The sequence below is a fragment of the Globicephala melas genome, chromosome 16, assembly GCF_963455315.2.
Source record: "Globicephala melas chromosome 16, mGloMel1.2, whole genome shotgun sequence".
In the NCBI taxonomy this organism is placed as follows: domain Eukaryota; kingdom Metazoa; phylum Chordata; class Mammalia; order Artiodactyla; family Delphinidae; genus Globicephala; species Globicephala melas.
In genome coordinates this window covers 79,262,767-79,383,123 of record NC_083329.1, presented here as the reverse complement: position 1 = coordinate 79,383,123, position 120,357 = coordinate 79,262,767, and the positions used below count along the sequence as shown (strand labels likewise).

Below are 120,357 nucleotides of genomic sequence, written 5' to 3'. Positions count from 1 at the left end.
TGGGGAGTAATTTATCACAGTGCCTGGCACTTAGGATAAATTATTGAAAACTTGTAGTTGCAAAATACTTCATATGCATAGACATTTCTGGAAAAAGATCTAGTCAGGAAAGCCAAGCTCCACTCAGCAGGAACTGTTTGTCAGTGTTGTGCCTGACCCACTGGAGAGGAAAGGGCCTGGAAACTCTAACTTCCTATGATTGGATGGCTCAGCAGGTAACTCAGGGACAGTTACTAATGCCACACTTTCCTCTTCTTTGCCTTCAACAAAACACTGCCATTCGTCTCCCCCACCTGGAGGGCAAAGCTCAACTCCCTGGTTTGCCATCCTGGCTGGTCTCTAATGCCCTGGGAGAGCTTAATGGGCAAACACCCAATCTCCCTGCAGTTCTCCTTCACCCAACAAGAAATAAGAAGGTATCATTCCTTCCTGGAATCCCAGCGTTTCTGGATCTGCATTTTCCACGTGCCCTCCAGGCTGGAAAGCAGGGCTGTCTTTGAAGCACGGTCCATTTTATAATAGATAACATCTTTTTTTTTTTTTTTTTTTTCCGGTACGCCGGCCTCTCACTGATGTGGCCTCTCCCATTGCGGAGGGCAGGCTCAGCGGCCATGGCTCACAGGCCCAGCCGCTTCATGGCATGTGGGATGTTCCCGGACCAGGGCACAAACCCGTGTCCCCTGCATCAGCAGGCGGACTCTCAACCACTGTGCCACCAGGGAAGCCCTAACATCTCTTTTTTAAACGCCTGTATTCTCTCTCTTGCATGCCAGGCCTGGTGGGAAGCAAAGGGCCTCCCCGAAGGAGACAAGCCCATTCTCCAGTTCACGTGCCCCCAGAACATCACAGAGCCCTGCCTGTCCCTCCTGAGCACCGGTTCCCCAGAGACACAGGAGTAAAAAGGGAAGTCACTTGGTGTCCTATTTCTTAGAAATCTGAACAATAGAAAGATTTCCTGTGAAACCAGCTGAGAGCTAAATATTCTTGGAAAGGGCCTACATGAGTCATATTTGCAGCATCTGGAGAAGAACACTTCCGTGAACCCCAAGAAGGCACAGGTGCTTCAGAGGGCGGGGGGAAACAAGTATCAAAGTCGTCATAGGGGTGTGTCACAGGGACACTCTCAACATTGGCTCTGGGCACAGAGTAGAGTATGTGAAGTTTGTTGTGTGTGTGTTTTACTTGCTAACTTTCCACCTCTGTCCCAGAGAGCCTGTGAAACCACCTAGCAAATCTCTTCATTCCTGGAGGAAAGCAGTTAATAAATGAGTCTTAACTCAGTCTCTTGATTTAAAATGAAATCAAGCTTAGCTTTATCATTTTCCAGGGAGATTCTGGATTTTAAAAAGTAATTTTTAGGGGACTTCCCTGGTGGCGCAGTGGATAAGAATCCGTCTGCCAATTCAGGGGACGCGGGTTCGAGCCCTGGTCCGGGAAGATCCCAAGTGCAGTGGAGCCACTAAGCCCGTGCGCCACAACTACTGAGCCTGTGCTCTGGAGCCCGTGAGCCACAACTACTGAACCCGCGTGCTACAACTACTGAAGCCCGCGAGCCACAACTACTGAAGCCCGTGTGCCTAGAGCCCGAGCTCCACAACAAGAGAAGCCACCGCAGTGAGAAGCCCGCGCACCGCAACGAAGAGGAGTCCCCACTGGCCGCAACTAGAGAAAGCCCGTGCGCAGCAACGAAGACCCAGCGCAGCCAAAAATAAATAAAATAAATTTTTTTTTTTTAAAAAGTAATTATTAGTGAGAACATGCATAATTCAAACGGAAGGACTCATAAACGTGGCACTTCCAGCCAGAGTCAGGAAGGTGTGTGGCAGCGCCCCCCAGGAGCCCCATCCTTTCCACACACACGGTTGCTGGATGTCCAGTCTCAGAGACCAGGGCTGTGGACAAAGGCGTCTCTCCCCCTCTCTCCTTCTCTCTTTCTCTGTAAAGTAGCTAAACTTCCTCAGTACTGATTACTCAACAAAGAAGATAGGAACTGCATTTTTTGAAGACCAAAACCTGGCCCATAGGTGTCCCTGTTGGGTTTGATCTTGTTTCCCTTCTTAAATGTAAGATTTCCCTTGAAGGAAGGGGGGCGTTTGGCCTCCAAGGCTAAGCTAAGGAAGAAATCTTCAACAAACAAAGGATGCCGCTCGCTATCAAGCCCTCAGCCCCTGCAGCCAGCCCCAACGGTGCACCCCGAGAGCTCTCAGGATGGGACAGAACAGGATACCTGTCCTCAGCAGCTGAGGTACATATCAAAGAAATGATCTCAATGAGCCCAGACTCTTGCATCTGCCCATACAGAGAAAAGCACTACATTCATGAACTTGAGATGTCTGGTTTTCTTTAATTAACTGCAATTAACAGACGTTCTGACTCCCTGGTCTTTGTTGCAAAAACCCCTATATATCCTGGCTCCGCCCTGACCTCTTTGGAGCTATCCCTCCAGCTATCTGAGAGGGTGTCTCCCAGGCCTAAGTTCTCAGCAAGTCCACCAAATAAAACATAATTCTAACCTTTTAGGTTGTGCAGTTTCTTCCTGTGGACACTTCCTTTTTCTCAGTTTCTGCAGAATGTTTTCTCCAGGAAGACTTCACAGGAGACTGGTGTGAGCCAGCGTTGAAGGTAGGACCGAGATTTCTCTCTGCCTCTGCTCCCTTCATTTAAAACAAGCTTGGCCCCTGAATTGCTGGACTTTCTGGCCTCTCACCCTTACCTCCCCCAAATCCTGTGCAGCTGTTCTACTGTGGAGGCCCTTCTGGCTCTGCCCAGACTTCTCTCTGTGGGATGCCCTCCTCCCTCTCCCCTGAATAACTCCTAATCGTCCTTTGCTACAGTGCTCAAAATATGTGCCACACAGGGACTTCCCTGGTGGTCCAGTGGTAAAGAATCCGCCTTCCGATGTAGGGGACACGAGTTCGATCCCTGGTCAGGGAACTAAGATCCCCCATGCCGCGGGGCAACTGGGCCCGCATTCCACAACTACTGAGCTCGCGTGCCTCATCTAGAGCCTGCGTGCCACAAACTACAGAGCCCATGCGCCCCAATAAAAAAAAAGTGCCACACACCAGCTGCTGGTCTAGGACAATCCGTTAGTGGCTTGTGACGAGACAAGAATGTTAAATGACTGACTCACTGAGCACACTGTTTAGTTCAGTTCTTGCTCTTTCTCAACGAAGGAAGCAGTGTGTGGATTTACCTTCTGACGCAAGCTCCCTTTCTGGTCACAGGCTGACCTGCCCGAGTCCAGGATTGATCCGTTCTCCTCTGGGAAACCCCCAGCAGCCCCTCCATGCCCACCTCATCTCTCCCTTATAGGGGAGCAGAATTTGCCACCCCAAAATGTGTCTCTTTGGCATAAGGATTAATTTAGGCTGATTATTTTTTTAATTATTAATTAATTTATTAATTTATTTATGGCTGCATTGGGTCTTCGTTGCCATGCGCGGGCTTCTCATTGCGGTGGCTTCTCTTGTTGCGGAGCACGGGCTCTAGGCGCACGGGCTTCAGTACTTGTGGCGTGTGGGCTTCAGTAGCTGTGGCTCGCGGGCTCTACAGCACAGGCTCAGTAGCTGTGGCACATGGACTTAGTTGCTCCGCAGCATGGGGAATCCTCCCGGACCAGGACTCGAACCCGTGTCCCCTGCATTGGCAGGTGGATTCTTAACCACTGCACCACCAGGGAAGTCCCTAGGCTGATTATTTTTAAGAGACAGAAGACTCAGGAAGTCTCTCTTTTTCCCTCCCTCTTAGCTGACTAAAGAATTTGGATAAAGGGTCAGTTCTCAGAATAGAGCTATCTCCAGAGGTATCTGCAGAGAACATGGCCTAGGTGTGGTGGGGAAACGCAGCAGGGCTTAGAGATCAGAGTTCACTCCGTGTCCCATTGTCTCTGCCTGGCCCAGCAAACATTTGTTTGCGGAACATTTGCTTTTTCATCTCCATGTCAATTGCCTTCCTCCCCTTTCAAGTCCCAAATCCCTGCTCTTTTGTCTTTAGCTGAAGGTGGTGTTTAAGGTGAGGGCTTGGAGCTTTTTGGTGAGTTACTCAGTTCTCCTGGGTCTCTGCCGTACATACGTCTTATTAAACTTCTGCTTGATTTTCTCCTGTTCATCTGTCTCATGCCAATTAATTCTTAGGCCAACCAGGAGAACCTAGAAGGGCAGAAGAAAATGTCTTCCTTCCTGACACCCCACCTCACCCCACCAGTGTCAAAACACCTAGCAAACTCTATTGGAATCATCTATTTTCCCCAGGTTGTTTATAAGCATTTTTAAAATATCTGGGACTTGACACCTAATGGATGCTGAGGAAATATCTGTTGAATGAGTCAATAAATGACTTTTCAGTGTTTTCAGTACTGAGCATTCATTCCTTTTGTACGGTTAACAACCTGGACGAGAATTTCTTTTTTTTTTGGACACATCACATGGCTTGTGGGATTTTAGTTCCCTGACCAGGGATCGACTCGGGGCCCTCAGCAGTGAAAGTGCAGAGTCGTAACCACTGGACCACCAGGGAATTCCTTGGTGAGAATTTTTAATTAACTTTTTATGCAGTTTGGGGTATTGTACTTTCTGTTTTCCTAATATTTTAAGCCTTAACTAGGATTTCAAAGACAGAATAGATTTAGCCTTTCAGATAAATTTACCCTTTCCACAAATATCACACAGGAACCAGAAATGGGTTAAATTATGTTCACTTGAACCCCCTTTGATTACCATCAGCTTAAGTTGTAAATATGGTAGCATGGAAGGCAGGACGTTTAGCTCTCACTAAACATGGTAAATATGTAAATGTAAATATGGTAGCATGGAAGGCAGGACGTTTAGCTCTCACACCCAGGTTGCTGGCTCTGTCTCTGCCCATCTCCACTCTGGAATCTGCTTGGGGTCTTGGTTATGCCTTCTCTCCACTCAGTGGTTCCTTGCTCAGGCCGTAGAGGAGCGACAGTGATGCAAAGATTTATCCTATCTTAGTGCTCCCAGGACACTCCTTATTTCCTGCTGAAGCCTCGGTTTCCTTAAACAAACCTCTGGAGCTTTGGGTGCTGTGAGACACAGCTGCAGCTTGGCTGAAGCTGCCATTTCAATAGTGTGTTTGTTTTCTCATGCTCTGCTTCCTTTGCTCATGAAAAGCCTTCCCTCTGATAAACAATAAGTCACCTGGACCCCTAAGTTTAAGAATAACATACACTCTACCCACAGTGCGTCTCCACCAAAAATACAGTGGTTGACAGAAATAGAAAACTCCCCAAGAGAAAAATAAAATGGATATGAGGACGAGCTAGTTAACCAAATTCCTGAGCCTCTGCCTTTCAACACAAATCTATCTGCTCATGTCTTTCTCCACACGGTGCACATTCGTCCCAGTGTATCGGGGGTGTGTGTGTGTGCACGCACGTGTTTTAAGTAAATACTCCAGGTGCATTTATAGACTTTTTAAAATAAATTTATTTATTTATTTATTTTTGCTGTGTTGGGTCTTCGTTTCTGTGCGAGGGCTTTCTCTAGTTGCGGCAAGCAGGGGCCACTCTTCATCACGGTGCGCGGGCCTCTCACTGTCGCGGCCTCTCTTGCTGCGGAGCACAGGCTCCGGACGTGCAGGCTCAGCGGCCATGGCTCACGGGCCCAGCCGCTCCGCGGCATGTGGGATCTTCCTGGACCGGGGCACGAACCCGTGTCCCCTGCATTGGCAGGCGGACTCCCAACCGCTGCGCCACCAGGGAAGCCCCTAGTCTTTTTTGTAACTTAACTCCCCCCAACCCCTAACCCTGACTGACACCTACGCATTTGAGACTAAAACACCCAGAAGAAATCTTGAGCTGAGCACCCTAATGAGACAGGGGCTGCCTGGGTGGTATTGGACTCCATATTATAAGACTAATTCGATAAACTTAAATTTCTACAACCTGTTTCAGGGAGGAAACTAGCTTTCCTTTGGAATTGGCCTTCGAGCCAGAAGGTTATTACTTGGCTGTTGGCAGCCTTTAAACTGTTGGCAAAGGATGTTTTCCTTAGCAACAATTATACAAATCTGACATGCACAGGGTGTTTTTAAACTGTATAAAGTACTTTCATTTTCATTATCTCTTTGAATCCTTCCCAACTATAGACACTTCAGTCGTTTTAAGGGTGAAGCGTTTGGGGACTTCTCTGGTGGCGCAGTGGATAAGAATCCGCCTGCCAATGCAGGGGACACGGGTTCGAGCCCTGGTCTGGGAAGATCCCACATGCCACGGAGCAACTAAGCCCATGCACCACAGCTACTGAGCCTGCTCTCTAGAGCCCACGAGCCACAACTACTGAGCCTGTGTGCCACAACTACTGAAGCCCATGCGCCTAGAGCCCGTGCTCCACAACAAGAGAAGCCACCGCAATGAGAAGCCCGTGCACCTCAACAAAGAGTACCTCCAACTCGCCGCAACAAGAGAAAGCCCTTGCGCAGCAACAAAGACCCAAAGCAGTCAAAAAAAAAAAAAGGATGAAGCGTTTGAGACTGAGAGATTTTAGGTATTTTGCCCCAAATCACACAGAGAGTAAATGGCAAACCTGGACTCCATGCCCCATATTCTGACCCCTGTTCTGGCATCTTCCTCCCTGCCTTCTGTGGGCTGAGGAGTAGCAAATACATATTCATGACATTATCACCACTCTTTTTGTTTTTCCCCAGTCTGGCTGGATTGAGAAAAAATCTGCAAGGGCAGCAGCTGTTACATCACACTGGGGCGGCGTTGGTGGGGGCCAGTGGATGCCCGCTGGTCTTCAACATGCCTGCTCCTCCCAGGGCCTGATCAGCTCTCTGGGTGTAGGTCTTGAAACTGAGCAGGACCCTGTGGGGCTCCTGGACATGGAAGCCTTTCTGTGTCCCCCATTTCTTGTTTGTAGGGAACAGACTCCAGCCTCCGTGACCTTCCCTGAGTCCCAAGGGCACATTCAAACAGTTGCTAATCAGGGAAGGGAGGGGTTGCAGAGACAAGGGAGAAGCAGTCAAGAAACAATAGCGCAGCCTTGGGGCAGGTCCTGGTTCCCCCTCAAGGGATACACATAAGAGTATCTGTGCACTCTTCTGCAGAACTAAAACCCCCAACAAATGGAAGATGTTAACTACTTGATGAAGCGTTCTTTATTCCTCGAGAACCAGAGAAGCTCATCCGGAGACCACCTGAGGCCAGATTTTAAAAATGCAGGCCCTGGGGCTTCCCTGGTGGCGCAGTGGTTGAGAGTCCGCCTGCTGATGCAGGGGACGCGGGTTCGTGCCCTGGTCCGGGAGGATCCCACATGCCGCGGAGCGGCTGGGCCCGTGAGCCATGGCCGCTTGGCTTGCGCGTCCGGAGCCGGTGCTCCGCAACGGGAGAGGCCACAGCAGGGAGAGGCCCGCGTACTGCAAAAAAAAAAAAAAAAAAAAAAATGCAGGCCCTGCACACACCCGGATCCTTAGTAGCAGCTCCGCCTTTGAAACATTGCTATAAAACTCCTCACCAAATCCTCCAAGTTTGGGACACAGAGGTACTGTGGGGCACGAGCCCACTGTATCCCGCTTTGCCTAGCAAAGCAGTAAGACTGTTCTTTTCTGCTTCACCCAAAACTCTGTCTCCGAGATGTGATTCAGCACTGGTGCACAGAGGCCGAGTTTTCAGCATCAGTCTGAGAACATGGACCAGGTAAGGCCAAGTCCATGGCAGTCCTATCTGTCCTTCCTTTCCCTCCAACATGCAAGGGAAAGAAACGTGACAATCAGTTTCTTCCAACAGTCCTTTGCCTCCAGGGTAAATGGTGAGTTGAAGGGTTTGGGTAAGGATGAGGATTGTGGCCATGGAGACTTCATTACACTGAAAGAAACCTGTACTTTCCTATACAAACGATACCCCTTTGTTATCATTGCCTTTGGAGCTCAGTATTAGCAGCTGAAATTGTCTTAGAATTAAATGAACAGATCCTGAACTGTCCATTGACCTTGTCAGTGAGAGGTAATTATCTCACTGGAGCTTTAACGCAAGCTGAAAATCATTATGCTTTTCAACGTGACAAAATTGGCTGGAAAAGTCTACTGAAAATTCCATCTGATCTCACAGAATTTGCTTGTGAGAGTTTCAGTGAAAAGGAAACATAATTAACATCCGAAAATGTCTTATCACTGGGCTTGCCTGGGCTCTGCCGATGTGTGTCTGAAAAGCTGAATATTTACTAATGCGCTTACTGAAAATGGATTAAGATAAAACCTTCTGTCTCACTTTGTGTTTAGATTACTCAGACCCCCAACCCTGGGAAGATTTCAAATTCAGTTTTAGGTGGAGGCTAGATCAGCTGCCCACTCAAAAAATAAAACTCTCCGTGGGCCACTGAGCCTCAGGATTTGGGAAGGAGTTCGCAGGGCCTGTGGGGAGCAGGGGCCAAACTAAGAAACGAAAATAACTGGAAGTAGGAAACAAGTAAAAAGTGCGGATGACAAGGCCCCTGAACTATGAATTCATTGATCTGCAGTCACCGAGGGCAGACGGTTGCCCCTGTCAGCTGGAAACAGCACACCATGACCCAGGCTTCTGGGCCAGCAGGCCACCCTTGAACTCATAACTGTGAGCACACAGGGTAGGGGGTCCCTGGAGAAAAGGAACCCGACATGGCTTTCTTGACATAAGAGAAGCCATTTTGGGCCTAAGCCATTCTGTGATCTAAGCCTGGCCACAATGCTTGCCCTTGAACAGGTCTCGGTAATTAATGATCTTAAGGAAACAAAAGAATGTCGGAACAAAAGGCTATTACCAGGCAAGAGCAGTTAACAATAGCAAGGATAATATAGCAGGTGTAAATACACCCAGTCCTGTTTCAATGGTAAGGATTAGCCTGAAGCTCAACCACCCGATCAACTGGAACCTAAGGGGTGATGAGCTTGACCTTTTCTGACCCTGGTGACTTCAATCAGCTAAAGCTTGGCCTCCGTCTAGGCCTCAGCCCCTTCATGAACATGCATGGACCCTTAGCTGAAAACTTCCCCAATTTTGCTGTTGGCGGGAGACACCGCCTTAGATAAGATTCCCCGTGTTCTCTTTCCTTGCTGCCAGTAATCAATCCTTTATTCTCCCGATCTTTGGCTTGGTCGTGTGTTTTGGCTTGACACCCACCAAGAGGTGAACCCAGGTCTGGGGGTAACAAAACCTACAGCCAAAGCCTCAGATGCCTATCAGCACACGTGGGCCTCTGACCCTGTGATATTCCTACATTCAGGCAGCGTGATCAACGATAAAGGAAGGGGAAGCAGAGCTCCGGACAGGAGAGTCCACTGTGCCTACAGCCAAGGACCCCAAGCCCCCTGAATGCCGCGCTGCCATTGGAAGAATGACCTGCTATCTTTGTCCTGACGGGGGAGGATATTCACAGGAGACAGGTGAGCACAGCGACCGTGGTTAGACGTTTCCTATTGTTTAATGCGTGCGTGGTAATCACATGTTATTCAACTTTTTAAAAATACACACATAAGTGGAGTTCCCAAACTGCGAGAAGAACAACAAAAAGCCGTGGGTATCTTTCTTCCCGTATTACACTTGACCGTGTGACGCTTCTGTCTGGATGCTACGGAACGGGGCCGTGGCTACTGCCTTCTAAGCTCAGCTCCCCTTATCAGCCCATCATCAACATCCCAGCTCCACCACTTAACTGAGATAAACTCTGAGCTGAGCACACAGAAAGTGCTCCATAAAAGGCCGGTGTTGATGGAGGACCAAAGCCACCAGAGCCACAGACCGAAGGTCCTCTTTGCTGTTGTCTGCATCTGCCAGGCCACGTGAACACTGCATTTCTCGGGTCAGAACAACTAGAAACACAAAACTTGGTCTCCAGTGAACAGTCATTCCCCCTCAGTGAGAATTCAAGCTCGTATCTTGCACTCAACATTGTGCAAAGATCTACAAGATCCATTAGGGCCGATGACTGCCTGTGGGGAATCTGCGCTGCGGATGGAACAACGTGCACCTGTAAACAGAAAGCATAAGCATGCGGAAGAATTTAAACTGCCCTCCTGCATCTGTCCTTGAAGCCGTGTCCCGAAGACCGGCTGGTGCTTCCCCACAGACCTCACGCGGAGGCCCTCCGCAGCTCAGCGCTCTGCCAGGCCCTGCCTTCCGCCCGCAGGCTTGGATATTTAATTTCGCCACTTGTCTCTTAGAAGCAGGTATATATTAACTAAGCTCAGAAGATTGATCCGAAAGGCGGAAAGCCAATTTATTAATTATGAAGGAACCAGAACACTCACATTTGTGTGACCAGTGGACTTTCCGACTGTCGAGGGACTGCAGTGGGAAGCGTGCTGGGGATGAGAAGGCTGAGGATGTGGGTGAAGTCAGAACAGCGGCATCTGAGGAAACCAAGATTCCGTGGCTCCCGGTGAGACAGGCCGAGAATCCACCTCCTGCCGGGGAAGGCAAGGTCTGGCCAACGGAGGACGAGGAACTCATGCCGAGTGGAACTAGTGAATTGGGTCCTGCTCTTGTTGGCGTCCCAGAGGAATATAGACTCAGGGGATAGAGCTCTTGGTGGAAAAAGAGAAACTATTGGGTTTTTTTTTTTGTTTTTTGGTTGTTTTTTTTTGCGGTACGCGGGCCTCTCACTGTTGTGGCCTCTCCCGTTGCAGAGCACAGGCTTTGGACGCACAGGCTCAGCGGCCATGGCTCACGGGCCCAGCCGCTCCGCGGCACGTGGGATCTTCCCGGACCGGGGCACGAACCCGTGTCCCCTGCATCGGCAGGCAGACTCTCAACCACTGCACCACCAGGGAAGCCCGAGAAACTGTTTTTATATTTATTTACTTATTTATTATCTCAGAGAACTTTTTTTTTCATGATCCATATAATATTAGCATACTAAGTATTGCCATTTATAATATAACTATTACACTCAGACCAATTCATCTAAATACAGATGGCCAATGTAATTTTTTTAAAAATCATTTCCACAAGATACACTGAGAAATTGTTTTTATAACCTTCTTTTGCAAATGTTCTTTCAAATATCTGACTGAATTCTGTTCCCGATTTTGCCAGTTAATACCACGTCCATGGCTAAGCCCCTCGGGTGGCGATGCCTTACTTCCTCCATCTCGGGATGAGACTCAGGCACTATTTAGCTCCTTCTTGTGGCTCAAGTGAGCAGGATAGAAAGAGAAGTGGCTTATACTGTAATTTACCTTAATTTCAGAGAGAGGATAGAGGAGCACCACGTAGGGTCTAGGCCTCAGTCTTCAGGAGACCTGTTCTCTCTAAGCCCACAAGAAAAAAATGAAATAAATAAATATTATTTCTTTATTATAAATAAAGGGAAGGAGCTGGGGGAGACAGCTGAGCAATAAAATAATCACCCCCCAGAATTTTTTTGAAAGGCCCATGCATTTCCCTCAACAGAAGAGTAGCCCCCACTCGCCGCAACTAGAGAAAGCCCACGCGCAGCAACGAAGACCCAACGCAGCCAAAAATAAATAAATTTATTAAAAGAACAAAAACAAAAAACTGGCTTTCTTTTCTCTTTTTTTTTTTTTTTGAAGTATACTAGATTTACAATGTTGTGTTCATTTCTGGCATAGAAAAAGTGATTCAGTTATACATATGTGTAAGTATTCTCTTTCATATTCTTCTCCATTATGGTTTATACAGGATATTGAATATAGTCCCTGTACTATACAATAGGACCTTGTTGTTTATCTATTTTATATATAGTGGTTTGTACCTGCTAATCCCAAACTCCTAATTTGTCTCTCCCCGCCTTTCCCCTTTGGTAACCATAAGTTTGTTTTCTGTGTCTGTGGGTCTGTTTCTGTAAAATGGGCTTTCCTTATAGCATCTGTATCAAGTCAGCAAGTTCCTTCATCTTCAGACTGTTCTCTGTGGCTTGTCAATCAGCAATAGATACCTGAGAAGCTAAATATCTAAACAGCTTTTTCAATTTGTCCCCTGGTTGCTGTCACAAGCTCTGCTAGTTTTGCGCCCTTCATGTGTTTTAAATCTCCCCAGAGCCACTGCCGCAGCTGAGGCTCTCCTGGTCTCCCACCTGCATCACTGCGACAGACTCACAACAGGCCTTCCAGCTCCAGAGTTCTGAGTCTATTTGTAAAATGCTTTGCCAGTTCTGAGTCTTTGCCAGTTCTGAGTCTATTTGTAAAATGCTAGGAGATAGAAACGTGGTCCTGCCACTGTCACTTGTGCTCTGCTAGCATATCCTTTTAACAGTGGAAGTGGCTGTGTGTAAAGCGGGGCAAGAAGACACCTTCGGGAGTAAATCCTAGCTCTCCTGGGGCAGCAGCGAGCTGCTGGTTGTTCAATTTCATGGCCAGACACGCAGGGGTCAGCAGCTGCCCCCCGACTGCCCTGGGCCTGTGTTGTGTGAGAACAGTTCATGTCCAGGAACTTAGTGGGACAAGTACCAGGAGGGCATCTGCCAGCAGGCCAGACAGCTGTTTCCATTAAATGCCAGGTGAAAAATGGAAAGAAAAATCCATCTGTGGGACTTCCCTGGTGGCACAGTGGTTAAGAATCTGCCTGCCAATGCAGGGGACACGGGTTCGAGCCCTGGTCTGGGAAGATCGTTCAGAGCAACTAAGCCCATGCGCCACAACTACTGAGCTTGCGCTCTAGAGCCCACATGCCACAACTACTGAAGCCTGTGTGCAGCAACGAAGACCCAAAGCACCCAAAAATAAATAAATACATTAATTAAAAAAAAATAAAATCCATCTCTAGCCCCATGAGACCTGGCTTCTGTTATCAAATAAGTTTGTGTGTGCCTGTTGGTATGTGTGTGGAATTTCTCATAAATTTTTGCTTCACTTTCCAAATGGTATACATCTTTCTTCGGCCTTTTGCGTTTCCTCTTCTCTCTCTGTCTCTCCCCCAACCCCTATCTCTGTCCCTCTCTCGAACTCTCCACTCTGCTTCTGCCATTTCTTCCCTTTCTTCTCAATGAGCACTGGACAGGGAACAGAATTTACTTAAAGAAAATAAATAAATAAATAAATAATAAACCCCAAAATGATTAATTGGTAAAAAGAAATATTTTCAGTCATTCATTTTTTACCCCCTTATAACTTTTATGCTGTTTTCCTCAAATAATTTATGCTTTAGTAGCTTTGTGCAAATTTTGGAATTTTCTAGGGGCTTATTGCTAATTTGCGGGAGATTCATCACGGAGTATTTTGCTGCTTTCGGCATCGTCTTGTTTCAGATGTGTCCTGGTGTGCCTCTGGCAATGTTTTTATGAATTTTAATTTTATCTTTGGAGCAAGGTAAATGGGCCCAAAATAAATTGGTTGAAATGCATGTTTCTAGCCACTAGTTCAAGCACTGGTAACTCATGTGGCCTCTGAGTGATTTTGTGACAACTGAGTGAATTTGTCTGCTTTCAAACTAATTTTGTTGTTTAAAATTTTTTTAATTCATTTTATTTGTTTATTTATTTATTTATTTTGGCTGCATTGGGTCTTTGTTGCCGGGCTTTCTCTAGTTGGGGCGAGCAGGGGCTACTCCTTGTTGTGGTGTGCGGGCTTCTCATTGCAGTGGCTTCTCTTGCTGTGGAGCATGGGCTCTGGGTGCATGGGCTTCAGTAATTGTGGCTTGTGGGCTCAGTAGTTGTGGCACAGGGGCTTAGTTGCTCCGCAGCATGTGGGATCTTCCTGGACCAGAGCTTGAACCCGTGTCCCCTGCATTGGCAGGTGGATTCTTAACCACTGCACCACCAGGGAAGCCCCATTAATTTGCTAAGTGTTTTCTTAAAGAGATGTCCCAAATGATACGAACCGCAGGCCCACACTACGTAGATTCATTGCTGTGCTGAACTCAGTAGGGAAAATATAACTGGCTAATGTTTTTGTTCTCATCCCACTCATCAAAGAATGGAAGCCACAGGAGTTCTGAGGTCTATTAACATTCCACCTGCTACACTTGCCCTCTGGACACAAAATAACATTTGAATCGCACCCAAGGAATACCCTGTTTTTCTGCCCTTCCTGTCATCATTCCCCTCCACCGGGGGGTCCACACTTCCCACTGTGCCTGTCTTCATTCCCATAGTGATGCTACTTAGCACTCTTTACCCCAATAACACAGGCTACGTTTATAAGATTATTCCTGAATGCTCTAGGGCCACAGTTAGCTATTTTCCAGGGAGAAGGGACTTCAAACCCTTCATGTTTAGAAAATCCAAAATCCTTTGCTAGAACAACCTAAGACATTCAATACATTTCTAAAAAATGACAGGAAGTGCTGAAAGCAGAACTATGGCCTTCACGGGGGGTAAATAATGACTTTGTTAAGCAATGAGTCAACCATTTGGGACCTACTGGACTTGAAAAACAAGATCTGTCAAAGAGAAACTGGCGGAGCTGGAAGGCTGGCCACCCCAGAGGGCAGGGGTGAAGTGGGTGTGGGGAATTTCAAGAACAGTCAGGAAATCTGTTGGGTCCAATATTTGAGATACAGACACATATCAGTTTTGATCCTTTTAGGTCTGTCTGCTTGTGGCAAAATATCGCTGGCGGCTGGTCAGAGGACCTCCGCTCTGGTGAGGAAAAGTGGTGGGAAGTGAGCGTGGCCAGTGGGGCCCCAGTCAAAAAATTCATATATCAAGATGAGGTACTAACCCAGCCAAGGAGGAGAAGGACGCCTAGAAGGGCACCTGCATAGAACCAACTAGAATGTGAGCAGGTGGGTAAGGGGTCCTCCAGGTCCAGGCCATTTTGTTCTGTTTTGTTTGTTCTTGTGTATTTGTTTATTTGACTTTAGACATTATCTATTGACTTCCTACTACAAAATATTAGAATTTAGCTCTCTTTGCTCACCGCCCCAATCCTCTGCTACACACAAACACTGCCCTTCTGCCCGTCCTGCCAATATAGATTTTTGGTTGAATCCATATATCGTGTATTTATCCATTATTACAACTGTGTAATTATTGTTCACAGCCAAGCTAGGTCCAGATGACAGGGAGTGTCCTATGATTACATTTTCTTTTTAATATAAGTTTTTACTTTTCATGAAATTAATAATGCAGATTTTTGGTTTGTTTCGTTTTGTTTTTTTTTTTCCATTGCTTTATTAAGGAATAAATTACATGTGGTGAAACGTTATCTTAAGCACCCAGCTTAATGACTTTTACATAGGATATGCCTGTGACGCCGGGACATATCTGTCACCCTAGAAGGTTCCCTTGTGTCCCTTTCAGTTAGTACCCTCTGTCCCGGTCCCCCCAGTCCAGGCCACCTTGGATGGAGAGAAGCAGAGGCAGGCACAGCTGTGATAAGAGCAATCAATTGCTGGGGACACAGAAGTCTGGTTCTCAGGAGGATCCTAGCAGGTGGAACAGAGCCCCAGTGTTCCCAGTCTGTGAGAGTGACATCATTCCAAATCCCACGGGCTGGCCCTAGATGACTCAGAAGTTAGGATGGTCAGAGACTCTTGGAGAGAAACTTGTGGATCCATCTGGGAAAGGCTGTGGAACACAATGGCTGGGGAACGAACATGAGTGCTGGCAGAGGGTGAAAAAGGCGACTTATAACTGGTTTAGAATTTTGGTGGCTAAAATCGGCACATGGAAAGATGCTCAGTATCGCTAATTATTAGAGAAACGCAAATCAAAACTACAGTGAGGTATCACCTCACACCGGTCAGAATGGCCAGCAACAAACAGTCTACAAATAATGAATGCTAGAGAGGGTGTGGAAGAAAGGGAGCCCTCCTACTCTGTTGGTGGGAATATATATTGGTGTAGCCACTATGGAGAACAGTATGGAGGTTCCTTAAAAAACTAAAAATAGAATTACCGTATGATCCATCAATCCCACTCCTGGGCATATATCAGGAGAAAACTATAATTTGAAAAGATACATGCACCCCATTGTTCATTGAAGCACTATTTACAATAGCCAAGACATGGAAACAACCTAAATGTCCACTGACACATGAAAGGAGATGTGGTATATGTATACCATGGAATATTAGCCATAAAAAAGAACAATACCATTTGCAGCAACATGGATGAACCTAGAGATGATCATATTAAATGAAGTAAGTCAGAAAGAGAAAGACAATTATCATATGATATCACTTATATGTGGAGTCTAAATAAGATACAAATGAACGAAACAGAAATAGACTTGCAAACACAGAAGACAAACTTATGGTTACCAATGGGGGAAGGTGGGAAAGGATAAATTAGGAGTTTGGGATTAACAGATACAAAGTATTGTATATAAAATAGATAAACAACAAGGTCCTACTGTATAGCACTGAGAACTATATTCAGTATCCTGTAATAAACCATAATGGAAAAGAATATATATATAACTGAATCACTTTGCTGTACACCAGAAACTAGCACAACATTGTAAATCAACTATACTTCAATAAAAAAGAAAAATTGGGACTTCCCTGGTGGTCCAGTGGTTAAGACTCCACGCTCCCAATGCAGGGGGCACGGGTTCAAACCCTGGTCAGTGAACTAAGATTCCACATGCTGCGTAGTGTGGTAAAAAATAAAAAAATAAATAAATCATTAAAAAAGAAAGAAAAGGGGCTTCCCTCGTGGTGCAGTGGTTGAGAGTAAGCCTGCCGATGCAGGGGACGCGGGTTCGTGCCCTGGTCTGGGAGGATCCCACATGCCGTGGAGCGGCTGGGCCCGTGAGCCATGGCCGCTGAGCCTGCGCGTCCGGAGTCTGTGCTCCGCAACGGGAGAGGCCACAGCAGTGAGAGGCCCAAGTACCGCAAAAAAAAAAAAAAAAAGAAAAAAAAAGAAAAGTTGTTTTCTAATATTATAGAATTAAATTCGTTGGCTTTGGTTCACATATATTGCAAAAGGTACATATATGGCAGAAGAGAAACCACAGGTGATGCATTGATGAAAGTTAAGTTGGTCTAGAATAATCACACTTTAAACAAAGCAAAATGACACAGATGTCTCAGGAACCTGAAATTCAGTAGTCTAGGACCTGTAAGTTCCTAATATTTCCAAAGACAGAGAGAGGGACAGAGAAAGACAGGCAGACACAAAGAGATAGACTCACACACAGAGAGAAAATCTCTTTAGCACTGAGGTAGATTGAATAATTAGTCCCAACTTTCCAGTTACCTGTAGTAATATTATCCATTGGCAAACTCACCCTGGCTTCCAGGTTAGCAGAGTGCACTTCTCTGTTCCTTAACTTTGAGTTTTGCCATGTGACTTGCTTTGGTCAATGAGATGTTAGTGAACATGGCTCAAACAGAGGGTTAAAATATGGCTGTGTCTTTGGGCTGGCATTCCTGCACTCGGGTTGACCCACCATGAGCAGAATACGCCTCAAGTACCCACCTGCCCTCAGCCTGGGTCTGAGAATGAGACAATAAAACAGACCACATGCCCTGGGTAGCTGTTAGTCTGAGAGTGATGAGAGCTGCATGGAGTCCACGTCAACCCTTGGAACCTGGAGCCTGTAGTCCCGCCAAGATCAGCAGAGTTGCAGCCAACTCGCAGACCTGGAACTATAAAAACAGATTATTGTTTTTTCAGCCAGTGAGTTTTGAGATTTTTTAAAAATGCATCCTTATTGTGGTCATTGCCAACTCATATGAAAATTGGGGTGTTGCCCTAACATGAACCTAAAAGTTTGTGGAATGAGTTTTGGTAGTGAGGGGCAGAAATACAGGAAACGGTTCCAGGAGGCTGAATAAATGGTCATGCCCATTGCATTGTGGGAAAGCATTTGATAAAACTACTTGGTGGAGATTTGGAAAAAAGAAAACGTACCTGTGGAACCTTTAGTCTTGGGTGAGGAAGTTTGAAGGGAGAATATCGGAACAGGACTTGGTTGCTCCTAGGTGCACATGGTAAAGTACCATAGGTAAGAGGAAAATGTTCAGGGAAGAACTGGTTAGTTGCAAATAGAACAGAGAAGAATTTTAGGGAGTCCAGAAGTCGTGAGGCAGAGTTACAAAATGAGAAATTTCTCACAAAGTCAAGGCTTGGGATCATTATAACAGAGCCTCTGGGCAAAGACAAAATCTACTAGTTCTTCCTACTAATATGACACAGCCTTGGAGTAAAAAGACATCAAGGGTCTGCCTGAAACACTCTTGGTTAAGACATCTGAAAAGATTAACATGGCACCTATAGGTCCGTTCAGCTGGACAGAAGGGCTCTTAGAAAGATTATGGACATGGTTCCGCAGAAGCCTGATTTCTCAAATGTACCCATAATTAAGGCTAGAAAGAGGCATATCTTGAAAGGTATATGGCTGTGCCTTTTGCCACAGGCAAGTTTACTGAAATGACTTTCATAGAGAACCCACATTTTGAGAGATGTGTATCGGCAAAAACCCTGCCAGCCTAGAGGAAAAGAGACTGACACTGTTAAAGACATAAAAAGACCTCTTGACCCCCAACTTTCTATAGGCAGTATGATGGTTAATTTTATGTGTCAACTTGACTGGGCCACGAGGCATTCAGACATTTGATCAGACATTATTCTGGGTGAGTCTGTGATCCTGTTTTTTGATAAGATTAACATTTGAACGGGTAGACAGTAAAGCAGATGTGGGTGGGCCTCATCCAATCAGTTGAAGGCCTGAATAGAACAAAAGGGCCGACCCTCGATGAGTAAGAGTGAAGGTCTCCTGCCTGACTGCCTTCAAGCTGGGACATCTGAACATCAGGGCTTTTTTTTTTTTTTCCTGCCTTCCAACTAGAACTGAAACACTGGCCTTTCCTGGGTCTCAAGCCTGCCAACGTTCAGAGTGGAACTTACGCCATCGGCTCTCCTGGGCCTCCAGCTTGCCAGCTGCAGGTCTCGGGACTTGTCAGCCCCCATAACTGTGTGAGCCAGTTCCTTATACAAAATCAATCCCTTCTCTCTCCACTCACCACAGCCCCTCTGCATGGTTTCAATTATAAGAGGCCAAGAAAATGATCTCACGGTGCTTGCCAAATGGCCGGCCCTTGGGGTGCCAGACCCCTTCTGGCTTCTGTGTAGGGAGAAATGCCATCTCAGTGCCATACTTTATGTTACATAGACCCCCGAGCATCTCTGTGTATGCCCACAGTCTTCAATAAACTATATAAAAAACAGCTCCTTCAATCTCTGTTACTGTTTTCTGAAAATTTCCAAAAATCTCCCATGAAAACAGTTGGCTTGCCTTTGTGGCTCATCCTTCCTGATTATAGTTTCTGAAGCTCAGTGCAAAGGGAGAGGCCAGCAGGTGCCATGATCTTGGCTCCTGCATCGTCCTCTTTCCTCTCCCCCTCCCTGAGATTTGCTGTTCACTAAACTCTTCCTTCTTCCCAGGTGCAAACAAAACCTTTTGCACATGGATACCACGGAGACAGTCATTAGCAAGGAGGTTGTTTATAGCAGCAGAGCTAAGCCTCCAATCAGCCAGCCACAAAGCCTTGAAGAATGTGTCTGTGTGGGTGTGTGGATGTGTGGGTGTGTGTGCACGAGCATGCGTGCATAAGCACAAATGTTTCTTTTCCAGTCACTGTATGCTTGGAACTGGGGGATTAAACAGATGAAGCCTTACTTTTGTCCTTCCTTTTGAGCAATCCTCTTAGAGATTGGATAGTATGGTAGGTATCCTAGATAAACCTTTCATTCCTTAACTAAAATTTTCCCAGAAGGGTCAAGAAGATGACATTGTAACCAAAGCAAGTACATATGACTTTATCGGAGATTAAGAACCGACATGCTGTTTGGATTGACCTACCACGCTGTGGTTCCGCTCTGTGCACGTGGTTCAGCTTCTCTTTCGTGATGACATAGTAGAAAGTGTAAGAAAGCTAGCTGTTGTAATTCTTCCAAAACCTTATATCAAATTGAAGGAGAAATAAGAAAACAGAGGATACATAGGTATAATTTTCAGCGGACTGAAAGAATCTAGCAAGCGAATATTGATTTCAGTGCCTGGCACACAAATGAGTATATCGATGGTGTTCTTTTTGTTGAAGGTGCCAAGTTTCATTTCCCACTCAATTGAAGACTACAGGGTAGGAGTAGGCAGTCTGATTGAGTGAGCCAGTGCAAGGCTAATGACTTACTTTTAAGATCCCACAGTGTGCTCTGACTTGGAAAATCTCAATATACTTTAGACTCCAGAAGGAAAAGGACACTTTGTTGATTCTTTCAACTGTAACATATTATAATATTACCAGCAATCAAAATGGACTTCCTTAGGGGAAAATTTAAATGAAGCCACATCCTTGGGAGGTATTCTGTACTGGAAATCGCCTAGCTTCTTTCTGCTGCTTCCAACTGCCAGGGCTCTGATATTCCAGAGAGGGAAATGAGAAAAGTTGCTCAAACCATGTCAGGTTGGCCTTTCTTGATATATTGCAACAGCTGTGGGGATAAAGTGTCCCTGGAAACAGCCACGTAGCAGGAAACTAGTCTATGCTAGGCATTCAGTAAACAAGGTTTCAATATTTAGGGCGCGAAGAGCATGTGAAATGAATAAGCAATCATTTGGGTATTTCATCGCTCTTTTTCATGGTTGCAAAAGCATCACTTACAGATCAGTAGCGATTACATTTCAGAAAACAGGGTCATGCGTGAACTTGTGGCCTCATTTGATGGTGGGAGGTGACACTGCAGAAAGAATACTGATCAGTTTCAGATGCAAGTGAGAATTTCCGACGGCCTTCACTTCGAGGACAACTCCCAACTAGGCAGTGACCAGGATCTTCCCCTGAAGTCTTTATGGAGACAGAGCTTTTCTTTGCATAGCAGGTGGTCTTCTCTTGGCTACCGCTTGGTGCCAGAATCCCAGCCCCCCCGAGGGTGGCGCTCACTCCCGCTTCCTGTGAGCAGATGAACAGCATATGGCCCTGTGTTTCTCAAGGACAGAGCCTGTGGCTTTCCCCAGCCAGTTAGGAAAATGAATCTGGATGAAAAAGGGAAGGTTTCAGGATAAAACCAAAAAGATTAAGTTCTTATACCCAGGCAACACGCTTTCCTAAACAGAGAGGGAAACACTGAGCTGAACATAAAAATGATGGTGATGGTCATGGCAGGAAGATCAAAGTGGCCTTTAAATCCCAAAGTGCCCAGAAGTAAGGGAGCAAAAAAGAGAGGTTTATTTTCCCTGATATGTTTCTTATTCTTTAAGCACACCACAAAAACAATAAAACTTGTAAATGGAATACCTCTTCAGCCTTCTAAAATAAAATTTCCAAGAAGATCCCCAAATTAAAATGGATCGTTAGATCAAAAATAATGGTAAAGGGCTTCCCTGATGGCACAGTGGTTGAGGGTCCGCCTGCCGATGCAGGGGACACAGGTTCGAGCCCCGGTCCGGGAAGATCCCACATGCCGCGGAGCGGCTGGGCCCGTGGGCCATGGCCGCTGAGCCTGCGCGTCCGGAGCCTGTGCTCCGCAACGGGAGAGGCCGCAACAGTGAGAGGCCCGCGTACCGCAAAAGAAAAATTAAAAAAAATAATGATAATAAAATAATAATAATGGTAAAGAGGATAAATGCTCTTCGGGGAGAGAATATAAAGCAGCAAAGGGAACTGTATCCAGAATTTAGCACTGCTAAAGGTAGAGAGCTTCCTCGTGCACCGACAGCTAATAAAGTGGCCCAAGCTGATTACAGTGAGTGAGGTTCATCTCAAAAAGACACCGCCATTTGTAAAACATCCTACCATTTGGGAAAACATGGATAGACCTTGAAGGCATTATGGCAAGTGAAATAAGTTCGACAGAGAGACAAGCACCGTATGATCTCACTTTTATGTGGAATCCAAGAAAACGAAGAACAACAAACTCATACATACAAAGAACAGATTGGGGGTTGCAGAGGTGGAGGTAGTCAGTGGGCTGACATGGGTAAAGGGAGTCAAAATGTACACACTTCCAACTGCAAAGTCAGTCAGTCCTGGGGACGCAACGTACAGCAGGGCGACTGGAGTTAATAACACTGTATCACGTATTTGAAAGTGGCTGAGAGAGTAGGTCTTAAAAGTTCTCAACATAAGAAGAATAGTTTGTAACTATGGATGGTGGTGGATGTTAACTAGACTGACTGTGATGATCATTCCACAAGTTACTGATATTAAATCATTATGCTGTACACCTGAAACTAATATATATGTCAATTACATGCTAATAAAAGCACATCATCCTTTATATTGTTTAAAACTTTTAAATACAATTAATGCGATTTATTCCTCTTTGGAGTTCAGTGTCCAAAATTAAAATGTCTGTCTATCCTGAAAAATGAATGTGCTCATTAAAATGTTAATAGCATCTATACAATCTATGGATTTTCCTTTTGCCATGGTTGTTAGGAAACCCAGAGAAAATGAAGAGAGTGAAATATGCTTAATATTGGTTTCCTTTTTCACTCTTTCTTACATAATTCTAGAATTTTTAATATTATTTTGTATTTAAATTATATTTTTATATATCATATATTTATATTATATAGCAATCAAGCTTTTAAGTGCATTTTATTGTGAATTTACCAAAACATATTGACTAAGGCTAGAGTAGATATTATACATAATGCTCAGTAAACTACCTTAGAGAAGTTCCTTGTAAAATTGTGGAAATTACAAGGACACAGTGACAGTAAAAATGAAAAAAATAATAATAAAGAGACCTTGAAATTGAGTTCTTAAGAGAACCACTGATCAAGTCCTATGTGGTCACGATGACTTAAATTCGAAAATTATATAATAAGAAACACAGCTGTATGTAGGATAAAGGATCCCACCCCATCCTCACCCCTGTTGAACTGTAAGCTCCCTGGGTGCTTACAGGGACCACTCAGGGAGTTTACAGTTTATATTGTGCTTAAGATTATACTGATCTATAATCTTACTTTCTGTCCTTGGGACACAGACCAAAATAATGTTACCTTTTGGGGCGGAGGGAGGGAGAATAACTGCCTCATAAATTTTAAACTCATTTTAAAATTGTGGTCAACAAACAAGTGTCAGATTTCTCTTAATTTTTTAAAATAAATTTATTATTTACTTTTGGCTGCATTGGGTCTTCATTGCTGCACGGGGGCTTTCTCTAGTTGCGGCGAGCGGGGGCTACTCTTTGTTGTGGTACGTGGGCTTCTCATTGTGGTGGCTTCTCTTGTTGTGCAGCACGGGCTCTAGGCTCGTGGGCTTCAGTAGTTGTGGCTCACAGGCTCAGTAGTTGTGGCTCGAGGGCTTAGTTGCTCCACGGCATGTGAGATCTTCCCGGACCAGAGTTCGAACCTGTATCCTCTGCATTGGTAGGCAGATTTTTAACCACTGCGCCACCAGGGAAGTCCTGAAGTAATTGTTTTTAATCCCAATAAGTTTATTTAAAGTTCAGTTACACGGAAGATAATTAGCAATAAGAACTATCATTATCTTCTGTCCCTGCCATATTTTATTACCTCTCACAATAATCTAAGCCTTCTCACATTTGGGATGAATAATAAAACAATCTGACAGTAACAGTGATCTGATCCTTTTTTTTACATTGAAGGCAAGAAAACAGAACACAGGAAGATTTCCTCTTAGATCAAACAGAGTCAAATGTTAGCCTTATTGCAAATCTGTTTCAACTCAATTACTTGGATACCTTGCTCTTCCTTGAGTTTCCTGGGTGGTAAATATGAAGTATCCTTGTCTCCTCTTCTAGGCAGAGAAATTGATGTACAAGTGGAGCCGAAAATAAACAAGCTGGGCAGTGACACAAGGATGAAAGGCACCTCTGGTTCTGGACAGAACTGGTGATGGAAGAGAAGGGAGGTGAGTAGGGCCAGGGGCCAGCTCTCCTGTGCCATCACTTTCTAGAGCAAAATTCCACGAGTCTGAGAATTCTAAATTTGAGCCTGGCCTCCTGGGTCTAATGAAGGTATATAGATCAAGGTAGCACTTTTAACTTTCAAGTATTTAGGCATCTTATGTGCAGGTCTTCATTTCTACTCCTGGTCTCAGCCACCCTCCTGTCCTACAGAAATCATCATCAATATACATATTTTGAAAACTTAGATTGTTATATGAGATCTTTCTGGAAGCAGCATTTAGCTCAATGTAAGTAGCGCACATAGATGCGCATCTGAAACTTTCTCTGAACGGCACCTCGTCTCCGTGACTGGAGTAGGGTATGCATGTGAACTGTTTTCCCTGCCTGTGACAAGGGGTAATTTGAAGGTGATGAACCATACATAGCACATGAAACATCTTTCTTCAAAGAAACCTGCAGAGCTTGTCGTAAAATCCCACTGTTTTCTGTCCCAACACATCTCCCATCTTTTAAATACTGTTTGGAAAGTATTCCTTTTCAATTTCTTGAGAGAATGTCCATGAATAAATTATTTTGCCCATTTCCTAGGTAACTTGAGCCCCAAAGGAAGCACAAAGCATTTCTCTGTCCCTGACAGCATTGTGTCCTGGGCCATGAAGCCAGTGCTGGGAGATGAAGTAGGAAGTAGGTACACGATACCTGGCTTTCTGTGTGCAGGTGGGGCTTCCCGGAGCTCTGGCTTGCATGTCTTCTGCATTCCGGAGCTATCTACACTCAGTGCCACTTCAGGTCAAAGCCTGTTTCAACAACACATAGTGCCAGGGTTCCAAGTGGGACACGTCCAGTTTGGAAGCAGTGTTTGCTAAAATGGATCAGTTTTCTCTAATAACATTTTGACCAAGCATGTATAAATGAATTTCATCCCCTTGGCATGCACATCACTTTTGCCTGTCAGTACCATATTCTCAAAACTGGCATAGCTGGGGCTTCCCTGGTGGAACAGTGGTTAGCAATCCACCTGCCAATGCAGAAGACACGGTTTCGAACCCTGGTGTGGGAAGATCCCACATGCCGTGGAGCAGCTAAGCCCATGCGCCACAACTACTGAGCCTCAGCTCTAGAGCCCGCAAGCCACAGCTACTGAAGCCCGTGCACCTAGAGCCCGTGCTCCGCCACAAGAGAAGCCACCGCAATAAGCCCGGGCACCACAACAAAGATTAGCCCCCCCTGCTCGCCGTAACTAAAAAAAGCCCTCACGTAGCAACGAAGATCCAATGCAGCCATAAATAAATAAATTAATTAATTAATTAATTAAGAACTAGCTGCCCTGTGACTAAGCATGACCCTCAGGCTTTCCAGACTTTAGACCACTCTGGTGGTCATTATATGAACTGTATTTTGGAGAATATTCATAACCATTGAACCATTGCCATTGTTCATCCGGTGCTTTGGCAGCTCACCATGGAGTCCAAGCCAAAGGGAAGGTGCTGGTCTGTGAACACGGCAGGTGCTTTTTTTTTTTTTTGCGGTACGCGGGCCTCTCACTGTTGTGGCCTCTCCCGTTGCGGAGCACAGGCTCCGGACGCGCAGGCTCAGCGGCCATGGCTCACAGGCCCAGCCGCTCTGTGGCATGTGGGATCTTCCCGGACCGGGGCACGAACCCGTGTCCCCTGCATCGGCAGGCGGACTCTCAACCACTGCGCCACCAGGGAAGCCCGGCAGGTGCTTTTAATACATGAGCATGTGTGTGTATTTTAACTGCTCACCAAAGCCTGTTAGATTATCCACTATTTTGAATTAGTTACACAATCTCCCTCCCATTAACTGAAAATGTAAGAAGCTCAGCGAAGTAATAATTAAAGTCTTGGATCTTTATTTCTGTTATCCACCGTGATTTTCAGTTATGTACGTTGTATCAATATGGAAGCCATGTTTTCCCTAAGAGTTGTAATGAAATCAGCTTTGAGAATCTGCACTTATATTTGTGGGGCTTACCCCTTCCGATCACTCTGACTTCCATACCACCCTCAAGAGGCCCTTCCTGACCGTCCACTTTAAATTACCCTTTTCTCCAGTCAGTCCCATCACATTGCCTGGTTCTGTTATGTCAATGGCACTTATCACTAACAGAAATCACTAGGTACATTTATTTGTTTGTTTGTTATTTTTTCTGTTGGAATTTTGATAGGGATTAAGCTGAAACCGCAGATTGCTTTGGGTAGTATTGACATCTTAACAATATTAAATCTTTCTACCCATGAACATGGGATGTCTTTCCATTTATTTAGATTTTCTTTAATTACATTCAGCAGTGTTTTGGAGTTTTCAGGTTATGAGTGAAAACTGAAATAAATTTAAATAAAATAATTTAAATGAAATAAATTTCAGTTAAATTTATTCCTGAGTATATTATTCTTTTAGATGCTATTATGAATGGAATTGCTTTTAAATTCTCCTTTCAGATTGTTAGTTGCAGGTGTCTAGAAACAAAACTGACTTTGGTGTGTGAATTTTGTACCTTGCAGCTTTGCTAAATTTGTTTATTGTTATTGTTCTAGTAGCTTCCTTGTGGATTATTTGGGATCTTTCAATATGGGATCATATCATATGTGAATAGAGATAGCTTCCTTCTTCCTTTCCTATTATTTCTTTTTCTTGTCTAATTGCTCTCGCTAGAACTTCCACTACAATGTTGAACAGCAGTGATGAGTGCAGGCATCCTTGGCTTCTTCCTGATCTTAGGGGAAAAGCTTTCAGTTTTTCACCGTTTACTATGATGTTAGGTGTGAGTTTTTTATAAACACTCTTTATCATCTTGAGGAAGTCCCCGTCTACTTCTAGCTTTCTGAATGTTTTTATCATGAAAATGTGTTGGATTTTGTCACATGCTTTTTCTGTGTTAATTGAGATGATCACATGTTTTATTACTCTATTCTATTAATGTGGCCTATGACATTGATTGATTTTCTATTTTGAACCACCATGGTATTCATGGTGCAGTGAATCCAACTTGGTTCCTGTGTATAATCCTTTTAATATGATATTGGATTCAGTTTGCTAGTATTTTCTTGAGAAATTTTTCATCTGTATTCGTAAGGGATATTGGTCAATAATTTCTTTTCTTGTGATACCTCTATCTGGTTTTGGTATTAGGGTAATACTGGCCTCATAGAATGAGTTAGAAAAGAACTCTCCTCTTCTATTTTTTGGAGGAGTTTGGAGAGATTGTGATTAATTCTTTTCAAAACGTGTGGTAGAATTCACCAATGAAGCCATCTCATCCTGGTCTATTCTTTGTTGGGAAGTTTTCGATTACTGATTCCATCTCTCATTTTAGGTCTGTGAGGTTTTTTATTTTTTCTTAAGTCAATTTATGTAATTTGTGTGATTGGCTCCTTTTCCTTCTTTCAGGCTGACTGTTTTTTGTTTGTTTTGTTTTTTATTTACTTTAGGCTGTGTTGGGTCTTCGTTGCTGTACGCGGGCTTTCTCTAGTTGCGGCGAGCAGGGGCTACTCTTCGTTGTGGTGCACGGGCTTCTCATTGCGGTGGCTTCTCTTGCTGTGGAGCACGGGCTCTAGGCGCACAGGCTTCGGTAGTTGTGGCACGCGGGCTCAGTAGTTGTGGCTCGTGGGCTGTAGAGCGAAGGCTCAGTAGTTGTGGCGCACGGGCTTAGTTGCTCTGTGGCATGTGGGATCTTCCCGGACCAGGGCTCGAACCCATGTCCCCTGCATTGGCAGGTGGATTCTTAACCACTGCGCCACCAGGGAAGTCCCTGACAGACTGTTTTAAGGTATTATATCTTTCCTTCTATTATTATCATTTTTTTCAAAGCCAGTGTATATTCAGAATTAACTCAGTTTCTCTTCTAAGTAAAATCAAGTTCCCTACATTTTTGTTAAAAACTTAACATCTTCCTTGGGACTAGCTGAAGCCCAGTTCATTTACAACAAGAATTTCTGTAATGACAAGAATCTCTTTCATTGGATCATTAATTACTCATTTACATTTCAGAGTAACAAGGTTTCAGAAGGAAAATAACAACTGGTAGTTATTTAAAGAGCACTTCCACAACTAACTGGCTGTTTGGAGCCATTATCTTTTTCATGACAACATGGGGACACTTGCTCTTACTACCAGGATCTATTTTATTTTACTGACTATGGTGGTAGTTGTAAACTGAAACATCTTTCACAGTGTATTTTCTAATTAAAAGCATCATAAAATGCTGTTGAATTCCCTGATCCAAAATATTTGAGTCATTATGAGTTTTCTCACATGCGTTAATGATTTAATTAACTAAACTCCTTAAATCGAACCCTTTATCAGCATTATATCTTGGCAAAGATACAACATTCTCATCCTTACATCTTACAAAAGTTCATATTCTAACACAAAGAGGACACATCTCTGCAAGTGTTAAAGAATACATTTCTAAAGAAATTTCAACTTCCACTTAAAGATCTGGGCAGCCAGGGGAGGAGAGATTACCCACGAATCACTAGCTTCTGTTAAAGTCCTCCTGTCAATGGCCTAAATGCCTGTCAACAATTAGTAAATTGTAAAAGAGTACCAGAAATATCAACCCTGTTTGCAGCCCCACTATTTATTTGAATACTTCTGTTTAGGATGTTCTAGAACAAATTGAGCAGTAAACTGTTCCTCAACTCCAAACCAAAAGGTCTCAGGTTGAGGGTGGGGCATATGTTGGGGTAGTAGTAAGTTTAATAGTAATAGTCCATCTCTTTTCCAATTAAAAAACCCCATATATTTATATCTATATCTCACAATACATACAAATGAGGATGACATTAAAAATTGACCACTGGCACTTCAAGGACATTGTCAATCAGAACAGACATCAGCCACAAGCAGCCACTCCTAGACTAGTGCAGACTGGATTAGACAAGTGTCAGCCATGATGTGTGTATGTGTGTGTGTTACGCTTGTGTGTGTGAATGCACCAACTATATATGTGTTGCTTATATAATGTGACAAAGAAATGAAAGTGCCTTGGCCAGGAGGAGAGAGGAAAGAGATGGAGAAAGAGGAGGGAGATAGTGTTCACCCAAGTAGTAGGGTGCTGCCCCACTACACTAATTAGTGACTTATTTATAAAGATTTCTTATTTTTTAAAAGCATTCAGCTTTTCAAAGTGCTTTCACCCCTCTCATTTTATCCCCATTATCAAAAATAGAAAAATAGTCTTGCTTTATAGCTTCAGTAGAGAACTAGAAAGACGAGATTAGGAAATCATCTTCTAACTCTTAGGTCAGAGAGTTATAGAGTTCTTCCTCTACAAGTTGGCTTGGAAGTAAACCTGTTTCAGCTCAGATTCTGGGTTGACCTTGCACCCTGTGAGGGACTCTAATGTAACCCTGCTACAGTAAATTTGTCTGGAGAAGTGAGGACTTCACTTCTTCTGCCAGCCCCGGCCAGCTCTGTCCTCGGATCATTCCTCATGGTCTGACTGTTCTGCTCCCTCTAGATGTTGACTCTTCTCCTGACCTTGAACCCAGCTCAGTGTTTGACAAGCCTCCCAAGGATACAAGCTTAGCACCTGTTTCTAGCTTTATCGTTCTCATGTTAATTCTGGTAGCTCCGTGAGTCTCATATCTCCACATGATTCAAGATGAGCACATTGCTCTCATATTTAGCATGGACATCATCATCATTATTATTATTATTATTATTATTTTGCCAGTTGGGAAAGTGAAGCTTTGTGTAACTCATTTTTCCCAGAACTTTTCAGTCCGAGAGTAAAAGCAGGGTCACATTTACAGCTATGACCGCCACAAATGCTGTTGCCCTTAAATGACCTGCTCCCATCTGTTTCTCCGAGGCCTCAGAAGTTTTCTCACTTAAGCTTTCACATGGGGTCTGATCATTTTCTCCTCTTCTCTTTTGAAACCTGCCCATCCCCCTCTTAGTGACGTGTCTATAGCTGGGTACGTCAGTGATTATCAACTTGTGAGGATGAGTGTGACTGGTGAAAGTCAGGAGTCCTGCCATGTGTGCCGAAGACACGATACCGCTCACTTCCTCCGAAGTTTCCTGCACCCTTTCTAACCACTTACGTTGCTTCTTGATGCTGCTGACACTGTTTCTACAGTTGCCAATTCTCAAGCACGGGTCTCTCCCCGTAGAGTTCTTCCGGGTGCATCCCTCTGAGTTTGCTGTTGATGTGTTGTAGCACTTGTACTAGAGCTTGGCCACATCCTGGAGAGGCCCCATAGGGCCAAATACTTCTGTTGTTACAGGAACATCCCTTTCCTCTACTTTTATGTTAATCTCTGTTAAACAGCTCTCTGAATTTTAGAAAATGGGAATGTATGAGATCGTATATAACCAGAAAATCTACAATATGGTTTTAGCGTGTTCAAAGGCTTTACGATATTAGAATCAATCTCTCTCCACCCACCCACCCCCCGCTTCTCTCCCTCTTTCTCTCCCTCTCCCTCTTACTCTCTCCCTTCTTCCTTAGTCTCCATCTCTTACCATTTCAAAGCCCTCCATTTTCTCTCTCTGTCGGCCTCATTCCCTCCTACTGTGGAGAGATTTCCTTCCTGGGCAAGTGGGATGGGTTTGATGAGAAATGGTCTCCAACTGACCCAGGCTTACATCATTCCAGCTTAGCAGGAAAGACACTGCTTCTCTCTTTCAACAGCCCTATATAACAACTCATCAAGGACACGATGTCGTTCAGTTCGGGTCAGGCACCCTTCCTTGGGTCAATCACTGCATTTGAAGGACAAGATACTGAGACTCGGAGCACCATTCAGTTCTCACAAAAGATAGGCAATTCCACAAAGAAGAGAAAGTATTACTATCTGAATAGGGGAATAAGGAACGCGGGGCAGAAAAAAAAATGCAATAAATGCTCAGTTGATAAGACAAATGTCTTAGAGAGTTTGGAGTGAGGAAGTGTTAAGTTTTATTTGCCATACACCTCTCTCTAGAACTCAGAGATGAACCCATGGAGAACAGCCTAGTGGCAGACTATAGTTTTCAGTCTCCCATCCTCTACTATGAACAAGGCTGTAATACTGGGCAGAGCTGTGCCAACTCTCCCTCTTTTTTTTTTTTTTTGTGGTACGCAGGCCTCTCACTGCCGCGGCCTCTCCCGTTGCAGAGCACAGGCTCCGGACGCGCAGGCTCAGCAGCCATGGCTCACAGGCCCAGCCGCTCCGCGGCATGTGAGATCTTCCCGGACCGGGGCTCGAACCCGTGTCCCCGGCATCGGCAGGCAGACTCTTAACCACTGCGCCACCAGGGAAGCCCTGTTTGTTTGTTTGTTTGTTTGTTATAATGGACCTATATAATATTTGGCATCCAACAATTAGGAAACATGTTTTTTTCCCAAGTGTAAATGGAACATTCATAAAATTTAATCATAAAATTTCCCTACATATTTTGAAGTGTAAGCATTATAATAGACTCTCTGTTTACAAAACAATTCACAATTAGAAGTTTATAACAAAAGGACGATTTAAAACATTTTCTATATATTAAAAAAAAAACCTTCTAAATGTCTCATGAATCAAGAAGAAAGTATAGCATTAAGTTTAAAAGTACTTGAAACTGAATGATAATGGAAATACTACATATAAAAGCTTGTAGAATGCAGCAAAAGTGTTTCAAGGAAAATTTATGGTCTTATTTTTTTTAATACTTTATTGGAGTATCGTTGATTTACAATGTTGTGTGAGTCTCAAGTGTACGGTAAAGCGATTCAGTTATACATATATGTATTCACTCTTTTTCAGATTCTTTTCTCATATAGGTTATCACAGAATACTGAGTAGACAGAAGACTGGGGTTTTTTTCTGGGTTTTAGCTGCCCTGCGTAGCACCTGTAGCCTGCCATCAGGCTAAAAGCCATAAAAAATGGGAAACGAACTCCATGCCATTTCTTTCTTCCAAGTGTTGGCTTTACTCCGAAAGCTGCCTGTTCTGTTTACTGCCCACAGCATTCAGGTGGCTGTTCTTATGTTATACCCAGTGTTGACAGTTGTCGTCTCTGGGAGCTGGGGGTGACTCGGCCGTATCATCAGTGGAACTGATTACTTTGGTTTGGTTGTAATCTCACTTTGTCACTTACTACCTGTGTACATTTAGGCAAGTTACTTAATTCATCTGTGTCTTAGTTTCCTTGTCTGTAAAACAGGGAAAATAATATTATTCCATGTTTAGAATTGTTGAGAGATTATATGACAAAATACATCTGAAATGCTCGGGGATATTATGCTGATGATGATTATATAGCTGAGAGTGTTCCTTTTGCATCATTTTGAGATTTCTACCAATGCATTTAGCCATTTCCTCAATGAATAATTATTGTGATTCCTTTCAAATTTTCAGGCATTTTATCATTTGGGATAGCGCTAGATGAAGCTCACTGATAAATTTCCAAAAATGTGTTAAATTCTCAATTACAAACTACCATTCTCATTTCAGGCGATGTTTCCCTAGTTATTCATATATTATATTTCATTGTATTTTATTTCGCAGCGTCTCGGAGATCATGATTTATAACTACTTCGTGACTAGTTAGAATTGAATTTAGCTTTTCACAAGTCACCCTTAAACATGCATTAAAATTCCCTATAATTAAGCAAAAAAACAATGTTAGAGTTGGCCTTCTCACCCTTGACACTGTTGACAGATGGAGAAATATTTACTGACCTCCTACTCTTTCGAGGAACAAAAGTTACAAAGATGTGATGCCTACAGAAACCTTGTGATGTTTTGATTGGTGTTCAAAACATTTATTTTATAAATGTATCTTATTTTGATCAGAAAAATGAACACCTATAATAATGTGTAAATATGATTGTACTAGCATTCCCTACAGCAATTCCCTAAAGCAAAAACCTTTGAGGCCAGAAAATGAAATCATGTATCGCCCAAGGTGAGTAAGAGAAGGGTCCTTTGTTCCAGTTAGGATTTGAGGCCAAGAAATAAAAAACCTGACAACAAAGGCTTAGACAAGTAGGGCTTATTTTTCTCATGCAGTGAAATCTAGATGTAGGCAGCATGGGTCTGGAGCAGCTCCCAAGGTTGTCAACCCAGATGCAGGCTCTGTCCATTAATCCGTTCCCCTTTATGAACACGTGGCTTTGTTCTGCTGGTTATAAGATGGCTGCTACACCTCCAAAGGGTGTGTCTGCTTTCCAAAAAGATAAAGGAGGGGGAAAGTGAAAGACCAGGGGTTATGCCAGCTGAGTTGGTCCCATTTTATCGGAAAAACAATTGCTCCAGAGACAAGGCCAACCCCTGGCCGCCCCAGCTTAGATTTCATCAGCAAAAATGGGTCATAATGCAAGGCACTTTGGCCAGGTGAATATTTTAGCTGTGTACAATGCCACCCCAAGGGAAATTGGGATTCTGTTAGTAATAACGAAGAGAAGAATAGATATTAAGAGGGGCAGTACTTTCCAACCACGGCAAGGTGCGATTGCAGGGACTCATGGAGACTTTCCAGGGGAGTCATGGAAATCATTTTCCAGTGTGACTTCCATTTATACAGTCCATCTAAAAGTGATCTGCTTTGGAAAGCATAGTACCAGTCTTCTTTAACCACCCCTGCTTTTAAAACTGCCCTCTGCCCACTTTGCAATAGAGAACCACACGCCCATAACCAACCCTGAAATTTACTATGGTGCATTGCCCAGGGGATCTAAAAACCTCTAGGGTAGGGACTTCTCTGGTGGTCCAGTGGTTAAGACTCTGCACTTCCAGTTCAGGGGGATGCAGGTTTGATCCCTGGTCGGGGAACTAGGATCCCACATAAAATTTAAAACAATAAATAAAAATAAAAACCCTCTGGGATATAATCAAAGGGACAAGTCAAAATAATGGTATCACACAGCCTCTTTTATTAAAGCAGAACCATCCTGGTGGGGATTCTAGTCTTTTCGTATATATGCATATTTACCTTAAGAGCAAAGCATGGTACTAGAAGTGATTGATTTGGGCCAATGTCATAAATATTTTGAATACAGCTACGTTGTTGAGTGGAGCCATAGAGATTTTGGGGGTTTTTTCCCCTTTATTTTTATTTATTTTTAACATCTTTATTGGAGTATAATTGCTTTACAGTGGTGTTAGTTTCTGCTTTATAACAAAGTGAATCAGCTATACATATACATATTTGACTATTTCTATCTGCATGCCCTTATCTCTTCCATCCTCTGGTCTTTGTGGAAGAATTTATTGCTTTTGAAGAAGAGTCTTTGAGAGCAAAGCAAAGAGGACGTCCTAAGGAATAACGAAGGCAGGGAGAGGTATTGTACTCTCCCACCAACAGAGGTCTGTGTCTTTATCTCTTATCTGTCTGTCTGTCTCTGTCTTAGAGTTGGATTCAGAAGTAAGAGGGGGGACGTAGAAATGCATATAAGTAAAGTTTAATTGAATTGGAAAATCAAGGACAATTTTTCTGGCACAAGTTATTCTGGTTTTGCTGATTTGTTTGATAACAGGGATTGGATTTGGCATTTAGGTGACGCAGTGAAAGTTTTCCATAGTTTCCATAAGGTAAATCTTAAACAGTGCTCTGAAGAAAATCTTTTAAAAACACATAATGAGTATTTCTTTTTCAAAAAATTGACAATGATGTTTTGAAATGAACAAAATTTCAAGTTTCTTAACCTCTCCACTAGACTGGGTTAAATAAATGTCTCCGAGGGTAAGAATGCCAGGTGTAATTAGTAGGTATTGAATAATTTAAGGTTAATCCTTTTTGGTATAGTCCCAGAGACTAAGAAAGGAAATGACACCAAAGACTAGAAATAAATGCTTTTGCAAGTCAGATGGTCTCCAATACTTTGTTTTCAAGAATATTAAAGGTGCAACGAATCACTTTGTCAGCTGATCAACAAAAAAGAAATAAAAAGATTGATCACTGTTACGTTAGGTATTCAAGTCAGAAGAAGAACATTTAAAAAAGTAATGTTGTTATAATGAAACTCCTTTTATCCCCATCTACTTGCATATGTGTTTCTTAATTTTTGTCTATAAAACATGAAAATAGGAATAAAACTGATGATGAACACTGCCTTACAATAGCAATTTATCTCGTAAATCGAGCTAGGGAACTCTTCAAAGCAGCTCCTGAACTTCAAGGCTAAGGCCAGCAGGTGGAGAGATGTGAGCAGCTAGTTAAACCATTAAGTAGCCAATGCCTCTTAAGCACCCATTCAGCTTATGTGCGCCCCCTACAGGTTTCAATACAAATGAGATGGGACCTGCTCTCAAGGAGTTCATAGATTGGCATGTAAATAATACATTATAATACAAAATTGTAATGCAATATTTTTTCCTCTAAAAATGGAACTAAGTCCAACTTGTGCAAATCAGTTTAAATAGAATACAGTATTTCTACAGTCGTGTGCGTAAGGGGTTGTGGGAACATAGGGCGCTGGATTTGAGAGGAGTGGGCCTCGGGGAAAACTCCACCGTTCCAGAATATTTAGATACATGCCCATTCCCACAGATTCATAATCACTCAGTTTTCTCCTTATTTTTTGCATAGATAGACAGATACAACTTATAGTAGTGAACATTTTCCATTTCTCCATGTTCTTTAATGGTTTTTATCTATGTGGTTACCTTGTTTTCACATGTTATCATTATAGATAAGTACAATTTTATATTCGGGTTTCTTCCCCTCTGAGCATTAACGTACCCATTTTCACAAATGGACATCATAAGTACTATGCAACAAGCATTGAAAGTAACCCAAGCCAAGAGTCTTACTAGATGTGTTTGGTCCCTAGTAACAGTGGATGCCAACCAGAGTCCTATGTAGAGCTGTGACTGAAATATTCCTTTAGCACTCAACCTGGTTCTTAAATTGAATTAGCTGCACGATAGGAGCCTCTGAGGAAGGAATTTCTTCTAAGGGAGAAGAGTAACGGCGTCAAAGGAAAATGGCTATAAAGGTAATGCTCACAGCACCTCCTGATCCCTTCACAAAGATGAAATGTGAGAGATGTGTTTGGAAATCCTGTACTATTGCAGACTGTGGCAGGTTAACATCTTTATTTACATATTCTATTCTATCTTATTCTCTCCTATAGACAGTGATTTGTCAGGTAATGTGGAAATAGTGTGGGAAATACAGAGATAGGTAAAATCCTATCATGGTAGATGATATTTTCCTCGCTTTTGCCATGATGTACCAAGATGAGGTGTGTCTAATCATCATCAGACAATGCCTACCTTAATACCCTGTGTGATTTGATACTTAATAAGGATAAGTCGTAGAAACGACCGTGAGAATTTGGTGGCTCGACCACAGTAAAGGCTCCATCCTGTGGGAGGGATGATGGCTCCTGGGAAGTGGTACCCATGGGGGTGACCGCAGTGGCAGATGGAGAGCGGGTGAAGTGTGTCTCTGTCTACCAGTCATGGTAGCATGTCTGGGGAGACAGGCATATACATCCCAGACTACATGGAGAGATATATAGCATTAGCTGTATTCTGTACTAAAAACTTATATTTTAAGAAAGAAAAAAAAGCAGCTCTGGTAGCTGGTAGCTGGTCTGGCACTCTGAGCCAGACCAAGGTTGGCACCTGCTAACTATAAAAAATTTCAGAGCAGTAACATCAGGTGAGGTCACTCTGTGTCTGTGATGTGGTGGGATAGAACAAGACTCCTCCATAAAAACAAGAAGATAGGGCTCCCCTGGTGGCGCAGTGGTTGAGAGTCCGCCTGCCGAGGCAGGGGACAGGGGTTCGTGCCCCGGTCCGGGAGGATCCCACGTGCCGCGGAGCGGCTGGGCCCGTGAGCCATGGCCGCTGAGCCTGCGCGTCCGGAGCCTGTGCTCCACAACGGGAGAGGCCGCACCAGTGAGGGGCCCGCGTACCGCAAAAAAAAGATAAATTCCTTGGCAGTTTCTTCTAAAGTTAGCATACACCTACACTCTAACATCATTTCAACTCCTTCCCAAGAGCAATGAATATGTATGTCCACAAAAAACTTGTATATGAATGTTCATAGCATCTCTGTAGCCAAAAGGAGAGAATGCACATTTGTACTTCACCAGAATGGATAAATAATTATGATACATCCACACAATGAAATACTACTCAGCAATAAAAAGGAATAGGGACTTCCCTGGTGGCACAGTGGATAAGACTCCCTGCTCCCAATGTAGGGGGCCCAGGTTTGATCCCTGGCCAGGGAACTAGATCCCACATGCCACAACTAAGAGTTCACATGCCACAACTAAGCAGCCCTCCTGCTGCAACTAAAGGAGTCCACCTGCTGCAACTAAGACCGGCGCAACCAAATAAATAAATAAATAGTAAAAAATAAATAAATAAAAAGGAATAAATCACTGATAGGTGCAATAACATGAAGCAATGTAAAAAAATTTAATGAAAGTAGTCTTACACAAAAGGGTACACACTATTTCCAGCCAAAAATAAAATAAATTAATTTTTTAAAAAATTGGTGCAGTGGTTAAGAATCTTCCTGCCAGTTCAGGGGACATGGGTTCGAGCCCTGTTCTGTGAAGATCCCACATTGCCACAGAGCACCTAAGCCCGTGTGCCACAACTACTGAGCCTGTGCTCTAGAGCCCGCGAACCACAACTACTGAGCCAGTGTGCCACAACTACTGAAGCCCATGTGGCTAGAGCCCATGCTCCACAAGAGAAGCCACCGCAATGAGAAGCCCACACACCGCAACGAAGAGTAGCCCCCGCTCACCGCAACTAGAGAAAGCCCACATGCAGTAACGAGGACCCAACGCAGCCAAAAACAAAAGAAAACAGAAAGGAAAAGAAATTTAATTTTAAAAAAAGGGTACACACTATTTCATTTTATTTATATGAAGTTCTCGAACAAGCGAAATGAAACTATGGTGACGCAAATCAGAATAGAAGTTGCCTCTGTGTGAAGGGTGAGGGAGGAGCTATTGTAAAGAGTGATGGAAATATTCTACACCTTGGTTTACACTGTGGTTACGTAGGTCAAAATTAATCAAAATGTACACTTAAATGTATATTTTATGGTGCGTAAATCTGTCTCAAACATTGGCTTAATTTCTTGCTTTATGGTAAACAAAATGCAGTACGCGAACTAGCGAACCACAGTGTCCCCTTTCTCCCCTCATCTTTTTCATCTGAATTGAGAAATCTGCCGTCTCGTGGTGACTCTGGCACATCAGGGAATGCCAAATTGAGATCAATTTCAGAAGATGCAGTAAACTGCCAGAGAGGAATAATGAAGAAGGCTTCAGGATTTATGGCTGGTCATGGGATTAAGATTCTTGAAGCAAGAGTAAGGACCCAGGGGATTGCTGATCATTCTTAGACTGTCTTAGGTCAGAAACTCACCCTAATGGACAAGAGATTGAATTCTGTCATTAAGTGACTAGTGACAAAAAGGGTCTTTTTGGATGCTGTGTGTTGCCCAAGGGAATATGTCACATATTCATAAAGAAAAGGCAACAAAACCTTAGCAGAAGAAGTTAAATGATAGCCCAGATTCTTTGAGCCACTCAGTTTTCTTTGCCAGGTAGAAAGGGTATTTGGGGTCCCAGCCATTTTACTGACTGGTATTCAGGATCAAAATCTATTTCCATATAATTGCAGTTGTTACCCTTACAAGTTCCTGGAACGATAGTAAAACACCGGAGTGCTGAACACTGGAGAAATACAACCAAATATCAGGTGGGTTTTTACTGAGGTAGTGGCTTTGGTGAATGCGGCTCGGTTCTTCAGGCAAGCGGACTTCCTGATACTCAGCTCCAGAAGTGGACATTGTTTCCCCTTCCAGTTAGAGGCACTTCACGCCGCCCTCCACCACTGGGCAAAGCTGCGGCTGAGCTGCTCGCAGGACTCATGGAAAGGAAGATGTGCTCTCTGAAGTCAGCCACCCACCTGAGAGGGAAAGGATGAAAATAAGGCCCAGTTTTCTTCCAAATTCCCAACAGACAAGTCATTTACCTTCCCTGGGTGAGGCCAGGAGTATTATGCCAATGGAGATGGGGATGAATCATGGCTTTTATTTCCTGTACTTCTGATGGTTTGACATCTGGGGCCAGGCTGACCCTGGAGGGACTCCCCCTCACAGGGTTAGCTAATTCCTAGAGATGGCAAATAACTAGCCCTTGAGCACACCTTTCAAATACAAACCAAGCCATCCAGAGCTCACACCCCAGCCATCTCCTGTGCTGGGCTCTCACCCTGGCTCACTCTCCCCCCGCCCTAATCCCCCCAGGCCCAGGTACCAGACAACCAGGGGCAGTCCCCATGCCTCAGAGCCCTGGAATGATTCAAACTAGCCAGACCTGAGCCTGCTGGCCCTGTCTTGCCTATTCCTGCTTAAAGAGACCACGATAAAAGCTCCTGTCTCAGTTCCCTCTCTCCCTCTGCCTGTGACTGACCCTGGTGCTCTCCCAAGTGCCCCCCACCCCTGCCCATGGCATAGTGTGCCCCTCCTCTTGGGAACTGTGAGTAAACCTACCTTTTCAATGTCAGCTGTCTCCTAATCCATCGGCTTATCACACCCAAATAATAATAAACCTGTATTTTAAAACAAGGTCTGTCCACTTGGGAGCAGGGAGGAAGCACCCCATAGGAACATCACCTGTGACCATGACTGTTCATGCTGGGGCTTCTCGAGCCTCTGGAAGCTGAGATTGTATACATGTTGTTCTAGTCACCCCTGTTCCTTCCTGTTGCAAATTCTGTCTAATGGAATAAACCTGGTTCAGTCAACTTGGTAGGACTGGGAGGCAAGGTCATGTGACACTGGAGGCTCTGGGGTCAGACCAGGGGTGAGTGTCATCCTCCCCCCACCACCTATCACCATAAGCTGGGGGGAGGAGCTTAACGCCCCCCCCCCCCCCCGTGTGCTTAAGTGTTCTCATTGGTAAAAACAGGTTGTTCCGGAATATCAATCCTCAGTAAACGTGGTCCTCCCCAAACAAACTCCAGTCCCATATAAGGAAAATACAGCTCAGCAGAATTCGTTGGATCCTTCTAGCAGCTGTCTCCGTGTTGCTATTTCCATCTTCCCAGCCCCGAACTCCTTGATAGCTTTGGTTTCTCTATATTTATGTCCTTCTGGGGACTGTGGCTTTCAGCATCTCACCCTTTCTGCTCTCGGCATCACCTAGCAGCTCCCAGTGTCCTCTGTCCTCCTAAAACCCTGCAACGGACTCTTGGGCCACAGACTCGAACCTGGCTGCTAATTATTTCTTTTCAGGACTGACCTTGTGTGCTCTCGGGTTTTATTTCTGTTCTAGTTTGCTCAGCAAGAGATTTGTCTCTTTGTTTCTAGGCAAGAGGTGCTGGCGTCTGACCTTGGCTGCAGACTGCTTCCCCACCCTGCTCCCCGACCCCATGTCCTCCAATATTCTGGGCAGACAGCTTCCTTCTCTCAGTGTTGCTGCTTCTGGGTCTACATTTCCTCCCTCTGTCACCTTCTTCCCTCAGCCATTAAGGAGCCTAACACCGCCCACCCATTAAAGATGATGGCGCCTCGGTGGGTTAAGAATCCGCCTGCCGATGCAGGGGACACAGGTTCGAGCCCTGGTCCGGGAAGATCCCACATGCTGCGGAGCAATTAAGCCCGCGTGCCACAACTACTGAGCCCACATGCCACAACTACTGAAGCGCACGTGCCTAGAGTCCGTGCTCTGCAACAAGAGAAGCCACCGCCATGAGAAGCCTGCGCACCGCAACGAGGAGTAGCCCCCACTGGCTGCAACTAGAGGAAGCCCGCGCGCAGCAACGAAGACCCAGCGCAGCCAAAAAAAAACATGATGGCGCCTCCTGCGTGCCTCTCCCCCCATCCCCACTCTACTCCTCTTCCCTTCCATTGACAAGATGCTGAAAATACTTGTCCACACTTGTGTCTCCTGCTACGTCCCACTCACTCTCAGCTCACATCAGCACGACTACTCTCCCACCTCTGCTTCTGGTTCTACTAAAAACGATTCATCGTGACCTTGAACCAGACCGTTCTCTCCAGGTATCAGATGCTCTACGACATGAGGAAATGCGGGACCAATAAGTCTTCGAGACCTTCTTCACTCATTGTCCAAGACAATGGTAAGGATTTGTTGTAAATCTCATATTGCTGCATTGATAGTAATTTCCACTTAGACTAAAATTTATTATTATTTGTTTTTATTTTTTGCGGTACATGGGCCTCTCACTGTTTTGGCATCTCCCATTGCGGAGCACAGGCTCCAGACGCGCAGGCTCAGCGGCCATGGCTCACGGGCCCAGCTGCTCCGCTGGCATGTGGGATCTTCCCGGACCGGGGCACGAACCCGTGTCGCCTGCATCGGCAGGCGGACTCTCAATCACTGCGCCACCAGGGAAGCCCTAGACTAAAATTTAAAAGCAAAGGGTCATTCTAAAGAAAATTGCTGCAAGGAAAAGGGATGACGAGGACCTTAATTATTTCTTGTAATAGAACATGATATTGTCACATCTGGCTGTGATAGTACTGGGGGCTTCGTGCTATGAAATTCAGGGCATTCTTGTGCCTGGAGGCTGAAACCTGTACTCATTTTGTGATTGTATCCAAATGAGAAAATGACATTTATTGAGCTATGGACCTATCCTATCTGAATATGAAACGATAAAAAGAAAATTAAAGTGGAATATATTGTCCTATAGAGCAAAGATGAGAGGCTGATGGGCTATCTTACTATCCTCACTTAAGTCTAAAATGATACCATATTTTTCTAATCCAGCTCATAATTATATAAATATTGCTGGCAATGAATCACCAGAAAATAATGGTTCTTAGTGATAATAACGCATTACATTTGGGTTTGGGAAAATACATAGTTTCTATGTGATGTGGAACAGTGAGGATTTTGGTTCTACAGAAACAAGTCTAATAGTATTTATTTCCTCTTCTCCCCATCTCGTCCCACTGACTCAATAGCTCTGTCTTCTAGTCAGGCCACGAGGATGCTCTTCTTCTCATCCCCTCCCCCCTGTCCTTGGACAGAAGAGCCTTTGACTAAGCACATTCCCCTATTTTATATATATACATACATATATATATATATAAATTTATCTATTTATTTATTTATTTTTACTTATTTATTTTTGGCTGCATTGGGTCTTTGTCGGAGTGCACAGGCTTCTCATTGACGTGGCTTCTCTTGTTGTGGAGCACGGGCTCTAGGTGCACGGGCTTCAGTAGTTGCAGCACATGGTCTCAGTAGTTGTGGCACACGGGCTTAGTTGCTCCGCAGCATGTGGGATCTTCCTGGACCAGAGATCGAACCCGTGTGCCCTGCACTGGCAGGTGGATTCTTAGCCACTGTCACACCAGGGAAGTCCCATTCCCTTAACTCTTACATACATTACCCTAGTTTGTGAATAAGAAGAGGACTCCTAGAGACCTGGCACCTGGAGTGGGCACAGTGGACCTTTCCTGTACATGGTCTGTTTCAGAGCTGGGCCAGTGCAGGACTCCTCTCTATAAAAGACTTCAGGACCAACCGTACGTGGGGACAGAGGAACGATACTGGAAGTGTTTGACATTGACGTAGCACCTTGTAATCGTACATGTCATGTTCACTGCCGGTTGTTATTTGATCAGTACAGGCAGTCACCCACACAAGGTGAAGTTTTGTTATTTTGTGTGGATGGTTGATTTAAGCTTTTTTAAAAACAAGATTAAAACTGAATACAGTAGCATTGTTTAAAAACAAAATGCCGAGCAGTTGGGAGAACACAGAGAAGGTAAAGGTCCGTCTGCTCTCACTTGGCCGCCTCCCGCTCCTGTCCAGTCTGATGTGCCCCAGACTGCAATTTGAGAACGTAACAAATGGCCCGCATCCCGCAGTATCTTCCCCGAGCCTTGTCACTATACAGGACCCCTTGCTAAGGTGGAGATGATCATTTATTAACAATGTGGCTTAAATTGTTCCGTCCATGGACATTGTTCACTTTCTGTTTTTGCTCAATTTGGTCCTTCTAGAGTGACTTCCCCCATCTTATTTACCCATCCTTCAAATTTTAACTCAAACACTTCCAGCCACCCCTTCTCCCCACCATTGTGAGGAATCCCATCTCCTCCTGGAAAGATGTTTGATATCCTAGTGGGCATGAGTCATGTCTCAGGCATCTCCACAGCCCCCATTATGGCAGTCTTTCGAATACATACAAGCTCAACATGTGTTTTTTTTCTTTCTTTTTTTATAGGTTTGTTGGGTTTTTACATTTTTATTTATTTATTTAAATTTATTTGTTTTATTTTTGGCTGTGTTGGGTCTTCGTTGCGGTGCACGGGCTTCTCATTACGGTAGCTTCTCTTGTTGCGGAGCACAGGCTCTATGTGCACAGGCTTCAGTAGTTGTGGCTCGCAGGTTCTAGAGCGCAGGCTCAGTAGTTGTGGTGCACAGGCTTAGCTGCTCCGTAGCATGTGGGATCTTCCCGGACCAGGGCTGGAACCCGTGTTCCCTGAATTGGCAGGCGGATTCTCAACCACTGCGCCACCAGGGAAGCCCTTCAACACATGTTTCTGAACTGGATATTTTTAAGACAAAAAGATTAATTACCCCTCCAGGGTGCTGGCTACCAGGATGAGGTACTCCTGCAACGTAGTGATTAGCAAAGTCAACGATAGATTGCCTACAGGGAAAAACATTGAGAACTATTGCTTACATTATACAGAATAAACTTGGAAGCAAAGACGAAATACAATCTATCGAGGAGGGTGCATTGTTTTCGATTTAAAGTGGCAATGTTAACTTATTTTTAAACCGCATTTTCTGTACCAGCAGCCATCCAAATGGCTCCCACTTCTGTTTAGCTTCGCCTTTAAGGAGAAATAATGACAGTATTTTCATTTCCAGCCTCCCCACTTTCTGCACCCACACAGAAGCATTCACAGTGGGCAACAGTCACCTCCTACACCCACAGTCTTCTTTTCCAGACGTGGAACCAGCAAAGCAAGATCCTTCTTTAAAGAAATCACATTGCGGTCAGTGATTAAGTTGTATTATAGTTTTTTCCTCTATTGACAACAATCATGTAGGTAATTCACTGTCGATCCGTTACTTCTGGGTTTTTCTAATAATCCACTTCCTGAAAATTATAAATACAGAAAAGTGCTTTTGCAATAACAGTTGTAAGACCCTGAATCACTTTTAACTCTCCCCTTTCTTCTCTGGGCTGTGACAGTCACTCCCATGATGTCATCCCCGAGGGAAACTAAACCCTTTGTCTACTCAACCAAAAAGAGCACAAGAGGACATCTTGCCACAGCTTAGGGAATTGTTTAATCATTTAATTTACTTCCTTACTTTCCTGGAAATGAACCATTGGTTCAAATCGGGCATTTGTTAGTTGTTCCCATAGGTGTTGGGATGCGCAAATCAACACAGGAATTCTGCACGGTGGGCATTGTTCACCCCTAGGTTCAGGGAAATTGAGCGACTATTCAGAACCTGTAAGTGGAAGGAGTAGGATTCCAACTGTGGACCAAGAATGTCACCTGCCATATCAGTAAACAAAGAATGTGGGTCCATCAAGCCGTCAGCCACTGAAGATCCCCCCTTTCCACACGCGAGGATGCACCCTGAGGGTATTCAGGATGGAGAAAACAAGCTACTGGTCCTAGATGGTTTAGGTACATATCAAAGGAATGGTTTTAATGAGCCCAGACTCTTGCATCTTCCCTTACATAGAAAAGCGCTAAATCCCTTAACTTGAGATATCTGGTTTTCTTTCGTTAACTATAACCCTTTGATGTTCCGACTACCTGGTCTTTGCTGCAAAAACTCCTCTATATCCTGGGTCCTCCCTTACCTCTTTGGAGCCGTCCCTCAGAGTTATCTAAGAGGCTGCCTACTAGACTTAAGTCCTTAACAAGTCTGCTGAATAAAATATAACTCTGAACTTTCAGGTTGTGCCTTTTTTTTTTTTCAGTCAACACACCTAGGTCTGACTTCAGATGAATTAGCTGTACCACCGTGAATGCTGATCCTTTACACTGGAGAAAGATAAGCCCACAATTTCCTCTGTCACACAGACCTTTGATTGCATCCTATTACATTCCTCAGCTACTTTCCCTCCCCTTCCCCCCATCCCCCATTCTGGAAACTTCCATTTTCTTCCTCTTCTCATGCTGTCAGTATGAAACAGAAGGGAAGGAAAACTCTCAGTGCCATTGTTTTCCCATCCATCCTTGGTCTGATGTTGGTAAATCGATTCAAGCACAGTCTGTTAGCAAAATGAGAAAAATCCACCCAGTCATGTAGGTTACACGTTAATCACGTTAGAACGTGACAGTTTTTCTGGATCCATAAAGGTTTACTAAGGGTTTTCACACAAAAGGTTTCTAATGTCCTCTAAATTTTATGCAGAGTCCACGTATGTGAGATTTTATTCTCAATTAACAGATATGGAAAGACAAGGTGAAGAAGGAAACAATTTAAGTGATTGTTTCTGTAGTAAAGGCCATTCCGTCAAGTGAAAATGAAGCCTCTTTAAAAATGAGATAGGGGGCTTCCCTGGTGGCGCAGTGGTTGAGAGTCCGCCTGCCGATGCAGGGGACACGGGTTCGTGCCCCGGTCCGGGAAGATCCCACATGCCGCGGAGCGGCTGGGCCCGTGAGCCATGGCCGCTGAGCCTGCGCGTCCGGAGCCTGTGCTCCGCAACGGGAGAGGCCACAACAGTGAGGGGCCTGCGTACCGAAAAAAAAAAAAAAAAAAGATAAGACGGCACTGAGTTTTCTGCTTGCAAATACATTTTTCCTTTGGTCATCAGGACTGTCTGCTGGGGAAATGGCTTGTGGAGAGGTTCCACCTCGGTGCTGCTGGCAATGGTCACCTCCAGTTGTTGACATAACAAATAGAGGACTTCACCGTGTGTTATAGATTGAACTGTGTTCCCCCCAAATCCATATGTTGAATCCTAACTGCCAGGACCTCAGAATATGATCTTATTTGGAGATAGGGTCTTTACAGAGATAATCAAGTTAAAGTGAGGTCATTAGGGTGGACCCTAATCCAACACTACTGAGGGAAATTTGGACACAGACAGTCATACAGGACTGGGATGCATTGTGGACATCAAGATCTACATGCCAAGGAGAGAGATCCTTCTGGAACACACCCTTCCTTCACAGTCCTCAAAGGGAATTAGCCCTGCCAACACCTTGGTTTCAGACTTCAGACCTCCAGAACTGTGAAACAACAAATTTCTGTGGTTTAAGCCCCCCAGTTCGTGGTACTTTGCTGTGGCAGCCCTAGCAAACTAATCCACCACGTGCTTTACTGTTGTCAGGAAGGAAAAAACGTTCCTCTACCTTTCCAAGCTCTTCAAGCTGGTCTAAGAATTAATTTGACATGAGGCAGGTTAACAGAAGGAAATGAAACAAAGCTTAGTAACATGTATAGATGGGAGAGACCCAGGAAGACTGAGTAACTTGCCGAAATGGCCCAAGCCCTCCCCTTAAATACCATCTTCAGGGGGCTTCCCTGGTGGCGCAGTGGTTGAGAGTCTGCCAATGTAGGGGACACGGGTTCGTGCCCCAGTCCGGGAGGATCCCACATGTCGCGGAGCGGCTGGGCCCGTGGGCCATGGCCACTGAGCCTGCGCGTCCAGAGCCTGTGCTCCGCAACGGGAGAGGCCACAGCAGTGAGAGGCCCGCATACCGCAAAAAAAAAAAAAAAAAAAAAAAAAAAACCATCTTCAGCTCAACACAAAAGAGGTTTGGGACTTCAAAGGGCAGGAAGGCAATTCACATGGTGATGGAGGAGCAAATACAGAACATCGGCCCATCAATTAACACATCAGAAACACAGAAATAAACAAAATGCAAAACCAGCTTGGAACATATAATTGTTGGGGAAAAAATTAAGAGTAAAATCTCCAGTCTATTCTGGAAATCTGCACAGATGTACAAAATAAAGAAACCAGTTTTATTACTGAATTCACATTAAAACAGACTGCCAGGTACATCACAGGTAATATGCTAATGAGATTAAAAAGACAGAAAGAAACCCCACCTTTGTGTATAACCTAGAAGATGCAACCCATCATACATGGGTTTTCAGGATTCACAGTAATTTTCCCTCTTGTAAGAGGACTTGACCCCACCATTTGTTAAATATACCCACGGTAACTGAGGTAGCCATCTCTGATAGTTAATTGCCTTTATTTGAAGGAAAAATAAAACATCTCCTTGTATCTCCATGACAATCAGGAGATTTAGAGCAAGGAGTCCAGGTCAACCTCCCACAGTGACTTGGAGTTAGAGGCACTCTCTTCATTAATGTTTGTACTTCAAAAAGAGAACCCCAGGCTCTAAAGAGAAACTGCAGAGTTGTAAGGCTGGCAAGAGGCTTGTTTAGCCTCTGAAAAGATTTACATACATGTCAAATTCATAGAGGAAGGTTTTAAAAATAGTAGTTATTTCCAAGGAAATGTTCCTTGAAAAGAGGTGGGGGAAATCTTTTTCCCTGTTAGCAACAGAGAAAATTCAGGGGTTTTGTTTGTTTGTTTGTTTGTTTTTACCTTATACAGGCAAATAACTTCCTTCATATATAAAGAACTCTTAAAATCAATCAGAAAAAAGATAAGCACACCAATAGAAAAAAATAGGCAAATGATTTCAAGACATGATTCATGAAAGGAGAAATGTAAATGGTCATTAAATATATGAAGAGAGGGGTATTTCACGAATTATCAAAGAAATGCAAATTCAGGTGAGATGTCACATTCACATGTCAATTTGACAAAAGCACAGAGAAAAAAAGATAATACTCGGGACTTCCCTGGTGGTCCAGTGCGTAAGACTCTGCACTCCCAGTGCAGGGGGTCCAGGTTCGATCCCTGGTTGGGGAACTAAGATCCCACATGCCGCAACTATGCCGCAACAAAGACACAGTGCAGCCAAAATAAATTAATTAATTTTAAAAAAAGGTAATACTCAATGTTGACTTGGGTGTAAGGAAACGGGGTGCCTTTATAGTCTCTTCTGGTGAGACCGTAAATAGACACAACTTTTGGGGGGAGTGGCAGTTTAGCAGTGGGTGTCAAACCCATGAATGTTCAAACTTCAGCTTTCAGTGGCTCATACGAAAGAAGTATCAGAGATGTACATAAAGATATGGTAAACTAACCCATCCTGTACACTTAGTATATTTTTTAAAATAATTACCACTCATCTTTTATTTATTTATCTTGGTCGCACCAGGTCTTAATTGCGGCAGGCGGGCTCCTTAGTTGTGGCACGTGGGACCTTAGCTCCCCTACTATGGATTGAACCCCGGCCCCCTGCATTGGGAGCTCGGAGTCTTATCCACTGTGCTACCAGGGAAGTCCCTACACTTAGTATGAAAACTCGCAAAATTCTGTCTTCTGAAAATGACCTTTAGAAATAAAATTGTAAAACCATGCACACACATAAAAGAGAATCTACTATAGAAAAATTTTCGAAGAGGCTCACTATTGCTTATATTTTCTTTCCATTTTATTACACTTTATTGTGTAATATTTAGCATACTAAAGAATTATAACTCTCTGAAATAGATATTTTTCTTTACAAAAAAGATTTACATATAAGTATATTCTTTGGGGCATTATTTAAATCATTGAGAAATGAGGCAACTTCAATAAGAGAATTAATTCCATTTTGGTATATCCACATGACATAATGCTGTGTAGCTATGAACATCTAATTTCCATAAAACATTTCACGGCAAAAATGTTCATGATGAAAAGAGCACGAAGAGGAGAGAGATACTTGAATTTATTAACGATTGCTGTCTCTAGATAGTAGGAGTGATTACGATGTTATTTTTCTCATCTTACATCTCCTTGCAATAAATATGTATTTATCGTTGAAAAACACCCACGTTTTTAGAAAAAACTCTTTATGCAGAGACAGCAACACAAAAGGACTGAACTAGCTGACACCCACAGTACACTCCAGCTGACCTTCTGTCAAATGTAGGATCAGGTGGAGGTCTGGGCAGCCAGGAATAAAAACTCCAGACGGTTGACCTGTCTTTCTTTCATATTCTTAGAGCATTGCTGTGTCAACCATCCATTTGGTCCCAGTGCTATCTCGTGTCAAAATAAAAGCTGCAGCAGAAGAGACCTTTGTCGATGACCCGGCACAATCCCAAATGTTGCAGCTGAGATAAGTGAGCCAGAGAGACTAAGTCAGCATTTATTTCTGAATTTGCCTTTTATTAGGAGGCAAGGGGGTGGTGAGGTACTTAGGTTACTTCACGGTGGGAGTCCGTGGGTCACCTCAGGGTAAGGACACTTGGGGAGTGAGAATATAGCGGGCACTGGGTCGTTAGGTCATTTAGGAGGCAAGCTGGTGAGAAGGTTATCTTTCCAACCACAGACAGTCTCTACTCACAACTTAATGCTTTATCATTACGGTGACTCAAGCACGCTACCGCGTGTAATCATACTCCCCTCCGTCCTTGTCCTTCCCTCTGCTGATTTCTACTTCTCCTAGTTTCTGATGCTCTTTGCCTTCCACCGTCTTTCCAGGTATCCCTCAGCATCTGTCCGCACTATGGTTATGTTCTTTCTCTACATCACCTCCTCTTCACCCACCCAACAAAGATCTGATTGATTCAGAAAGTTAACGCAACGTGTGGATGCCCCTTCTCTTCCTATCCAAGGATGCCAGCACAGGTAAATCCACTTTTCCAGGGTAGTAGGGCATTTGGTATACAGAATCTTGACCAAAGTGTAAGAAATTCCTCAGAAAGGGGCTGAGGCCCACAGGGATCTCCACAGAAGGCAATACAAGATGCAGATTCCTTGTTTGACCTTTCCAATACTAGAGCCAACTTTTTCCAGCATACGCTCAAGGGTATTCCAGACAAGCTGTGGTCCCATTCAATTGTATTGGAAATGCAAAGGCGAGGCGGATGGACAGCTCCTCTCTTTTACTGATAAAAGCAATATGCATGCAAACTCTGACAGTTCAACTATTACTGGTGTGGTGGTGAAATTTTTTGTGTCAGCTTGGCTAGACCAAGGTACCCAAATATTTTGGATTACATGTCTGTGTAGGCATTCTTTTATAAGAGATTAACATTTTTTTCTGATTCTTTTTTTTAATTGAAGTATAATAGATTTACAATGTTGTGTTAGTTTCAGGTGTACAGAAAAGTGATTCCGTTTTATATATATATATATATATATACACACACACACACACACATAATGTATACATATACATATATATATATATATACACATATTCTTTTTCAGATTCTTTTCCCTTATAGGTTATTACAAAATATTGAGTATAGTTCCCTGTGCTCTACAGTAGGTCCTTGTTGGTTATCTATTTTATATACTGTGGTGTGTGTATGTTAATCCCAAACTCCTAATTTATCCCCCCCTTTTCCCTTTTAGTAACCATGTTTGTTTTCTATGTCTGTGAGTCTATTTCTGTTTTGTAAATAAGTTCATGTGTATCTTTTTTTTTTTTAGATTCCACATATAATCAATATCATATGGTATTTGTCTTTCTCCGTCTGACTTACTTCACTTAGTATGATCATCTCTAGGTCCATCCATGTTGCTGCAAATGGCATCATTTCATTCTTTTTTATGGCTGAGTAATATTCCATTGTATACATACCACATTAACATTTAAATCAGTAGACTTTTGCTAAAGCAGATTTCCCTCTGTAATGTGTATGGGCCACATTCAATCAGCTGAAGGACTTAAAAGAAAACAGACTGAGGTCTCCCAAAGAAGAGGAAATGCTACCAGAAGACTCCCTCTGCACTCAAGTCACAACAGCAACTGTTCTCCGGGTCTCCAGCCTGCCAGCCTACCCTGCAGATTTTGGACTTGCCCACTGGTGCAATCACGTGAGCAAATTCCCTAAAATAAGTCTCTCTCTCTCTCATTATATATAATTATATATACTCATTATTATATATTATATTGTTACATATAACATTATATATACTCTTATTACATACTAGATATACTCTATTTTATATAATATTATGTATTATGTATTTCTCTGGAGAAGCTCTGACTAATATAATCAGTAACAAATTATTTGGAACCCTATTAAAAATAATTTTTTGTCCATGATTATAAATCAGTAAATTAATAATTTTTCCCGGGCTTCCCTGGTGGCGCAGTGGTTGAGAGTCCGCCTGCCGATGCAGGGGACGCGGGTTCGTGCCCCGGTCCGGGAAGATCCCACATGCTGCGGAGCGGCTGCACCCGTGAGCCATGGCCGCTGAGCCTGCGCGTCCAGAGCCTGTGCTCCACAGCCTGTGCTCCGCAACGGGAGAGGCCGCAACAGTGAGAGGCCCGCGTACCGCAAAAAAAAAAAAAAAAAAATTTTCCCCAAGTCCCCTGGTTTGTGAGTGGCAGAACCAGAAGCCCTTTCTTGTGATGCATCTCATGGCACATCCTCAACGATACAACAGAGGATTTCCAAAATAACACACATCTCATCATGTCCTTCACCTTCTTAAAACCTCTCAAGGGCACTCGCACTCTTCCCAGTAAAGGCTCATTTTATACGATGTCCAAGGCCACCTTCTCTACATTGCCTTTCTCTTCTTCTGCCCTGACCTTACATCCATCCTTAGCCATGCCCTGTCCCTATGTCCATCCTTAGCTCCAGCCCCATGGAACTACTTGCAATCCCTCAAAATCACTCTGTGTTTGTACCCCTGGGCCTTGGCATATGCTGGTACCTCTGCTCGGTGCCTTTCCTGTCCTTTGGATGGAGAACCACCACCTCACTGCAGCCCTTTGGTTTTTCAATACACTCGAATGCTCGAGAAAACCACACAACAGATTTGTACGGAAGAGAAAGGGACCGTCCCCCACATTCCTGACCCATAAGAACTGAATCCCGCATGAGGACTTCCTGGATACAGCAAAATGATGAGGCCCCTTCATCATTCCGGTAAATTTCCGGCAAAGCAGGCATAAGACCAATGACTATGCTTTAGAATATTCTGAACCATGGACCACAGCAGCAGTGGGGTGGGGTGAGGTGGGTGGAGCAGAGGGCTGGGGTAATGCGAGAGGTGTGGAGGGGCTGAGTGCTCTCCCATCCCTTACTTGCAATTCCAAAGCCCCAAATTATATGAAATCTCAAAGTTTTTCACAATTCATCTGGAGACAAAATCTGGCCCGAAATAGCATGAGGCTACTTGTAATCTTTATTCCACTTAGTGCAAATGCTCATGCATGTCAGTGAAGAAGAAATATTCATGTGTCTGATTGCTGGGTTCTGCCTCAGGTCCTGTCGGGGATGTTATATAACATAAAATCCAAAAAAGGACAGACTGAATTGTAGTCCCAAGGGCATTAGCTAAGGGATTGTGGAACTGTTTCATTCCTCAACAATTAATTAAGTTAAAACAAAATTTCATGTCTGTCCTTGAGAGAAGTATATGGACCCCTTTCAAAAGAGCCCAGTGGGAGTACGAAATCAGAAATTAACAGGAGGATTCGGTAGCCACCCTTGACTGTGTGATCTGCAGTCAGCATCCCCCGGGATACCTTTGTCTTTCTCCCCCCAGACTGGGTTTGCCAAACAGAGCAATGCGAACATGTTGAGAGGTGAACCTCATTCCCTGAGATCCTGGGTGTCTCAGTCCCTGGGGGCCAACTGTCAGCTCCAACTCATTCCATCTTTCCTAAGTCCCCACCCCCTGCCTGCTTCTGGTGAAAGACGCTCAGGCATCAGCAGGCAGACATGGGGGGTTGCAACTCACATAAAGCTTTGCTTACCTTCTGAGACATCACCCACACCCGTAAAGAGGAAACACGTCTTTCTACATAGTCATTTGGTTCCTCTTGCAGGCTCCATTAAATTCATGGAAAAAAGTGGTAACCGTGTTAAAGGTAACAATTCTACCTTTAAACAATCAATATCAGTTCTGTACAGGCCATGGAAGCAGAAAATCTTTTTATAGATTTACCCATGTTCAGAAACTTGGTGTATATTTTCCTGAACCTGGCAGTATGTGACCAAAGCAAACCAGATTTTCATACTATTAAGCGATCAGAGGACAGACAGGAGATTAAATTAGAATTGGAATCATATTTCTTCTGGTCTCTATAATTTCCAGACTTAAAAACGGTTTCTAAGAAAACGAGGCATTTTAGGTAATAAATAATGGTGACCACAGTCAGATATTTGCTAACATTTGGTAATAGGTATTCTAATTTTTTATCAAGAGTAGTTACGTCAAAAGCCAGAGAAGACTTTCAACTCTGCATAATACTGGAAGAGTGCCTGGGAAATGAGATGTTCGCCAGACGTAGCCTTGGATTTTTGAAAAAATGTGTTTCTTCTTTCAACATACCTTTACTGAATCTCTACCATGTGTCAGACACAGCGTTAGGTATCGAAAAAATAAAGTGAATGAGATACCATCTCTTCTCTTGAGGTGAGATGGATTTGGGAACCTTGAATGGAAAGAGCAAAAAACCTCTAGGACTTAATGATATAATATCCCAGACTATATTCTCATTTTCTCTCACAGGTAGAGACTGGGTCCTACTTCTGTTCTTTGAATTCCCAGCACAGCTGTGGGCTTACAGAATATAGTTGGGCTAATTAATTGAAATGGAAAACTGCAAAGAAATTAATACATTCATCATTAAGTGAACTACAGGGCAAGTCCCTGAAGACATGGAGGTTTTCTCTTTTTATTCTATTTTTTCTAATGCATCGTCTCACTGCAAGCTTGCCCTTACCACAAAGAGCTCTCAAAAAAAGTACTGAGTGAGTGAATAAGCCCGAGTTTTTCTGGTATACTTCCTAGAGCTAGATAGCTAAAACCTATCTTAATGTATAAAGGATGCTGTGGTGGTGCTACATACTATGTTTTCCCCATATGCACTCTTCTGGGCTACTCTTCTTCTGGTGATTATAACATATCACTGCCTTCCAGTTTTTTTTTTTTCTAGTTGCAACATAACTACTGCTGTGTTCCATATGTGCAAAAAGAACTGGGAATACAAAAATAACACTCAAATTTGAGAGCCATTTAAAAACCAAGAAATAACATTTTAAATTGTGGCATCAGGTCCTTATAATGGAACCTTAAACTGTCCTTTTCATCCCCAATGCTAGTTTCCAACTATAGTTTCAAGTACCTAGAAATATATTTAAAATCTAGAAAATAATACAAATTATACCATTGGCAGAAGAAGAAAAACTCTTCTATTGCACCTCCAATCATTAGGTTGATTTTATTTATTTACTTATTTATTTAGTGATTCACATAATTCTTTTTTTTTATTATTTAATTTTAATTTTTTTCTTTTGGCTGTGTTGGATCTTCACTGCGGTGTGCGGGCTTCTCGTTGCAGTGGCTTCTCTTGTTGCAGAGCACCGGCTCTAGGCGCGAGGGCTTCAGTAGGTGCAGCACGCAGGCTCAGTAGTTGTGGCGCACAGGCTTAGTTGCTCTGTGGCACGTGGGATCTTCCCGGACCAGGGCTCGAAGTCACGTGGGATCTTCCCGGACCAGGGCTCGAACCTAAGTCCCCTGCATTGGCAGGCCGATTCTTAACCACTGCGCCACCAGGGAAGTCCCCATTAGGTTGATTTTAAAGCCCTAAAATAAAAGCACGTTGGGATCATAGTATGTGAGGAGGAGGGTTTTCTCATAAAGGAGAGCAAATACATTATGTGTTCTGTTTGAATTGTAGCCGGTAGGAAACTAAGATGAAATGAAACGCCTTAATATAAATACATCCAGATTTGCAAACCTTGGAAAGAAAAGCAACTTCCTCTGTAGTCAAATGTGGCCATGTTTGAAGTAGACTACTCATTTTTCCACAGTTACGAATAAGGAAAATAATGTCAAGCATTATTCTTCAAGTTGTTATTCTTAACAACTTCAAAGTTTAATTTCCTGGTTATAACATCAGACTCACTAAATGTGCTTTCAATATTACCTTTGTAGAGGTCCCTAATTTCCCAGCTTCAATATAGGGAACAATTTAGCACAGATTTAAGAGATTATAATCAAAGAAATGCAAAAGGGGAGATGAGACAGGGGAGGAAAGAGGGAAAATGGGGCACAGAGATTGAGGAGAAGAAATAAAAGAATGAGGAATGAAGCAATTTATAGGTCAAATCACTCAGCTTAATGACTTCCATGAATAGTGAACTTTGATTGATATTTGTTGTTCTGTGGCTTCAACACAACCAGAAATCAAAAAAGTATTTGATATAAATACACGCTGAAACTCCCTGCAAGCCCTCTTGCCTAGCCTAGGAACAGAGAGCGACGTGATAAATATTTCAGTTCATTGGAGTAGAGATTTTCAAATTGTTCCATTAGATATTACAGTTTCCAGAAATAGTAATAATAATAGCTAATATTTATGTGTCAGTCCTCCATAAGTACTTTACATATACTGTGTCAGTTAATCCTCAAAAGAATCTTCAAAACAACCCTAATGGTTGTACCATTTTTGTTCCCATTTTACAGATAAAGCAAAAAAGGCACAGAGAAATGAAGGTCAAGAAGTTCGTAAGGAGCAGAACTGGGGTCTTGCTCCAATATTCTGGCTCTGAACCATTACACAATACTGTCTCTCAAGAAGGCTTGGGCTTCCCTGGTGGCGCAGTGGTTGGGAATCCGCCTGCCAATGCTAGAGGACACCGGTTCGTGCCCCGGTCCGGAAGGATCCCACATGCCGCGGAGCGGCTGGGCCCGTGAGCCATGGCCGCTGAGCCTGTGCGTCCGGAGCCTGTGCTCCGCAGCGGGAGAGGCCACAGCAGTGAGAGGCCCACGTACCGCAAAAAAACCAAACTAAGAACAGAAAGTAAAAAGTCCTCTAGATGAACACGATCAATAAGAATATACCGTAGCTTCATACTATAGCCTGTAAAAGAGAAAGATCAGATAGGAAAGAAAGAGGAAAGGAAAAAATATGTTGGAGAAGAATTAAGTTGGAAATGTTAATGGAAAAGACACTAAGGGAAAAAAATCTATGTGTGTGGCTACGAATAGTTCTTAAATGAGCTCATATATATATATATATATATGTGAATTAGAAGTAGCAGGAAATAGAAACATATAAAGTCACCAGTTCATAGAAAGAGAAATATTTTATTTTATAAAATTTCTGCTAAAGACTTAAATCTGTTACATTTTGAAAGAATAAGCATATTTACAGATTTCTACAATTATAGATATAGAGAATGGGATGAAATTATAGATAAATAGAAGGCATTGTGTTCAATAACTTGTCTTTTTAAAATAAATTTATTTATTAAGCAGTATGAGGACTTTTTAAAAATAAATTTATTTTTGGCTGCGTTGGGTCTTCGTTGCTGCGTGTGGGCTTTCTCTAGTTGCGGTGAGCGGGGGCTACTCTTCATTGCAGTGCGCGGGCTTCTCATTGCAGTGGCTTCTCTTGTTGCAGAGCACAGGCTCTAGGCACGTGGGCTTCAGTAGTTGTGGCTCGTGGGCCTCAGTAGTTTTGGCACACAGGCTCAGTAGCTATAAAGCCCGGGCTTAGTTTCACCGTGGCATGTGGGATTCTCCTGAACCAGGGGTTGAACCCGTGTCCCTGCATTGGCAGGCGGATTCTTAACCACTGCGCCACCAGGGAAGTCCCCAATAACTTGTCTTAATCCCAATTCTGCCACTGGGAGCTGTTTAGCCTCAGGCAAGTTACTTAATTTCCCTAAGTCTCTGTTTCCTCATGCTTATCACAGGGACAACTGCTCCTGCTTGATGGACTTGTTGGAGCTTTAAATGAAATAAAATATAAATCACTTAGCCCAGCATTTATCTCTATATAAGTAATAGGGTTTATTATTATTATTCTTAGTTTATTTTAATCCTGCTAGTTGTCTTGCTGGACAATTAAATTAAGGTTTAGATTTCAGCCAAGAGGCCTAAGTCTCCTCTTGATTTCATAGAATGTACCACATTCTCAACGCTTACAGTAAATCTAAAACAAATTAGGGACTTCCCTGGTGGTCCAGTGGGTAAGACCCCATGCTCCCAATGCAGGGGACCTGGGTTTGATCCCTTGTTGAGGAGCTAGATCTCACATGCATGCTGCAACTAAAAGATTCCATGTGCCGCAACTAAGACTTGGCACAGCTTAAATAAATAAATAAAATATTTTTTAAAAAGTTAAAAAAATAAAACAAATTATACTTTGCTTTCATGTCTGTGGTGAATTGAGTACAGCTGGTTACAGTCCAGATACATATTACCTGAGAAGTCTCTGCATTAAAAAAAATTTGCAGGGCTTCCCTGGTGGCACAGTGGTTGAGAGTCCACCTGCCGATGTAGGGGACGTGGGTTCGTGCCCCGGTCCGGGAAGATTCCACATGCCGCGGAGCGGCTGGGCCCGTGAGCCATGGCCGCTGAGCCTGCGCGTCCAGAGCCTGTGCTCCGCAACGGGAGAGGCCACAACAGTGAGAGGCCCGCGTACCGCAAAAAAAAGAAAAAAAAAAAATTTGCAGAGGCAGGAAGGTTGAGAAACAAAGGGACTTCTCACCTCCTTGATCATTTTTAGGTAATTATGGGGGGACAGAGTAACAAATTTTTCCTTAGTGATAACTAACATCTTTATAGAATTGTTATTTCTTTATTTATTGAAGTATAGTTGACTTAAAATATGGTGCTAATTTTAGGTGTACAGCAAAGTGATTCAGTTATATGTTTATATATATGTATTCTTTTTTGCATTCTTTTCCATTATAAGTTATTATAAGATATTGAATATAGTTCCCTGTGTTATTCAGTAGGTTCTTGCTGTTTATCTATTTTATATATAGTAGTATGTATCTGTTAATCCCATATTCCTAATTTATCCCTCTGCCCCCCGTTCCCCTTTGGTAACCATAAGTTTTTTTCTATGTCTGTGTGTCTGTTTCTGTTTTGTAAATAAGTTCATTTGCATCTCATTTTTTAGATTCTGCATATAAGCAATATCATATGATATTTGTCTTTCTCTGTCTGACTTACTTAGTATGATGATCTCTATGTCTATCCATGTTGCTTCAGATGACAATATTTCATTCTCTTTTATGGCTGAGTAATACTCCATTGTATATATGTACCACAATAAGAGCTAATATTTATTGAGAACTTACTATGTGCTAAGCACCTTCCCAAACCTTTACATCTATTAATTCATTTAGTCTTCGCAACCAGCCTATGAGGTAGGTACTATTTCTTATCATTCCCATTTTACAGTTGAGAAAACTGAGCCACAGAGAAGTAAAGTAACTTGTTGAAGGTCACACAGCCAATAAATGACATAATTTGAAAGACTGAAAGAAAACTGAAAAGGCAATGACTTCCAGGTTAATTTCTCTATTTCCAGGTCAGCTGATTAGTAACCTTAATTCCATCTGCAAAGTCCCTTTACTGCAGCACCTAGATTAGCATTTAATTGAATAGCCAGAGACCAGAACTTTCTGGGGATCTTCTTTAGAACCCCACCTACCACTCTGCTCTATCGTGCTGACGCAACACTGCAAGTGGCCACAGGTCAGTGGGGAGGGACCACTACTGCAGTAGGTTTGCTTTAAAAGCAAGTACAGGACAAGCATAGAAAATACTAGAGCAAAACTCTGAATTCTTTTGGGGACTAAAATGTACCATGTCCATCCTACTAATTTTGCATCTTGTGGGAACAACTCAGATACCACAAGGAAGAAATGAAAAGCCCTTTTTTGTTTGTTTTGTTGTTGTTGTTTTGGCCACCCTGCATGGCTTGTAGGATCTTAGTTCCACAACCAGGGATTGAACCCATGCCCCCTGCAGTGGAAGCTCGGAGTCCTAACCACTGGACTGCCAGGGAAGTCCCCAAAAAGCCTTTTAATTTGGGGTGCCTTAGTGAATTAGGGCCTCCAAAGATAGCTAGTTATGGAATATGTTTTCACCAAAATCCAAAGCGTCTGATGCGGGGCAGAGTTTCGGGAGGTCTGGGCAGGGTGCTGCACGGTATTTTAGCTCCTCATACTGTCTTCTTGGTCTGTGCTGTACACACATGTGCTACAAACTCCCTTCCTATTACTTTGACACATTGATATTTACACTTATATCCTCCTTTCCTGAATAAAATAGACTTACCATCTGCTTTATACTGAAAAGAATAGCTAAACGTTTTCTGTACTTTGGAGAATATAACCATGTTGGATCATTTATTAAAAAAAAAAGCAGTAGCCCATCTATAGCTTTTATTTAGACTTTATTTATTTACACTCTGCCTTCAATTAAATTTTTACTTTAGGGTCAATCTGTGACTTGCTAATTCTTGTCTCAAATATTTTCCTTTTTTTTTTTTTTAATACAGGTCCCTATCCACCACCTGCTATTTCAAGTCCTAGTTCAAGGATGACTTCCCTCAGGACGGTGTGGATAACCCGACCAAGTTCACAGCGTGTCTTTTATCTTCCAAATACTTGGGGCTTTTATTAGAGCCCCTCTGTGAAAACTAATTGCACCCCTGCTTTACTATTCAATAGTGCTCAATTATATATGCATGTAAAAATGATTTTCCTCGATTCTCACTATTATATAGAGACAGGTGATGGGTTAATAACATTCCTCTTTGTTCTGTTTTTTGTTAAGCACACAAAGAAAAAGAGGCTTCAGGACGTTAAGCGACTTGCTCAAGCTGCATAGCTAGTAGGAGATGGAGCCCAAGTCTTCCAGAACCCAACCTAGCGCCCTGCTCTTTACCCACGGGTCTTTGTGGCCCTAGGGACCATTTCTCCGCCTGTTTCCTTCGTTTTCTCCATCACTCATCAGGTCCCTGAGGATGTTGGCACATGGCCAATGCTGTTTCTCACACCTCAACTCCCATCATCTCCCTGGGAAATAATTAACATCCACGTGGGTGTCCCATCCAGCAACCAACACCCCTGTGTTCTTGAACTTCTTTATTCCAATAATCTTATACCTTTACTATACTTCTACCGCAAAGCCAAACGGAGTCATTTCCTAGAGGTATTCGTATATGAATAGTAAATTAGATAACACCATTTTGATTTCTATCTCTACCAAGAAGTCTCTGAGCTCCAAGCTCGTATATACAACTGCCCAGTGGGACACGTGCTCTTAGATATCTGAAAAGTATCTCAAACTCAGCTTGTCCTAAACTGAAATTGTGAGATTTCCCTGCAAACCTTATACTCCTGCAGTGTTCCCAGCTTCAATTAATGACACCACTATCATCAAAATGGTGAAGAATCCGCCTGCCGATGCAGGGGACACAGGTTCGATCCCTGGTCCGGGAAGATCCCACATGCCGCGGAGCAGCTAAGCCCGTGCGCCACAACTACTGAAGCCCGCGTGCCTAGTGCCCGTGCTCCAAAACAAAGAGAAGCCACTGCAATGAGAAGCCTGCATGCAGCAACGAAGACCCAAAGCAGCCCAAAATATAAAGAAAGAAAGAAAACAAACAAACTGGAGCAAGTTTTTCTTAAAAGCCCGAAAAAAAAATAAATTAAAATAATATTAAAATTTTTTAAAAAAACCAAAAAAACTGATACACAAGCCAGAAACCTGATGCCTTTCTTACCACCTAGACCCACCTACACTCACTCAGTCCAGCCCTAAATCCTGGAACTTTCTCAACTCTATGCCCTTGTGCACACATTCATTCATTCATTTTCATTCCACAGCCATTTATTGAGCCCCACTATGTGCTAGGTCCAGTAGCTGAGGCTACAACCATGGACAGAGCAGACAGTGATCCTTGCCCTTATCGTATTGCCATGCACTGAAGTAAGCTGCCATCATTCTCCTCCTGGGACACCTCTCCCAACCCAGTGGTTCCGTCAGTATCCACTGCTGCTCTACTCAGACCAATTCTTCACACTGCAAAGAGGCCATTTGGAAATGTAAATTCTTGTGCTGAAAACTCTTCCCTGGATTCCTAGGAAATTCCTAGGACCTTACAATTTCCTGCATGGTCTGACCCCACCTGATTTTCTTTTCTTTTAAAATTTATTTTATTTTATTTATTTTTATTTTTGGCTGCGTTGAGTCTTCATTGCTGCGTGCGGGCTTTCTCTAGTTGCGGCGAGCGGGGGGACTACTCCTCGTTGCGGTGCGCGGGCTTCTCATTGCGGTGGCTTCTCTTGTTGCCGAGCACGGGCTCTAGGCGCACGGGCTTCAGTAGTTGTGGCGCTCAGGCTCAGTAGTCATGGCGCACGGGCTTAGTTGCTCCGCAGCATGTGGGATCTTCCCGGACCAGGGCTCAAACCCGTGTCCTCTGCATTGGCAGGTGGATTCTTAACCATTGTGCCACCAGGGAAGTCCCTCCACCTGCTTTTCTAGCCGTTTTTCCCACCAGTTCCAACCCCTCCCTGGGTCCCACCTCCTTTTTTAGTAGTTAATTCCTGTCATCTTTCAGCTTGACTCAGTGTGTACTCAGGGAAGCCTTTCTGATCTCCATATTCAGGCAGACTTCCCTGGTCCCTGCCTTAGAGTTCCCTACACCATACTCTTCATATTTAGTTAGTGTTTGACTCTCACTTGAATATGTTGAGCAATCATTTTGCTCACTGTTATATTCTCTGAGCCTAGCACAATTCTTGTCACATGGCAAACATCAATCTCTGTTTGTTAAATGAAGCAATAGATCAATGAGTCAACAGCCCGGCACTCACGTTTCTTCCTTCCTTTGCCTGTTGCTTCTGTGCTACTGATCGCAGTCATGCCTACTTCCTCTGGAACCATTCTTCTTCTTCTTCTTCTTCTTCTTCTTTTTTTTTTAAACATTTATTTATTTATTTGGCCACGCTGGGTCTTAGCATTGGGGATCTAGTTCCCTGACCAGGGATCAAAGCCAGGTGCCCTGCACTGGGAGCGTGGCGTCTTAGCCACTGGACCACCAGGGAAGTCCCCTGGAACCACTCTTTATCAATTGTCTTCTCTCTTCTCTTGCTTCTAATTCAACTTCTCCACTGGCTCCTTCCCTGCGATACACAATCACGTTCAAGTCTCTCCCGTCTTAAACACACATGTCCACACACACAACCACACACACATCTTCTATCCTATAGTCCCATTAGTGGGCTTCCTTTCTTTCCATGGAGTAACTTGAATTAACATTCTAGGTTTATGGATTTCACTTCTCTGCCTCTTTCTCCTTAACTGCAACAATTCTTGTCCCCTGTAAAACTCCACAAGGTAAGTTTCTCAACAGCTCCTTTGTTAAAATTTTTTTAATTTTTATTTTTATTGAAGTATAGTTGATTATAATGTTTCAGGTGTACAGCAAAGTGATTCAGTTATGTATATATATATACACACACACATACATATATGTGTATATATATATATATATTTTTTTTTTCAGATTCTTTTCCATTAGCACGGTCTTGCTTTTTCTAGAATATGTAAGAGGGTGTTTGGTTTTGTTTTTAAAGGTGATGGGAACAGGGAACTCTACTCAATATTCTGTAATAACCTATACGGGAGAAGAATCTGAAAAAGAACGGATATATGTATAATTGAATCACTTTGCTGTACACCTGAAACTAACACAACATTGTAAATCAACTATAACCCAATATAAAATTTTAAAATTAAATTAAACTTAAAAAAATAAAGGTGATGGGCAGGGCAGACATTCAAAATTAAAAGTCTATTAGAGGATCTTTGCCTTCCATTGTAAAAAAGCACCTGAAAGGTCTTCTTTATATATGGAAAATCCTAGAATCCAATAGAACAAAATTACCCCCAAATAAATCATTTCCTGTCTAGGGTCCCTTGGGCAGTCCTTGTGCTAAGAACCAGTTCCCTCACATTGAAAGCAATAACAGATATTTATTGCATAAACACAGGGTGGTTGACCATCATTCTAAAAATATTTCCCACAAAACAATATGCTGCTGCCTGCGGAAAGTGTAATCGTGATTATTTATTAATCAAACAATCTAAGATATTTACTGTACATATGTCATGTGAAAGAATTGTGCTGAGTGCTATCAAGGGTACAAAGAACTGAGAGACACGGGAATTCCTCCGAAGAGCGTACAGCACTGTGGGAGGACAGAGCGTGTACTCATAAAATGAATGATACAAGGAGGTGCGTGTTAGGAACCCAGTGATTTGCACAGGTAATGTCTGTAGCATGAATTCAGAGAGAGAGAGAGAGAGAGAGAGAGATGAGGTTTTGTGTGTTTTGATAGTTAAAGAAAGAGACCTGAAAGGAAGATTTGAATGGGGTGTTGAAATACAGGAAAGTTTATGTGGAAGTGGCCTGTGATATGGAGGGAATTAAAGATTCTAGTGTCTAGGGGACGTCCTGATACAGCAAACTGAGCCGTGTATGGGGTGAGGGTTTACAGACTTCACTTGGAGTCCTGGCCCTAGAGTTCAGTGGGAGTAGGCAGGGAATCTCAGTGTGCCCAGATCTGAAATTTGTCTCTCTGAGTAGATGGGTTCTTGAAAAGGTAAAAACACGGACCTTCAGCATGAAGCCCGTCTGTGCTGGAAAGCTTCATGGATGCCAGCTGGCACCCGTGTCCCCGCTGCTGACCTGTGTCACATGCAAACAATAGTTTATGAAGGACATTGTCCTAGGCTGTCAAGGAGCTTGCAGCTTGCGCGTATCACCTCGGTAGGAGTGGGACACAGCAGCCCTGATGATTGCCAGCAGCCTGGGTTGGACACTCCAGGAGACAAAAGAGATATTGTCCTGCTCTTTTTTTTTTTCTCTTTTTTCTAACATTAGGGCCATAAACCCCACACTGTGTAATGGTCTGAAATCATAGACAAACCAAGCCTGGGGAGAAGCCATTCCAAGCTGCTGAGACATATGACCTGGTTTTGGAAAGAGTGATGAGATGGCCTCAGGCTGCTGCTCTCAACGCACCGGCCCGAGCGCTCTGGGGCCCGAGGGGAGGGAGGGGCGCTACTGGGGGGTGGAGCCACCTTCCCAAGGCGCTTGGCAGCCAGAGCCCTTGATGTCGTTAGACTCTTACAGCTCCTCTAATTTTTTTAAACTTCACCTTCTCCGTTTTTCATTTCTGGTCCTTTCCCTCCTTATCTCTTGTACCCCTGGAGGGAATGTTAAATAACGATTGAATAAGAGGTGAGGGGGATGGATTATGTTTTAACATCCACAGGGAAAGTGAGATTGGGAGGCATGGTTAAGAGACCGAGATGAGGGCAGGGAAACTACCAGCATCCCTTGCGCCAAGGGTGGACAGTCTCTCACAGGCTTGTGTGGCCACAAGGACCCTAAAGGGAGTCATCTGTCACTTGCTGCCCTCCCAGCGGATGCTGAGCCTGTCTAGAGGCTGAGCCTGATCTGCCCTCCTCCCAGGATGGACCCCTCCCATCACGATAAGGGATGCGGGGAGGCAGCAACAAGCTTTACCAAAGATGACAGAGAAGTTGGGGGTCTGCTCGGTCGGGGTGCCCTGGCACTGGGCATGACTCCACCTGGGAGTTAGGGGCTCCAGGGCTGGAGCATCTTGGCAGTCTCTGGTTAGACATCCAGCAATTTTCAGAAGCACCTCAGGGCAACTTTACTTCACTCTTTTCTCCCCATACCCTTGCCCTTATAAATGGTGCAACCGTGACATCTCAGATTCGGAAAGCACCTTAAATGACAAAAGGCTCTCCATTTTGCCTTTCGAATCTGTGATTGTTTGTCTTCTGCTTGAACGGTCATGGCAGGGAGCTTTCTAGAGACAGCTCATTCCATTGAAGTAAAGTCATGTGATAAGAATGTTCTCTCTTGCTGTGGTTTTTAAATCTTACGCCCTATGTCTTCCACCCATTAGTCCTAGCTCTGCCCTGTGAAGACTTACAAGATAAACTCAAACATTTTTTTTTTTCCTGCGTGCAGCTATCAGATCGTACTAAATTTTCTTTCGTCAGGGCAAATGCCTGGGAATACTCCTGCCATTTCTCCAAGCTGGGCCTCCAGACCCATCACTAGCCAGGCGTATCTCATCTGGGTGTGTGCCAGGTCACTGAGGCCCCTTGTGCTGTGTCCCACCTGGACTGTCCAACACCCTCAGGAAATGAAGGATGTCTACTTCTTCAAGGGCCCTCATCATGGATACAGCCTGGAGCTAGCTGGAGGATGGGGAAACTTCAGCCCACTCGTAACGCCTGTATCCTACTGTCAGCTCAAAACGCTGACTTTTAAAAAAATTGTGGTAAAATACACATAACACAAAACCGAACATCTTAGCCGTTTTTAGTGTACAGTTCAGTGGCATCAAGTACAATGGTATTGTTATGCCACCATCACCACCATCCGTCTCCAGTACTTTTGCATCTTGCAACACTGAAACTCTGAACCCATTAAACAATAACTCCCCATCCCCTCCCCCCTCTCCAGCCCTTCGCAACCACAATTCTTTCTACCTTCTGTCTCTGTGAATCTGACTACCCTCGGTACCCCATGTAAGTAGAATTATACAGTGTTTGTCCTTGAGTGATTGGTTTATTTCACGTAGTATAGCATCTCCAAAGTTCTTTCAGATGGTAGCATGTGTCAGAATTTCATCCCTTTTTAAGGCTGAAAAAATTCTGTTGTCAGTATATACTACCTTTGGTTTATCGTTCATCCGTTGATGGACACTTGCGTTGCTTCCACCTCTTAGCTATCGTGAATAATGCTGCTATGAACACGGGTGTACAAATACCTCTTTGAATTCCTGTTTTCAGTTCTTTTGGGTATACATCCCCAAATGGAATTACAAACACTAACTTTATTTTTGCTGCTGGTTGACCTGATTTCACCAACCCGGTGTTTGTGAATTTTACTTTTTGATCCCAAGGGAAAGACTTTCCTGTGGAACTCCCATCTCTACGAATTGTTCCATCATCTCAACCTGTTGAGGTAATTAAACCCATTTACATGAACTGTTTGCCATTTATGCCTAATTATCATACAGCACAACAGCGATGAACGCTTACATCATGCACTTCATGTCAGATTAACTTGCCAGTTCTGTGCCAAGGGCAAGGTTTGTTTCTCACAAAGCTTGGTCACCTGTTTCCAAATTATGTTGATTAACATAATTTAATGTTAATGTAGGATGTAGGAAGCAGCCCCAGCCTGGTGACATACTGTCTCTCCCACTTATTTCAACCCCCTCCCTTCCCACCTTTGCCTAATTCTTGGGAATCTCCGCACTCTTCTCTGAGCTTTCTTCCACATTCTCATTTTTTTTTCTTGAGAAATGCTTGGGATGGCCTCTGGCACACTGGCGTGGGGTAGCTCCAGCTTGTATGGTCCCCAGGAGGAGGCCGGAACGGAAGTAGCTTCTCAACAGTGTGGTACGTAGAAACCATGCGGGGTAAAGGTTTTAACAGAAGGAAAAAAATCCTACCATCGCTAAGATTGCTAACTGTCCAGCAAAGGGGGCTGGGAAGAGGAAGGAGGCAGCCAACTTCTATCACGGTGATACCCATCAACTCCAAGAGCCAGAAATACAGGAATTTTGCATCCCTCAGCCCAGCCCCGCCTCCTGGCTCTACTCAACAGATCTCACCCTGCAGGGAAGGACCTGTCAGACCACGCGTATGATAATTTTGTTTCTATCTGTAGTCTGAAGTAACAGGTGATTTTATTTTATTTTGTTTGTTTTGCTTTTTAAAATTTAATTCTTATTTTATTTCAGAGTATAGTTGATTTACAATGTTGTGTAAGTTTCAGGTGTACAGCAAAGTGATTCAGTTTTACATATACATATAGCCATTCTTTTTCAGATTCTTTTCCCATATAGGTTATTACATAATATTGAGTAGAGTTTCCTGTGCTATACAGTAAGTCCTTGTTGTTTATCTATTTTGTATATAGTAGTGTGTATCTGTTAACCCTGAACTCTGGAGAAAACCATAATTCGAAAAGATAAATGCATCCCAATGTTCACTGCAGCATTATTTACAGTAGCCAGCACATGGAAGCAACCTAAATGTCCATCGACAGAGGAATGGATAAAGAAGATGTGGCACAAGTATACAATGGAATATTACTCAGCCATAAAGCAGGTGATTTTAAAGTATTTGGTATCCCTGGTCTGGCTGTTATATGGAACTGAGCAGGACCTTCAGCCAGAGAAGTGAAATATGGGAAGGAACAGCAGACACATTGGAAGAAAACATCTAATGGTGAGTTTTAAAGTTAGGCATAGTCCAGATGCATGCTGTCCTGGGTTCTCTATTTTTTTTTACTTAAAAAGCTCCCCCCAAACTTCATGGCTGAAAACGACACCTACTTTATTAGAGCTCGTGATTCAAGCCAAGTTCAGCCAGGAGATTCTTCTGTTGCAGGGGACATTGACAGAGGTCCCTGAGTGGCGTTCAGCAGGTGGATGGCCGGATCTGGGGGGGTTGAACCTGGCATGTCCTGGGCCTCAGTGGGGATGGTGTGTGTGTGGGGGGCTGGTTCCACCGGAACGGTCACCTGGAACTCCTACACGTGGCCTCTCCAGCATGGCAGTTTACCTTGATGAACCTCAAGGTAATCAGAGATCTTAAGTTATGGCTGGGGGCTCCAAGAGAGGGGTGTTCCAGTGAGTGATGTCTGAAGCTGCTGGCCTTCTATGACCCAACCTTGAAATCACCTAGTGTCACCTCTGTTGGATGAAAGAGTCACAACCCCACAGAGTTTCGGGAGCAGGAAACACAAAACCCTACCTTTTGTTGAGAAAAGGGTCAAAGAATTTGCAACCATGTGTTAAAGCTGCCATATATGTATATGTATATTTGAGTGCACGATGATAAAACCACACTGGTGTATGCAGTTGTTAACCACATGTACCCCACAAAATGCAGTGTTCAAAGGGTTCAGGGGTTTGAGAAGAGGAAGGAATCACATCCCCCCGGGGCATCGAGGTGCTGCGGACAAGGTACGGCATTTAAGCAGGCCCTGAAGCACAGGTACACGCGGTACATCACAGACAGAGATTGGGGCAGGGACTGTCCGAAACACATGAGCAGAGACACTGAGGCCGAACAAAAACCGAAAAAACAGTGACACTGACAGAAAAGGCACCACAAGAGGCGGAAGGACAATGAGAGCGTGCTGCAGGCGGAGGTGACCTCGGGAGCATGGCGGTCCCCCGACATGTCACGCTGGCGAAGATCAAGAAGGATACGGTAGGAGGGGCAAGGGTTACAGAGCACGGGGCAGAGAACATGCTACAGGATGGTGTAGACGCGAGGTGATTTTTTGAAGCAGAGAGAAAAGAGCTAGCAGAGCAGCAGTATTCAAGTTATAAAAGAGTAGGGGACTGGCTGGGGGGGGGTCAAGATTCCTGGAGACTGAAGGGCTGGGAGTGGTGGCTTAAAGACTTCACCTTGAAAATAAGCAGGAGCTGTTTTCCTCAGGGTAACAGGGAAGGAAAGAAGTAGATTACTGATTAACAGATGTTGAAGTGAAGTAAAGGAGATGGATGACTTCAATCCTCCGAGTAAAGCAGGAGGTAAGTTCATTGACTGAAAGTAAAAAAAAAACACTGATGAGGATGTTAAAGATTTCCATGAAAATTTCTAAATAAATGAACACAAAATGGTTTTCATTTGGTTGGGTTTGTTTTTGTTTTTTTTGAATTTCTTAAAGTAGGCAGATAGGAATTGTACTAAATAATTGTACTAAAGAATTCAGTTTTGTTTATTTTTAATATTTCTCTGGAATACAAAAATAGGTCCACTGTAGGGAATTCCCTGGCAGTCCAGTGGTTAGGACTCTGCGCTTTCACTGCTGAGGTCACGGGTTCAATCCCTGGTCAGGGAACTAAGATCCCACAAGCTTCACAGCACTGCCCCCCCCCAAAAAAAAGGTCCACTTTAGAAAATTTGAAAAATATAAAAATGTCAAAGAAATAAATGTCCCCTATATACTCTACTATCATCCAAAGACAACTCTTAGGCGCTGGTTTGATTTGCAGTAGATCTATTATGCAGATAGTTCTGTTTTACAATACAAAATGCAAATATTTTACATATTTGAGATTCTATACATAAGACCATATATACTCTATACATGAGATCGTTTAGCTTCAGTAGTCTTTAAACACACCTTTAATATGGTAACCATGCTGTAGAGACACCATAATTTATTTATTTAATTTACAATATTTTATTGAAGTATAGTTGATTTACAATGTTGTGTTAGTTTCTGGTGTACAGCAAAGGGATTCAGTCATACATATATACATTCTTTTTCATATTCTTTTCCATTATGGTTTATCACAGGATTCTGAATATGGTTCCCTGTGCTATACAGTAGGATCTTGTTGTTTATCCATCCTATATGTAATAGTTTGCATCTGCTAGTCCCAAACTCTGAATCCATCCCTCCCTCACACCCCCTCCCGCTTGGCAACCACAAGTCTATTCTCTATGTCTGTGAATCTGTTTCATAGAAGAGTTCATTTGTGTCATATTTTAGATTCCACATAAAAATATCATCTGGTATTTGTCTTTCTTTATCTCACCGACTTCACTCAGTATGATAATCTCTAGGTCCATCCACGTTGCTGCAGATGGCATTATTTCATTCTTTTTTAGAGATATCATAATTTATTTAACCATTCCTCTATTTTGGAATAGTTAGATTGTTCCTGACTCTTCATTATTTCGTATATAATATAGATATATATTGTTTATGAACAGCCTTCTCTGTAAGTCTTTGTCTCCCTGATTATTTTTTCTTAGGACACATCACGGTGTCAGAGCACATAAACTCTTTCAAGGCTCTTGAAACCTACCCTCAAATCGCCTTTGCAAAAAGGGTGCACCAACTAGACTCTGGCCCACAGCAAGGTCGTCCCCTTAAAAAGAAATGCCACTCGGGAAAGCTCAGTTGCTTCTGGTAGTTGACATATTGGGACCTTTCTTCACTCTTCACGTTCTAAAGAATTAGGGTTCAGAAATGTGGCTTTTCCGAAACTCTGCCTTCCTCTCCAGGTTCCAGGTGCCTTCCAGCCCTGAGATTCCGGTCTTTTCACCATCATCACTCGCACCAGATTGCTCAACCCGCTCCGCCCAGTAAGAGAAGATGGAAAGTATTCCAGCGCTCTCTTTGTTGTAATAGTGGCTTTAAGAAGAAATAGGTGGGAAACGGTGTAGCGGGACTGGGGTCTTGGAGCGGCAGCGAACAGCACAGAAGTGTGTATACACACACGCACACACACACACACGCACGCACGCAAGCACACACTCCCTCCCACCCCGCCTGCCGGGCGCTCGGGCTGGCTGGGAGGGGGAACCCGGGCGGGGAGCCGGAGGCGCCGCGAGGCGAGGCCGGGGGGGGGAGGGCGGGGGCCAGGCGGCCCGGGGGGCGGAGTCGAGGGCGGGGGCTCCCCGGCCGCGCGCCCAGCGCCCCGCGCAGCCTGCAAGTTTGCTCGGCGATCTCGGGCGACTCTCGGGCTACCTGAACCGGCCACCACGTCAGCGCCACATCATCTGGGTTTTTTCTATTTGCAAGGAAACAGGAAAAGAAGGGCGAAGAAGCTCTCCGGAGCGGGCGGGCGGCGGGCCGGTCTGCGGCGCGGGCCTCGCGGCCGGGCGGCGGAGAAGATGCTGCAGTCCCTGGCCGGCAGCTCGTGCGTGCGCCTGGTGGAGCGGCACCGCTCGGCCTGGTGCTTCGGCTTCCTGGTGCTCGGCTACCTGCTCTACCTGGTCTTCGGCGCCGTGGTCTTCTCGTCGGTGGAGCTGCCCTACGAGGACCTGCTGCGCCAGGAGCTGCGCAAGCTGAAGCGGCGCTTCCTGGAGGAGCACGAGTGCCTGTCCGAGCCGCAGCTCGAGCAGTTCCTGGGCCGGGTGCTGGAGGCCAGCAACTATGGCGTGTCAGTGCTCAGCAACGCCTCGGGCAACTGGAACTGGGACTTCACCTCCGCGCTCTTCTTCGCCAGCACCGTGCTCTCCACCACAGGTAGGAGGCCCGCCCCGCGCCCCCGGCCCCGATCGGCCCCCTGATCCGCCCCCCGCCCCCGCCTTCCTCCTTCCATCCCCGTGCCCCTCCGGCTCTGATCACTGGGGACCGGCTCCGCGGCGCCGGAAGCCGGCGAGGTGGCCTCGGAGCGCGACTCGGGGGTGGCCTCCCGGAACTCTTAGATCGTGGTCCCTAACCCTTCGGCCTGGGCGGCTGCAGGGGTCCCTCGGGCTGCGGTTATTAGTTCGCGACATCCTACACCTGACCGTCCTCTTGGAGTCGGTACCTTCCTGGCCAGCGCGCGGCGAGGCCGGGGCTGGTGGAAACTCTCCGGTGCTCCGAGGGCGCTCACCTCCCTCCCTCCCCCATCCCGTCCGGCCGAGGCTGCGGAACCGAAGGATAACGCGTTAAAGGGTCACCTTCCGGAGGGGGCCTCTCTTCGGATGTTGCAGTGGTGTTTTCGGCTCTTTTCTGTCGTGGGGGCTGTTTTAGGGTTAGCCGAGTGACAGCGCTCTGCTCATCGCAGGTGACCTTTGAGCACACAGGCCGATCCGGTTTCTTTTCGGAGCGGGAGGAGGTTTGAGGGAAGGGAGCATCCGATTGCCCGTGAACCGGCAAAATGGGGGCACCCTGATTCAGCATTTTTTTTTTTTTCAACTTTCCGTGTGCGAGGCCACCCTTCAACTCCTAGGCGCCACTTCGCTCGCACCGCTCACCCGGCCACCCGGCAGGACGTTCACGGATGGAGGATGTCCTGGGGGCGGGAGGAGGCCGGCCCCACGCCCCAGGGCGCAGAAACTATGCCAGATTGGACGGAGCAGGCTAAGTTGTCCCAGCAGCGGCCAAGTGAGGCACGTATACACCTGAGGGGCAGGTATTATCCATTGGGCTCTGGACCCTGGCAAGTGGTCTCAGAGAGCATCCGGCGCGCCGTCCCGCCTCTATCCATGAGGTCAGTTCTTAGAACAGCCCATCTTGGCTTCCACAAGGTCACACGCTTCCTGGTTGCCGGTGTCGTCCTGGAACCTGGGCCTCGTGATTTCCCTGCCAGGACGTGCAGTACACCATCCCCCCACCTTTACAGGTGAATCAACTTGTGTTTCTCGGATTCTGCCTTCTCCCCGTCGCCTCCCAGGGATTATTTCTTTATAATCCCCTTGGGTTAAACCCAGTTCTGCTAATTATTTGGTAATGAGTAATGGTATACTATCCAGGTTTCATGTAATACGGTGACTCAAGTGTGGGGTGAATTACTAAACTGACAGGAGTCTGCCCTGCAATAAACAGAAGTAGAATTCTACTTTGTATTGTGACGTTTTCTAAAAGTAGCCTTAAGACAGACCTGTTGTCTTACGTTTTAACTTTTCCAGCGCTGCTCTTTCGTTTTTGTTCTCCTGACCAGTCCCGCCTTCACTGTGTTTACCTCACTCTGTTCCTTAGATCCTTTAGAACTCACCTTGTCTTTCCTTTGGAGTATGTTTGTGCTAAACCGGGAATCCTTTCTTCTCTGCAGAAGTAAGTGGTTTCACTGAGCTGCAGAAGGTCTACAGCTAGGTCACAATGTTGGGTAAATATTATGGAGAATGATGATAAGTTTTAGTACTTTCTAAATAACGGTACTTCAAAGATGGAACAGGAGTAAGAACTGTATTATGAGGAAAAGAACAGGTTTGCTGCTCCTGGGTGGGATTTTCCATCACTGATGCAGCTCTTGTATAATCTCAACATCAGATGCACCTAATTAAATGTCAAAAATACTAGTTTACATCTTGAACAGACAGTTCTTTCCCAGATTCCCTCCCTCCCTTTTTGCAACTAGAAAAATCTGCAGTTCTTGTTAAAAAAAAAAAAAAAAAAGGTGGGGAAAGATGTCTTATTATTGGTATTCGGATTGCATTGTAGTTCCTAAGAAAGTGTGCATTCAGGCAAAACAAGAGTTCATTTAGGAAATCAGTGCAAGGGAGCACTTAAGGATAAACTAGATGAAAAACATTTGCTTCTTGGTTTGTAAAATTAGCAAATCAGTGAATTCTTGTCATTGATAGAATAGAATTTATTGATTCAAATAGAATGTTAATAAAAATGTAGAATTTTATTCTAAATCATAGATACTCTTTTTTCGGTATTATATTGACCCATCCTGTGACATGTTTGATGTTCCATGTGTTACTGGTTTTGTGGCAGAGGGTCAGGTAATTTTAGGGTCAATCTAGTGTACTTCATTCCTAGAAAAATATTTTCTGGAAAAGTGCCAGACAACTCAAATGAATTGGAATCGGGGTTTATGCTTCTCTTCAGGTAGATATTAGACACGCTGTAATTTTTTTTCTTTTTGAATTTTATTTATTTTTGTACACAGCAGGTTCTTATTAGTTATCCATTTTATACATATTAGTGTATATATGTCAATCCCAATCTCCCAATTCATCACCCCCCCACCCCCCGCCAGCTGTAATTTTTTAAAAACTCTTCTACCACGGATGATGGCAACTCACTGAGATAACTGTCACCCTGTCAATCAGTGCAGTCAACCCCTGGCTTGGCCAGAATGGTAACAATGGGGGTTACAAAGTTGCGGTTCTTGGTAGTCACCATCGTAACACAGGAACACGAACTCACCGATGGCAGAATCTTCTCCCAGAAAGTACAAGCTTCCATTTCTGGAACGAACTGGGTAAAGTCTTCCTTCATGGTCTGTTTGGAAGAAGCCTTAAGTTGGTAATTCAGCAATGTTCTCTTCATTCTTTGCTCTGCCAAGGACTCTGAATTATTTCCAGCAAATAATTGAACATCTCTTTACTTCTTGATTATAAAAAGATCTAGAGCAACATCTACATGGAAATCGTGAGCATGGAAGAAATTGCAGTCCACTTTTTTTTTTTTTTTTTTTTGCGGTACGCGGGCCTCTCACCGATGCAGCCTCTCCCGTCATGGAGCACAGGCTCCGGACGCGCAGTCTCAGCGGCCAATAGCCCACGGGCCCAGCCGCCCCGCGGCATGCGGGATCCTCCCGGACCGGAGCACGACCCCGCGTCCCCTGCCTCGGCAGGCGGACTCCCAACCACTACGCCACCAGGGAAGCCCTGCAGTCCACTTTTACCTTTTCAGAGGGCAGGGCTGTATAAAAATAAAAGGAGGTTATTATACATGTGGGTATTTCCCACATAACTGTGATTTTTTTTTTTCAAGGATTAAAGAAATAATATCTAGGTGACACTTGGAGAGTAAGAAATAATTTTTCTTCAGTAGCCCTATAAAATGGTGAGCAATCTCATTCATTTTTAAGAACAGTTTGTCCAAAAACGGGTATGAATTTCATGTACAATATTCTGAGCAAAAGCCAAATACAAAAAAGTATTTGTCTGTAATTACATTTACGTGACGTTCTAGAATAAACAAAATTAACATCTAGTGAAATATACAGTGGAAGAGAGGTAAGGACTAGGGGATAATTCTGAATGAGGAATGAGCACAAAAGTAATTTCTGGGGTGATGGAAGTAACCTGCTTATTGGTAGGACTGTAGTTGACACCGGTGTATGAATTTATCCAGATACATTGAATTTTGAACTTTGCATTTGTACATTTGACCATGCGTAAATTTTACCTAAAATCAGGGAACCATAAACAACAACAATATGATATGTGTAAAAATGATTACTACAGGGCTTCCCTGGTGGCGCAGTGGCTGAGAGTCCGCCTGCCGATGCAGGGGTCACGGGTTCGTGCCCCGGTCTGGGAAGATCCCACATGCCGCGGAGCGGCTGGGCCCGTGAGCCATGGCCGCTGAGCCTGCGCGTCCGGAGCCTGTGCTCCGCAACGGGAGAGGCCGCAACAGTGAGAGGCCCGCGTACCGCAAAAAAAAAAAAGATTACTACAGACATCTAGAGGGTAGTTACTAATAAAATGGCAGAACGGAGTGTTATTCTGGAAGGTCTCATATGTGTCTTCTCAGTTACTAGTGTGTTACATTTTGTAATTTAGATGGTGTTTAGATAGTTGTCTTTATAATAATTTTTAAATATACAAATATGTTTGATATGCTATTCTGTACATAAATTTCAGTACTTAACACAAGGTTAAAAGTTTATATGGAGTGAAAAGGTTTTGCTGATAGCCATGCTAATTTTTATTTTATTTAATTAATTAATTTATTTATTTTGCGGTACGCGGGCCTCTCACTGCTGTGGCCTCTCCCGTTGCGGAGCGCAGGCTCAGCGGCCATGGCTTACGGGCCCAGCCGCTCCGCGGCATGTGGGATCTTCCCGGACCGGGGCACGAATCCTTGTCGCCTGCATCGGCAGGCGGACTCTCAACCACTGGGCCACCAGGGAAGCCCTATGCTAGTTTTTGAAAAAGAAGAACCGAGGGGTATGTTCAACCCAGGCTCCTGATTTGTCCCTCCCCCCAGCGTCTCCCCTTTGGTAGCCATGGGTTTGTTTTCAGGATCTGTGAGTCTGTTTCTGCTTTGTAAATAAGTTCATTTGTGTCGTTCTTTAAATGGGATTCCACATATGAGTGATATCGAGTGACGTTTGTCTTTGTCTGACTTGCTTCACATAGTATGATGATCTCCAGGTCCGTCCGTGTTGCTGCAAATGGCAAGATTTGCTGCTTTTTAATGGCCAACTAATATTCCATTTGTAAGCAAGACTTAAACACAGACTTAGAACTGTAAAACTCCTCAAAAAACATAAGGAAAACTTCTTGGATGTTGGTCGTGGCAATATTTTTTGGATTTCACCTGAAAATCACAGGTAGCAAAGCCCAAAGTACAAAAGTGGGACTACATCAAACTCAAAAGCTTCTACACAAAGGAAATAATCAACATATATTCTCTTTATCAGGGTGAAATCCTCTTCTATTAAGTGTTTATTGAGCATTTTTACTATGAAAAAGTTTTGCTTGTTGACAAATGCTTTTTCTCTAATGACATAATTTTGTGATTTTTAACTTTCTACCTTTAATATGCTATAATATATTACTTAATTATATTAATTAAACTAATTTTGTATTTCTGGGATTAATAATAATAAAAAAAGAACAGTTTGTCATGTTAGTTTACTGCATATTTGCTTCATATTCATCTCCCTGAGCAAGGCTCTATCATGATGGTGGATGGGGAAAATATACAGTTTTTGTATGTATATGTGATTAAAGCTGCCACGACCCTTGCTGCTTTACGAGTATGGGGTCCACAGGATTGCTCAGTCCCCGTTCCATGCTGCCTTGTCCCTCGTTATGAAGAGCTGTTTTAAGACTCTTATTTAAAGGGCCCAGAAAAGGAACTTAATTTGGCTTGTTTTCTAATGGCCTTTGTGTTAGTCAGGTCGGCAGCATTGGCAGTTTTCAAAAAAAGAGGGTGGGAAAAGGTAATGGGAGGTGCCTGATGGATCCTTAGTTTTCAGATTATTTTCAGAAGGAGAAGTGTATTTTCACCAACAACAGATATTTATTGAGCTCTTAGAATAGAATAGGGGTGGGTGAACTATGGCTTCAGGGTCAAATCTGACCCACCACCTATTTTTGTGTGTCCCAAGCTAAGAATGGTTTTTATATCTTCAGATAGCTGAAAAGAAGTCAAAAGGAAAACAGTACTTCCTGACACATTAAAGTTTTTTGGAAATCACATTTCAGCGTCCATGAACGAATTTTATTGCTGTACAGCCGCACACCCATCTGCTTCTGTATCATGGTTGCTTTCCACGTCCAATGGCAGAGCTGAGAGTTGTGACAGAAACTAGAGGCCCATGTGCCCTAAAATATTAACTGTCTGGCCTTTTGTAGAAAAAGTTTGCCAACCCCTCCTTAAAATGATGTTTGGAAGGAACTCTAAGTCAGAGGAGTTCTAAGTGCCTTACTTCCTTTTGGAAAACTTTCTAGAAGACAGTTTAGCTCCCTCAGGTTTCTTTGTGCTGTTTTTTTAAGTGGTTTGCAACATTTAAATTATGCACTGCCACCCATAGCCTCTTCCAGAACAAATGATTGTTTATTATAGGATGTGTCACTAGTTTTTGGTCAAATCTGTGACGCACTGCTTTTTTTCTTTTCTTTTTAATGGTGACAGAGCTACACTTCATGTTGGGATTACCTTATCTAAAATGTGCAGTAAATAACTATATTATATCTGGAGCAGAAATGACAACAAGGAAGGAAATTCCACCAGAAGCAAACAAGCAAACTCTATCAGCCAGAAGAGAGATCTGACATCCCACGTGCAGAAGTTTGCGCTATTTATTCACAGGAGAGCCTTTGGTCTCGATTTTGAGCCTTTACATTTAATTCTAACAAATTCAATGATCTGGTTTTCAAGCCCCTAAAAAATGACAAAAGGAAAGGCGCAGCTCCAGGCAAACGTTAAGAGAAAGGTCGTGAAAAGACACATACCTTAAAAACCAGGGAAATAAAATGATACTGTGTGCCGGCAGTATTTCCATATATTACCTTCTGTGTATTGCCAGGAAGTGATGAGGTGTAGGTGTCATTATCCTAACTTTACAGAGGCTGGGACGGAAGTTTTGCTTGAGTGACTTCTCTAACTAGGTCACAGAGCTAGAAGTGACTGGCCTTGATTTAAATCCAGACGTGTCTGAATTAAGAACTTGAGTTTTACCTAGTGTCTGGGCATAGGGGGTTGTTTTGGGATGACTCCTGTCCCCCCAGATTCAGATGTTGAAGTCCTCACCCCAGTACTTCAACATGTGACTATATACTTGGAGGTAGGACCTTTGAAGAGGTGATTAAGTTAAAATGAGGACCCAGTGAGAATGTGGCCATCTGCAAGCCAAGGAGAGAGGCCTCGGAAGAAACCAACGCTGCAGACACCTTGATCTTGGACTTCCAGCCTCCAGAACTGGGAGAAAATAAATTTCTTTGTTCAAGTCACCCAGTCACTTTGTAATGGCAGCCTCAGCAAACTAATACAGAATTACTCAGGTAATTATTTTTTAGTTGTACAAATAACCCCTCCACCCCTCCCCCAAAAATATAGGAGCACAAACATAATTTTTAAGGTCTTTACTGTTGCAGCCAACAATTTCGTTTGCCTGGGTTGGGTTGGACATCCTTGTTTTAGAACACAGTCTAGTAATTGATATAATTGAAATATATTGAAGTGATCATTGAAATACCGAGAACAATACTTCAACATGCTTCTGTTTAAGAAAACACAGATGTGTGTGATAAATTCTAGAAACATTTCCATCCAATAATGATCAAAGAGTAGACATCAGTGTTTAATGTGTAAACCCGTACCTGTGTATAGAACATCAGTTCTTTAGTATTTTGCATGTTTTTTTTTTTTCCCAAGACTATAAATATGCTGTTATCTGTGCCTGTTTTATGGCACCTGGGACATACTGTACTGTTATAAATGAATGTATCTTGAAAGAAAGTATGTGTTGCTTTTGTGATACAACTGTACGTCTTGTCACGAATACAATCTCCAATTATCCCAGTAGCGTAGGGGGAAGTCTGGTGCCTTCCAGGACAAGTTTTTACGGCACTGCTGGTCGTTGGGGCAGAGCACCAACGTGGAGGAGTAGAGTGCTGGAAGTTTGGAGCAAGTGGAATTGCTAATGCTCAACCCTTGTAACCCATACCGATGTCCAACTCACGTGGGTCAACTTACTACAAGCTGGCTTCAGGCACAGAGACGGTGTCTACACCGTACACTCTCCTTGGCGTAGTTAGAGTGCCCTGTGCCAGATTTTATTCTTAAGAGATGTCATCATTCGATCCCAACTGTGGCCAAATCTATGAACGACTGAGATGCTTTGCTTCTCCGTTAACTGGTGTGTGATCATACCGCCTCTTACCGGCACGAGACAAAGGCTGTCTCTCTATTGAAAAGTGGGCAACTTCAGAGGCGTCGTCTTCACCGCCATGATGTTTCTTTCTCTCTCCTTCACTCAGTTGGTGCTCTGACTTGCTTTGTTCCTTCTGGGTAGATTCCTTGTCCTCAGAGTTTGTGGCCACTCTCTGTCGGGGCAGGGCTGTGCCCCTGACCAGAGGTCAAAATGAAGAAAGTGGGGTGGGGAGTTGCTGGCTTTCTTATTCCACACTTTCAACAAATAAAAACTATATTCTGTAGTTTTCAAGGAATATGCCGTACTTTTGCTTGACTCTTATGGGTTTCTCTGCTCTTTTCCAATAAGTTTCTTTGTTTTGATTGTTCATTTTAAATTTGGATGATGGAGGTGTAATTTCGTACGGGAAAATATATCCTTTTTAAGGATACAGCTGTATGAATTTTCCCATCAGCATCATCAAGATAGAGAATATATCCATCACCCTACACGGTTTCTTCATGCTCTTTTCTTGTCACTTTCTTCTACCCAAAGTCAGAAACGACTACTTTGCTGTAGCTTTTCTAGAATGTCATATAAATGAAATGATATGGTATGCAAAAAAAAAAAAAAAAGAAGGGGGGTTGGAGGTATAGAGGGGCTGTATCTGAAAGGGCTGTGTGATTCTCTCCCTGAGCATGAATCAGACCAGCAGGGGTTGTCTGTTATTTTCTAGCCGTGTTCATGTTTCTCCTCTTGAACTGGTAAAACAGTATCAATTCTTATATTAAAGAGATTAATTGGGTTATGTTAGACATGGGCAGTGTTTTGTTTTGTTTTGTTTTTGCGATACGCGGGCCTCTCACTGTTGTGGCCTCTCGCGTTGCGAAGCACAGGTTCCGGCCGCGCAGGCTCAGCGGCCATGGCTCACGGGCCCACGGGCCCAGCCGCTCCGCGGCATGTGGGATCTTCCCAGATCGGGGCACGAACCCGTGTCCCCTGCATTGGCAGGCGGATTCTCAATCACTGCGCCACCAGGGAAGCCCCGGGCAGTGTTTTTTAATTGGCTCCCATATGCTCAATCCCAGATCAGAGTCTAACTGTTTGCATTGGCTCCTCGGGCTCAGGTCGACTTGCTCCGTGAAATCAAAGCCTGCTCTCTGAAGCCTGGGCGGATTGATACCTGGTGATGAGCTTTAGGCAGGAAGCTCCCGGGGAACCAGAGACCCAGTTCATGCAGTGTCCGTATAACCCTGGCTAATGGATGCAGAGCAGAGACAGCAAAAGCACACAGAATAAAAAACGCTAGTTTTCATTTGCCTTGAATGTGGTCCATAGATTGCACGTGAGAATAAGAGTTGGCGGCTCTGATGATAATGTCCGGCCCTTGTTACTGCTTTGGTGGCACCGTGACCCGGGTTAAGCTGTTTAATCAAGTCGATGCCTCAGTCCCCTTTCCACTCAGCTTTATGGAAGCCTCCTGCGGTTTATTCAGACCCTGGTTTTCATTGTTTGGTCCGCAGCACAGTCTGATCAGTGAGCCTTCTGCCTGATGGCTCCCATAAGGCCTTGTGTACTCCCTTATGTTGGAACAGTCCATTCTAATGTTACAGCACTTACCGCCTTGTACTGACATCATTTGTTTCCCTATCTGACCTCTCCCAAGAGCGGCCCTGAGTCTGAGCACATTCTCAGCCTCCCTTCCCATCCCCAGCACCCAGTAGGTCCTCATTAAGTGCAATTTAAGGCACGTATCTTCACACTTGGGAATCTGTTTCCTCTTCTGGAAAATGAGGAAGGTTCTAAAGATGTTCTTCATTTTCAGGAGGCCTTTAGATATAATTCCATTGCCTTGATGAAGAGACAGAGGCCCAAATTGCTTTAATAACTTTTGAAGTTATTCATGTTGTCCACTGAAAAATTTTGCACAACCTAAAAGTTGAGAATTTTGTTTTATTCGGTGGACATTCTGAGGACTTCAAGCTTGGGACACAGCATCTCAGATAACTCTGAGAGACTGCTCCGAAAAGGCATAGGGGGAGCCAGGATAGAGAGGAGTTTCTGCAACAGAGACCAGGTAGTCAAAACATCAAGAGGTTACTGTTAATTAAGGAAAACCGGACCTCTCAAGTTAAGGAATTTAGTGCTTTTCTCTGTAGGGGAAGATGCAAGGTCTGGGCTCACTGAATTCGTGCCTTTGATATGCACGTCAGCTATGTGAGGCCAGTGTCCTGTGCTTGTAATCCTGAGTCTCAGGATGCGCGATCAGGCGGCTGTAATGTGAAGGCTCGACGGCTGCAGCATTGTTTACTGATGTATAGCCGGCAATGTTTTTTATTCGCAGTATAAAAGCAGTTGTAGCTGAGTGCCTCCTGTCCACTCAGTGCCCAGTGAAGGGTCCTAGGGGATCTAAAGGAAGGACGAAGGGATTCTTAAGCCAGTGTTGATTGGGCCCTTGGGGATCTTGCCTTCCTGGATGTGTCCATCTAGGAGGGGGAGAGATGCAGGAAACAAGATAACTAAGTTAAGTGCATAGTACGTACCATGGGGATAAATCTCCTAAGGAGAAACGTCCTGCAGCGAAGGGAACCAAGGAGCTAGGGAGCAGGTATTAGTGTGTGCTCGGGGCAGGGTGGGGTCCAGGAGGGGGGTGGTCTTTGATGAGGAAGCCAAAAGAGGCCTTCCTGAGGAGATGGCATTTGAGTAAAGAGCTGAAGGAGGTGGGAGGCCATTATATAGCCATCTGGGGAACTGCGTTCCAGGCCCGGGCCCCCATATTGGAGGGGCAGCTGGAAAGCCACTGTGGCTGGATCGCAGTGGAGGGGGAGTGATGGGGCCTGTGGTGGAGGATGTCATAGGCCACTGCAGAGCTTCTTGCTGTTCTCTCAGCAAGGTGGAGAGTACTGGGAGATTTTTAGTAAAGGGCGGTGGAAATAGGTATGAGAGTGGTCAGATTTCAGGTATGTATTGAATATAGAACCACAGGGTTTGCTGATGGATTGGATGTGACTTGTGAGACAGAGTGGTCAAGAGGGAACCCCCCCAACCTAGGTTTTTGGTCAGAGCCCCTGGCCGTGTGGAGACGGAGGGAAAGCTGGGGAAGGATGGGGTGTTGGGTGGAGCTCAGATGTGGGCCTGCTGAACTTGAGATCCCTACTGGGTGTCCAGGGGTCTCCACAAAGCATACACTCGCCCCAGTGTGGTGGCCTGGGGAGACTGTAACTGCTTCCATTTGTTCAGCGGGCCTTGATTTCAGGTAACATCACCTGCATCATTTATCTGACTGCAGAGGTTAAAGGCTTTTGAGGGGTGATATCTGAACTTGTCCTTGAAGGAGAAAGAGAGTGTCCTTAAATAGAAAAGAGGGAAGGGTGCTCAGCTTGAAAATGTGAATTCTCTGGGCTGAGTTGCCCTTTGAGGAATGCATGTAACCATAGTTTAAACTCTGTGCTTCAACCTCCAAGCTAAGAAAGAGCATCTAAACTGTCGTATTGTTTTCTACTTTCGTATTATGTAAGGCTGCGTGGGAAACTGGGGGGGAAGGGCAGAAGGGTTTGCTTCATATTTTCTTAAGTTTAACAATCGTATATTTAGCATTTGATACAGTTCAATGTAAAATTTACATTATATTTTGTCCAAAGAAAAACAATAAATAAATATCTTTGGTATACCTTTTTTAGGAGCAGCTAACATTTAAGTTACCAAGGAATCAATCTAGGTCGCTTCTCTTTTTAGGAAGTAAATAAGAAAAACATGAGTTTTTTGTTTTTCCCACAAGGGATCTAGACATTTTCAGAGTCTGTCAGTTTCAAATAAACACATTTACAGTTTGTAACAAATGGGAAAATTATCATGTGACTCAGAAAACCACCTGAGTAATTTTCATTTCCTCAGAGTATTTTGTTTTATTAAGTTTGCCAAATTGCCACGTGAAATGATCCCATTTGTATAGCTCCCTGCTCATGGCCATCCATGGTCTAAGCATCCTCTTCTTTTTCTCAAATGTTGTTTTTTTGATGTCGTCTCTGCTTGTGCGTAACAGGAAGGAAAGCAGTGTTTGAAACTAGAATTAAAAGGTTAAAACCTTATTGTAACTAAAATTCTTCAAATGTTTGAACACCAGTTGCCAAGCGCTCAATTATTTAAAGACTGGTGTTAGGTGGATTAAGTTAATTAAAGCAGCCGGAGAGGCTGTTCTGCAGCTGCCTGGGTGTCAGATGCCCCACTGAGAAGTTATGAGTGGGGAGAGAAGCCTCCACATCACGACCTACCTGCCACCAGTGCTGGGACTTGAGCCATGGCAGCAAAACAGCCACTGGCCAGTGATGCAGATGCAGTGCCCCAGCAGGGGGAGCGGAGCCCCGGCCTCACCCCCGCCAAGGGGACCAGCAATCTTCCACCTTGTGCGCCCTGCCTCCCCGATGCATCTTATATTTAAAGATGGAAAGGACAAACTGAAATTGACAACGACAGCGACAAAAATGCAAACTTCTGTTAGTAGTTTATGGAACACGATCTAAGCCCGCATTCATTCTCCTAGCAGCTCTGGCTGAACATCTACTATTTAAAAAGATCATCTGGGGCTTCCCTGGTGGCGCAGTGGTTGAGAGTCCGCCTGCCGATGCAGGTGACGCAGGTTCGAGCCCCGGTCCGGGAAGATCCCACATGCCATGGAGTGGCTGGGCCCGTGAGCCATGGCCGCTGGGCCTGCGCGTCCGGAGCCTGTGCTCCGCAACGGAAGAGGCCTCAACAGTGAGAGGCCCGCGTACCGCAAAAAAAAAAAAAAAAAAAAAATGGCTGAAAGAGATAACCACTGACTTCAAAAAGCCTGCAGTCCAGGGACTTCCCAGGTGGGCCAGTGGTTAAGAGTCCACCATCTAGGACTTCCCTGGTGGCACAATGGTTAGGAATCCGCCTGCTAATGCAGGGGACGCGGGTTCGAGCCCTGGTCCGGGAAGATCTCACATGCCACGGAGCAACTAAGCCCGTGTGCCACAACTACTGGGCATGCGAGCTACAACTACTGAAGCCCGCGTGCCTAGAGCCCTAGCTCCACAACGAGAGAAGCCACCGCAATGAGACACCTGCGCACCGCAATGAACAGTAGCCCCCACTCGCCGCACCTAGAGAAAGCCTGCATGCAGCAACGAAGACCCAACACAGCCAAAAATAAAGGAATTTATATATATAAAAAAAGAATCCACCATCTAATTCAGGGGATGCCGTTTCGATCCCTGGTCAGGGAACTAAGATCCCACATGCTGCGGGGCAACTAAGTCTTTGGGCCAAAACTAGAGAAGCTAGCGTGCCGCAACTACTGAGCCCACGCACTCTGGAGCCTGATCGCCACAACCAGAGAAGGCCACGCGCTGCAATGAAGACCCAGCACAGCCAAAAAAAAAAAGAAGGCTGCAGTCCAGCTGCGGAGGGTAAACTAATACATAAACAGCCATACAGAGTATAGATAGATACCCATGTGCTGAATTGTGTGAGGCCCTGGGGGCAGCTGTAGGAGTTTGCAGGGGAGACCAGGGTGGGCTGAGGTGCTCAGAGAAGCCTCACGTATGCTCAGCACTGGTACCCAAAGAGGAATTGAGCCTGGCCTTCGAGAGAGCATGGGATGCCAGCCTCACCCAGCCCAGAGCCACCTGTGGGTGAGCCGCTGAAGAGATGTACATGTCGAAGCGAGGGCCTCGAACGTGGGAAGCAGAGTTTGCGCGTGACTCTGTGGGTAATAGGGTGCCACTGCAGGTTCCCAAGCCTGCGCTGTGATGAACAGTCCGGCCTGCAGACTGGCTTAAGAGGAGGGAAGCTAGAGGTAGGGACCATGGCTCTGAGGCTTTTGCAGTCAGTCAAACACAGGTAGCTTGCACTGAAGAAGAGACAGAAGTGCCCAGGTGCAGGTGACGCAGAGTATGGAGAGTTGCAGGATGGGGTGGGGAAGGGCCCCAGGAAGAGCTCACACAGAGCTCATACGTGGACATAAATGGGGACTTCTAGGCCCTGGGGCAGTGGGATAAGGGAGATCACCGTGGCCTGGCATACCGAGAATTTCACAGCCCACACCCCCATGAGGTTAACGTGGATCACCATGTTGCTCAAGTTCTTGCCGGGTGTGTATGTGGCCGGAAACAACCCCAGGCCTGTTCTCCTTCACCTCCTCACCCTTCTGTGGGCTGCCCAGCCCCCAGACTGTGTTTCTGGGGGACGCAGGGAGGCTATGGCGAGCTGGGTCCCTCCCCGCAAGTTCTCGTGGCTTCAGCCACAGGATGATGAACAAGCTCTCCAGGCTGTGGCAATCAGTGTTTCTTGTAGTTATTAGTATGTCATTTAGTTACAAAGGAGCATTTCTAAATAGTGTGGAAAAATTCAAAGTCGGTAGAATAGCCATTCCCCAGATCATGTGTGTACTTCTACTTGGCTCTAAGTTAGTTCTCTTTGGACAGACTAAAGTCTCAACTTCAGCCCCGTTCCTGAGTGACCAAACTCCTGACTTTAAAAGAAACACGCATATTATACATGTGGTTCTTTGCATGCAAGAGGATTCCCTAGTGCGCAGACTCAGCATAAGGACGTCTGGCTTCGCTCTAATCTGCTAGTCTTCATTTTTGCTTCAGGGGCAGCCAGTATTACAAATCCTTTCTTCACGAGGAAGCTGGGATGGCAGAACAGCTGTATGAAAACTCATAAATGCTTTGAGGCAAAGGCACCCCTTAGTATATACATCTTTAAATTCACGGTCTTATTCTGTTTCCTTCCTCATCAGATGTGACTTTTATTTTTAACCACACACGTGATCACACTAGCAAAGTCTCCTTTTCCTTCTTGCTACCTCATTGGAAAGCCGTGAACTCAAGAAGTGTGTTGCGTGTTGAACCCACATGTGCACAGTTGTTTTCGTAGCCAAGGTATTTCCACAGCTCCTTGGTGAGTCTGAGAGATTCCCATATTTGGAAATGTTGAAAAGCAAAGCAAAGTTGATCAGGTTTTTAATTCTCTTAAAAATCTGCCCAAGGGACTTCCCTGGTGGTGCAGTGGTTAAGAATCCACCATCTAGGACTTCCCTGGTGGCACAGTGGTTAGGAATCCGCCTGCCAATGCAGGGGACATGGGTTCAAGCCCTGGTCCGGGAAGAACCCACATGCCACGGAGCAACTAAGCCCATGAGCCACAACTCCTGAAGCCCGCGCATCTAGAGCCTGTGCTCCACAACAAGAGAAGCCACCGCAGTGAGAAGCCCACACGACGCAACGAAGACCCAATGCAGCCAAAAATAAATAAATAAAGATCTGCCCAAACAAACTTATGGTTGCCAAGGGGGAAAGGGGTCGGGGGAGGGATAAATTGGGAGATTGGGATTGACATATTCACACTACTATATATAAAATAGATAACTAATAAGGACCTGCCGTATAGCACAGGGAACTCTACTCAATACTCTGTAATGACCTGTATGGGGAAAGAATCTAAAGAAGACTTGGATGTATGTCTGTATAACTGATCCACTTTGCTGTACACCTGAAACACAACGTTGTAAATCAACTATACTCCAATAAAAATTAATTTTAAAAAAAGAATCTGTCATCTAACCTCTGAGAATCCACCCTGGTGAATTTCAGCGTTAGACCCTACCCCTGCCCCAAGGTCTCCTTGGTCAGAGGTACTCTCAGGGCAGTAAGAGCCCAGCAGAAAAGTGATACAGAGCTCCCCTGAAGCAGGTGAGAGGCAGGGCTCGGGCATTTCCAAAAGACTAAATTAGAATAGGTTAAATGTTATTCTTATAATAATGTCACCCTTACTTCCATTCTAATAAGCTTTCTTGAATAGGAAAAAAAAAATGCATTACCTCTGGCTGGGAGAATTTTGCACCATCCACGGTCTGTTTTATTTCTACCAGTGTTGGGAATTCGTAATTCTAAAAGGCGTGATGGTTACTGATTATCATAGTGTTTCTTTCCCTTTCCAACCAACCGGATACCACACCAGGGTATATGCCCACGAGAGCGTGTCACACGCTGGCTAGCTGATGTCTGTGTAGCTATTGGGTAAGAGGAGGAGAGTCGTTGCTCGAAGACACAAAGTTTAATTAGGCCCACCTCATTATTATGTTTCTCCTTAATGAGTAGGGTTTTAAGCCCAACAGTTATCAGCTCAAAAGCAGAAAAAAATTAGCCTGTGCCCTGGTACATTGAAGAGAGTATGCAGCGCGTTAACTCAGCGTGAATTTAATTGAATTCCTCCTTGCTCATATACATGATGGTTTTGAAAGCCACTCTCCCTTCTATCTAAAAGTGCAAAAAAGCCACTCAATTTCATCTGTCCACTTCGCATGTTTTAAAAGGTGTGTGCATGCAGGAACCCAGTGAGATGATTCCTTTGCTTCTGAGTTTTTCCAGCCTCCCGTTTTTTCCCCTCACCTGTGCAGTGAGGCTGGGCTAGAATCTTAGCGATATGTTCCCAGAGAAGCACCCTCACACTTCTCACACAGCGTGGTCGTTCCTGTGTGTGCACTCGTTAAAGGCCGATGGGTTCAGCCTTTTCCCCAGCAGGTAACTCTCCATTTCTCATTAAATGCAGAGGTAGAGAGAGTGTGTCATCCAGAAGCTTTAGTGACTGAGCCTGTCTTCTGGTTCGATCCCCTCTGATGCGGGCAGAGCCCTATCCTAGTCCCTGGAGAGGGATCATAGCTCAACCTGGCCCTGGACCTGAAAACCAACTCTAACCTCCAGCCCCACAAACCAGACAGTGTCTGCCCGAGATGCCATGACCCTGGTACCCTGGTTCTGTCAATACATGTGTGCTGCTGTGCTCATTGGAAGAGGAAAGCATAGCTTTGTGTCCTAAGTGGGAGCGGGACGTTTGCTGACGGGCTCAGCAGCAGTTAATATGTGCTCTGTCTGCTTACTTCAGGCAATGTTCCATTCATTCCCCTCAAGCCTGCTGCCAAAGTTAATAATTCCTCTCATGTTATGTTCTGCATGAATTCACTTTTACCTGGAGATGCTTGCCCTGTTACCTACATTTTTTCCCTAAAAATTTCAGCTCTAACTTGAAGCTGATAAGTTGTGACGTGCAAACCACCTGATTATATCAAGGAGAATGTTTTGTTTGTACTATTGACCAGGTAGGATGAGAACGTCAGTTCATGGACGAGAAGCCTCAAGGGTCCATTTTTTTCATAGTCTTACAATACTGGAGCTCACGCTTTTTTTAACTGCCTGCAGTCCCTGTCAAGATCCAGTGGAGACACTGCTGCAGGCTCTCCTGGCAATGATTTGTCCTCTGTTTGCTGCTCAGACTTCACCAGGGGATCTGGTTCAGTGGTTCCGGTAATTACTACGGCTTGCTGACCACATCCAGCAGGCCACGCGCAGGATGTGGTCTCTCTGTCTTGCACTTAATTGGGTGCTTCTGCTGTACACACACTAATCTTGGTGGTCTCAGTCACCCTTTCTCATTATCCTGGGTTTGTACCTCTTCCCAGAAGCAATTCACTGTTGCAGTGTCCCAACCTGGCAACTTCTTTCTTTGTCCTCCAGTTTTTCTTCCGTATCAGGTTCCTTTGCAGTTCAGCTCTCAGAACTTAGCTTCTGGAAGCTTCTCATCTTCTAAACAGCCTTTGCCTTTGAAGATATGAGCTGAGTGGTCATATTCTCTATTCTCAGAAATGTTTTGAAACCTGTCTTCCCAGTGTCTACCTGTAGCTGTGCGTCAGAGCTGCCTCCTGGGCCCATACAAAGGCTAGGTTATTGTTAACTTTGGTTTGATTCCACGTGTCTTTTCAATGAAAATTGTATCCATTGCCAATGAGTGAATTGTATGAAAATAGCTGTGGGATCCTTGAGAAGCATGGGGTGGAGAGGAGGTTACAAGCAATACAGGTTCATTCTGTGACCCTTAGAAATCTACCGTACAGTAGATGGACTTATCATTTGCACCTGTGCGGTCAGGTATGAAACAGTAAAAGTATGTAACAAAAATTAACATTTTAAGAGGAAAACTCCATTAGAGTATGTATTTTAGGGCTCTTCCCCAGGGCATTCTCATGTAGGTCAGTACATTTTAAAAAGCCGGATTAACATAATATACTTGGAAAATGTTGATGGCTCATTAAACCTAATATTTGATTTTCTGAGGAATTAAGAAATATTCTTGAATCTGAGAATATTTACTTTGCTGCATTCCTTAAACTGCTAATTTTGTAAGATAGAATTTGGAGGCCCATTTGATCCTTCTCTGTAGAAGAACAAAATTGTGGTGCTGATTTATCTAAAATCTTGAATAATACCCTGTAAAAGATTAAATTTACTTAGTGTTTAAGGTCAGTCTGAAAAGGAGACACATTTTGGTAGTTTCCAGTGTCTAAAATTCCATGTTTTGTTTTTTGGGGGATATATTTTTTGTTTGTTTTTGTTTGAGGGTGGGGAAACAATTTGAAATGAGGTGATGCTAGAAGCATATGATTTACGAAGAAAACACCCAACCTCATTAATGGTAGAGAAAACCAGTTCGCTTTTAATGAACTAATTAATGGGAAAACCAGTTTAGCTTTTAGTACTGTGAAGGGGGAGTTAGAATAGACCAGTACACAACAAAACGATAGTTCCATTCATTCATTTACTGCGTATTTGCTTGGGTACAAGAAATTGTAAAGACCAGTGTTCAGCAGTGACAATGAATGAGATCAGGATACAATAGGAAATATAAGCACTCAGTAAGAATATTATTACATTTTGAATAATAAGAAGTAAGAATAATATTACATTTTGATATTGCTTTTTCAGTTCAAACTGCTAACTCACTAATGTTGCTTCCTTCGATCATTAAACTGTGGATAGCAGGGCGGCCCTTAGTTTCCCCTATAGCCTTAAAGATGTGAATGTAAATGTCCTGTTTAACCAGAAGCAGTTGGGAGTGGAGTGTGGGACTCAAACTCCAGTGCTCTGACAGTCCCGGTTTTGTTTTTTTTTTTTGCGGTACGCGGGCCTCTCACTGTTGTGGCCTCTCCCGTTGCGGAGCACAGGCTCCGGACGCACGGGCCCAGGGACATCAGGGAACAACGTAGACCAAAATTCCTGCCATGGTATATACATTCAAGAAAGGACAAATGATAATAATCAATATAAGTGACTTGAAAATTTATATAATACTTTACATAAACTAAGTGCTAAGGAAAAATAAAGTAAAACAGGGAAGGGTGATACGAGGTTTGCACTGAGGAGAGCGTTGATGTTTTATATAAGGGGGTTTGCTGAGGCTTCTCTGAGTAGGCCACTTTTGAATAAAGACCTGAAGTGGGTGAGTAAGCCAGGCAAATGGATATTGAGGAAAGACCATTCCAGGCAGCAGGGACAGCACGTGCAAAGGCCCTGAGTCAGGACTGAGCCTGTCATGGAGCTAGGAGGCTGGTGTGACTAGAGCTGAGTAAAAGCAGGGTGTGGTAGCAGATGAAATTAGAGAGGTATGGGGGTCACATCAGGTAGGGCCATATGGGCCATAATAAGGACTTGGGTTTTATTGTGAGAGAATGAGGCAGAGCACCACTGGAGGATTTGAAGCAGAGGAGAAACACCATCTGACTTGTTTTCGCAGGGTCACTGTGCTACTGTTTGGAGAGTAGAGTGTATGAGTCTGGGCAGATCAGGGAGACCAGTTGGAGGACCATTACTGTGATCGGCAGGGAGATTTTGGTGGCTTGGACCACAGTAGTAGAGCGGGGGATGGTGAGAATTGGTCCAATACGGACGTTCTTTAATGGCAGAACCATCTGTAGGGTTTGCTGATGGATTGGATGTAGGTGAAAGGGACCAAGAAGAGATGAGCATGACTGTAGAGCTTTTGGCTTCGGTCACAGTGAGGTGGAGGTGCAGGTGCCACTAGCTGAGGGGATAAACCCAGGTAGAAGCAGGTTGGGAGCTCAGCTACGGACGTGTTAAGTTTAGATGCCTGTGTGATGGCCAAGTGGAGATACTGAGTAGCTGTTGGGATGTGTGAGTCTGGGCTGTCCCACATTAGAGGTCAGAAAGAGGAGGAAACAGATGAGAGAGCCTCAGAGGTGATCAGTGATGTCATAGGAAAAGCAGGTGACCTCCGTGGCCTGGAGGTCAGGTGATCAGTGCTAGCGCTGTTGCAAGGAGGCATGAATAGGTGAAGGCTGAGACTGGCCACTGGATTTAGCAAGGGCAAGGTCGGCGAGTTGGTGAGGGTAAAAACCCAACCTGAGTAAGATTCAGAAGACAGTGAGAGAGTGTCCTTCAGTGGGTAAATGGGTAGATAAACTGTGAAACCTCCAGACAATGGAACATTATTCAGCACTAAAAAGAAATGAGCTATCAAGCCATGAAAACATATGGAAGAAGCTTAAATACATATCGCTAAGTGAAAGGAGCCAATCTGAAAAGGCTACATACTGTATGATTCCAACTATAGGACATTCTGGAAAAGACAAAACTATAGAGACAGCCAAAAGTAGCGTCCAGGGGATGGGGGGAAAGGTGAATGGGTGGAACACAGGATTTTTAGGGCAAGGAGAAACTATTCTGTATGATACTATAATAATGGATACATGTCATTATATATTTGTCAAAACCCATAGAATGTACAACACCGAGAGTGAACCTTAAGGTAAACTCTGGACTTTGGGCCGTAATGATGCGTCAGTGTAGGTCCATCCGTTGTAACACATGGACCACTCTGATGGGGGATGCTGGTTACGGGGCAGGCTGTGGCTGTGTAGAGCCAGGGAGTTTATGGGACTCTCTGTACCTTCTACTCAATGTTGCTGTGAACCGTTCTGCTCTAAAAAGTAAAGTCTATTAAAAAGAGAGAGGAGGGCTTCCCTGGTGGCTCAGTGGTTGAGAGTCCTCCTGCCGGTGCAGGGGATGCGGGTTCGTGCCCCGGTCCGGGAGGATCCCGCGTGCTGCAGAGTGGCTGGGCCTGTGAGCCATGGCCGCTGAGCCTGTGCTTCCGGAGCCTGTGCTCCGCAACGGGAGAGGCCACAACAGTGAGAGGCCCACGTACCGCCAAAAAAAAAGAGGAGAGGAATTAGAGGTAAGAGGTGGATAATGGTTTACAGTTTTGCTACACAGAGGAGCAGGAAAATGGTCCGTAGCTGGCAGGGAAGTGGAGGGTCAGGAGAAGGGTTAGCTTCTTCGTTTAAGATGCAAGAGTCACATTGCTTGTGGAAAGAAGGTAGACCTGCTGGGCTGAGTATTTGGTAGGTGAGTGGGGCTGGGACCTCCTGGCCAGGTGGAAAGCTGGCCCCAGGAACAGAAGAGAAAGGCTGGTGGTAATTTTCACGGGTGCGGAGATGTGCTGCTGGGTTCTTGTGGGAAGTCTTTTCTGTTGGCTTCTGTTTGCTCAGTGGGATGAAAATGTAAGGAGAATTTGAAACAAAAGGGCTTAAAAACTCACCGATACACTTAACCAGTTTTTCTGCCCATCTCTCAGTTTTCACCATCATCTCTTTCAAGCTAGCCCCTCATATTAAAATTTCCATTTGCCAGTGCTTGTTTATCTTTTCATAAACACAGAATTACCAAGCTTTCAGTGGAATCTTTCTGATTGTGGTGTATTTCCCAGGGCTGACCAGTGATGAGATTTCACCTGTACAAAACTTGTACAATGGAAAGTCTGCTTTTTTGGTACAGTGGAATGGTTAGAATGTAATATTGTTTTGGGAAACTCTGGATTAAAAGTAAATACAATTTGGTCATTTGAGGAGCAGGAAGTTCATTTTACATTTTATTTTATTTATTTATCTATTTATGTACGTATGTATGTATTTGGCTGTGTCGGGGCTTAGTTGCGGCACGCGGGATCTTCATTGCGGCATGTGGGAACTTTCGCTGTGGTGCGCAGGCTTCTCTCTAGTTGTGGCGCGGGCTCTAGAGTGTGCGGGCTCAGTAGTTGCGGTATGTGGGCTTAGTTGCCTTGCGGCATGTGGGCTCTTAGTTCCCTGGCCAGGGATCAAACCTGCATCCCCTGCACTGGAAGGCAGGTTCTTAATCACTGGACCACCAGGTAAGTCCCTCATTTTATATTTTAAATGGTTCCATTTATTGGACTGATTAGAAACAGCAATTAAGGCCTTTCAGAGCAGAGATTCTCAATGGCTATGTGGGGAGAGGGATATGTAGTTTGAGTACTAAGTATTATATTTTATATTTATTATTTACCATATGCTGTTACTGAGTCCAAGCTCAGACTGCTTGCTGCACAAAAGGCCAATAAATTGAGAGACTAGTTGCTGGGGCAATGAATAGCCACTTTATTGGAATCTCCAGCAGATGGATAAGAAGGTGGACTAATGTCCCAAAGAACCATCTTACCTGAATTAGAATTCAGGCTTCTTTTATACTAAGGGGGGGAGGGGGTGTGGCTGGTTGTTGCAGACTCCTTGGTGTTGGAATCCTTTGTTATTGCATCTGTCCACGTAGGTCAGGCCATGGTGTTCCTATAAACCTCCAACAAGACAAATGTTATTCTCTGTTCTGCAACTTTTTATCTCTATATGAATGGAAAAGTGCTATACCTTTAAAGGTCACAGCCTTGAGAATGGGCTATATTTCAGGCTACAGGCAACATTCTTAACTTGTAGCAAAAGCAATAGAATACAAACGTTAAAGTAAAAGAAACAGATCCAATATGGAGTCAGATTTGTTCTTCTCTATTACAGTGCCAATTACAGAAAATAACATTTGAGAGAATGTTCTGGGCTGTGGAAAAACATAAAGGGTTATCCCTCCCCTCCCCTGCCAGTGAGAAGCGGGACCCCACCCCATGATGGATTTCTTGTCCTTGTTTCATTTATCCAAAAGGAGCGTTGACTTTTAAAGTTAATAAAACGCTGGTTTGGATAGTCACTCTTTCTGTCTTAAACGGTAAAACAAAGCCAAGTTAGTGTCCGATCTAAGATGCTTAAAAGTGGGGGGGACCCCATGTGTCTCTACTTCCCCTGACTCTACAATGTGCCCTCCCTAAACAGGGGGCTCACTGCTTCTCTTTAATGATGTCATACAAAGACGTGGGTTAGGAAAAGAAGAAACAGTGGCTGTTTTCTCTTTTTGTGTTTTTATTTAATGATGTTTCCAAAAAAGAAATCCGCTCAGGAAATGATGGTTTTGTAGAAGTGAGAATGTTTCCTAAGACAGATGGACTGAAGCACTGCAGAAGGAGCTCTGCTGTGCAGCGTTGTGAAGTGGTGACAGATCCTGGAGGCTGCAGCGCAGCAGGGCGTGGAGACCGCCAGCCTCCCAGCCTCTTCTCTGGGACACACTGAGCTCTTTGTGGCTGAGCCGCCCTACTGCGCAGGTGCGAGCTCTGGGGACCCAGCTGGTGGGAAGCAGGACGTGCTGAATATCCCAGCTCTGCATCGCTGGGCTGTGTGATAAGTTGAGCCACACTCGGGAAAGTGTTTTATGCCAGAAAGTAATATTTTTAGAAAGGGAATAATTCATGTGGTTCTACTAAGCAGCTTGTCCTTCCTACGTCTGGCTCTGTGGGGTAGCACGTGGGTCCACAGAAGCGGCAGATACGTTTTCCTGCTCCCTAAGGGTAACTGCCCACAAAACAAATGATACCAGTCACTTTTTGGGGAAACAAAACATAAGGCCAGTGATGATTAGTTTCCACTGACCAAAGTCTTCAAACAAAAGTCTTCATGTTTTTGCACCCATGTGTATATTCACCCACGACTGTTGGCTTGCGGTTAGGCTCTCGTCCGGAAGCACCGAAAGAAGAGGTGAATGTATAGGATTTGAGTTTTTCATCCGTGTGACCCTAAATCAGGACCCAGATCAAAGAAAGGGCTGACACTGACTTCGCATCGTGCTTGCCCACCTCTTTTTTTATATAGAGCATTTCTAACCACGCACTTAGCCCCTAATAATACACTGTACTGCCTTTTTAAGAATGTTCTCTTTTTGTTTCCACAACTATATTTTTCATAAGACGAGAGGAGCATGGAGCTGGTTCTATGTTTCTTTGAAGAACCTGCAGCATCTCTAAGTGTTTGATCCATCATAGGTGTGTCATATAGACCCGAACATCACAACCAAAGCACATTCCTGATTTTCTGAGCTATCAACATTTATGAGAGGGGTTGATTTTCCAACTTTTATGTTGCCTGGTTGAATCTCTCTCTCTCCCATAAGAGATACCGCCCTTTTCACCACCAAGCTTCCTTCTCGTTTACTTGCCTAGGATATTTAAAATAGAAGAATCTGACAAAGCATTGAACATTCCCTGTGTGTTTGTGTCAAATACTCGATCCTTTCCCCGTTAATATCCTGGGGGCAGAATCAGTGCTCTTTAGGCTGTCAGGTGTTTATAGAAACAACCTGGAGGCAATCAGTCATCTCATGAACTTGGCATTGTGGTCTTATTACTGACCAGGGTTCTTGGCCTTCCTAATCAATAGAAACTGATAAGAAGCCAGACAAGAAATTCAGGCAAGGCTTTATTGGGGCCCCTGCTGCAGCAGCTGGGGAGTGAAAACAAGTAACAGTTTCTGTTGCTTGCTTCCCTCAGGGTGGGGGACCTTGTCCCTTATATGGGGTGAGGGTAGGGGCAGGTCCAAAGGTCGGCCGGAGGGGTAGCTTAGGTGGTTTGCCCACTGCTTAGGTGGTGTTGTGTGCACGGTGCATGAACAGTACCCCGCTTTTGCCCCTGATCCCCTTGCTTTTGCTCCCGGCTCTTCAGAAGTGGCAGTTGGGTTTTTGGTCTTTTTGTATCTTGTTGTCCCTAATTTGTCCCAATTGCTTGTGCATGCAGTTATTTTTAGTCCCTTAAAGTTTCTTTGTATTCTGTTGCTGGAGGAGAGACCTTTAGCCAGCTACAAGCGCTGCAGCAAAGGGCGCCAGGTCCCAGGTCCCAGCCTGTCTCAGTTTGTTCACATGTGTACTTGGCTGTGGTTTGGGTTTTAGTTTTGTACTCCTGACTTTTATCCTGAAAACTCCTTCCTCAAAAGTGCTGAATGCTTGTTCCTTTCTCCAGGTCACACTCACCCGATGAGATCCTCTGGGGCTCTCCCCCTGCCTCATTCTGGCTCTCTGCATCTGCTAACCCGGGGCTTTGGGGTGAACAGGAAAGAAACTGATTAGCAATTGAGCACGGTGTGGGTAGGGAGTGGGTCCTGCGATGACTTCACTATTCTCATTTTTTCAATGAGGATTTGCAAAGGGGACTATAAACTTTATATCCAAAAAGAGATCTGAGATGAGAATTCTATTGTCCAAATAGAAAGACATACCCCAGGTGCATAGGAAGCAACAGGGAGAAGAAAATATATGATACTGGTTTGAAGAGTTAAACATTTTTGGTAACATTTGAATACATTGGAAGTGTACTCCTCTGATAAAAAAGAACTTTTTTGGCACCATGAGTAGTTTTGAAAAGGCAAGGAAACATAAGAAATAGTCATTGTGAGATATTGCTGTCAGTGTGGGCTTAACTCTGAGCCTGATTTGCTGCAGGTAGGCAGGTGAGTAATAAAGGGGCAGTTGGAATTCTCAGTGCTGAACTCTCAGGAACTGTCTGGAAGCCCAGCCTGGCTTTTGACCCTGGTGATGAGCTTGAATTCAGCAGACTCATTATATTTCTCATTTCATCTCCGTTCAAAAACAAAACAGACTTGAAGGTAATTAATTACAGTTGGGTGTCAATGGTAAAATACATTGGCTTCAAAAGTTGTTTTCTTATCAAGTGAACTAATATCCCTGTGGTGGAAATCTGGCAACAGTTTACATTTGTGTTTTTTTTTTTAATTTACTTTATTGAAGTGTAAAGTGTACTTTACTGCGGTAAAGAAAAATCCCAATTTATAGTGGCTTAAACTGGTGCGGGGGGTTGATTCTTCTCCAGTTATATCGTCCGCTGGGGAGCGGTTGCAGGCGTTGGTCTAGCTGGCAGCTGTGTTTGGTGCAGCGTCTTGCCTGCCGCCCCCTCCCCTCGGGCCAGGCCCTCAGCATCACAGGATGGCCCCTCTGCTCCCCGCATGCTGTTGGTGATAAAGTGGGAAGAAACAAAGGTTCCCCAGACCAGCTCCCCTCCAGGCCATTTCCAGGGACAGCTGATTATCCCGCGCTATGCACGTGTGGTCACTCCTGGCTTGCGGGTTGACGAGGGCAGGAACCGGGTGGCTGTGCCCGCCTCTGGTAGCGACAGGCGAGGGGGAAGGGGGCTACGTGCCTTGGGAGCTGTCACGGCGATGCTGCGGGGGCTCGGGGACAGGCCAGAAAGACGAAAGGGAGCAGTGCGTGTGAAATCGTGTAAGCGTGAAGGGCAGGGTGTGTTCTTCCGGCAGCATCTCCCGGTTCTCTCTGATCAGCCCTGAGCAGGCCGTGAGGCCGACCCGACGGGCACTAAGCGTTCACCTGGGGGTCTGAATCTTAACCTTTTGCAGTGAGAAATGGTGGCGCGGGGGATGGGCAGAGTGGGAGAAGAGCGGGTAGCTCCTCTGGGTACAGAGGAGGGATGATAACATCCTCAACCGTAACAGCGCAGCGATGACGGAGAAAAAGGAGGCGGCAGGGGCGATTCTACCGCAGTCAGGGGCTCGCGGTGCGCCCTTGCACGGTGGTGGTGAGGCAGGGCGAGTTGGGGATCCTTCCCAGGCAGCCGGCGGGTGGACAGGGGAGCCAGTGTCCCATCTGGTTTGAGGGGTGAGCTTTCGGTTTCCTTCGTAGATTTGCTGGGTTAGAGCTGGTTATGGTACATTCACCTCTAGGTGGTTGGGAACGGAGGACGGGGTTTGATGGGAGAACTGGGCGGTTGAGGTATATATAAATTAGGGGATTCTTGGGGGAGCATTGTAGGTACCAGTTGAAATAAAATGTCTGGGTGGAGTCCAGGGTAAGAGGGTGGCCCACTCTAACTCACTGCATGGTGATGGAATTCATGGCAACTTAGGACTTTATAGTTTGACATTTCCTTCTAGAGGATAAGATTTTCTCTGATGAGCTATTAGTAGACACTTGCCCCAGAGTGAGTCCCCTTCAGCTACTGCACTTCCGCCCTTGCTGTGGTTCTCTTTCCTTATCGAGTCCTCGGACTGTGATACCCTGTCATTCCCTGTTTACAGAGGTCAGAGGAGGAGGTGTGGAGACCTGAACTTCTCAGCTGGGTGTGGGCTGTCCATGGGGCCTTTGGCCGCTTCTGCTTGTCCCCACGTCACCCCCCTTATGGCATGGCGTGATGTGGCTGAATCCGTATACACCACAGCTCACACCATCTCCGGACCCGGTGTCATCTGAGTTCACCTCTCCCCCGTGCCACGCTCAGTGTAGACCATTTGGACTCTGGAGGGAAAGCGTAAATAAGACAGAATCAGCTGTGCTGCCACAATCCCAAAGGAGTTTTCGAAGTTCACGTGTCTTGACAATAAAACTGCCACCCATCTCAGGGGCGTTCACGGTGCTTCTTAAACAGATACCCTACTAATCCATATAGTCCACAAACAGTTATTCAGTGCACCCTACTGACCAGGCGGCTCTTCTGGGCACTTGGGCATGGAACAGTCAACAAGACATCTTAGTATGTAACTAAGTAAGGCGGTGTTTGGTGCGAGACAGGAAACTGAGATGGGGTAGTGGCTTCAGAGTGATGGAGGGGATGGGACCACTTTTGAGAGGGTGCCCTGGAGCCCTCTCTCAGGCAGTGATATTGTTCTGAGACCTGAATGAAGAAAAGGAGCCACTCCTGTGACGGAGCTCAAACTTTTGGAAGAAGAGACAAGAGGCCGGTGTTTTCCAGAGAGTACTATATGAGGGGGGTAGTAGTAGGAAGTTTGGGCAGAGAAGTAGCCAGGGGCCAGATCTTCAGAGTCCAATAAGCTATAGCAAGGAATTAAAGATTGTGTTCTATTTCCGGTACTTGCAGTGAAAAGTCATTAGAGGATTCTAATCCAAGGGGTGATGTGATATGATTTTCGTTATTCAAACATGACGTTAGGGACTCCCCTGGTGGCGCAGTGGTTAAGAATCTGCCTGCCATAGAGAACAAATGGCCACCAAGGGGGGAAAGTGGCGGGGTGAGATAAATTGGGAGATTGGGGTTGACATATATACACCAATATGTATAAAATAGATAACTAATAAGAACCTGCTGGGTAAAAAATAAAATTCAAAAAAAATAAAATTCATATTAAGAAAAAGAGAATTCGCCTGCCAATGCAGGGGACACGGGTTCGAGCCCCGGTCCAGGAAGATCCCACATGCCACAGAGCAACTAAGCCCGTACACCACAACTACTGAGCCTGCACTCTAGAGCCCGTGAGCCACAACTACTGAGCCTGTGTGCCACAACTACTGAAGCCCGTGCGCCTACAGGCCGTGCTCCGCAACAAGAGAAGCTACCGCAATGAGAAGCCCGCGCACCGCAACGAAGAGTAGCCTCCACTAACCTCACTAGAGAAAGCCCACACGCAGCAATGGAGACCCAACGCAGCCAAAAACATAAATTAATTTATTAATTAATTTAAAAAAGAAAAAAAAAAGGAAGTGCTCCCTGTAATCTGTCAGCCTTCTGTACCGCTGTTGGGTTTAGCAGAGCTGTCTGAGAAGTAGTTTTGTTTTTTTTAAAAAAAGCAGGGCTTCCCTGGTGGCGCAGCGGTTGAGAGTCCGCCTACCGATGCAGGGGACACGGGTTCGTGCCCCGGTCTGGGAAGATCCCACATGCCGCAGAGCGGCTGGGCCCGTGAGCCATGGCCGCTGAGCCTGCGTGTCTGGAGCGTGTGCTCCACAACGGGAGAGGCCACAACAGTGAGAGGCCCACATACCACACACACACACAAAAAAAGCTAACCTTATAGTATTGAAGTGGGTGGAATGGTGCCCCCTGCGCGCCCCCAGTTTATGTTCAGGTCCTAACCCTGGATCCTGTGATGTTATTTGTAAAGAGGGTCCTTGCAGATGTAGCTGAGTTAAAGATCTCGAGGTGAGGTTGTCCGTATGGGCCCTGAATGCTGTAACAGATGTCGTGATACGAGACAGAAAAGGAGACGATGCAGAGGGAAGGCCCCGTGGAGGTGGAGTTAGACATGGAGTGATGTGGCCACAAGCCAAGCAAACCACCTTCCTGGAGGCCTGGAGCCACCAGAAGCTGGGAGAGCACGGAGGATCCTCCCCCAGAGCCTTTGCAGGCAGTGCGGCCCTGCCAACATCTTGATTTCAGACCCCTGGCCCCCAGAACCGGGAGAAGATACACTTCAGCTGCCAAGTCGGCTTCTCAAGGCAGCTACAGGGCGCTAACGCAAGTGTCTTATAGCTTTGGCACACATCAGCGGCTGGGGGAGTGGAATCGTGAGGGGAAGTGGGGAAGGGACGCAGGAGAAAAACCATGGGCCATGAATCCAGCAGCAGGGAGAATGATGAAAAGTGATCTGCTTTAGAACATATTTTGGAAGTGAAACCAATAGGATTTGCTGATCGATCAGAGGTTGCGGAGAAGGGAAAGAAGAATTTTTTAAAAATCGCCTTGGTGTGTGGCCTGAAGAATGAACCAGATGCCAGTACTGTTTCCTGAAACGAGGAAGACTAGGCTAGGGAAGGGGCAGATTTGGGCTGAGGCTTTCTGGGTGAGGGGTGATGATGAGGGCAGAGGTGGTCCCCTAAGTATGTCATAATCGAGACATCTTTTGTGGACACATTAATTTTGAGATGACTGTATCACATCCAAGACAGGATTTTGAATAGGATGTTAGGCATAAATTGAAAGCTCAGAAAACAAGACAAGTAAATTTGGGAGCCATCACTGTAGTATATAGATCAGTGGTCCTCAATCCTAGCTGTATGTTGGAGTCTCTTGGGGAGCTTAAAAATATATACCAGGGCTTCCCTGGTGGCGCAGTGGTTGAGAGTCCGCCTGCCGATGCAGGGGACACGGGTTCGAGCCCTGGTCTGGGAGGATCCCACATGCCGCGGAGCAACTAGGCCCATGAGCAACAACTACTGAGCCTGCGCACCTGGAGCCTGTGCTCCGCAACAAGAGAGGCCGCGATAGTGAGAGGCCCGCGCACCGCGATGAAGAGTGGCCCCCTGCTTGCCGCAACTAGAGAAAGCCCTCGCACAGAAACAAAGACCCAACACAACTAAAATAAATAAATTAATTAATAAACTCCTATCCCCAACATCTTCTAAAATATATATATATATATGTATATATATGTACCAGCATCTGCCCTTCATCCCGGACCAGTTGAAGTGACATCTCTAAGGTGTTTAAGAGCCCCCAGGTGAAGCTGATGCGTAGCCAGGTTGAAGAACCACAGGCGTAAAATGGTACTTAAAGCCTCGAGTCTGGATGCGATCATCCAAAGCAGAGCTGCCTCAAAGATGTGACGCTGCTGTTGGGTCACAAGCAGGCTCGACTCTGATCCCCCTCTGCTTCCAGGTGGCTGTCGTCTGGGGTTGGCAGTGAGTGTAGACAGGGTATGAGGGGGGAGTCCTGGAGGGCTCGAGTCTGGTACGCTCACCACGGAGGAAGGACCAGTGAAGGACCCTGAGAAGGGCCTGTGAGCCGGGAGACAGCGAATGAGAGGGAGAAGCCAAGGGAAGAAACTGTTTCAAGGGGGCCGTCAGCTTGGTCAAATGGCGCTTAGAAGTTGAGAAGCGTGAGAATAGAACTATTGGGGGGATTTCACGAGATGGAAGCCATTGGTGACCTGGAGGAGACAGACCTGTTTCAACACAGTGGTTTAGATGGAGGTCATATTGAACCAGTAGAAGGGAGTGCGTTTGGGTCCACAGATCTTCCCAGCAAACCTGGACCAGTGAGGGAGGCCTCTGATGGACCTGTTCCTTCTCCTTTCCCCGCTTAAAATCCAGCATATCTGTGAGCTAGAAAATTCTATTCAAAGTGACTCTTTTGAGCCCAGTGTTTCATCTTTGGGAATGTGGTACCCGAATCCCCTTATTAAGGTGTCAGCTTTATAAGTGGGTGTGTCATCTGCGCCTCTGTTTCCATTCACGTAAATCTTTTTCTTTTCAGTCTGCCTTTGCTACAGAGGGATCCTCTCCCCAGGCTGGGGGATCAGTGAGTTTTATGTGGTTTCTCTTGAGCAAGGTGGTTCTAGTTGAATGACTTCGTACCTGAATGTAAATGAGGTTGTCAAACCCCGCTGCCTGGAACACATTCAGGGCTCAGCAGACATCAGTTGGAACTTAGGGCTGAAATCACCTTAAGGCAGACACAGCTTCCCCCCGGGGAGAGCCAGGTCCACATCTGGGGGTCTCTTGGGAGGAGGGCACCTGAGCCACCAGGGTGGCTGGGAGAGCTTGGCCCTTTACACGCCCCCCGCAGTCCCGCCACCCGGACCGCCCTCACCCCCCTGCCTCTGCCCTGCTCTGTCCTCAAGGCTCTCCCTCCCCCGATGCCGAGCCGGGAGGGCTGCCTTGCCTTTGGGTTCCGGCTGCAAATCCTCTGTTCTGCTCTCGTGCTTGCCCCCCGCCCCGCCCCAAGAATCCTGTCCCCCTGCCCCGGGAGTTTCACAGGAGAATGAAGTCAGGCCCAGCATTTGTGGGGAGCCGTGTTGGAGTGGATTGCACTTCCTTCAGCCTTAGAGAAATAGCATTTTCTGGAACGCTGCTCATCAGTGATGGGTTGCCAGGACAGGAGGTGCTCCCTGGACCGCACCGCTGCAACTCCCCCCCCCCGCCACCGCCCCAAGGCTGGCAGATGGACCTGAGAACTGTGTCCCCCATCTAGGAGCAGACAGCAGGTGTGCATGGGCCCCCTGGCAGTTCTCCTGAGGAAGCTGCAGAATTGACATCCCCCCATCCATCCGGCCCACACACGTCTGAGCTGCCTACAGCCTGGGAGTTTGTGCTCTCAAAGCACAACGGGAGGTGTTAAGCCATCTGTTCAAGGAGATTATGGAATTGTTACAGACTTGTAACAATTTATTTTTTTAAATATATAATTCCAGCACCGTTACTCATTCATTCATTCGTTTATTTATTTGGCTGCACTGGGTCTTAGTTGTGGCACGCAGGATCTTTAGTTGCAGCATGCGGACTCTTAGTTGCAGCATGTGGACTCTTAGTTGTGGCATGCATGTGGGATCTAGTCCCCTGATCAGGGATCGAACCCGGGCCCCCTGCATTGGGAGCGCAGAGTCTTAGCCACTGGGCCACCAGGGAAGTCCCTGTAACAGTTTAAAAAGCACATTTGTATCTTCATGTCTCTGAGTGCCACACCTCTGTGTCCTAATTGATCTTCTGTTCATGTGCTAACTTCCAGCACTGCCCTGTACCAAAGCAGGATTTCAAGGAGTAAAGAAAAATCTAGAATGTCCTCCTCGCTGTTACGTAGATGGAAAACTGTTCTTACATCCACACATCAAAGCCTTAACTTTTAAGTCTGTCCTTCTAGGTTATTTTCAAATATAGACAGAATTAGAGAGAGTTGCATAACGGATCCTCCGTGTACCCACAAGCCAGCTGTCAACACGCTGAATCTTCCCATTCTTATCTCCTCCATCCCACACACCTCCCCCACCCGCTTTTGAGTTTTCCCTGGCATATTGGGTTAGTAAGTTTCGGCTAAGCGATGCTGCGGTGATGTGGCCCTGACCTCAGTGGCTTCCGGTAACCAAGGCACGTGTCCTTGACGGTTGCATGTGGCTTTGCCCTGGGACCAAGGCAGCAAGGCGAGCCTCACCCTGTGGAAGACCCACTCACGGGTGTTCCTGAAGGAGGTCCTGTGCCGACTGGGCCTTGACCCAGAGCCGAGAGAAGTGAGATTTGCTAGAAGGAAAAGTCAAGTCACGTCAGGCCCTAAGAGGAGTACAGAGGTGTTGTGTGTTCCCATATCGATGGTGTGATGGCGTTCCTATCAATTCGTCTGTAGTCCAGAGGCAGGGAGTTAGCATGTGAAGTTCCCTGATTAGGAACATGTACTCCAGGGGAAGTTAGTTAGCATTTGAGAGACCGTAACTAGGAATCCGCTCTCCCGAGCTCTCAGCAAGGCCTAAGTATAGACTAGAGTCCATGAATTAGCATAAGGATTACTACAAGTATTTTCATGGGTAACGTGGATGGCTTTTCATTCAAGTTACGTAGGTTGACGAGAGGTGTTTTTCATCTCCTCTTGCACGAGGGGGTATAAAACCTTTAGAACCCAGCAAATGGATATCCTTCACCATGGCATTCCGGCTCGAGGACTCGGCCGTCTTCAATACTCTGCCACTTCACCAAGCATCCTGAGGATTCTGTCACCTGATTGGACCAGAAGGTGGTAGAAATCTGGCTTCTAGAGAGTGTGGTATCCGCCTCCGCCCAGCCTTTCAAGTAACTGCTTGTTGCAGTACCTAAAGGAGAGAGAACTTTAACCATAGGTTAACCATATGTTGTGCTAACCATAGGTTGTGTGGCTAACCATAGGTTGTGTGGCTATGTAGTGCCTCTCTTCTTTGTAGAACATACCACCTAGTAGAGAACCTTTGTGGGAGGGGTCTCACCTACCTTTAATCATTGGAATTTCCTGGGGTCTACCCATAGGAACGTGGTTGTGGTGAATGGGGCCTTACCGGGCCGTTGACAGTGAAGGGAGTGAGAAGTTGAGAGGGAACCTTTGGATTTTTCTGTTGGAATGGGGGTCGTTAGTGTTGTCCCCAGCTACAGAGAGGCCACAAAGTCCTGTGTGTCAGATTGTCCCTGAGTGCTGTTGTTAGGTGTTTCGCTGTCACCAGGGACTGCTTTACCCATCAGTGTGGTAGAGGGGTGTTGAAGGATGGAGGGAAAATGAAAATGTGAGCAGATGACAGGAGAGAATACGGACGTCTTCTCACTAGCACGCCTAGTGGCCAGTCTGGAAGAGTGTACATATTGTCGAGAGAATTCAGGTAGTGTTTTCAGCATCCACAGAAGAGTTTACTTGCTCTGAACTTCCTGGGTACCAGCATCTGTGCATGGATGCTTTGGTGTCATCCTAATCACGCCTCCAAGAGGTAGGAGGTATTGTTCATATTTGACAGATGAGGAAATGAAGGCATAAAGTTTTCCAGGGTCACGCAGCTAGTCAGAAGCAAAGCCGGGATTCAAATTTAGGATGTCAGATTCCTCGGCCCGTTTCCCTAAGCACCACCTTTGGTTTACACGTGTGGTATTGCAAAGGACTTTTTTTTTTTTTAAATTGATTTATTTTTATGCGGTACGCGGGCCTCTCACTGTTGTGGCCTCTCCCTTTGCGGAGCACAGGCTCCGGACGCGCAGGCTCAGCGGCCATGGCTCACGGGCCCAGCTGCTCCGCGGCATGTGGGATCTTCCCGGACCGGGGCGCGAAGCCGCGTCCCCTGCATCGGCAGGCGGACTCTCAACTACTGCGCCACCAGGGAAGCCTGCAAAGGACTTTTTTGTTTGCACTTTCCTCCCTGTTTTCTCAATGTTCAAGAGCATCAGTGTCTTTAAGGTCCAATGGAAGAGAAAGAGAAAGTTTATTCCAGGAAACTCTGCCTTTCAAAGGTATAGAGACTTTTCCACCAAGGTGAAGTAGACACCTGTGTTTTCCTGCCAGAAAACCTTGGGACGTCACTGCTTTGAGTCTCTGTAAAGCGAGGGGTGGTTTGGTCCAGCAGGCATCCAGGGCTTCTCCACCCCTTTACACCAGACAAGAGTTTAGGACCACTGCTAGCCTGGATTTAGGCTTGGGGCCAGACAGGAGCTATGCTGCTTATCTGCATGGCGGGACTTGGAAATTCAAGGTCAAGTAAATGGTGTGTCTTCTTCTTGTCCTCCAGCACTTTTTCCTTTACCTTTACCCTGTCTTCCACAGGGCAAGGTGCCTGCTGTTCCTAGGGGAAAATAAGTTGGAATTGTCTGCACAGCATCCATGCCCCGGGGGAAAATGCCTACCAGCATGAATTTTCAAACCCTGTTCTAAAAGTGCACGACTGGGAAGCCTTTACAGTCTAAGAACTTTAGACCTCAGGGAAGTAGTGGCTGCAGGATAATTATGTCAAACCCAAAGGCACACCTGAGGGAAGTGGCAGGTGGAGGAAATACAACGAGAAAGGCTTGTTTAAAATACTGGCGCTTTCGGAAGGACTAGACCCTTGTTCTGTTGCTTCCTTCAGTTTTTCTTCTCATTGTTTTCCTGTTGTCAGAAATTTCTAAGACGTGGTCAGGAATGGGTGAGAGAGGAAACGAAAAAGAAATCACAAAAAGACAGACTAGAATATGACGTGTGATTCCTCAGCTGCGCTGTTTTGCACAACAGTCAGGCTCTAGATCAGGATTCCAACTCTTTCGTCAGAGGTCCCGGGGTGGAAGGTAGGTCTGTGTGTGACAGACACACGGGGGGAGCGGGGGCCTGCACAGGTATGCTGACCCCTACACAAGGAGCGAGGACGGGGTGCTGCCACACGCACGGCAGCAGCAGCCGGGGTGAGAATGCCGGGCCCGTGGGTGTAGAGCATCCTCTGTAACAGGCTGTAACGTCTGCAAGAGGTTGGTGTGGAGGGCACTCATCAGGAGGGGGTATGAACCCTCTCATCCGTGTTCTCGTGGAATTGGGACCAGGTAGACCAGGGGTGACCTAAACATTTCTTCTGCAGTAGCTCAAAGGGGAACAGAGGTGGAAAGAAATACTGAGAGTAACCCCAAAGCAAAGGCAGCAGTGAACTAGAAACAGGGACTTCCCTGGTGGCACAGTGGATAATAAGACTGTGCGCTCCCAAAGCAGGGGCCCGGGTTCTATCCCTGGTCAGGGAACTAGATCCCACATGCGTGCCACACCTAAGGAGCCCGCGTGCCACACCTAAGGAGCCCGCGTGCCGCACCTAAGGGGCCCGCGTGCCACACCTAAGGAGCCCGCGTGCCTCACCTAAGGAGCCCGCGTGCCGCATCTAAGACCTGGCACAACCAAATAAATAAATATTTTAAAAACAAAACAAAACAAAAAAACCCCAGAAAAACAGTGAATTAGACTGGACCAAGCAGAAGTCTCAGGTCCAGGGGAAAATCAGGACAGGCCAGTGTGCTGCCTAGATAGCTGTCGATGAAAAAAAATCAATAAACAATCAATAATAAGAATAGAAAAGAGTGTTACCTGAGCCATCTGAGGACTATAGCCCGGGAGCCAGCTTCGCATATGACTCTGAGAAACTGCTCCAGAGAAGCATGGTTTTCGACACAGTTTTATATCTTGTCAGAACAAAGAACGTCAAACAAGTCAGGGATCCATTCCTTCAAGGTTTAAAAGAAACAGACCAGCACATGCACAGCGAGTCAGCACAGCCTTAGCACCTGCGAAGGCAGGCTTGTCATCAAAGGAATCCCAGCCTTGGTATCCCAGGAAGGGAGGCATTTAATCTTTGTGTTTCACGTGGACATTCTTTACTTCTGGTCAGTGTGCCCTTTTCTTTAAAAATTAAAGCAGATGTACAATGTAGATTTGACAGGCCACAAACAGGTTGGGTTTTTTTTAAGTTTATTTATTTATTTTATTTTATTTATTTATTTTCGGCTGTGTTGGGTCTTCGTTGCTGCGTGCGGGCTTTCTCCAGTTGCAGCAAGCGGGGGCTACTCTTCGTTGCAGCGCGTGGGCTTCTCATTGCGGTGGCTTCTCTTGTTGCAGAGCACGAGCTCTAGGCTCGCGGGCTTCAGTAGTTGTGGCACACGGGCTCAGTAGCTGTGGCTCGTGGGCTCTAGAGCACAGGCTCAGTAGTTGTGGCGCTCGAGCTTAGTTGCTCCGCATCATGTGGGATATTTTTGGATGAGGGCTCCAACCTGTGTCCCCTGCATCGGCAGGCGGATTCTTAACCACTGTGCCACCAGAGAAGCCCAAACAGGCTATTTTTAGTTAGCATAAAATTCAAGTTATCTCTTGTAGTAGCCAGAACGACCTCCCTAAATCTCAGCATGTGAACATTTCTTTTATCACAGCCTAGCTCTCACCCAGGGCCCCGGACCCTCAGGGCAGGGTGAGTTTCTGGGAGCTCCCAGCACAGGTTAGCCATGCCCTGTGGTCATTGCGTTAGGTCTGATCTGTCTCCGAGTATTCCGTGATTTGGGAACACACAGGGATTTCTCCAGCTTTCATCGCCCACGTCGTCAGCCATCATCGCTCCTCTGTGTTTCCCAGTTACCCCTCATCACAGCCCCTATGGCCTGATTTAAAAGATCGGTAAACACACGGTTCAAATCCTGCCTCTGCCGCGAGCTTGCTCTTAGAACTTCGGTAAACGGTCTAATCTCAGTGTCTCTTTTTCCGTAAAATAGGGACTTGGCATGCTTATCTCAAAGAGCTGATGTGAAGATTAAAGGAGATGACATTTATAAAGCAAATGCCTGGGTCATAACGTACCAAACGCTTTACATTCATTTTCTCTTTGGAACACTCTTCCCAGGTCTGCAGGGGAGACCAGACTTAACAAGGACCAAATATGAGGGTTTTTTTTTTTTTTTGGCCGTACCACGCGGCACGTGGGATCTTAGTTCCCCGACCAGGGGTGGAACCCACGTCCCCTGCATTGGAGGTGCGGAGTCGTAACCACTGGACCGCCAGGGAGGTCCCGAGGATCCTTTGAAGGTTCTAGGAATTTGAAGTATCGTGAAGTGTCATTGTAATTACGTATTGACCTTATTCCCTGACTTTTTCTAGATGCTCTCCAGCTCATCTCCCCGTTCCCATATCCACTACGCTGGATTCTTCCTGCTTTGGTTGCTAGACTAAGCTCAGGCTTGGCACTGCTTCTGGGCCAGCCCTACGGGCGTGCCTCCCTAGAGGTAGGCTCTGGTTTCGCTCTCCTTCTGTATGACGTGTCTCTTTATTGTGATGCTCTGGAATCTTGGGGCCTTGTTGATCCTGCAGGAGCTGCCCCTCCCAGGCTTAGCCAATCCCGAGATGGTAAAGGGCCCACCTGTGAGTGTGCTTTTCCTATCCAAACCAGCCAGTCCAGAGCCCTCACCCCAGCACCTCCTTTATCGGGCTGTCTCTCTGAGATACTCTCCCGCCGCCCTCGTACCAGGGGACTACCCCAGGGCCGGGTACCAAACAACTAGGGCCAGCCCCTGCATGCCAGAGCCCCCTGAAATGACTCCAACTAGGCAGCCCTAAGCCTGTTTACCCTGCCTCGTCTGTTCCCTTCTGGGGGACCACAATACATGGGGCTGCGTGGAATCCTGGGAAAGCTATACTGAAAACCGGAACTAATCTGGTGATGATCTCATATTGGCTATTGGGTCACGTGCTACCCTCTTGCGCCTCTGGTAACCTAACAAGGGGATTAAGTGACAGTGCTCAGTAGGTGGCCACTTGAGCAAGCTGGTGCTGGGGAAGGTACAGAGAGATTAAGAGCGGATTCTCTTTCAGAGGGAACAGGTCTCTACCTGTCTCTACCACTGCGCCACCAGGGAAGCCCAAGTTTCCGCAACTTTCATTTACGCCTCTGATAATTTCGATTTCATGAAGCAGGGCTTCATAAGGTGATCTTGGCTTGTGAGGATAGGGAGAGGCTGGTGGGAGAAGACATTATAGGGATACATGTCTTAAAAATAGATTGAGGGGCTTTCCTGGTGGCGCAGTGGTTGAGAGTCCGCCTGCCGATGCAGGGGACGCGGGTTCGTGTCCCGGTCCGGGAAGATCCCACATGCCGCGGAGCGGCTGGGCCCGTGAGCCATGGCCGCTGAGCCTGCACGTCCGGAGCCTGTGCTCCGCAACGGGAGAGGCCACGACAGTGAGAGGCCCGTGCACCGCAAAAAAAAAAAAAAAAAAAAAAAAAAATAGATTGAAGATGGTCTAAAAATAGGAAAAAGGGAAAGATCATTGTAATTTGAACTCTAGAGCTAAAAAACATCATTCAAGAGATTAAAAAATTAAAATAAACAGTGCGAGGGAAAAGAAAACATATAGAAATGAAACAGTTGGGATCACTTAGCACTAGATAGTATTCATAGGACTAGTGTAAGCGGTAAAATGAATAAACACATATTTTATTTTTTATTTATTTTAAAATTTTATTGGAGTCTAGTTGATTTACAATGTTGTGTTAGTTTCAGGTGTACAACGAAAGTGATTCGTTTATACATATATGCATTCTTTTTCAGATTCTTTTCTCACATGGGTTATCACAGAATATTGAGTAGAGTTCCCTGTGCTCTACAGTAGGTCCTTGTTGGTTATCTGTCTTATATACAGTAGTGTATGTATGTTAATCCTAAGCTCCTGATTTATTCCCCCCCCCACCACGTTTCCTCTTTGGTAACCATAAGTTTGTTTTCGATATCCGTAAATAAGTTCATTTCTGTTTTGTAAATAAGTTCATTTGTAAGCACGTGGTTTTAGAGTGACCGGTAATGAACCCTGAAAGTTGTTAATGCTTAGAAAAGAAAGCATTCGTAATAGGAATCCCAAAGTTGGCCAGGTTGCTCGCTGAAAAATTTAAATTAGAAAATTAAATCTTTTTGATTGGATAATGTAGAACAAACGGTCAATAAGCAGGTAGCAAACGGTGAAAAACTACATGTTGAAGCAGAATCATCAGAAAGAAAACAGCAGAACAGCCATACATGCGGTATACTATTCATGATAGAAACAAACTAAAACTGTGTTTTTCTGGAAATCTATGTATATGGAGCTAAATGCTTTGAAAAATTTCAGGAACTATTGGCTATAGACTCATAACAGTCACCTCTGGAGACCTGGAGTTGAAGAGGAGGTGGGTGGTCAAGGAGACGTTTTCATCAGTATTCTGTGAAGTTTTCCAATGAAAATGTACTTTCCATATTGAAGAATGAATCATTTTTTTACAACATACAGTTTTGATGGAAACTTTCAGCTGATGTTTATGTGAGCCTCTTTGGAATATAACTCATCCTCTGGGCCACAGGGCATCCTATCACATTTGACTGGTGCCTCTGCAGTTGTGTATTTATTTGTAGGCAAGGATTCCAGATGGAGTGTGCATACATTGTACCATGTTATATTAAATAATATGAATAAATGAGAGGTTGGTTTGTTTTTTTTTTTTGGCCGTGCCACATGTCTTGTGGGATTTTAGTTCCCCAACCAGGGATTGAACCCGGACCCTCAGCAGTGAGAGCTCGGACTGCTAACCACTGGACTACCAGGGAATTCCCAAGAGTATTTTTTTATACGGGCAGGGTCACCACAAGAGGTAGTGGTGAGCGGCACTTCTCTCAAAAGCATCAGGTACATGTGAAGAAATTGCACGTTTGTGACTTGCTGTAATGGACGGAATAGGAGCCCACAGAGGTTCTCTTGGATCTCATTCAGGAGGATGTAAATACAAGAAAAACTAGAAGGCCCGTGTCCAGCATGGCGTGGCTCCAAATTGGATGTTAGCTAGCCTCGTGTCAGGGCTGTTTAGTTAGAGTGACAGATGGCGAAGCCAGATTTCTTGGGAGACTGTCATCGGTGTGATGCGCCCCCTACGCCCTCACCCGCATGATACATGTCCTCCTACCTGCCCTACAGGTGCAGAATCAGAACAGAAAACCCAGCAATCGTGGGATAGGAGGCTACTCTATTAGAACATTTGTACATCCTAGTTTCGTCTCTGTATCCTAAGTTTTTGTTTCTTAAATATATATATATAATATTATATTATTATATTATATTATTTATTTATTTATGTTTGGCTGCGTTGGGTCTTTGTTGCTGTGCGCGGACTTTCTCTAGTTGCAGCGAGCGGGAGCTACTCTTTGTTGTGGTGTGTGGGCTTCTCATTGCGGTGGCTTCTCTTGTTGCGGAGCATGGGCTCTAGGCACGTGGGCTCAGTAGTGTGGCTCGCGGGCTCAGTAGTTGTGGCACGCGGACTTCAGTAGTTGTGGCATGCAGGCTCAGTAGTTGTGGCTCACGGGCTGTAAAGCGCAGGTTCAGTAGTTGTGGCGCATGGGCTTTGTTGCTCCGCGGCATGTGGGATCTTACTGGACCAGGAATTGAACCCGTGTCCCCTTCATTGGCAGGCGGATTCTTAACCACTGCGCCACCAGGGACGTCCCTGGATCCTAAGTTTTTGAAGTTCGTTTTTCCAGTAGACTTTGCCATTCTCAATCTTTTGGGCCCCAAAATTATATGCATAGCCTTAGAAAAATTTAAGGAACACCAAATAAGTAAGGTATTAACATTCTGCTAAATCCTTCCTAGTTTGTAAAGGATGTTAATGTGGTTCTGAGATAAAAATACGAGCTTTGCTTTGCGATTTATCTGGGGAGTCAGTTGACTGAACTTGAGTAAATTATTCACTGCTTCATTATAATTCACTAGGACTGAAGGTTTCTGTCTGGTGCATTCAACTGTCCATTGCAAAAGAATTGCTGTGTACTCAGTAAAGCACTGAAAGTGTAGAGACTGCAGATGAGATATAAATTTTACAGTGTACTTTCCACTAACAAAAATTATTTATGCAAACATCAGAAGGAGAAACTGGCTTTCAAGAGGCACCTACACTTTAGTGATTTTTAATCTCTTAGTGGGAACACATTACTGACCGAAAAAAAAAAAGCATTACTGCAGACAGCCATCCTAGAGTCTTGTAATGATTATCTCTGTGGCTTGGAGATAACATTTTAGTAAATGGAAGTTTAGTTAAGATTCTAATAAAAAGAGCTATTATCATTGGAGAGTAAAAACTGTAGCCTAAAGTATTTTAAAACTAGAAATTAATTTTTTTTTCTACTAGCACTGAAATCGTGTAGTTTATTGGAACAGATGCTACAGAAGAGGTGGGCTATGTGAAATAGGTGTGTTACACTTTTAGTGAAGATACTTCATAGCGATGCTACCAAACAGTAATAAAACCATGGCTTCAAGGCTTTCACGTAGTCTAACAAATTCAGCTAATCTTATGTTTTCTCTACACAATTCCTGCCAAAGTCAATCCATCCCTTACAGTCTCTGCTTGCTCCCCTGTTGTCTCCTGATACTTTTGGTCAGAGGCTCATTACCAAATTTGTGAATCACTTACCAGTCAGCTTTGTTGTGTTAAATAAGATTCCATGATCAGATTCTGTTTCCAGATCTCTGACCATTAAAATATCCTTCCTCCTTAATGCCTGGCATGGCTCTGATTGGCCCCTGTCTTCTGTGATATGGGCTGCTTTACTTATGAAGTCTGATTCCTCTGTAATGTGTTTTTCCTCAAAAGTGAGGCATTCACATTTCTGCTGCTTCCTTTTTTTGCATGAACAGAATTCGACAAGCTTTCTCCATCCTTCATGTTACCCTCTGGAAACCCTAACTGACTCATCTCCCTCTTTAACCACGCCCGGAATCAGCTGAAGCATTCCAGGAGCAGCCAGGTGTGCGAGGACCAGATGGGTTCAGGACCCGATGCTCAGCACAGTGGTTCTCAATCCTCTGAGCGTCTGAGCTCTGGCATCTCTTTACAGAAAATGCACGGGTGTGGAGATATGTTCAAGTGGATACAATTTCAGTAGATTGCTGGGACTCCCTATTCGTTCATAACCTTCTGGGATAAACCACCTTGACTGTCGTGCTGAGGCCAGGCACAGGAGTAACCGGGGCAGCTTCTTGGTGGCCACATAGACCTGGGCCGCCCCCCGTACCCCTGGAAACTGGTATAAAGCAGAGAATCCGGAGATCTGAAGCTGAAGGTTTTTCAGAGTTATTTCTAAGCAGGATATATTTTAGAAATCAGGTTTTGAAGCCACTTTTCAATAATAACCCCATGAGTGAGGGTTTTTTTTCAGAAGCTGATTTCACCCGAAAAAATGCATTTAGTTGGCTTTTTCCTGGACAGACTTGTTCAGACATGGGCATCCTTTCAGGAAGAAGGGATTGTGAGATTTATTTTTTATTTTTTTCCGGTATGCGGGCCTCTCACTGTTGTGGCCTCTCCCGTTGCGGAGCACAGGCTCCGGACGCGCAGGCTCAGCGGCCATGCCTCGTGGGCCCAGCCGCTCCGCGTCATGTGGGATCTTCCCAGACCGGGGCACGAACCTGTGTCCCCTGCATCGACAGGCGGACTCTCAACCACTGCGCCACCAGGGAAGCCCCAGGGCTTGTGAGATTTTAAAAACAGTCCGTTGGCTTCTCTCTTGCAGCCATTTGTCAGATGAAGTCTCTTGACTAGCTTGATTTGGGAATGACTGAAACCTAGTGGAAAATCAGAGACATAGGTTTTGACCACTGACCCTAACGGGTGGGGGTTTTTTATGTCTGTTTTGTGGACTATATGGCATCTTGGAACCTACAGAAATGACAAGGCGGAAAAAATGTTAACAGTTTGTGGATGTGCCGTTTAACCAGATCATCGAACAAAGTATTTGAAAAGAAGCATTCAGCCCTGTGACTCGGTGTGCTTTCATCTTCGTTTATCTTCCTGTTTCTTGATGTCTGTATCCTCACTGAGTCTTCCCCCATCTTCCCACTGTACCGTCATCTGCCTGGTTCTAGTGTTTCGGAGCAAGCCTGTACTGGCTTTGGATCCTAATGAGGCTCCTGGGGAAGGTTGGGGGGAGCGGAGTGGGGAGGGGTACACCCTCCTGGCACAGAGGCATCCTATCATGCATTTTCCCTGATGGCTAAGACGACGAAGCGTTAGCTCCGCCGCACACAGAGCTTCTATTTCAGCCTAACAATGACCTCAACGCCAGGCTTGGATGTGTCGGGAAGAGCCGGGTGGATCTGACCCAGGGGGATGGACTTCCCAAATGTATGGCGTCCGCTGCTGAATCTTACTGCAGTAACGGGATACAGCCTTTGAAGCACCAACGTAAATTTCGTCTGGCTCATCTCCTGGGTGGGAGGGGAGGACGGCTGGACGGCAGGCGTGTGTTATTTATACGGTGTTTTCCACCTCTTCCCCTTTCAGGTTATGGCCACACTGTGCCCCTGTCCGACGGGGGCAAGGCCTTCTGCATCATCTACTCGGTCATCGGCATCCCTTTCACCCTCCTGTTCCTGACGGCAGTGGTCCAGCGTGTCACCATCCACGTCACCCGCAGGCCAGTCCTCTACTTCCACGTCCGCTGGGGCTTCTCCAAGCAGGCGGTGGCCATCGTCCACGCTGTCCTTCTCGGTGTGATCACTGTGTCCTGCTTCTTCTTCATCCCGGCCGCGGTGTTCTCCCTCCTGGAGGATGACTGGAACTTCCTGGAATCCTTTTACTTCTGCTTCATTTCCCTGAGCACCATTGGCCTCGGGGATTATGTTCCCGGAGAGGGCTATAATCAAAAATTCAGGGAGCTCTACAAGATTGGGATCACGTGTGAGTATTGGGGTTCATGGACTCTGCCCCCGCCAGGGCTCTGTTGGCAATTCCAAGCTCCACTCACCCACTCGTGGAGAGCCGCTCATCAGAGCCCTGACTGCTTTCCATGGATAAGTTTTCCATTTTGCCACCTTCCCATAACTTTTCATTTCATCATGATTCCTTTCAAAATGCTTTAAGCAAAAGCCTTATTACTGAGAATTATTGTTTCCCAGGCACCTTAAAAGTACCCATCAATTTCTTACTAGTAATGTAAGAGACACTATAAATGACAGCACAAGAATGCACCACACAGAATAACTTGATAATCAACTTTTTAAAAATTTTTTTCTCGGTACGCGGGCCTCTCACTGTTGTGGCCTCTCCCGTTGTGGAGCACAGGCTCCAGACGCGCAGGCCCAGCGGCCACGGCCCACAGGCCCAGCCGCTCCACGGCATGTGGGATCCTCCCGGACTGGGGCACGAACCCGTGTCCCCTGCATCGGCAGGCGGACTCCCAACCACTGCGCCACCAGGGAAGCCCGATAATCAACTTTTGATTTAAAAAAATTGCTCTACTTTATTAACTATTTTAAGCTCAAGAAAACCAGGACTAGGATGTAGCCTGTTAACAATCCATCATGTTCTTTCATTTACCAGGAAAATCGTAAACCAGTTGCTCATCTCATTTGTCCATCTGGTTCTTTTTTGAAGAAGTTAGACCATGTTTGCCGCTTTCAGAATTTTATATGTGGAAAATAGGCATAAAATTCAGATGGCCAGTGACTTATAACTTAAACGATATTTGAAAAATTCAATATAATGTCATGGAAAACTTAGAAATCCATTGGCAAGAAACTATTTATTTTTGTGTGTCTGTTTCCTGTCTGTTCACAATGTATAGAATTACATCATACTGTATGTACAGTTTTGTTTTTGAATTTAATTGAATTGAATGTTTTTATCCAGCAGGTTCTTATTGGTTCTCTATTTTATACATATACATACATGTATATATGTCAATCCCAGTCTCCCAGTTCATCTCACCACCACCATCCCCTGTACGTATAGTTTTCATTTCTGCCTTCTCAGGAATTTTTCAAGACTCAGCTCATGCCATGTCTTCTAGGAAATCACAGTACATACTCAGGCAGCCAGATGTTCTGGCCTGGCCCTATCCTGTAGTCTTAACATGACAGAAGGATTAGTTGAACTGTATGTATTTTCGCTTTTCTATGAAACCGTGCTCACTCAGGACAAAGGCTTCACTAATAAACACCCAGTGCTTTCAGCAGTGCCTGGCTACCATACAGGTTCCATAAACATTTACCAAATGGTTACAGGAGGGATTGCACATTTCCTCTACTTACCATATTTATCTTTAATATCCGCATAATATTTTATCGGGTGCCTATACCATCATCTAGTCCTGCTTCGATCAAATATTTGTTTGTTTATTTATTTATTATTTTTAAAAATAAATTTATTTATTTATTTTTGGCTGTGTTGGGTCTTCGTTGCTGCGCGTGGGCTTTCTCTAGTTGCGGTGAGCGGGGGCTACTGTTCGCTGCGGTGCACGGGCTTCTCATTGCGGTGGCTTCTCTTGTTGCGGAGCACGGGCTCTAGGCACACAGGCTTCAGTAGTTGTGACACGCGGGCTCAGTAGTTGTGGCTTGCGGGCTCTAGAGCTCAGGCTCAGTAGTTGTGGTGCACCGGCTTAGTTGCTCTGCGGCATGTGGGATCTTCCTGGGCCTGGGCTCGAACCCGTGTCCCTTGCATTAGCAGGCAGATTCTTAACCACTGTGCCACCAGGGAAGCCCTCCATCAAATATTTAGATTGCTTCCAGTTGGGGGGCATTATAAATAATACTGCAGTAAATACTTTTGTATGTTTACATGTTTTTCTACTTTGTTATCTTTCCAGGAAGTGGGCTGGCTGACCCAAAGTGAACATGCCCTTTGGTGACTCATAGATCATGTTGACCCAGTGCTTTCCAAATGGCCTATGAGTTTACAGTACCACCAGAATTACCTAATGCAAGACTTTCTTGTCTTGCATTAGGGTAAAATGTTTACCTCCTTCTCTGAATTTAATTTTTTCATGACTTAAGAGATGTTGAATTCGTTTCTTTAATTAATTATGGTGGCTAGCTCTACTTTTCTCTTGTGCTAATTGTTTGCTCATAAATTTTGCCCAACGGTTTAATGTCCTCAATGTTTCATGTAATACTAAATCCTTACAGAACGTTTTAAGGCTTGTTTCCATGTGAATTGTAGTTTTCTTAGGCTCTCTGAATAGTGCGTGTGCCAGGTGGAGCAAATGAACGTTCCAAAGGTATATTAGTTTGTGGATAGGCTAAAGTCCCGCAGCTTTTGTCTGAAACATCATGGCTCTTTTTGTCAGCCCTCAAGAGTTCGACTACATAGTGCATAAAGGAAAAGGAGGAGATTAGCCATTAGTCTACTACCAATGTCATTGCTATTTCTAAAATATGCTATCTTATTACCAAACCCTAATAACCAAATTCTAAAGATACTAGAAAACTGTCACTTTGCATTCTTGATGTAATCAGCCTCCTTGTTCCAGTTATGCTACCGATTCTGACTTCCCTGGTTCATTTATTTTCTGAAAATAGTCCTCAAACGTTTTACCATTTGGGGTCATGAAACTGGGATTTTTGTTACTCTTTGAGTTTTCATTTTCGTGTTTTTGTTCCTTTCCCTGATGAAAACCTTTTTTTTTTCTGAAAACCGATTTTAAATGCCTTGGAATCGACTTAAAATTACCATTTTCCTATCACGGATTCCAAGGAATAGCACTTTACCTGAAGCAACAGGTTATCTTTCATTTTGGAGTCAGAAACATAGTATTTGAGGAATGGTTCATGTGCCCCAGAAATGACTGGTCACATAATGGAAAGCTTAGTCTGCTAGCGGGGCCCCGGTGAAAGTGTAAATAACCACACCCAAAGACCTTGTAAATATCCACATCTGTTCCTTTTTTTTTTTTTTTAATATTTATTTATTTATTTGGTCACACTCGGTCTTAGTTGCAGCAGGCGGGCTCCTTAGTTGTGGCATGCGGGCTCCTTAGTTGTGGCATGCATGTGGGATCTAGTTCACTACCAGGAATCGAACCTGGGCCCCCTGCATTGGGAGTACAGAATCTTATCCACTGCACCACCAGGGAAGTCCCTCCACGTCCATTCTAAAGGGAATTTTCATCTAGCTTAAACTGTAATGTCTACTGCTAAAAGCATTGAGTGCTGAAAAGGGTGGCAAGGTTTGTGCCAAGCACTCCTGATAATACATCAGAAACTCTTCCGAAATGTCACTGGCTTTTTGAGAAGCACTGATTATACAGTGGAGGGGAGGTTGCCCTTGGGCGAGTACAGTGTGTTATCTCTCTTTAACAATGCCTTATCAGGCCCAACTTCTTTTTTTCCCAGAATCACACCATGTGATTCTGAATCATCCAGGGTTGTAGAAGGTTAAGTCATTCTTTTTTTTTAATTTATTTATTTTATTGAAGTATAGTTGATTTACAATGTTGTGTTAATTTCTGCTGTGTAGCAAAGTGAGTCAGCTATACAGATATACATTCTTTTTCATATTCTTTCCCATTATGGTTTAACACAGGATGTTGACTATAGTTCCCTGTGCTGTACAGTAGGACCTTGTTGTTTATCCATCTTATATATAATAGTTTGCATCTGCTAACCCCAAACTCCTAATCCCTCCCTCCCCCTTGGCAACCAGAAGTCTTTCCTCTGTGTCTGAGTCTGTCTCTGTTTCATTGATAAGTTTATTTGTGTCATATTTTAGATTCCACATATAAGTGACATCATATGGTATTTGCCTTTCTCTTTCTGACTTACTTCACTTAGTTTGATAATCTCTGGGTCTATCCTTGTCGCTGCAAATGGCATTATTTCATTCTTTTTTATGGCTGAGTAATATTCCATTGTATATATGTACCACATCTTTATCCATTCACCTGTCGATGGACACTTAGGTTACTTCCATGTCTTGGCTATTGTAAATAGTTCTGCTATAAACATTGGGGTGCATGCATCTTTTCAAATTAGAGTTTTCTCTGGATATATGCCCAGCAGTGGGATAGCAGGATCGTATGGTAGCTCTATTTTTAGTTTTTTGAGGAACCTCCATACTGTTTTCCGTAGTGGCTGTATCAATTTACATTCCCACCGACAGTGTAAGAGGCTCCCTTTTCTCCACACCCTCTCCAGCATTTGTTATCTGTAGATTTTTCAATCATGGCCATCTGACTGGTGTGAGGTGATACCACACTGTAGTGTTGACTTGCATTTCTCTAATAATTAGCGATATTGAGCATCTTTTCATGTGCCTGTTGGCCATCTGTATGCCTTCTCTGGAGAAACGTCTACTTAGGTCTAGGAGGTTAAGTCATTCTCCATTTTTCTCTGGGTCGTCCCTCTTTGACCCGTGGAATTCAACACATCCCTAGAAATTATAGAAGTGGCAATGGATTTATTCATCAGCAGATGGGTTGCGTCTTGCGTGGCTTGATCGCACTGAGACGCTGTCATTTCTCTCACACAGGTTACCTGCTTCTGGGTCTTATTGCCATGTTGGTGGTTCTGGAAACCTTCTGTGAGCTCCACGAGCTGAAGAAGTTCAGAAAAATGTTCTATGTGAAGAAAGACAAGGAGGAGGATCAAGTGCACATCATAGAGCACGACCAGATGTCCTTCTCCTCCATCACGGACCAAGCGGCCAGCGTGAAGGAGGACCAGAAGCAGGATGAGCCTTTTGTGCCCCCCCAGTCACCGGCCTTTGCCGACGGTGTCGCGAACCAGTAGGCTTAGGGCTTTGCCGCGCTGTCCCAGAGCGCAGGCTCCAGGCAGTGGGCGGAGGCTTCACTTTGCTCATTTTGATGAGTATGTAAAAGCCAAGGTGACATTTGAACAAATATCTACTGTCTGCAAGATTTTTTGTATAATGGAGCAAAGGAAGCTCTTACTCTGGAGGACTGTCTTAAATCCGAGAAAATGGGGTCTGTACCCGTCATTCATATGTGACAAAATTATCTCGACTTTACTAATAGGTGAACAACACTTGAAGCAGGGTGCCTCTGTGGAGAGAAGCAGATTTTATACTTTTCGTTGGGGACTTTGGGATTTGCATTTAAATCATTTAGCTGATGGTTAAATGGCGACATTTATATTTAAAAGCAAAAAAGAAAAGCATAGAGATGTGTTTTACAAATAAGTTTATGTGTACTGGTTTGCATGTGCCCATCTAAAATCATTATTTTTGTAGACTCTAAGTTAAACCTACTATTTATAATGACTAGATAACCATTAACTGTGTACATATAAAGTATAAATATGTTTATATCCTGTACATACGGTTTAGGTCACCGGATCCCAGCACACTTCTTAACCCAAGACTGTAGAGATTTTCCCTTTTGATTTCTCTTTATACTGAAGAATCAAAAGTTGCTGCAATAAAATAAGGGGAATAACACACTTATGAGTGAATTACTTTAGTATTCTGCTACAATAAATGTTTCTACCCTCTCGCAGTAGTATGGTCTCAAATGTCTAAAATGTTTGTAAGCATTTCTCTGGAGGTGAACAAGTAACAAAGAATATGATTTTGTAAAGAACGAAAAAAAAGAAAGAAAAAGTTAAGATATTTTGTTTTGGACGTGAATTATGATTTGCTATCACCTCGTACTAAAGCACAGAACCGGAACACAGACGCTCCAAACGAACAGATTCTGTCAAATTAGTCCGAGAGTTTTTTTAAGTTATAAGTT

The 120,357-nt window shown here is 44.8% G+C and overlaps 1 protein-coding gene and 3 long non-coding RNA genes across 5 annotated transcripts; all 4 read left to right on the top strand.

Annotated features, from left to right (window-relative positions):
• Positions 1-7,426: 7,426 nt before the first annotated feature.
• Positions 7,427-55,931, top strand: LOC115843463 (uncharacterized). The gene is made up of 6 exons (XR_009559411.1): positions 7,427-7,660; positions 9,222-9,381; positions 23,622-23,731; positions 49,233-49,379; positions 50,418-50,576; positions 55,191-55,931. It is a non-coding gene; the product is annotated as an uncharacterized lncRNA (long non-coding RNA).
• On the top strand, positions 31,068-40,292 carry LOC115843462 (uncharacterized). Its single transcript, XR_009559412.1, has 4 exons — positions 31,068-34,037; positions 35,590-35,668; positions 38,331-38,408; positions 40,024-40,292. It is a non-coding gene; the product is annotated as an uncharacterized lncRNA (long non-coding RNA).
• Positions 55,932-63,500: 7,569 nt separating the features above from the next.
• On the top strand, positions 63,501-69,928 carry LOC132593652 (uncharacterized). 2 transcript variants are annotated; one of them, XR_009559395.1, is made up of 3 exons: positions 63,501-66,824; positions 67,491-68,140; positions 69,375-69,928. It is a non-coding gene; the product is annotated as an uncharacterized lncRNA (long non-coding RNA). The 2 variants fall into 2 exon arrangements; XR_009559396.1 differs by having other exon boundaries at positions 63,501-67,814; positions 68,046-68,140.
• Positions 69,929-70,012: 84 nt separating this feature from the next.
• Positions 70,013-120,117, top strand: KCNK1 (potassium two pore domain channel subfamily K member 1). The gene is made up of 3 exons (XM_030839473.2): positions 70,013-70,593; positions 114,174-114,569; positions 119,136-120,117. Exons 1-3 carry the CDS (start codon positions 70,239-70,241, stop codon positions 119,393-119,395), a joined length of 1,011 nt encoding a protein of 336 aa, XP_030695333.1. The 5' UTR covers positions 70,013-70,238; the 3' UTR covers positions 119,396-120,117.
• The last annotated feature ends 240 nt before the right edge of the window (positions 120,118-120,357 follow it).

What these genes read in the sequence shown, in the direction of transcription:
- KCNK1 (XM_030839473.2), top strand. Translation starts at nt 70,239, where the DNA reads ATGCTGCAGTCCCTGGCCGGCAGCTCGTGCGTGCGCCTGGTGGAGCGG. An exon ending in CACCGTGCTCTCCACCACAG is followed by an intron (nt 70,594 to 114,173) that starts GTAGGAGGCCCG and finishes TTCCCCTTTCAG; the next exon opens with GTTATGGCCACACTGTGCCC. An exon ending in CTACAAGATTGGGATCACGT is followed by an intron (nt 114,570 to 119,135) that starts GTGAGTATTGGG and finishes TCTCTCACACAG; the next exon opens with GTTACCTGCTTCTGGGTCTT.